Source organism: Hibiscus syriacus, unplaced genomic scaffold (assembly GCF_006381635.1).
Source record: "Hibiscus syriacus cultivar Baekdansim isolate YM2019G1 unplaced genomic scaffold, ASM638163v2 tig00110847_pilon, whole genome shotgun sequence".
In the NCBI taxonomy this organism is placed as follows: Eukaryota; Viridiplantae; Streptophyta; class Magnoliopsida; order Malvales; family Malvaceae; genus Hibiscus; species Hibiscus syriacus.
In genome coordinates, this window is record NW_024062888.1 from 1,151,057 (window position 1) to 1,295,235 (window position 144,179).

General features: G+C 34.5%; 8 protein-coding genes, 1 long non-coding RNA gene and 2 pseudogenes across 10 annotated transcripts; 6 read left to right on the forward strand and 5 right to left on the reverse strand.

Annotated features, from left to right (window-relative positions):
- Positions 1 to 10,800: 10,800 nt before the first annotated feature.
- Positions 10,801 to 20,306, reverse strand: LOC120143370 (annotated as a pseudogene).
- Positions 20,307 to 20,452: 146 nt separating this feature from the next.
- LOC120143399 (ras-related protein RABA1f-like) lies at positions 20,453 to 22,559 on the reverse strand. The gene is made up of 2 exons (XM_039157728.1): positions 22,212 to 22,559; positions 20,453 to 20,943 (listed from the first exon to the last, which is right to left on the reverse strand). Exons 1-2 carry the CDS (start codon positions 22,430 to 22,432, stop codon positions 20,514 to 20,516), a joined length of 651 nt encoding a protein of 216 aa, XP_039013659.1. The 5' UTR covers positions 22,433 to 22,559; the 3' UTR covers positions 20,453 to 20,513.
- Positions 22,560 to 25,666: 3,107 nt separating this feature from the next.
- LOC120143428 lies at positions 25,667 to 27,350 on the reverse strand (annotated as a pseudogene).
- A 5,324-nt stretch (positions 27,351 to 32,674) lies between these two features.
- On the forward strand, positions 32,675 to 37,333 carry LOC120143348. The gene is made up of 2 exons (XR_005517929.1): positions 32,675 to 32,735; positions 37,241 to 37,333. It is a non-coding gene; the product is annotated as an uncharacterized LOC120143348 (long non-coding RNA).
- Positions 37,334 to 38,891: 1,558 nt separating this feature from the next.
- LOC120143347 lies at positions 38,892 to 46,861 on the forward strand. The gene is made up of 16 exons (XM_039157693.1): positions 38,892 to 39,131; positions 39,351 to 39,459; positions 39,808 to 39,870; positions 40,237 to 40,340; positions 41,607 to 41,673; positions 41,790 to 41,861; positions 42,251 to 42,412; positions 42,496 to 42,566; positions 42,688 to 42,785; positions 43,183 to 43,290; positions 43,980 to 44,074; positions 45,095 to 45,232; positions 45,748 to 45,795; positions 46,031 to 46,145; positions 46,333 to 46,430; positions 46,588 to 46,861. Exons 1-16 carry the CDS (start codon positions 38,995 to 38,997, stop codon positions 46,672 to 46,674), a joined length of 1,572 nt encoding a protein of 523 aa, XP_039013624.1. The 5' UTR covers positions 38,892 to 38,994; the 3' UTR covers positions 46,675 to 46,861.
- Positions 46,862 to 48,092: 1,231 nt separating this feature from the next.
- Positions 48,093 to 60,123, forward strand: LOC120143402 (30S ribosomal protein S20, chloroplastic-like). 2 transcript variants are annotated; one of them, XM_039157733.1, is made up of 4 exons: positions 48,093 to 48,346; positions 48,760 to 48,932; positions 49,962 to 50,239; positions 60,113 to 60,123. In XM_039157733.1, the coding sequence occupies exons 1-3, from the start codon at positions 48,166 to 48,168 to the stop codon at positions 50,193 to 50,195; spliced, it is 588 nt and encodes a 195-aa protein (XP_039013664.1). In that variant the 5' UTR covers positions 48,093 to 48,165; the 3' UTR covers positions 50,196 to 50,239; positions 60,113 to 60,123. The 2 variants fall into 2 exon arrangements, with proteins under 2 accessions (XP_039013664.1, XP_039013665.1); XM_039157734.1 differs by having other exon boundaries at positions 48,093 to 48,316.
- Positions 52,811 to 53,411, forward strand: LOC120143403 (ethylene-responsive transcription factor 4-like). The gene has a single exon (XM_039157735.1). The coding sequence runs from the start codon at positions 52,826 to 52,828 to the stop codon at positions 53,354 to 53,356; it is 531 nt and encodes a 176-aa protein (XP_039013666.1). The 5' UTR covers positions 52,811 to 52,825; the 3' UTR covers positions 53,357 to 53,411.
- On the reverse strand, positions 55,890 to 66,851 carry LOC120143401 (serine/threonine-protein kinase 25-like). The gene is made up of 21 exons (XM_039157732.1): positions 66,774 to 66,851; positions 66,084 to 66,322; positions 64,922 to 64,978; positions 64,452 to 64,479; positions 64,242 to 64,364; positions 63,349 to 63,460; positions 63,089 to 63,126; positions 62,900 to 62,953; positions 61,139 to 61,207; positions 60,846 to 60,962; positions 60,653 to 60,721; positions 60,193 to 60,272; positions 59,870 to 59,998; positions 59,549 to 59,792; positions 58,625 to 58,717; positions 58,361 to 58,528; positions 57,812 to 57,942; positions 57,416 to 57,545; positions 56,688 to 56,812; positions 56,401 to 56,583; positions 55,890 to 55,953 (listed from the first exon to the last, which is right to left on the reverse strand). Exons 2-21 carry the CDS (start codon positions 66,176 to 66,178, stop codon positions 55,935 to 55,937), a joined length of 2,064 nt encoding a protein of 687 aa, XP_039013663.1. The 5' UTR covers positions 66,179 to 66,322; positions 66,774 to 66,851; the 3' UTR covers positions 55,890 to 55,934.
- A 12,307-nt stretch (positions 66,852 to 79,158) lies between these two features.
- On the forward strand, positions 79,159 to 104,373 carry LOC120143446 (protein RICE SALT SENSITIVE 3-like). The gene is made up of 9 exons (XM_039157766.1): positions 79,159 to 79,174; positions 89,817 to 89,822; positions 101,900 to 102,041; positions 102,173 to 102,223; positions 102,322 to 102,450; positions 102,579 to 102,684; positions 102,820 to 102,861; positions 102,976 to 103,032; positions 103,630 to 104,373. Exons 3-9 carry the CDS (start codon positions 101,911 to 101,913, stop codon positions 104,296 to 104,298), a joined length of 1,185 nt encoding a protein of 394 aa, XP_039013697.1. The 5' UTR covers positions 79,159 to 79,174; positions 89,817 to 89,822; positions 101,900 to 101,910; the 3' UTR covers positions 104,299 to 104,373.
- A 2,316-nt stretch (positions 104,374 to 106,689) lies between these two features.
- Positions 106,690 to 111,851, reverse strand: LOC120143371 (adventurous-gliding motility protein Z-like). Its single transcript, XM_039157708.1, has 5 exons — positions 111,735 to 111,851; positions 110,409 to 111,463; positions 109,539 to 110,225; positions 107,426 to 108,307; positions 106,690 to 106,846 (listed from the first exon to the last, which is right to left on the reverse strand). The coding sequence occupies exons 2-4, from the start codon at positions 111,450 to 111,452 to the stop codon at positions 107,732 to 107,734; spliced, it is 2,307 nt and encodes a 768-aa protein (XP_039013639.1). The 5' UTR covers positions 111,453 to 111,463; positions 111,735 to 111,851; the 3' UTR covers positions 106,690 to 106,846; positions 107,426 to 107,731.
- Positions 111,852 to 130,875: 19,024 nt separating this feature from the next.
- Positions 130,876 to 132,918, forward strand: LOC120143372 (probable protein phosphatase 2C 39). Its single transcript, XM_039157709.1, has 5 exons — positions 130,876 to 130,882; positions 131,685 to 131,908; positions 132,010 to 132,286; positions 132,468 to 132,622; positions 132,706 to 132,918. Exons 1-5 carry the CDS (start codon positions 130,876 to 130,878, stop codon positions 132,841 to 132,843), a joined length of 801 nt encoding a protein of 266 aa, XP_039013640.1. The 3' UTR covers positions 132,844 to 132,918.
- The last annotated feature ends 11,261 nt before the right edge of the window (positions 132,919 to 144,179 follow it).

The following is a 144,179-nucleotide window of genomic DNA, read 5'->3' on the forward strand; positions in this document are numbered from 1 at the left end:
AGGGTGATAGACATGACCGCCTTGAATCCAGTTTTGAGCTTGTCCCCCGAGTTTCGCAAAACGCTCCCCCAAACAAAAATATGTAGTCTTTACCAAAGCCGCTACAGGTAAGTGACGTGTACCCTTTAAGGTTGAATTGATTGTCTCTGCCAAGTTGGTCGTCATGTGTCCATATCGATATCCACCATCATATGTGTTCGTCCATATTTATTTATCGATGAGGCTGATGTAATCATATCCTTCCTCGTTCTTCGCCCGTAACTCTTGAAACATTGATTCAAACGTTCGAGGAAGTAGTTCGTAACCTGATCAAAAAATATATAACTTACTAACTTGTTGTCTTTGCAAAATTAAAACGATCGAAAGATAACAAACTTGCTAATTTCACTTACCCATGCGCAATTAATTGACGCTCATCATTCTTCTTGTACCTTCCATGGTAGTTCGCGGCAATGTGTCGAAGACAATACCTATGTTGGACAAAGGGTGGTTGCCACATTGAACCCAAAGACTCCATTGCTGCTTTGATCCAGCTCCGCGATCTGAATGACACAGATGTTTTCCCGTGATAACATGTTTCCCTCGTGATAACATGTGTACGTAAATTTCAGAGGAAAAAAGCCCAAGAAGTTGTATCTTCTCCTTCTATAAGAGCAAAAGCAACTGGAAGAATGTTAAGATTGCCATCTTGGACAACTGCCAATAATAAAACTTGCTTGTATTTTCCATACAAGAAAGTCCCGTCGATCTGGACCACAGGCTTGCAGAATTTGACAACATTAACGCACTGTGGGTAACTCCAAAAAACCCGGTAGAATTGGCATCGATCGCGAAGAACTCGATCATTATGGTATGCATAGGAAGTTTTGAAGTCCACAATTGTCCCAGGATTCAACGTTCGCACCTACCTATTGTAAGATGCATCCCATTCGCCATGAAGTTTGACAATGGCATTTGTTTTTCCAACCAAGCTTTTTTATAGGAGACAGTGTACCCATATTGCGATTGTATAGCTGAAATCAACACTACAACAGCTATATGAGAGCTTTCTTTGACCATGGGCATGATGGCTTGGCATCTCACTTCAGAGTCCAAGTTGGGATGATCTTGGTTGACCCCTCCAGCATAACATGTGTGAGGACCGTTGTATACTGTTAGTTCCCATCTGTTGTTTTTCCTCTTCCTCTTCGATACGCGAACCATCCAATTGCATCCGTTTTTGCGCTGGGCACAGTAGCATACATATTTTCCGGTCGTGGAGCGGTCTACTCTAGACTGAACAGAATTACGAATATTGTAATTTTTTATAGCCATCATCGCTTCTTCTTTTCTTGAAAACTCTATGCCTAAAGATAACTCACCATTATTTATTGATGAGTAATACTCATAGTCACCGAGATTAGGCATATCCGCAAATTCTGGCCCGTACATTGCACCATAATCAGCTTCATACATGTGTGCAGGAAGGTCAATTTGTGCCACATTTCCTGGAACTTCATCATCATCGGAGTTGAATTGCGGTGATTTTGGGTCAATGAACAGTCCAGTCTCAGCACTATCCGCACCAGGCTCACGAAGCGGTTCTTCTGGTGGAGATGATGGTTCCTCCATACTCTCCACATTTAGGTCAAAGAACCTACTACTTGCACGCCTTCCCCTTGAACTGGAAGGCATATCGACATTGAGATCGAAAAAAGCTCGCATTCGAATGCCTCCCCCTAGAGCTTGAAGCCATCGCGTCAAATGGAAACTGCACAGATGGTTGCGTCGATGGCATCTCCATATTAAGGTCAAAGGGATTTGCATATGAATGCCTTCCCCTTGAACTGGACGCGATGTTGCCATACGGATTGTTCGTCGACCTACCTTGGTACATATCGTAAGGACTTGCGGATGAATGTCTCCCCATTATGGCATTAAAATCATTACACATTACTGTCGTCGGGCTGTCAACTTGATCAACTTGTTCAGTCAGCCCATAGTGGGAGCTTAATGATTGACCCGAAACAACGCACTTGAACAAAATGTGCATACATCTCAATAGCGGCGTCTGAATAATTACTTGAGCTTCACCATCATTTCAACATCATCATTGTTCGAAAGTTCGAATGTTGTATAAGTTAATGGCAACAATGATGTTGGAAATCTACTGCAACGACGACACTCTTCTACTACTTCCCACATGAATATTCTCGAAATCTTTGTTATAAGCCTCAAGAGTTATGTTTCTCTTGAATGATATTTTAACACGCTCATTTGATACGAAAACAACGCCGGTTTCATCTTCTCGAATTTCACCATCATAATAAACAATAGCTGAAAGTCGCGCCATTATTTGAGTTTAAAAGTGCGGCACTATTATATCTGGAAAAAAAATGAAACAAACCTGATTTAATAAATTATATATGAACGAACATATAACACAATAAAATTTTTACACATCAACGTAAATAAATTAAATAATAATTTAATATTATTACCTGCACCGTAAAACTATTTCGACGTATGCTCCCGCTTTCCAATTTTACAAACACAAAATTAATTGAAATAATTAGTATATATTTTTTCAAATAATCATAATAAACAATAAATAAAAAAATTATAAAAAAATTATCTTATAACGAAAAATCGCACGAATTTCTAAATAAAATATGAGAAGATTGCCAGAATTATTGACTCGTTGACGGAATTGTTGTATTAATTTATAAGTTCAGAGGAGAGATGTGAGAAATTAACCGGCGGAGAATGGTATTTATAGCGAGGAAAGTTATACAAAACGCGGTACCTGCCCCGCGCTATATAAATTTATGTCAGGAGTAAAGGTATGTCGCGGTACCTCCCCCGCGCTATATAAAATTATTAGGAGTAAAAGTATAGCGCGGTACCTGATCCGCGCTATATCCCTACGTGGCATATAGCGCGCTGCAGGGGCCGCGCTATACCCACGTGGCGTCAGCTCACCGTATAACGCGGTACAGAGGGCGCGCTATACCCCACGTGGCGCTAAATCATCGTATAACGCGATGCAGGGGGCGCGCTTTACTGCTAAGGGTGTTAGATCGGAAAATATAATCTGACCGGTGTTAGATTGATAATATTACCGGTCACCGATAATATATCGGGAAAATCGCCGTACTATTGGCCAATTTGAAAAGTCAAAACCGTGGCAGGGTTTAATCGGTTAGAGATACCGATACGTCGCCGTCATGTGACGGGGTGATGTGGATGTACCCACTCAGTTGACTACGACCAACCTTACTATGCTTTTTCATTAAATTACTGTTTTGACATATGATGTCCACTTCAACACTTCATTTTTATGTTACATTAAAATTTAGATTCCATTTAACTATTACTTTTGTTCTATATGGTCAGAGTTTGTGCTATTGAAGTTTATTTATTTTTTCTAATAAATATAATATGTTTTTATTATCATATCAAATTAATTAATAATTGTAATATATATTATGGATATATTGTCATTTTACTGATATTTATTGAATTTTTATTTCCATCTTGTATTAAGAACAATATGTTTGACCTAAACCTTTACTTAAATTAATAAACCTTTACTTTGAATGGAACCAACCAAATGGAAAGTTAATGATTCCAAAGTGAATGCAATTAGCTTAAATTAATGGATGCGACGCTTAAACATATTTTTGGGTCACTAAACTTGCATTATATTACGATAAACAACATACAAAACCTAAATTTTATTTAATTAATCGACTTCCATGCTATATACAAACATTGTACAATTTAATAAAATTTCCCCTTTTGTTGGGTGGCTTTTGGATTTGACCCTTGTTAGCTATCAACAGTCGATATATATGAATTCAAACTTCTATATTTAATATATTTATGTGTAAACTACATAAATGGTTCTTGAACATTTAAGGCACTTCAATCATTATTATCAATCATCATTAAGAAATGTTGATGTGGCATGTAAAGTCTTCTTCCCCCATAAAAACTCTAGAGTCTTGTTTCAAATCGATAATCATGTGGTCTCATTTCCCCTGGTTCGTCACCGTCTGACATTCTTTTTGTCATTGTCGTCTTTAAAATTAAACATATCATACCTACGAGTTTCATAAGCTTCACAAAATTGTTTAATCATTCGTCATTGTCATTTCATCCAAGTCCAAACATTGTAACCCCAAGCTATAACCACCATCCAAGACTAGACCAGCCAAAACCTTAACCACCATCATCAATCTCATTTGGGCACCATTCATGGTTGTAACCACCAATAGCAATAGAAAATTAACAACACCAAAAAGAAAAAAGAAAAAAATGAAAGAAAATGAAAACTATCCATCTTAACTTTCGCGAGTTTCTCATGAATGAAATGATTGTCGATCAATCTCAATAGTAGGAAAGTTCTATTTGATCATAAGATTAATATAGTTTTGTTTCAAGTTGATTTTTTACGGTTGATATATGGTATATCGAAAAAAAATTACTTTTAGTTTTTATTAGAATTTGAGATATTGTAAGGTTTTCCAATGAGTTTGAACCAAACAAATGAAAGAGCGAAAGAAAAAGAAGAGTAGTTAAGTGATTTTTTGGACTAGAAAACCACCGAATAATGACATTAACAACGACAAGAGGAATGATTCTTACCAGTTTTAAGTTTGAGAACTTAGGAATTTTTAGGGAGAGATGAGATTAACATATCATGACAATTGAAGGAAATGGTCGTAATGAAAGTGAAATATAAGTTTGATCAATTACAAGTTTTAAAAGTTCAATGACCAAAATGTAAGTATCCTAAAAGTTTGGAGATCATTTACACAATTTACGCTAAATTATAAAATCTATACACTTTATAATACATCAAATACAAATCCATTAGTTATTTCTCTAATACACAATGATAACAAGTCATCGAACTTACATCAGTTTACATAACATCGTTACTAGTTTTTTTTATCATTTCATGATTAAAAGATTATATTATATTCTTTTTATTTCAAAACTGATATTTTTCTTATTCATCTTTTATTTTAGGATTGTTATAATCAGATATTAGTATTGTGTTTTCCCAAGCTTATAGCTTATGAAAGGATTGGATAGTTTCAAGTATTCGGGTTTAAATGCTTCATATATCTTTAATTTTTTTTTCCCTCCTATTAAAGATATAGGTGACTCTAGGTTGTTGTGTAGTTAAGAGCAATTTAGAGTTTTTTAAAAGTGTTGTTATCGGTTAGACTTGCCATCTAGGAGTGTGTTTAGTTACAGTGCACCTATATAAGCATAAGGATATGCTGCTGTAAAAGATAGAGAATATGAAATACTTTTTACTAAATTTGCATAGTTCTTTACATGGTATCATTCGCCATTCATCCTGGAGGTTTCTTTGTTGGGTAATTGAAGGGTGGTTCTTGACTGGAGCTGTTATTTCGTTCGTCTGGAGATTTCTTAAAGAAGTTCACAAATAAGAAAGTGAATGTGGTTCTTGACGAGACGAACTTCTTGTTGTTGAAACAACAAATCCTCCTTACTGTGAAAAGTCATCGCCTCGAACGATTGCTTACTAGTGCAATGCAACCTCCACCTATGATGGGTGTTGATGATCATTGTGTTTTGGTTGCTTCCTGTCTCTTGTCTACTATTAGTAATCATCTACTTTCTCTGTTTGTTGGTGCAGAAATAGTTGTTGTTGTTTGGAGTACGATTTTGCAATTCTTTTCCAATCGATCCACGACGTCTGTTATGAATTTACACTATAAGTTGCAGTCTCTTAAGAAGGGGGATGATAGCATACGGTTGTTTCTTACTAGGGTTAAGGAAATGTATGATGCTTTGGCATCGTCTGGTAGTCCAGTTCCTGTTGTGGAACATATTGCCATTATTCTCAAAGGACTTTCAAGGGATTATCAACCGTTCATGGTTGTTATAACGTCCAGTGGTAAGTATATTCCCTTAGATAAAGTCTATACTATGATAGTTGATGTTGAAACACAACTTGCTGGATTTACTGCTCAAGAAGAGAATGTTATCGTGAGTGCTCATGTTGTTCGTGGTATGATGAGTGGTGTTGGTGATGATAGTTGTAATCCAACATATTGTGTTCACTTTGGTGGTCGCTCTGTAGGACGTGGTCGAGGGAGGCCACATGTTCAATGTCAACTTTGTGGAAAGGTCGGGCATCTTGTCAATCGATGTTGGCATAGGTTCGATGAAACGTTCACTGTGTTGATGATGATATCGGCCAGTTCCGATCTAAGCAGAGTTCAGCTAATACTAACTTTACGGTTATGGAAAACTCCAGTTGTGACTGTTGTCACACTAAGAAACGTGGGACAGCTCAAGCAGATGAATTACCTTCTGTTCATGCTTAGCTGGCAGCTGGTTCTAATCAATGGGTTTTTATTCAAGTGATACCTATCATGTTATGCTTGAGTGTAAGAACATCACTCAACGGGCTGAGCGTTTTGGTCTAGATAATCTAGTTGTGGTTAATGGTATGTCGTTAAAAGTTAATATGGTTAGTAATGTTATTTTTACCATCATCCTCTCTTCATTTGTTTTTGGATTATCTTCTGCATGTGCCTGGTGTAACAAACAACTTGCTTTCGGTTTTAAAGTGTTCTAGGGACAATGGAGTTTACTTTGAGTTTCACTCACATGGGTGTTATGTTCGTAATAGTTTTATAGGTGAAGTGCTACTTTTAGGGAAGGTTAAAGATGATATGTATATGTTTTCAAAGTTCGGTTCACCAGATGTTTATGATAAAGCTCAATCTAATCTTGTTGATGTTAACGGTTCTAATCTATATGATCTCTGGCATAGAAGGTTAGGTCATACCAGTTATAATATTGTAGTAAGAGCCTGTAAGGCCATTGATGTATCGATTTCTTCAAATGTTAATGAAAAGTGTGATGCGTGTTGTATTGGCAAAAGTCATAAGTTGTTTTCCTATTCCACTTCTATTTATCATGCTCCTTTTGAGTTAGTGTTCACTAATCTTTGAAGTCATGCTCATATTGCCTCCAAAGGGTTTAAATATTTTTTGACATTTGTTGATGCATATTCAAGACATACTTGGATCTATTTTTTGCAAAACAAGTCTCAAGTTGTCATATTGTTTCGGTTGTTTCTGGATCTATTTTTTGCAAAACAAGTCTCAAGTTGTCATATTGTTTCGGTTGTTTCAAAAATTAGTGTTGACTCAATTTGGTGTTCCCATTAAAATAATTCAAAGATATTGGGGGTGGAGAATACAGGAGTTTGTCTCGTGTTCTACTACAAGATGGGATTAATCATAGGCTTTCATGTCCTCGCACCTCTAAGCAGAATGGAGTTGTGGAGAGGAAGCACATACATATCATTGAACTTGCTTTAGTCTTGTTAGCTCAAGCATCTATGCTTGTGCAATATTGGTTTTATGCTGCCATAACTGTTGTTTATACTATTAATAGGTTACCAACAAAAGTGTTGGATGGTATATGACCATGTGAGAAGCTGTTTGGGAAGAAACCAGATTATGCTTCGATGAATGTGTTTGGGTGCAAGTGTTTTCTGCACTTAAGACTGTTTCAAACTCATAAGCTTGAGTTTCGATCTCAAGTATGCACATTCTTGGGTTATAGTTCTCAAAACAATGTATACCTTTGTCTTGCTTCGAATGGGACGATTTATGTGTCTTGCCATGTGGTTTTTGATGAATCTTTTTTTTTTGTAGGCTTAGCTAATAAATCTCCTACAACAGATGCAGCTGGTACATCTGGAGTAGAGCCAGTTGATCTAGAGATTATAGTTGATATTCAGTAATTACGATCAATGACAGACTTTCTAGATGTTATTGATGAACTGCATGGTTTTGTGCAGGATGTTTCAGGGAATGGATCACTAGAAATGGCCGATAATTTTGTTTCTGCAGTGAGTTATGATGAGGTGATGGTTCCTGATAATCAGATTGATGTGCACACTGGTGATGATGTTGTGCAAGAACCTTTGGTGTCTAACTCTGAGGATGATATTGTGCAAAAAACCATTGGTGTCTACTGCACCTGCTGTGAATATTCATCCTATGCTTACAAGGAGCAAGTGTGGTGTTTCCATACCTAAATTGTATGTAATGACCTCTAATGCAGTGGAACCAACCAATGTGTATGATGCGTTAAAGTCTCTCAACTGGAAAGTAGCAGTGTATGCTGAATTTGATGATTTGTAGCTTAATAGTACGTGGACTGTGATGAAGTTACCACCTGGGCGATTAACTATAGGATGTAAGTGGATGTTCAGACTGAAGACTAAGCCAGATGGATCAGTTCATTGATACAAGGCTCGCTTGGTTTCTAAAGGTTACTCTCAAATACTAGGGCAGGATTTCACTAGGACTTTCAGGTTGATATAAATAATGTGTTTTTAAATGGAGAGTTGGATGAGGATGTGTACATGCAACAACCACCAGGGTTTGAGCAATATGTTTTAGATGGCATTCAGCTTGTGTATAAGCTGAACAAGGTGTTGTATAGTCTTCGCCAAGTACCTAGGAATTGGCAAGCTTGGTTAAAATAGTGTCTACTTTAGCTTGGGTTTACAGAGTCTAGGGCTGATACGTTATTGTTTGTTTGTAATAACAATGGTGTTTATACATATATGCTAGTATATGTTGATGATATTATTGTTACTGGTAGTTCAAGTATTGAAGTTGATGATGTGGTTCGCCAGCTGGGTATTGCATTTTTGTTAAAAGATCTTGGAGATCTTGTCTATTTTCTTGGTATTGAGGTTGAAAAGTGTGGTGGATCGTTAGTGCTGAGTTAACGCAAGTTTATTCTTGAACTACTGATAAAAACTGATATGGATAAAGTCAATCTTGTGGTAACACCTATGATTCTGGGCAAGTTTCAATCTAATGTTGGTGAACTGCTATGTGATGCAAAGGAGTATCGTATCATTGTTGGAGCGTTGTTGTATGCATGTCATACTCAACCTGATATCACCTTTAGTGTGAATCAAGTAGCTCAGTAAATGTATGTGCCACGTCAGGGTCATCTTGTTGATGTTAAACGCATACTCTGTTATCTTGTAGGTACACTCGATTATGGCCTAGTGATATCTCCTTATGACTTGAATGTAAAGGTAGTGGCGTTTGTTGATGCAGATTGGGGTGGTAACCTTGATGATATGAAGTCCATTTCTAGGTAGTGTGTATTTATAGGAGATAATCTTGTATCATGGGCTTCTAAGAAGTAGAAGACGGTTTCGAGGTCCAGTATGAAAGTTGAATATCGCAGTGTGGCTGATGCAGTAGCAGAGGTGACTTGGGTTGATGTACTTCATTTGAATATGGGGGTTGTGAGACAAGAAGTGTCAGTTATTTGGGGTGATAACAGTGGTGTTGTGGCCATGAGTAGCAATCAGTATATCATGTAAAGGCTAAGCATGTAGAACTTGATGTGCATTTTGTGAGAGAGAATGTTGCTGCTAAACAGGTGATCGTTAACTATGTCCCAACTAGCCATTAAGTTGTAGATGGGTTTACTAAACCGTTGTCCAGACCATTGTTTGAGCAATTTAGATCTAAAATCCAAGTTTTTCGTTTGATCATGGAGAAGGAAAATAAAGTAGGGAGAATATTATAGATATAGGTGAATGTAGGTTGTTGTGCAGTTAAGAGCAGTTAAGAGTTTTTGAAAGGGTTGTTATCGGTTAGACTTGCCAGCTAGGAGTGTGGTTAGTTACAGTGCACCTATATAAGCATAAGGATATGTTGCTATAAAAGATAGAGAATAAGAAATACTTTTTACTAAATTTGCATAGTTCTTTACACCTCTAGTTCAAGGCTTCACTCTGACTAATCTAGGCTGATCCGGGCCGCACACTTAGCTTTGGTGGGTGAGTCTCCCAGCGAAGATTTTCTGCATACACAATGACTCAATCCTGAGATCTTACTTAAGCGATATCAAGTTGTTTTACCACTTGAACCAACTCCATTGGTATATCCTTAAATATTTTTGATTTTATAAACATAATTATAGTTACAAACACATATAACAAATTTGAATATTTAATGAATTTTATCTAATATTTTTTTAAGTACATATAACCAACATCTTTAATAACTTTAAAAAATACATAAATATAAATATAAAAAAGTTAATATCTTATAATTCACCACCCAACTAAATACATAAAAGTATCTTTATTTTCATCACCATCTCAGTTTTGGTTTCATCTTAGTTCATGTGGAAGTTATGCACCATAAGATGCATAATTGTTAGGAAACATGTGGTATGATGAATGGGAGCTAAGAAACATATAGATATGGGTAATATGTACTTGATTGGCTGGAATGAGAAATATACGATGATTCACTAATTTCATTATTAACGATAGTTGAATTAAGTGATGATAAACCTGCAACTGAATCATGAAAGAATCCTCTCGTCTTTCTATGATTCATTATTTGATTATATTTATGTTTATTAGCCGAGAATTTATTGTAAGCTTTTTGTGATTTCATGTTGTTGGTAGCTTACAAAATTTATAGATGGAACAAAGATACATAATAGTCGTAATGTCATCTCCATGCCTTCCTTTAAATTCACCAACTTAACTTCATTCAGTAACGGAAGACCTTCAGCCTTTATGATCTTAACAAATGGTCAAACTTTAACTAATCTGATTGAATTCTTACCTACTTCACATCAAGAAGATATATATTTTCCCCATCAACAAGATATCTACTTCACATCTCTAAGAAGAAAATCAACTACATTGAGAATGATCCTTAACACACATTGACATTGTAGTTTCTAGAATTCAACTTATCAGAGCAATCAAATGATTTACAATTACAAGTAAATGATTTTTGCAGTATGTTAAACCTACATCAAGATTGTTCTGATAAGAAGAGTTCCATAAATAAACTGGCAGTGCAAATATATGCAGAAAATCCCTTATTGACCATTTCCACAAGAAGTTGTGTTGCCTTTAAGGTATCACTGTTTCGAAGAAACCCCCAAATCATTACATTATAACAAAAGCTATTAAAAGAACAACCATTATCCCTCATGCTTCTAAACAATTGGTGTGCTTCACCGGACAATCTCTCTTTAGATAATTCATTAATCATTATTGTGTATGTGTAGACATCTGGTTTCAAACCATTCAATGAGAGTTCATGAAATAATTTCTTTGCAACATCGATATGCCCAGCTTTGCACAACCCATCAATCAGGATACTATAAGAGACAATATTAAGTTTCAACTTGTTGTTCTGCATGGCCTGAAAAAGTTTCAATGCCTCTTCTAGTTTACATGTTTTGCATAAACCATCCAGCAAAGTCGAACAAGTCACTATATCTAGAACATGTCTCGAGGCAAGCATCTTCCTAAAAAATTCACATGCAGTCGAAACTCTCCCTAACTAGAACATATATTATATAAGTGTTGTATGTGACATTATTCAGGATTGGTTCTTTTTGAGATATTTCATGAAAAAGTTCCATTACCTCGTCAAACCTTTTAACTTTGCAATATACATTGTGTAACACCCCAACTTAGGGATCAAATTATAAGTTTCTGAAACTTATAGTCAATTTTAAAAGTGCAGGAAAAATTCAAGGACTTGAACCTGAATTTTACCAATCTTTGTTAGACATGAAAAATAACCCTCGGTCGGTTAACCCTAAAATTTCCCCAAATTTATCAAAACCCAAATCCCTAAACCCCCCAATCAAAGTCTCATCGGGCTCCGAATCCCTCGACGTCCAGCCACTGTTCGACCCCTCACTACCCCCCGTTTGATTCATCGTTGACCAGTGACCAAAGCCCAGGCATCATCGAAGCGTGATTCGGCATCGATCGACGTGAATCAAGCTTGAATCACTGCCGTAAACCCCACCAGTCGTTCGGTTTTATATGAATTTTGGCTACCTCGGTTGTCAACTCACCTCACCGCCATCGCCACTGAGTTCCTCATTGTCGTCCGCTCTTATCCTGTCTGATCTCCTCGTTCAAAAATTGCCCTGTCGTCGACTTCCGGTGTGGGTAAGGGTTTCAATCTTTTTCTTTTATATTAGATGGATTGTGGCTAATGTTTGAATTGATTATGGCTTGGTATGTTTTGTTAATGCTCTAGGAAGATGCGCATAGTGCTCCTCCGTCAGTCTATGAAGTTTCTGAAACCGGTCTAGTCAGACCAGATCGGTCCAAATCGGTCTGAACAGGGTCTGTTTAACCCGATCGAGTCAACCCAGTCTGAGTCAACTCGTCTGATTCAACTCGTCCGAGTTAATATATTGACTTTGACACGTTGACTTTGACCAAAAAGTCAACATTTTTTGAAAAGGTCATATGTTATGTTTTTCGACGACCTAAGTCTGAATCCGACGTCCGTTTTGCCAAATTCGCACCCAGTAAGAAGTTCTTCAGTGATTTACCTTCGGATTCAATATGGTTTCTCAATTAAGTTTAGTTTCTGATGTAAAATTGTTTTCTATGTATCTGAGGAATTATTGGACATTGAATTAAAGTTCGAGGGAAATCAAATGGAGTTTAAATGGTCGATCGATATGGCACGAAAACTGAGGTAATACTCTACTACATTTTGTATTCCCTTCAGAACTCATTGATGATGGTAAATGCATGAATAGAAATGATTGGTCCATTAGATGTATTTAACTATCATTGGACTCAGACATAAATTGGAATAAAGATAGAACATTCTATAAGACTCAGACGGCTTGAAAATGAGAAATTGGTAAACCGATCGGAAACAAATCTAAGTTCAGTGATTTAATCAGTAAATCAATTAATCTCAGGACTCGTAAAGTATGATTAATATAGTTAAAGGATAAATGTTGAGAATTATTTGGAAAAGAAATTACCAAAAATAGCCCTATGGGGTAAAAATTATGAAAATTCCCTTGTACTGTAAAAGACCAAGACTTCTCCGGATGGTAAAAGATAACCCATAAAAGACATACTTGACCAGTTATTAAAAATAGTGCATATGTTTGAATTGAAAAGAATTACCATAATGTCCTCGAGCTATGTAATAATTATAATAACCTTCATTGATCAAAGAAACTAGAATACTTGAAGCCTATTATATCATAAGTAATGTCACTGACAGATTTGAATGAAATGACGATGATACGCTTAAAGTGTAAAAAGTTCAATGGATGGCTATAATAATAGAGACGACCTGAGAACTCATATCTTGATCAACTTAAACCTTGGAATCATCGATTTAAATTTCAGAGCTATATTGTAAGGCCCCTAAAATATAAAATAACCCAAAGAACGTCTAAACACTGGAATAACTAAATACCCTCAAGCTCTGAAATGAATAAATCAACCTAAAATACCAAATGACCTATAATTTATATTTTCTGAGATAACACCCGGACACTGAATTATCGAAGGTATTTTACACGTCTGAATTTCTTTAAATGACTAAATTATATAACCAGGTAGAACTGAATGAAAAAACTATGTATATGAATTTCATAAATGATTGAATTACTATGGAAACTCTGAAGTAATCGGGATAGACTTAACTACTAAATGACCTAAGTACCTTCAAAGAACTAGAATTAAGTGAATAACTCAGACAAGTCTAGAAACGTTGATGACCTTATATGTTATACCGCCCTCAAGGGTTTTAAACCTCGAATCAATCAAGTCGACATTTATTGGTATCATTGCAATACATAAAAGAAATAAATACCATTAGAATATTTATTCATCTCCTCAAGAACTTATCAAGGATGATTCTTATATTGACCAGATCAACTGGTGCAGTTAGTAATAAGAAGTGACTAATAATAATGAAGTATCACAGTCCAAATGATTGACAAGTATTGCTGAGTTGGGATCGTTGGTTCAATTGGACTCAAAATCTTGATATTTCAATACATAATCCTAAATACCCTTGATTGTTTGAGTAATGGAATCACTTTCAGTAAATCTGAATCTAGAATTATTCTGCTATAAAGATTCATGAACACCTTCCTGAATGCACCTGAATAAAAATGGGTCCTAAGGTATCAATTTTAATGGTCTGATAGATCTGTTAGTAACTGATCCCTTTCAATAGGACCTCATTCCTGGAATCCAATCAAATTACATAAGTTTTATGTTTTCTATTCCTGATAACTATCAAGTGCCTCTGAAAAAAAAATACTTGGATTCTCTAGTGTGTTCTCATGTACTATATGACTGCCTTATATGTTTTGAAATACGTTTCACCGAAATTATTGATTTACTGGTTTATGAACTATGGTTTTATGTTTTCACTGTTTACTACTTGAACTGTTTTATTGGGACATCATCTGGGTAGGCTGAAGGTTCAGTGCTAATCAAACTGATAAATCCTTACAGACTAAGGTGACCCTTGGGTAGGCTCTAAGGCCCCGATAAACTTTCTTGGATAGGTTCTCAGGACCTAAGGCACTCCCTTGGGTTAATCATGAGACTACATATGGTGTATGGGTGGAGGGAAGTTATATGGTTTATTTCATTGTCACGTTTATGAGATTTTACAGGATCACGATCCAGATATGATGGTTACTGCTAAAACTGATTTCTACTAGATTTTATATGGGTAGAATTCTAGAGTATGGAGGTTCAGCTTTGATCTAGTTGGTGAATCCTTACGGACCTAAGGTGAACCTTGGGTAGGCTTCGAGGCCCCGAGTAACTTTCTTGGATAGGCTCTCAGGCCCTAAGGTATTCTTTTAGGGTTATGTACTTAGGGTAAGCCCTTATGGATGCAGTTCTGGGGAAATGCATAACGGTGTTCGGTTGGAGGGTTCCATTATGGTTTTGAAAATATGTTTTAAACGGTTACTGTTTTAAAAGATCTATATTTTTTCATTGGTTTTAGTTGGAACACACTAGACATCTTATTCCAATCTCTTGAAAGCATGGTTCTCTGAATGTTTCCTATGAATTGAGATCTTCTTGACTTTTACTCGAAAGAAATACCAGTGGAACCACGGTTCATCTCGAAAACCTGTAAATATCTGGATCGATAAGGAAATTTTATGGCTTTCCATTTATCTGCATGTTCTTCAGCATTATATGGTAGTTTTGTATTACTGGGTTTCCCAAAGCTCACTCTTTGACTCACTATTTCAGGTTAAAATGATCAAACCAATGCAGCTATCGACATCAGTAAAGGAGTTTATTCGGCATTGCTTGCAGAGTATGGTGTATGTGATTAGAGGGCATGTAGATTATATTTGGTTTTATTTACAAATATGAAATCTGGTTTATTTTTTAATATTTGTAAATTTCACTTTTGTACTTATAAATTGTTTTATGATTTTATGTGTTTTAACTGAAATTTTAATACTTCGAGATTTTTACAGTGGGTCGCTCTGGTGGCCCTAATGTGACACCCTGGATTGGATCGGGCCACCATCAGTCAGTGGGTGTTACACATTGATCACTGTGTTGTAACTAACTATATTAGGTGCACAACCCTTCTTAATCATCAATCGTAAAACTCCTCTAGCTTTATCCACCTTGTTTCCCAAGCAATGACCATTTATTAATGCATTATAGGTAAAGAGATCAGGCTCAATCCCTTGCTTTATCATTATGTCAATAATATCCTCAGCTTTAGAAATCATTCATTCCTTGCAATATGCATCAATCAATGTATTATATATGACAACATTAGGCTCAATGCCATGCTTTATCATTGAGTCAACAATATGCTCAGTTTCAAAAACTATCCCTTCCTTGCAATGTGAATTGATCAATATATTATACGTGAAAATATCGAGGGAAATATTGTTATCCACCATTTCATTCAAAAGTCTTGTTACCTCCTCCTACTGGCCCAAATTACACATACCATGAATTAAGCAATTGTAAGTAATAGTGTAACACCCAACTCCCGTATACCCATACATATACGAGGTACATATGTCACATCACTAATATTATTAATTCTTAAATTTGAAATCCCGTATAATTTTGTTTTATTTTATAAAACATTTAATTCACTTAAAAGAAAACATACATTAACTTAAGTAGACAAACAAAAAGAGTTGTTCAAACAATTCATCATTTTACAACAGTTTAATCTACATACTGATTAGAGTGTTTTTACTAAACCCTATTACATGACAACTAAAATATGACAAAAGTAGATAGGTATGTCACACGGTTACTGATGAAACGACTCTGACTGGATGTCCAAAGATCTTCTTACTCAGCTGTATTCAACCTACGTGTGAAATAAACACACGTTAAGTATTACTTATTGGGGCATAATTAATCACAAGTGAAGTTCTAGGAACAATTTATTTTATTATACTTCACGTATCAAGGAATATTTAAATTCAATAGGAAATTCATACAATTATTATGATTTCCTTATCATTTTTGCACACGAAGTGCCCTATCTGGAAATTCATACACTTAGTATGATTTCTCTATCATTATAGCATACAAAGTGCCCTATCTGGAATTTCATACACTTAGTATGATTTCCTTATCATTTTAGCACACAAAGTGTCATATCTAGAAATTCATACACTTGGTATGATTTCCCTATCATTTTAGAACACAAAGTGCCATATCTGGAAATTCATACACTTAGTATGATTTCCTTATCATTTTAGCACACAAAGTGCCCTATCTGGAAATTCATACACTTAGTATGATTTCCTTATAATTTTAGCACACAAAGTGCCCTATCTGGAAATTCATACACTTAGTATAATTTCCTTCTTATTTTAGCGCACAAAGTGCCATTTGGTAATCACCATACATACATCAATAAATCATACCATTATGATTATTATAGTATATACATACATAATTAAATGCACTCAACTGGCTCGTCTTGCTTAGATATCCAAAATGGGAAGACAATTACTCTGGAACTTGGCCCTTGCCTTTCGCCTTACGCGACTCAGGAGCTTGATTTCGATCTATCCCACATTTATTAAATACATGCATAATATCAATTGTTAGTGTATTTCCTAACAATTATAACTTAACATTAATCAAAATACTTATTATTAACCTTTCTACAACAATATCAGTCCAACTTACAATTTATGGCCCTTCAGTATCGATACCCCTTCTATGGTATCGATACTACCCTACTATGGTATCGATACCCCTTCCAGTATCGATACCAAAATTAGCTTTGATGTTTCTTGGTATCGATACTCTTACCATGGTATCGATACTACATAGTTTGATACCGATATTGATTGAATCAGTATCGATACTTTTCTTATAATTCAGCCCAATTTTTGCCTATGGTATCGGTACTGTTCTATCAGTCCAACTTACAATTTCTGACCCTTCAGTATCAATACCCCTACTATGGTATCGATACTACCCTACTATGGTATCGATACCCCTTCCAGTATCGATACCAAAATTAGCTTCGATGTTTCTTGGTATCGATACCCTCACCATGGTATCGATACTACTATATTTTGGTATTGATACCCCCTCCGGTATCGATACCAAAATTAGATTCGATGTTTCTTGGTATCGATACCCTTACCATGGTATAGATACTACATAGTTCGATATCGATATTGATTGAATCAGTATCGATACTTTTCTTATAATTCAGCCCAATTTTTGCCTATGGTATCGATACCCCTGCCCAGATTTTCTAGTTTTCAACCCGAAACTTACCCAACTTTGGCCAATTTTCCTCTCATTTACCCCTAACAATATTATATAACACTTCTCTACTTAACCTACTAACTTTCCTTCATTTAGACGCTTAAAACATCTAATATTCCTCAAGAGCATTTGATTTTAAGAATCACACCACAATTTCTAACTTGTTATTTCACTCAACCAATGCTTCTAATCTTTCATTTACCTTATTGAAAGTCAATTTTACCTACAAACATTAATAAACCTTTATATATTAACATATCATTATAAAACTCATTTTCTAAAATCTCTTTTATTTCCCTTATCTCATTATTTTAATCCCATCTAAACCTTCATTAAACTTCCATCATATATAAAGATTCAATAACTAGCAAAAAATGAAAGAATAAACCATTAAATTGAAAACTTACCTTTGAGCTTATGAAGTAACTCTTCTACGGGGAAAGAGGAAGAAGAAGAAAGAGAACTTTTTGCAGCCTAATCCCCTTTTCCTTATCTTTAATACTAATTTAAAATACAACTAAATTTCTCTTCCCTTTAAAAGACTAGAATGCCCCCTTAATAATCCATTATCACAATTTAGTCTAAACTATTTATCCTAATCCTTCTCATCTTTCATTATTTAATAAAATAAATCCTCATATTTTTTAATCATTTCAATATAGTCCCTAAATTAATATTTGGGGCATTACAAATAGTATATGGTCTAATGCCCTTAACCTTAGTTCAGAAAAGATATCAAGAGCCTCCTTTATCGATATGTGCTTACAAAAACAATCTATGAATGTGTTGTATGCTATAATATTGGGTTTGAAACCTCTTTCTTCCATCATCCTTAGAAACCTAACAGCTTTAACTTTACTGCCGATCTTACACAAACCATTAAGAAGTGTATTTTAAACAATTAAATTAGGTTGATACCTTCTCAACCATTTCATCAAACAGGCTCACAGCCTGAGAAACCTTGTTTTGCTTGCAAAGTCCATTAATCAAAGTGGATAGAGTAACAACACTAGGTCCACCAAACTTGAGGACAATAAAGCTTCTACCTTTGGGAGTTTTGGAGAGGAAGAAGAAAGAAAAAAAAGGTGAAGATGAAGAAGAAGACAAAGGTGAGTCCTTCCCAACTTGTGACATATGCACAATTAAGGGATATTAGATTTTGTTTCAAACTATGGGTAAATTGCTCCCTTGGTCATCCTTATTTTGACCTTAATACAAAAATACCATTTTTAATACTTTATGGGATTTCCCTCAAGCCCAATTCTCTTTATTCTTAACCCAAATATTTAAATTAGACTCACTTAAGTACTCCAAGCTCAACGTTATACCTGAAACTACTAACCAGATTTTCGGAGTGTTACAATGACCAAGCCCCACCACCCCTCTCACTGACAATTCTCGATCCACCGACAATTCTCGATCTAGTAGGAGCAACGACTAATATCCTAATAAATTTTAAGTTTATTTATGAATGAATATAACAATTGCAATCAAATCAAAAGCAATCATAGTCTTGAATTTAATTTCTATAATTAACAATAATTTCAATACACAATTAAATTAAATATTTATAGAAAAAAATATACAAGCACAACATAAATAAACAAATCACTAAAATCTATTATGACATAAGAAAGAATAAAAGTAGAGTGCACTCCTTGGAATCATAAGCATAAATCATGTCCTATTACATGTTACCTTGATTTTAAATGAAAATAACAAACTTAATTTTAACAAGGTCGTTGTAGTATAATGGTAAGTATGTCCATCTATTACACAAGTGAATGGGCTCAATATTTGGTAACGGTGAATGTTTTGTATTTCCTCCTTTTCTATTTTAAAAGAAAAAAAAAAGTTGAAAAGAATGAAAATAAATGGATTCACCTAAACTTAAACCAAAGACCTACCTACAGTGTGTTAGATTGATGTGATAACCAACTACACCACAAAATCTGATGTCTTTTTAGTTCAACTAAACCTTATAATTATGTTAAAACATGATACCTACAAGTGTAGAAATATCACAACTACATGATACGCCTAGTGTCACTCTCCCTGACGGTTTTTGTTTCTATGGATTTTCGATTTTTTTTTCAAAGATTTGTGAATGGAAACTCCGGCAGCAGCATCAACACCTTCGAGGATGGGATGACTCTGCAATATCTCCTCAATTTCATCACGTATCTTCCATGAGATTCCAGTTTTGAGGATACCATGCAAATCCTAAACTCCAGTTGAATGCAAATGACATCTTTCCTGTACCTGTGATAAAAGGCAACCCTCTTTCCTTGCTCGTCTGTCACCTTTGCTTTCTCCTTCACGATTTTCCTTTCCCAGAAAACAATTCAACCTATTCGTTTTGTCTCTCGTGTCTTATTACCTGAGTACCGATTACATTTATTTTTATATATTAAATTAAACTATTAAAATTAAAAGAAAAACATTTTTAAATTCTATGTTCGGATATTAGAGTATGTAATTCGAACATTTAAATTTATGTATGGTTTTTTTCAAGTTAATAATTTGAAAATGATAAAAAAAGATTACCGTATTACGGATATCCGAACATCCGGGTCAGACACAGGCCGGCCAATCAAGTACCCGAGGACCCTGGGTACCCAGATTTGAACACCTCTACCCCATGCTTAGGTTTGGAGTTGGATTTATTCATTCTTGCTCCCGTTTTGATATTTCTTTGTTGTTTTTATCAATGAATGCTAGGAAGATGAGTATATTTTAGACTCAAATATGTACACCAAATACATACAAGACACGAGAATCAAATACCAATGTTTTAAGAGGAAAAAAAATAAGTCTTGTGCTTAATGAGATGAAAAACCAAGGTTGAAAATTTGGATATTCGGAATCATCTAAACAGTTACCCAGAACAGCATCCTTTCTTGACTGCCGAAACGTCGTCCCTAGATCCGACATTGATGGTTTGTCCCTTAGGCAATACTGTATGATCAACCTCTGCTTCGAGTGCTTTTCGACTGACCACGCGATATATTTGAGCTAGTACTTCAGTGAATGCATCCTCCACATTCGTGGATTCAAGAGCAGATGTCTCCATAAAGTAGGTTTTTTCTCTCTCGGCAAAGTCCTTGGCGTCATCAGTGGAAACCGCAAACAAGTGTCGCAGGTCAGCCTTGTTACCAACGAGCATAATCACGATACTAGCATCTGTATGATCTCGAAGTTCCTTCAGCCATCTCTGGACATTCTCAAACGTGACACGTCGGGTAACATCGTATACAAGCAATGCACCAACAGCCCCTCGGTAATATGCACTTGTAATTGCCCGGTATCTAGAAAAGAATACAACAAGAAACTTATAAAACACATCCATTTATAGGAGAAACTACAAATCAGGCATTCACAACCCAAAACACTGCAAGCAGGGAATATTCAAAATCAGAATCTTCTATTGATTTCTCACAATGAAAGAAAAGTACAAGCAAGAACTGCAGTTTCGTGATTCCCCCTTCACTAATTCACGTCGATGAAGAAATTTCATCATCAACCGAGCAATTTATAATAAAACATGGAACGGATTATTGGAAATTTACCCCCCCCCCCCCGACTTCTTTTCAAAGAGAGAACACAATTTTCATTTCATGCTCAACATTTGGTGCCCTTTTTCCACATAAATGTTGCCCATCTATGCATAGATGGCTCTATTGCAAAGTACCCGATTACGCAACACGTCGATGCTTTCAGACAAGTCCAGGCATCTAAGGTTACAGATATAGGGCATGTATCATAACTGAAACAGACAAGCTAATGAGGTCTGAAATTTCGGAATAACATTAAGAACTTCAAAACCAGAAGTAGGCTAGAACAATGACGAAAAATACCATGATTCATTTCTGTAAAAAAAACATGATTCAACTATGACTTTTCAGAAAAGTAGGTTTATCCCATCTTTTTACTAATGGGTCAAAGCACGCAACATTTATTAATTAGACCCAAAAATAATATTCTTTGTAGTCCATCAATTAGAAAACTCACTCTGGGATTTTTGTATATAGCTTACAACAAGCTAATTTGTACTTCAAAATTTCAAATCGAGTTTGCATTAAGCCAATCATGAAAATTTTTCTTTCAAATATGCCCCTTAAATCAATACACCAATCCAAAAAATTGCCCCTTTTCACGAAAAAACCGAAGCCCAAGTCCACATACATTATAATTGAAAAGAAAATTCTGAATGCAACTTATCCGCGCATTTTCTCAGCAACCAAACAACCCAACAAAGAAAACAAAAATTCCCATGTACCCAATTTCACCAAAGCAATACACTAATCTAGAACTGCCAACTTTTCCTCTAATGCTCCAAATTTTCATTCAATGAAAACACTTATAAAAACATAATTAAACAGAAAAATGGAAAGATATTTGAGTATAATTTTCCTACGTACTCAGCAACCAAACAGCCTAAAAAATCCAAAATTCCCAGCATTATACCAATCCAATCAACAACGAAAAACCTCATTTCCCTCAAATCTATCAAATTCCAGAACCCCATTAACCAAAACAAAGAAAATGAGAGATGGGAATAATGATAAAAATATACCTTTCTTGTCCAGCGGTGTCCCAAATCTGGGCCTTAACAATTTTATCCTCGACCCGAATGCTTCGGGTGGCAAATTCAACTCCGATTGTAGATTTTGATTCCAGGCTAAACTCGTTTCTCGTAAATCTCGACAGCAAATTCGATTTCCCGACACCCGAATCTCCGATCAACACCACCTTAAACAAATAATCGTAGTCGTCATCCGCTCTGTATGCTGCCATTTGGGGTCACCGGGTCGGATTCTTTACCGGTTCTTAAAAAATTCAAATATGGATTTTATGATGAAATTTTTATCAAGTGGCAGAGAACAGTGGCATTAGAGAGAGTAATTTAGATTTTTTTTTATCTTTTAAATGGGGTTTACAAAATTTGGAGCTGTAAACATTCTGTTTCGATTTTGTTAAAAGAAACTAATATTTAAGTTTTTAAAAAGGTTTAAATATACAAAATTGGTTCAATTTATTTCTTTAGTTTCAATTTATTGTTTAACGTTTATTTGTTTTAATTTAGTGTCTAACATTTCATTTCATATCTTAATCAAGTAATGATGGATCATTAATTTCGACAGTTTAATGACATCTGACATTTGTTTAATGTCAAAAAAAATTATAATTAAAATAATAAGAAATTAATTAATAGAAATTAAAAAAATTAAAAAGTTAAGAATCTTTTTAACTTTTTACCTCTTCCTAAATCATTTTCTCTCTCTTCTCCATCACTCTTTATTATTCTTTCTCTACTCTTTTCCTGAAATTGAATTTACAACCCTAAATCAGTTCTCAAAATCTGTAGACGGGAGTAAAGGATCAAAGAAGACTGGTAAGCTGTTGTTTGATCCTTCGATTCTCGGAATCTAAGAGAGGTCTGTTTATTAGGAAAGTGATGAACTTTCTTGTTAGAAGTGAGATTCTTGCTAATGAATGTCCCGTACTTGGACAATCTTTGATTATAACTTGAGATGGTTGGGTCATTCCATCGACCATTATGTGAGCATGGATTCTGGACACCCCCTTGTCTTTGTGAATGATGACATCACACCCTTCAACAAATCAAAACACAGAGGAGAGGAGAACAAACCCCCAATATAGCAAAAGAAAACAAAAATTAGCATCTAACCATTTCCACCCAGAAAGAAAAGAAAAGAAAGTGAAAGGGAGCAAATTAGATAACCTTTTCGACCCACAGTATACTTTCCCTTCTTGAAAATATAGTAATCATCTTCTTCTCCTATTTCTTCAGCTGCCCAAATGGAATAGGGTTTCAGAATTGAAATTAACGCAATGCAAAAATGAAGCAATAGTAGCACTTCAATTAAGCTTTAATTACCTGACGAAGGATCGACGGGAAGCAAAGCCCAAACCATTGTTTACCACCTATCCGATTCTATTAAAATTAAATTTAAACCAATTTTTTTTCTGCAAACTCCAAATGCTATGATCTTTCGAGGTTAATTGCTATAGTACTTCTGACGGATGAAGCATAAGGAGAAAAAAAATATCGTCGAGCTCGGAGCTGCACCCCGTTTGAACAACTTGAACTTTATGAACCCCGTTTGAATTCAATTTAGGGTTCTTGAATTCAATTTCCAAAAAAAGGTAAAGAAGGAATGGGAAGAGAGTAGAGGGGAAGAGAGGGAAAATGACTTAGGGTTACAGGGTAAAAATTTTAAAAAGTTTTTAATTTTTAATTTTTAATTTTTTTCAATTTCCATTAATTAATTTATTATTATTTTAATTATAAAATTCATTTTTTAATATTAAACAAATGTCAGGTGGTATTTAACCGTCGAAATTAATAGTCTATCGCAGTTTGATTTAAACTAAGTTACGGAATAAAATATTAAACACCAAATTAGAACGAAATAAATATTAAACACTAAACTAAATTCAAGTACATAAGTTGACCACCTTTTTTTATATTTAAGTCTTTTAAAAACTCAACCCAAAACTAAATGGAATATTAAAAATAATGGAGAGCTAATGTTATTTAAAATTAAGATTAAATAAATAAAAGTATAAAGCTAAAATTATCGTTGTTATGTCAATTAAAAGTGAGTCAGGTCAATAATTTCATTTACTACTAATGGATATAAGTAACATGTAAAATTTTATAATGTAGCAAGATTAATCCTCAAAATATTTTTTTTTCAATTTTGCTTCAATTTTGTTTTACAATATCAATTTCATGATGTCATTTTTTTTAAACGGTTCCTTTTAATTATTTATATTCTCAAGCCATAATAGCAAAATTAATCTTTAATATTAATATTGATTTTCAGTAGCGTCGTTAATTTTTTTACAATATTAACCTCAATATTTCAAAAAAATCCAAACAAATCATTTTTATCTTTTATATTCTCGGGTATAATAGAAAAAAAATTTTCTTCAATATTTGCAAGAATTCTGGGGTAAATTTATAATTTTCAAAACTCTATGGTAATTCTATAGTTTCCTAAAATTTGTTTGAAGCCCTAGAAATTCAAGGACTTATGTCCCCAATTTTTGGTTGAATTGTGATTGTTTATAATTAAATGATTAAAATAAAAATATATTTATCATTAGATTACTTATAATATAGTTTATCCCAATAATTATATAGGGAATGAAATTTTGAAGTACCGAAATAATTATTTTAATAATCGAAATATATAAAACATCGTGAAAAGAAAATATTTGGGAAGAAACACTATAGAAGTGTCTACCCAATACCCATGCTTTAAACACAGTTTCGAAAAAATAATTAATGCAATTAGCTTTGGTTGAGAAAAAAATAAAAGAAAATAGAAATAAAAAGTAGAAAAAGTTAGAGGAGTTCTGCAGTTGATGGAGAAGGGTTGTGCACCTAATATAGTTAGTTACAACACATTGATCAATGGATATTGCAAAGCTAAAAGGTTAGACAAGGCAATGGAAATCTTTCATGAAATATCTCGAAAAGGACCAATCCCGAATATTGTCACATACAACACTCTTATGCAAAGTATGTTTCGGTTGGGGAGAGTTTTAACTGCCAGTGGGTTGTTTAGGAAGATTCTTGCTTCTGGACAAGTTCCAAATATGGTGACATGTTCGATTTTGCTTGATGGGCTATGCAAAAATGGTACACTCGAAGAGGTGTTGAAACTTTTTCAAGCAATGAGGAACAACGGATTGGAACTTGATACTGTCTCTATTAATATCTTGATCGATGGGTTGTGGAAAGCGGGGCATATTGATGTTGCGAACGAGTTATTTCAGAAACTCTCGTTCAATGGTTTAAAAACCGACTGTTAACACATGTACCATAATGATTGATGCGGAACAACATTATGTTTTTGCAAAATAAGACGAGCACAAACTCGAATAACAGTTATACGAGATTGAACTCTTATTTGGAACCTTTTCGCTAATTCCTTTTAATAGAAGCAAAAACAGAACAGACGGATGCAATCTAGCTATAGGACATGCTGCTGGAATAGTAAGCGCTGAGACGCCTAGCAGAATGAGCCCTTTCCAAGCACCCTTGACGAACACCGGGTTCAATTAATATATGGAACGCGGAGCCTCTGTGTATTGGGGCCGGCTACCATATCACGCCAAAGCAGATCAGAAAGTGCCATTGTCAAATCTCCCACTTTTCCTGCAACAAGAGATCAAAATAAAGCGTACTTTGGTAAGGAAACGAGAACTAATACGTTGTCACTAGGCCGAAATTCCGAGGTAGACTAATCATGCAATGCAACATTATTACATATGCGACGAATAGATGCACGTAAATAATAGATCGTACATACCATCTCCAATAGGCTGTTCGTCCCACGCGATGATCGGCAATATCGGTAGGGTGCTTCCTATATACATCATTTCAGCTGAATGTTTGGCTTCCTCGACGGTAAGATCGGCAGTTTTGACACTTTTAAGACGCCCTTGCTCGACCAACTTAGGTGCTAATTCCAGAAGCCTTTTTGCGGTACATCCGCTTAGGATCTTATCAAATGAAGGCAAAATAAGCTCCTTATCATTGGTTATAAATGCTACATTCACGTTCGGACCCTCGGCGATAAAACCTTCCTCATCAACCCAAATTGAAGCAAATGCACCCTTGTCCTCGGCTTCCATCACTGAAAGAACATTTGGCAAGTAATTCACATTCTTCATTGTAGCGAAAAGAGGTGACTTCATAGGGATAGTCGAGGTTATCACTTTAACCCCGTCGTTGTGTTGCGAGACGACATCGTCGATGACTACAGCGTAGAATGCGGATGTAGGGCATCCAGAAGGAGAAAGCAAGAAATTACCGGGACCGGCACTCAACCAGTAACGCAGAGTTCCTTCCTTACACCGGGACGCTACTGTCAACTGCAAGAGAATACTACGGAGAGTAGATCGAGGAAATGGAGACGTGATTCTCGCTTTCGATGCCGATCGAAGGAAACGATCTAAATGAGCATCTAGCTCATATAGATAGCTACAGAAACATGACAATTTATATTAAGCTTCATAAACATAGGTTAACTGATGTATGAAAGAGTTATCATGAACATGAAATTTCGTCCTTATTAATGCAATCATCGAACAGTCTCCTTTGTACAGAAAACAGAGAAATCATGAACGTACCCATCTAGAATGACCGCTGTATCGAACACAACCGTGCCCTCGATGAACCATGTGATCATCAATGGGGATCACCATCATGGCAGGATCGAGAATGATCCCTCCAAACACGCTGGAATACATAGCCGGATACGGTTTCTTCTTTTCCGGACTCCACTTCTCGTGCAGCTTTCCAATCAACTGATGACACAAACGTAACAATTCATCCATGAACACATAGAAGAACCAAACTCTTTTTTCCCAATTGAAGAAAAAAAACAGACCCAAAATCAAATGGAAAGTAAAAATTGGGGCTTTGAGTTTAAAGTATTAACCTCAGATGATGATGAGAACACATGAACTTTAACATCATCGTCACTTCCATTCTCCATTGAAGCCATTTCATCTTCAGACTCAAACAAAGAAGAAACAAAGCAACAAATAAGCTGAAAATGTTCAAAAACACCCAAAGAAGAGTCACTAAAACAATACAGAAGAATTAATCACCTGGTTTGTTGGCCATAGTGGTTAAATTTTGTTATTAAACGATTCTCTTTAGGAATTGAATGAATGGAAATGAGGTTTTGGATTATATAAGAAAAAGTGGAATCTTTTATCTACTCAATATGCTATGTTTTTTGTCCTGCAGTGCTTGGAGAGAAGTGGTTTATTAGTTTAGGGTTTATAAAGCTTAGAGTTTCAGGTAATTCTGACGTTTCTTCTTTCTGGTGGTTGAATAAGGATTAATTTAGATTATGCATTATATAAATAAGTTAAATATAATTGTTGGTACTTAACTTTCACACTTATATGCAATGTAGTACTCAATGTAATTAGACACCTATTTTTTTTGGTACAATACCCAACGTTTATTGTTTTCGGCTGCAATTAGTAACTAATAGACAAATTAAATTAAAAAATTACTTGTTCTTAAAATTTTAGTAGTTAATTTTGTATTTTTTAGCATATATTATATGCTTAATAGACAAATTAAATTTATAAGCATGAGCCAATCAAAATTAAACATGTATAGTTGAAAAAAATTATGTACTTAACTACACCAAAAAGGTGGGTACCTAATTGTATCATTAAAAAAAATAATTGCATTGAAAAGGTAAGAAATTTTAAAAATTAATATAGACCTAAATAAAATCTATTAATTAAATTTAAAAACTATCTAATATTAGTTTCCGCCATCTTTTTCGGCCACGACCATCGCCACCGGCGTAGTCATCGCCATCCTCATACTCATATGTTGTCGTATTTTCATTCGATTGGTCGTCAGAATGACGTGAGATCACGATTTTAATCTTAGGGTTTGGACATTTTAAAACGTTGCTTCGTCGATGGGTCATTGATCGGTCATGATTTCATGAGGCTTTTGGTCTACGGGGGGAGGAGAGGTCGGTTGGAGGCTCATCGACTGTAAAAGACGGCGGCCAGTGTGGGTTTAGAGGTTGAAATGAAGTTTTTCAAAATTTTTGGGTTTATTTCAAATTTTGTGTTTTCTATTTTTTTAAATATATAATTTTAATTTTTAAATTTTAAATTTTAAATAAAGTTTTTAAAATTATCAGATTATGACACGTGTCACTTAAGGAAAAATTAACACCATTACTAGCTCAGACATCTAAATGGATAACGTTTGTAACGTTAAGTACCGAAATAATTTAAAAATAGTTTAAATATATATTTAAAAAAATATAATTTAAACATTTATTTTGATATTAATCCAATATACATATCTTGATGACTAATAAGATGCCCCCGGCCGGCCAATGGGCAGCTTTTAACAACACGCTAATTTAATGTATGAAAAAGAAATGAGATTTTCCATGTCAGACCTTGTCTTTTGCTGTGTCGTTTTCCTACTGTCGCGTTCTCAGCAAAATTAGGTAAACATTTCAAATGATCTGATTATATGATACGGGCACCAACTAAATTTAATTGAAGAATGTTATTGTTAGCAGAGATCATAAGTTTGAATATTAATAATTGTAGTAGAATAATTAAGTATTTATTGTTAAATAATTGAAAGTATTTAAATAGATATTATTTTATAATCATTTTAGTTTAATAAAAAAAATTATATGGTACAAAAAAATAACTAAAATTTATTAAAATTGTATACATTATAGATTTACTGCGATATATAAATTACAGAAAAATTATTAAAAGAACATAAATCAAACTAAAAGGCACCAATAACAACACATATATGGACATTAACCCTAACCTCTTAATAAAAAATACTAATGATATGTACTCTTTTCTTTTCCTTTTTTCTTTACAATTTGTGTCATTTTTTTATAGATTTAATCAATGTTTTCTTCTTCTTCTTTTTTGATTAATTTGCAGCGATAGCAGTTTTGATGTCGATTACCAACTGTCGGTTATCTTTTTTCTTTGTTTTTTTTAGTTTTTTAATAAGAAAAATTTTATCTTTGTGGCACATTTATCTCTGTCTTTTGGTAGTTTTCGATTTTTTTTTGTTGTTTTCGTTTATCTTTTTTCTCAAGGTTGGATTTGACATCATCACGACTAATCGAGATTAAACTTATTTATTATCATGCTTATCTTCCCTGCTTTAGACCCTCGGATTGATTTGGACCCTCAGATTGATTTAGATACATGTTTTACATTCGTGAATAGTTTCTCATGTCGTTCAACTCTGGTTTGCATTCGTCATGGTGTTTCAGTAGCTTTATCCCTTTTGTGGTTTGTTTGTTGATGCAGTCAGATTTGTTCGTATATTTATTTTGCTCGAGCTTTTTAGTTAGGTTTTTTAACATTTTCCTTCTTTGGTTCTTATGTGATATATGTGGCTAGTTTTTGTCTCAATGGTAATAGGAAAATATCATAATTATATTTTAGGTTTACGGTTATACTTGTAAATCTTCACTGTAATTTTGAATATTTGCTATTTTTAATAAAAGTAGCGACTTTCTATAAAAATATATAAACGATATATTTAAATACTCATAAAACCCAAAACACGATGAATATGAGAATCTATGAGTGTTAAATGTATTAATAATACAAGTGATAAATGAACCATTAAAAGTATTTAGACTCTTTTATTCTCTTCAAATACATATTCAAACATGATTATAAGAATATAATATATTAAAAAAGTTCAAAAAATATTAAATAAATCAGATATATATATTCAAATTCATATTAATACAATACTATATAAATCAATGCTATTGCAGAAATCATTGAGTGCACCAAAACCCTACCATCATTTAATATTAGCTATAAATCAAAATCGTTTGGAACATAAATCATAACTATTTTTTAATATTTTATTATCATATTTAGATCCAATCACTTCTACTTCAATATTGTAAATATTTAAAATTAATTTGTTAAAAAATAAGATTATGTAAATATAATAAATCGTAATTAAAAACATCTGAATCAATTAAAATTCCATTTGAAAAAAAATAATAAGGAAATTTAAGAATGATTTGTTTATTGCACACAATATCAATACATTAAACACTCATAAGTGTTTAAATATAGATTTTATATTTTCTCTCACTGAGTGGTTGATATCGAGGATCACACATGTACGTTGTTATTGTAGCACGAAGGTTTCTTTTTGAACAAGTTGATTTCTGGCCCTTGTGTTTTCCTTTTCTTTCAATGTGGTCCTGAATTTCGTACCAAAATAACCAGAAACTGTCGGCGACTTCCCCTCCCTCCATCACATGGTTTCTCTGCCCAATTTTCCTCCATAACATGATACTTTGTCCAATTACCGTTGAACATGTCCTATTTCCTTAAATATATGAGTAAATTATAAATTTGGTATCTAGACATTACTCACTCATATTTCACTCACTGTACTTTATTTTTTTAAATTTTCTTACTTAATATATTGGGTTTTTTGGCCACTCAGTCGTTTCCTCACTAACGATGTTATGACATGCCTTTTTTGTTGTTAACAAATGAGTGACAAAAAATCCAATACATAAAGTTTAGTAATTAAATTGAAAATAATTAAAAGTATAGTGAGTGAAATAGGAGGGAGAGTAAATTTAGTGATTAAATTTGTAATTTATCCACTAAAAATAAAATAAATAAAAAACGCGCCATAACGTCGTTAGTAAGGAAACGATTGAGTGATAAAAAAAATTCAATGTATTAAGTTCAGTAAGAAAAATAAAAAAAAAAGATAAAATACAATGAGTGAAATAAGAAAGAGAAAAAAAGTTAAGATACCAAATTTGCACTTTATCCTAAATATATTTAAGGGTTACTCTATTTCCCTAATTTTCTTACATTAGTTTTCTAATTGAGCCGGCTAAATGCGGTTCTTGACGTACAAGAATCATTTTACCAATATTCCCCTACATCACCTAATATTTTGAATATTTATACAGTCACCTGACCTTTAATTTTGTCCATAATTTTGTTGTTATCACTAATTTATAAAAACACTACAATTATAGTTCTAATATTTTCGAATTCATTTTTTTATCACTTTACCTCTAATTTCTAAGGTAAATTGCACCAATGACAACTTAATTATGAGATGATCTCAATTTGACCACTGATATTTGATTTTGTTAATCAAATCAATTAATTATTCGAATGATGTCAATCAAGTCAACTGTAGTTAATATTTGTTGGATGAGCTGGCATGGCAATAATTGGTATAATTATACATTTTGTACTTATTACTTATAAACTCTATCAATTTGATCTTAATTTTAATTCGATTCAATAAATTAGGATAAAATTGATAGATTATGTAAATAACAAGGACCAAATGTATGATTATATACCGATCTTTTTACTACCATGTTAGCCCCTCTGTCAAATGTTAACTACGGGTGATTTGATTGGTATCATTTAAATTGTTAAATGATCTGATTGACAAACTTAAAATTAAAATTATCTCATAATTAAGCGGCCATGAATATAGTTTACCCTAACTTTTAAAACCATGGTATTTCCTTTCCTGTCTTTCCTCCGACAATCGTTATATTTGCCCACCCACCACCATTCATAACATAAGTCATATCAAAATGTTTTTAATTTTTTCCAAAACATACTCAAAATCGAGAATATCAAGTTACAGTTTTTGGTCTTTTGGTGCCTCATTCTTCACCGTTGACTATCTAATGAGATAAATTTTATCATACGTTATTTTTCTTTTAAGATAAATGTTTTTCGTGCGTATATTTAAACATCGACTAATCCAAAAATTTATGAATAGAGATTTAAAATTTTAATATTCATTTCTTAAAAAGTATCGGTATGCAATTTTTTTTTTAAATTTTTAACATATTAAATTAAATTTACCCTTTTTTATAAATAATGGGATGCACTTAACCCCTAAAAGGCTTAGTGTATTCGCCTCGTATCTAAATCCTACAAAATTAAAAAAATATGAGAAAGTATACAAATTAAAATGCTAAAATATATAATTTATAAATAAAAATCATGAAAATATCCGATTTATCACATGCTAAAACATATTTATTATCTAATTTGTATATTTGTCCAATTGAATTGCATATACTTGGGTGGTTAGTTCTTGATGTGAGGAGTTCCATAGCTCATAGTTGAGTTTATTACTATAATATTTGGGTAAATTATGTGTTTAGTGCCTAAACGATCAGTTTTGGTCTATTTTAGTACCTAAACGTTTATTTATTTTAAAAATCATATTTTTTTAGTTTTTGTTTCATTTTAGCACTCTCATTCAAAATTTAACATTAAGTTTTGAAAACAATTGAAAGTTTAGATACTAAAATGGATCAAAAAGGATAGTTTAGTGAACTACGAGTAGAAGGCGATATTTGAGTGGTTCGAGACCTTCATTCATCGAGATGATATAATCTGTCCAATCACAGAGATGAAGCTTACAAGCAGTGTTTTTTGAATCTGGGGTCGAACATGACGGCACCAAAGTGACCACTCTTGGCCATAGGATAATGTCACGGGCTAGAAACTTGGGTCCGAGACACTGGTGTAAACGTCCGACAAAGAGGTTCAATATGGAGTATCGGGCTTACCGAGATCACCAAACTTAGCCAATTCTTGGAGAATGCTTAACAAGTCCGTGAAGGATCTATTCCGAGGCGTTCGAGAGAAGCGACGAGGGCGATGGGGGCAGTTTTGTCAAGGCTCGTGGATTCGAACCGAGACATGTGTGCAAATATCTATAAAAGAATAATAAAGAGTGTTGGGCTTTCCCAGAACCATCAGATCTGGTCCGTTCCTTGGAGGATTCTAAAAGGATAATGTTATGTGGGATTTCCTTAATTTAAGGGAGGTGGGTTAGGTGGGAATTAATCCTAGCCCTTAATGTAAAACGATCTTGGCCATTGATTGTGAGGGAGCTCAACTATAAATAGAGAGCTCCCCTCCTCATTTGTAATCACCCATTACATTCTTCTCTTTGTGAGAGAGTAATATAGCTCTGAGGCATTTGCTCTATTCTTTCTGAGTTCTTTAGTTCTTTGTTCTCTTTGTGTGTTGTTTATCTTTGTGGCCAGGAGTACCCACACTCGTGTTGTACTTCCACATGACAGTCTGACTTTGTGGCTCGAAGTAGCCACATTTGTGTTAAAAGCTTCCGCAATCCGAAGCCTTGAGGGCTTGGTTCCAACCTTAGTGAGTTTGCACACTCACTAGGCTTGGGTAAGGCTTACTTAGTCACCGAGAAAGACCAAGAGGCGTCTAAGGCTGCACGACTCATCAGACATTGACTCTGATATTCCGACAGTTTGAGGCGTCGAACTTATGAAGTCGTGACAAGTGGTATCAGAGCGAGTTGTTATGGGTAAGCAACGATCGTTTCGACAGTGTTTGGTGGAAGGTGCGAAACCGGGTAAGTTTATTTTTACTTACTGTTCAATCAATTTACTTTGATAATTGAGATGGGGCACAAGAGAAAAGGAGTTTCCGCATGCAAAGGCAATGAGAGCCATGGTGGGAAACGTGAAGAGAGTCTGGTGGGCTCGAGAGCATCGTCGGTGTCCAAGCATGGGGATACCATGATGAGTTCGCAAAGAATGCTCGAGGCAACCAAAGCACACCAAGGGGAGTTAGATCTCGAGGTAGAAAGGCTCAAGGGTGACACCGAATGCATGTCCAAACAAGACAACACGTTCTCTCATGAAGACGATGAGAGTCTTGATGATGAACAAGAAAAAGAACTCACAATGTACGCGAAGTGGGCTTACTTGATGGAAGGTTTTGGTGACCACGCAAAGAGGCTCTTCAAGATGGAACAAATCTCAACTTCGTGGGGAAAAAGGGTCGAGAGACTTGAGAAAGTCGAGGATGAGGCCAAGGAGACCCAGGGTGTTATGGAGTCTCGCCTTAATAGATTAGAGTCCATGATGGATAGATTCAAAGACAAAACGCAACGAGTTCTCAACTAGTTGGAGACGGTTTGAGTGAGTAATGCCCAAGAAGCTGAGGTAACGGCTTTGAGAAACGATGTGGATGAGCTTAAGAGGGAGCTGCTCAAGACCTTCTTGGAAGAACTTAGACCAGGGGCGATTCTCGGGGGAGAGCAAGGTAATGCCTAGAGACTGTCGGAGGCCCTAGTTGTAGCTGGAACACAGACTGAGCTTGCAGATGTCAAGCCAAGGAGCAATGTGTCATCCAGGCCCATACCCAAGAATAGTGGAAACAATGGGGGAGACAGGGAAAAAGTGCAACGGGGAGATGGTAGATAAAGCTCTTCAAATGGCCAAGTTGAACCAACGACTATTCGTAGCCAAGGAAAGCCATCGGAAAAGAATGACAAGGCTAAGTCCGGTGTGAACAAGAAGGGGAGCAAGGAAAAGCTGAAGTGATACTTCTGTGATGGTCCTCACTTGATTAGAGGATGTCCCGAGAAGCGTCGCCTTACAACCATCATGAAGTGGATGAGAGAATGAGAAGTAGCAAGAGTTGGCACGGGCAAAAGTAAAGTTGTCAAGCCATGAAAAAGACTTGGTCCAATTGAGGGGATCAATGCGGCCAAACAAGAATCGAGACGAGGCAAGGCTGTTGATATCGAGACAGTCGAACCCAGAGGGAAGCTCGACGCGATTGCGGGTGTTAAAACAATCAACTCAGGAGCAAGACTTGGTGAGGCTACAAGTTCCAAAGTAGCCGAATCAAGGCGCAAACATAGTGCGACTACAAGCTATCAAGTAGTTTGCCCAGGATCGAGGCGTGATGAGACGGCAGATGTTAAAGCAATCGAGCATAAGAAAGGACCCGATGTGATAACGAGTGATAAAGCCGCCAAGCCGAGGGTGCAAAATGAGCAGGTTCACTCACAATATGCCAAGATGGAGGCGTGGTCCAAGTTGAGATGTCTCAGGCATAAGGGGACACTTAAAGAGTATATGAGCCAATTCAGAAGACTCATGCTCAAAGTCCCGAGTTTGACTGAAGAAGATGGGTTGTGCACCTTCATGTTCGGATTGAAGCCATGTGCGAAGAAAGTGTTAGAGCGAAGGGAAGTCAAGGATCTATCTAAAGCCTTGAAAACCGTCGAATCCATCAAAGAATTTAGAGTCAAGAAGAATACTTCCAAAGAAAAACCCAAAGCCGAGGGTAGCGGTAAGAGATTCCGAGATGAAGGTAAGTTGGATGGTGAATAATGATGTTCCTCGAGTGGCAGGGAAAGTCCACTCAATGATGAACCAGACGATGGGTCTGGTGAAGATGTGTGCAGTCTTGGCACAAGTGCCAAAGATGCTAAGCTGAGGGTAAGAACCGAGCAAACGAGGGGGCGCAAACTTGAGAAGCCAGCAGTGTTGCGAGATTACCCAAGGGGAGCCGAGTCATCCAAGGTAATGGATGAGCCCATGATCGAGTTGTCCAAAGAAGAGGACGAACCGATGATCGAGGGGGCGTTGAGACTTGGCTCAGTACGCTTCATTTCTGCCAAGGGGAATAGAAGCCAAGTGCATGAGACGCCACCCATTTCAAAGATGGGAAACGAGCTCCAACCTTCGTGATGAAAGAAGGAGCATCGGACTTTGCCGTGAGAAAGTGACGATACATGATGGCGCAAAGAACTACAATGACAAGGGTTCAATGTAAGGAGTGTCAGACTACATGGAGTAAGAAGGGATTACGCAAAATTTGAGTAAATGCCAACGAAATCAGAGGGGAAGATATATCTCAACACAATTCTAGTGTTCTTTTGAGTTTGATTTGCTATTTTAAGTGAGTGTAGGTCGAGCAAGACCTAACTTTTAAAGCGGAGGGAACAAAGTTTGGAGGGGATCCAAGACTTTGTCGTAGGGCCGGGAGGGTCCAAACCAAAGTAAATCAAGACTTGTAGGAAAGGGTTCCTACGTTAGAGATGCACTTGTGGGCGTGTTAGCACATTTCATCACTTGACGGTAAGAGTCGAAGCGAGCACAACTATTATGGGAGACCGAGTCCTTATGGGGGACATGAGCAAGTAGAGGCGTCGAAAGGAAACCAAGTTGATGTGAAGTACGGCACAAAAGATCGTGAAGTTACATGGGACAAAAGCCAAGGCAAGCAGTTCGTATGAGAGGACCGCGACAAGCCAAGGCACTGAAGAGTATCCAAGATACTGTTGCCCAGGAACGTCGAGTGCAGCGGCGAGGGCGTCGCTAGGTTCGGTGGGGGAGAATGTCACGGGCTAGAAACTTGGGTCTGAGATATTGGTGTAAACGTCCAACAAAAAGGTTCAATACGGAGTATCGGGCTTACCGAGATCACCAGACTTAGCCAATTCTTAGAGAATGCTTAACAAGTCCGTTAAAGATCTATTCAGAGGTGTCCGAGAGAAGCGGCGAGGGTGATGGGGGCAATTTTGTCAAGGATCGTGGATTCGAACCGAGACATGTGTGCAAATATCTGTAAGAGAATAATACAGAGTGTATGGCTTGCCCATAACCATCAGATCTGGCCCGTTCCTGGAAGGATTTTAGAAGGATAATGTTAGGTAGGATTTTCTTAATTTAAGGGAGGTGGGTTAGGTGGGAATTAATCCTAGCCCTTAATGTAAAACGATATTAGTCATTGATTGAGAGGGAGCTCAACTATAAATAGAGAGCTCTCCTCCTTATTTGTAATCACCCATTCCATTCTTCTCTTTATGAGAGAGTAATATAGCTCTGAGGCATTTGCTCTATTCTTTCTGAGTTCTTTAGTTCTTTGTTCTCTTTGTGTGTTGCCTATCTTTGTGGCCAGGAGTAGCCACACTCGTGTTGTACTTCCACACGACAGTCCGACTTTGTGGCTCGAAGTAGCCACGTTTGTGTTAAAAGCTTCCACAATCCGAAGCCTTGAGGGCTTGGTTCCAACCTTAGTGAGTTTGCACACTCACTGGGATTGGGTAAGGCTTACTTAGTCACCGAGAAAGACCAAAGAGCGTCAAGAGGCATCTAAGGCACATTGACTATGATATTCTGACGGTTTGAGGCGTCGAAGTTCTGAGGACGTGACAATAAGCTGGGATTATGTTGTTTATAATATCATCTACATGCTTAAGAATTCGACTCCGGATCAGCTCAAAGCCAATCTCGTCGGGATTCTGTTGCTCTTAACAAAGTCGCCTGCATCGATGGAAACGGTTGTTGCGGTTAGTGTGATCGAGCTACTCATTTTGTTCTCACCGCATGTTGGTAACACATTGGCCGAAAGGCTCTGTAAAACCATGGCGCAATCTCAGAGTTTAATCGAACGCACCACTGAAACTAACCCCATTACAGAGAAGCAGACAATCTCTTCAAAATTCCTGGCGAAACTACCCCAACAGAATCTCGCACTCGACCTTGCTCTTCTTGACAACAATGTTGTCCCTGTTATTCTTCGGAGAATCTCCGCGATCCGAAGAAACAGAACGAGAACAAGCCGTCATGCAACTGTTTACTTAGGGGGTCTTGTTGGAATCATTTTCAGATTCACAGTAACATTGTATGAACCATAAATCATGTTCATTACAAAAGGTCACGACTTGACATTCGTGTTCACCGAACTGCTCGTCGAGACATCAGGCGACGAAGTTCAAAGATTGTCGGCAATCGGAGTGGAGAATCTATCATCAGAGTTCATAAACCTATCAAGGCCACCTTAGGTAAAGAAAACCAAGTTCATAAAACGGTTCCACCTACCGAATTTCTCGTTAGAAAGAAAGACACCAGTTTTATGCCCGGTGAACATGAGTCCAACAATTTTCAAATTGACTCGACTAACTCAGCTCGTGATCGATTTGCTTGATAATCACCCTTATCTCCAACTACTTATTATAGCTTGCAAATGAAAATTATGCTTGAATTTCAGTTCAGTTTTAGAGTCGAAAGATATTCATCTCTGAATGTAATTACCATTAATATATATTCGAACTCACCATTAGCACGATTTGATATTTTGGTGTGAGAATTCTAGACAATTTCCAACTCAATACTAAAGGTGAAATAAAAACAGCTAATTTTATTTAAAGAAACCCAAAATTACAATGAAAATTTACAGCTAGATTCATAAATTATATTAGGATGTTTTCATATAACTATTAATACGAGAAACTAGCAACTTAAGATCATATAAATACCATATAATGAAAAGTTGAAAAAATATCAAAAAAGCTGGAACAATAAGTAGACACGAACATATTTGATTTATGTGACACATGAACCATAACATGAAATTTAACTACTGAAATATCATTACTAAACGTAAATTAGAGCTAAATCGTGAAAAAATCATCTACGAGTGCAAGATGCGTTATCTTGATCAATCGCAACGACGTCAAATCCAACTCTAAAAAAATTACAAGAACGACCAAATGAGCATTTATATTTTTTTAACTATAATGTTAATTTTTCACCATAAAGTAATATCTTGTCATTATTAAAAAATAAAAAAAATTATACATTAATAATCTTATTTATTTTTTTAACGATGGGTAACTGAAAATGAATTACTTGTACTATTAAATATGATTTTAAGAAAGATTGTTAGATAAAAAAATAAAACTAAAGTGATAATTAATTAATTAAATACGTAATTTGTTGTATTCAATTTGATGCCTAGAGTAGACTGATGGATTCCACTTTATGTCTCGGGTATTTTCGATATTTTGGGCACGCGTCACTGCAAAAATTCTGATTAAGCCACGCGGCTTTGCTCTATAAATCTCTCTTATATCCTTCACTGTCACCGCCCGCTACTTCAGAATTCCTAATAATCGAAATCAGTACGCACCTATGGAGGAAGAATTCTCGTTCCACGATCCAACTCAGTTGCTCGACTCTGCTTCCGAGTTCGCTCATCATCCTGGCGCTCAAAACGACGCCGCTGTCAAAGTTTTTCTTGATCGTTTCCCTCTCCCTGTCATCATCAGGCAACCCCCTCCCCCTTTTTATTCATGTTTACTTATTTTTTTTCTTTTGCTTTTTATTAATTTGAGTATTTCTGGGATTTTCTTTAATGGGTATTTCAAGATTAGCAATTTAAATGCTGAAAGGAATCAGTTTTCATTGTGGGAATTTATTTTAGCTTACTGGGTTTTCAGTTTTAACTTAAAATAATGGGCTTTTAACTTTTACTAGCTCCTTTGCAGTGCTCTGCAGACAAAAGCTGATGTGCCTGGCCTGGAGAATACTCTGGTTGCTTGTTTGGAGAGAGTATTTAAGACCAAGTATGGTACCTCACTCGTTCCACAGTACATGGTATGCATTCGGTCCTTCAGTAAATTAATTGCTTGCTTTTCACTTGTAAAAAGCAGTTGATTAGCTTCAAATGTAATGTACATTGTTAGGATGCCTTGTGGGAATGAGAATCTTTGGATAGTATTAGCATTGGGAAAACATTCTGATTTTTTTAATGTAGACTCGATTTATTAGTGATTATTATCTCCTTGATGTTTATCTTTGAAATGCTTCAAAATTGATACATTTTAAGATCTCGAATTAGTAGTCTAAGTAGCATTTTTAATAGTTCAAACTTTGGAGTATATCTTTATCATGTGCTTATTAATTTACGATGACACTTAAAGGGACATCTTTTCTGTTTATTAGCCTTTTGTTCAAGTTGGCCTCAAGGCAGATTCTCAAATAGTTCGTTGTTTATCTTGCAAAACGGTAAGTGTACAACTTCTCCAAATTATTTTTGTTGATTTCTTTGGTAATTTTTGCACTTTCTAAGTTGAATTCTTATGCAAAAAGGGGTACCCGTAGGCCGTAGCTATTGTAAGAATTAAAAATGTTGGCAAAACAATATATATCCAAGGGCTTGCCACAACTGGTTATTTTCGGATCCATTTTAAGATATCTCTTTTGGGGGATAGATGGAACTGGCTGGTATTAAGATTTATTATGTTATATGACCACGGGATTTTATGAGCAAAGCATGACCAAATGTGCTTATCTACATGTATTTATACAATATTAATATACCATTTGTAAATTAACTCGTATATTTACCTGAATGTTGACAACTTCATCCAGGTTTTGTTCTTTCTAGAGAACTTTGATGACAAATCTTTATCTGCCGTAAAGCTGATTATGGACTATGATGTTTATCCTCTCTTACTGGACTGTTTGATAAATGGGTAAGAACCTATCACTTTGAACTCGAAAATAAGACTTTCCGTTGTTTATGATTTAATCTTCATTTTTGCTGAGAAATATGGCATAATCCCTCTTTATCTTTTTGTTTTGTGCATATGAGTGGACAAACATAAAGTTGGTACATGACATGGAAAATATGGCTATGAATTATTTCTCTATGTATCACTTTGAACTCGAAAATAAGACTTTCCGTTGTTTATGATTTAATCTTCATTTTTGCTGAGAAATATGGCATAATCCCTCTTTATCTTTTTGTTTTGTGCATATGAGTGGACAAACATAAAGTTGGTACATGACATGGAAAATATGGCTATGAATTATTTCTCTATGTATAGACTTTTTAAGTGTTTTGGTTTTGTTGTACACTTGTACTGGTATTGTCATGTCATTGATCATATGGGCTATCATATCTTATGATTACAAAAAATATTGTTCAGGACTGCCATGCTGCTGATCATATGGGCTATCATAGCTTCCGGTTAAAAAAAAATCATTCTTTTTGGGTGGGCAATCAATAAGCTTTATAAGTGTCATCCACGCTTCTTTTCTGAAAAGTTCGAGTCAAATCTAAAACCTTTTAGTATGTTTTTTGGCTGTTGTTCTCTGTTAATCATCTTTTTGGCTCTCTAATTTAGCATGTTTTAAAGAGTTATATGGTCAAAAAAAAAAGTAATTCAAGGCTGTATGATGGGATCAAATATAGATAAATTTAATGTGCAATTCTCTACCAGTGTGAGGGAGAATATGATGAATATGGTTGCCATACTGCTTTCTTATGCCTCAAGTGTATTATAGTACTAGAGATATTTTGGCATCGCTCCTTGGGGTCAACAATTATTTGAAGTACTGTGAAGAGCTTACTCACCGACAATAACGGTTCTGAAAGTCACGATCCTGCTCTTTGAAATTGAACATGGAAATCCTTTATAAGAGAACTTGCAGGAAGAAAATACGCTTTCTATATTCTTTTGTATCTGTAATTTGGAGATAAAACTGTTCTAGATTAGTTGCATAGAGGAACTGGAAAAATCTTCCAGATTTAAGCTCTAAAATTGAGTATATCTTGAAATCATTTGCTTCAGTTGAAAGAGGCAATGGAAAAATGTGCTAGCTATCTCTTAGTGTTTCTATTGTTTATCTAAAGACGTCTGGCTGGTCATATCTCAAATAAGTTATTGGTTTTAACACCCATTTAGTTGTTTGAGACGTCCTTCTGCATAAAATAATGTCAAGTTACTCACCTGTAGCAATGAACAAGTTGCTACTGCTGCAATTGATGCCATCAAGACCTTAGCTCAGTTTCCAGAAGCCATGGTGAGGACTTGACCTTAAATTACTTGCTATCTGAGGTTTAGTCTTTTTAACGCATTATACCATTATAGTTTCAGTTTACTAAAATTTCGTTTTAATGTTTTTGAAACTTTATGAAGGGCATCATTTTCCCATCTAATATCAATGATGTTACACACCTTGGGAATGTAGCATCTCGATGTTCATCACTGGTATGATTATTTTCTCGCGTGCTCTTTGACTTTTTTCTATTACTGGTCTCATGTGCGTTCCCTTTGTTTCATAGTCTTTTCTTATATTTTTGGGCATATATTTGAAAATTGAAAGACTATCAGCTGTGTACACAATTGCTTTACTTGAATTGTAGCATTTTTAACTATTTTCATCACAAAAATGTCTGGAGTTTTGGTTATTTTGAGAAAAGGTAGTCTCTGTCATTGTTTTAAAGACTTTTATCATTTTTATATCTCTGCAGTTGTAAGAAATTTGAAGTTCCTGGCAGGCACCAATTCCAGATTTTGACATTTATGTAGCTATGCATATGGTCAGGAAATTTTCTTATAGTTGTATTCCCTTCTTAATACTGTAAATCCTTTTTCAGGGGCGTGTGCGTGTTTTATCATTGATAGTGAAGTTATTCTCCATTTCAAACTCCATAGCATCAGTAATATATAATTCAAATCTGCTCAGTTTATTAGAGGCTGATATCAGGAATTCAAATGATACCCTTGTAACCCTAAATGCTTTGGAGCTGTTGTACGAGGTTTACCCTGACCCAGAACACATCTTTACTTGCTTCATTTTTATTTGCATTTCGTATGGGATATTGACTAGACATATATGCAGCTGACTGACATCCAGCACGGTGCAGAGTTTTTGGCGAGGACCACCATTCTGTTACTTCATTCTATAATCAGGTACTTATTTGAGGATTAATTTTTTTCTCTTTTTTTATTTTTTTCATAAAAACCATTGTTGCTTTCTCTATAACCGAATTTTCATTGTTTTCTCCGTAACCTGCTTTATTTACTTTTATAGCAACTCATCAATGGAATCAATTCTACGATCAAGAGCAATGATGATAAGTGGAAGACTTTTATCCAAGGAGAACATATACATGTTTGTTGATGAAACGAGTAAGGCTTATATGTGCCTCTGAGTTCTGAAATTCAGTTATCGAAGAGACTAATTTAGTTAGAACTAAGCATCTTTAGAAGTTTAAAAGACTGAATTTGCTGTTACCATTGTCATTTTTATATTTGTTTCCTTTGTTCTCTTTGGATTTGCATGTGTTATATGCTTTGCCCTTTTTATTCTGGATGCTGTGGCAATATTCTCTTTGCACCTTGCATCCAACTGCAGGTTCCCTATTGCACAGTGCTAGTACAAGGAAAAAACGATAACCAACTAAAATAATCCTGGAAAATAAATTGAAATTTGATTACTATCATGAAGGACATTATCCTTACTCTGACCTGAATATTTTTTTTGGCGTGGAATGTTTTAAGTTCCCTTATTTTCTTCTATATTCAGGTGCCAAAAGTTTGATTTCAGCCATTGATGCGAGACTTGGGCTGTTGGATGGTCAAGATGCTGATGAATATGAATCTGCACTTGAAGCGCTTGGAGGAATAGGATCATGTAAGTATTGGTTAGACCTATATTATTGGGACTTGGGTGTGAGTGTTGGATACGGTTATTTGTCCAACACGAATATGATTAGTTCTTTCTGTTTTCCATACACTTAGAGGATCAGACCCCCATACCCATGTCCAAACATGATTTGGACACAAGTGCTTGAAACAGTTACTCCAAAAATATAAATAAATTGACAGTTGGAGCAACGTTGACTATGTAATTGCAGAATGCAGATGACTATCATCAAATAGAATAATATGATTCTTTTAGTCTTTTTATATTGTTGCTACTTCACTTTGAATTAACTAATTATTATTATGGCCTTTGTTATCATTTATTTTCTCTATATGATTTAAATGGAAATGGTCCGTACCTTTTCTGTTTCTAAAAATTTATATGGGCCCTGCCTCAAAGTACACGCTCCATGTTATATAAACATGGCTTTGGCTTTGTGTGCCCTGTGGTCTTACATCTTTGGTTAAGTTTCTACCTCTATGGTTTATTGGTTTTAAGTTTGATGGTTAACATAATGAATCATGTCTATCAAATTCTTCATTTTGTTACGTATATGTTCTTCCGATAAAAAACCTAAGTTGGCAGCTTTCTGAAGAACTTGTTCATTATGTTGATAATCCTAAAATGATTACTATTTATACCTGATTCTTTTCCCTCCTATTTTCTGATGCATTTAGCAATTCAAGGAGCTTTGTTGCTACTAAGTTTTCCTCCCGCTGCAAGGCATATAGTTCATGCTGCATTTGATGGGCAAGGGGGTGGTAAACAGTTGGTAAGCATTTCCAATTCTTTTGTTTGGTATTCTTCAGTGATCATAATGGATTACGTAATTTGAAGGCTTTTTGAATCAGTTCACTAAGAAAAAAAAACACAGAATTCACAAAACTATGTGCATGACTCTGTTATCTTGAAATATGATATCTCGGTGATTCTTAAAAGACCCAACATAATGACATGGTTAAATCATACCTATCTGTTCACATGTAACCTCACGATAATTGTTGATGATCTATCTTAAACTATTGACTTAGTTAAACCATTAGCATGTATGCTAGGAAATACCATTAACTTCAGTTCTTTAATTAAGGTTTAGATTGTTATTAATTTTCTTTCCTTAGGTTTCTTTGTTGTGATTTTATTTTAGTTAATTTCTTTCCTTTCTAATAGGTTTCCTACTTATGTAATAAAGATTATTCTGTATTTAAAGGGATGGATGGACTAATAAACCTTAAGCCTAAAGCCTATAAAAATCATCCTAAAGAGATGTGGGTCAGGTTGATGAACTTGAGTGGTATTCCTGAAAATCCTAAGTAGAACTTTTACCGAAAATCCTCAAGAGATTTGTCTCTCTCTAATGATTCTTAAGGTTTCAAGCTCCTTTTGATGAACTTGAGTGATTTTCCACGGTTGTAACATGCATTACCGTTTCTCGAAGAGCTTTGAGGTTCATAGTAGAGAACGTATACGTTAATAAGGAATTTTTTTTGTTTCAGATGTATTATCAGTGGAGTATAGCAGCTGGCTTTCCCTTCGTATTATTACAGTCCTTTTTAAGCTTTATAACAGTTTTTTTTAACGTGGAAAAACAGTTTCAACCTACTGTTTCAAATGTCCCGGTAGTCACAGAACTGTAGTTTTAATTGGGTTGCTTGGAAATTAGATGTACCATGACTTTGACAGAACTGGCAAAATACTGAAATTGATCTTTGATGGAGTGTATTCCGCGTAACAGTCAGATTGCATCTTCAATCTAATATTCCAACTTCTGATGGATTTGGTTATTGCAATCTAGGCTGCGTTGCATGCCCTAGGGAATATTGTGGGAGAAAACCGGCCTGAGGGTAGCATAATACTAAATGATGATGCAGAAGAAAGTCTTCGACATTTGATCTATGAAGTAGCATCAGAAAGTACAAAGTTGACACCATCTGTAAGCAATTCTATCAATCTCAAGTGTCCCGGACTCATATGCATTTGACTTTCTGATAATCTCCTTTGAAAAAATAAATAAATGGAATTTAGGGGTTGTTTGATAAAATAAAATGATTAAGCGCTGAATGATTCAATGGCCTGAATGATTCAAAGGCTCTGTATGAATTGACTCTGAATGTGACATGATGTTTAATAATGGTTCTGAATGTACAATCTAAATTATGAATATTTTCATTTTTACCTTCATAATGATTTATTATATCATAAGATATCATTGTTTAATAAGACGTGAAAAAATAGGTATTATGGTAAAATACCGGGTGCTTAATGATTCAGAATGTACTTTAATGCTGAATCATTCAGCAGTATTGTGCTGTTTCATTTAGCATAGTCTTCATTCAGATGTGAGAATCAAACACGCTGAATGCTGAACGGTTCAACATTTAGCGCTGAATGGTTCCATTCAACAGTAAACAAACGACCCTTTAGTAACTCGGGTTGCATGATTTGCAGGGTCTTTTCCTATCTATTCTTCAACAGGCTGCAGAATTTCGTCTAGCAGTGAGTGTTTCTTCTCTACAAATAATCTATCTATTTGCCAAATCAAGCTTACTTTTCTAATTGAAATCAATCATTTTCAATAACTGAATTTACCTATTTGTACTCGCTGCATAAGATGAAATATTAGATTTTCGACCTAAGGTGTCTGTATTCATTTTTTTCCACCAATGTCAGTGTTTCATTATGGTGCAGATATTTGTTAAATGACCATGGTATTGTTTTTTGCTGATATCAGGGGTACAGAGTAATAACAGGATTAGTAGCTCGAGTATGGTGCTTGATGGAGATTTGCTCGAAACCAGAGATAATAAGCATAATAACTGATCCAACTACTGAAACTACAAAAATAGGTATATTGCTTTCATTTCTAAATCAAACAAGAAAGTCTCATCATATTATCTCCATTGCTCCCTCTCTTGTCCCAATGAAACCGTCTTTTGCCATTTAAATCTCTTCTAATATTTTGAGCATTAAAGGAGATCCCGATCTCTTTGATGTTGTGTATGATCGACTTACAACTATTTCTATTGTTGTGAGGTATGGAGGCTAGATACAACTGTTGCAAAGAAATCCATAGGTCGTTCGTGTCGAGTAAACTTGCTAGCGATCCCACCCTCTCTGGAATAGCTGGGAAGGTTAGTTATAAACCAAAACGTCTTGTTTCTTCTGCATTTCGGTTGTGTCGACGATCACATCAGAGGTTGCATTGATAGAGGGATCTCGAATTCATACCAAAATCCATAAGCCGTGATTGAAGGGCTGTATTAATTTCTTTCCATTTTGGTTTTGCAGTTGCAAGAAGGTGTTGAGAGAGGTCCATATCTGGTTAGAAAGCACAGTGAAGCAACTCCAGTGGTAATGACAGCTGAAAGATTTTAGGGCCTTTGCAAGCAAATTAGTTTACTTATTTACATCATGGGAGACTTACCTGTCATGTTTGGTATATTTCTGGGGTTGTTTTTTTTTATAAAAAAAAAATTGTAAACTTTACTGATATAACTGATGTGATAGATATATACAGATGAAAACTCTTTGAAAATACAAATAAACATATCCTTCATGACTATGAACAATCTTTTAATGTGACAAACTAACCTTTGAACAGAGATAAGCGTCTAATCTGACCTCATGAGGATCAATCCTTGTAGCAGGGGATTGATCTCCTGAATCTAGGAAATGATATATTTAGGAAACGTTCCAGAGATTTTATTTTAAATGATGAAATCTATTTTTCTTAAAACTCACAACCAAAGAAATCATTTTATATTTTGTTTTTGGATTTATTACACATTTTTGTACTTTTTCGATCAAACATATCACAATTATAATCAAAGCTAGCAAAACAATTGAGACGGGGTAGTGAATAGGTTGGTTATTATATGAAAAAAGAGGGAAAATATGTTGGATAACTTGAGATACAACTATTAGAGAGGGGACAAAATAGGTTAGTTAATTGCACGAATCAAATGATTACGATGATAAAAAAGTTGTTATTTTTTAAGACTTTGAATTCGAAGATTAAAAATATTAGGGATATGAGTGCTCAATATCAAATAGTTAAGAATCATATTTGAATAAATATTTGTCTCAAATTATAAAAAAATAAATAAATCTATGAAAGGTTATTTTATACAAAATTATGACATTTTATCTAATTCTTTTAATTTTTTAATGTTCATTCAAATTTAAGTTAAATAATAAGATGGAATTTATTGAGTGAAAATGCCTCAACATATAAGATAATTTTAGATTTAAATATGATTATGCATGCATTACGTTGTGGTTGCAATAGTTTATCGATCAATTGTTTGATTAAATTTTTAATTTTATATTTTTAGTAGTACAGATGATTATAAGATAGTATTAATTTGAAAATTTCTCAATTATTTGTTAAGGAACACTCAAATATTCTTATAGTATGTGACTTTCGTAGATAACAACTATTTCTTAATTATTAAAGTCGTTTAATTTGTGTTTAGTTCTATCTTTATATGATTATATTTTATTTTTTAGTGATTAATTTTTATACTCCCATAATTTAAGAAATATGATTGACTAACATGATTAATATTCTTTAACTTTATAAACTCTTCTTATAATTTATTTGATCTTTTATTTAATAAAACAAACGACTATTATTAATTAAAAACCAACAAAGCCCATAACCATCAAAGCTCAACAAGGCATTTTCGAGACAAAACAAGGGTAAAGTAGGAAATGTGAAGAAAAATCCACTGAAGCTTCACCCACCATTCTGGCTATGATATTGGATAAGCAAAAAAAGGGTGAAGAAATAAATTAGAAAAACAAACATAAAAAGCTCAAATTCTTCATCTCTTTAGATAAGACAGAGAAGGGGAAGAAAGAAAAATGACGATTGCAGCGGTTAATTGTTGCTTGTCTTCGTCATGTTTCACTCTTCAATCTAAGCTCAAAACACTTTCACTCAAAAGCAATATCAACTCTTCAACTAATGCTTTGCATCGAAATCTTAGTGCTCTTAAGACTCTCAGTTTCTCCAATAACCTCTCTCACGATATCTTCTCCAAAGGTATCCTTTCTCTTCTTCTTTTCTCGTATTATTGTGTTTTATGCAATACCCATTTCTCTTTTTGTTCAGTTGAAGTGAAAACTTTGATGGAAATTCAATGTTTGGTTCGCTAGAAAGTTATGGGGAAAGTTGGATTCTTTAAGTTTCTGTTTCTGGGTTTATCACCATATTTTATCCCTGTTTTAGTCCCTTGGTTCCTACTGGATTTTCTTGCCAATTTAATGGAGCTTGTTGGGAATTAAGTGACTCTTTAGCTATTGGTTATATGTGGTTTTTCTTGGTAATTTTAGTCCCTTGTTTCCCCCTTTTTAGATATGAACGGCTTCATTAGAAGAATCTCTTTTTTGTGTGTGGAAATTGATGATGAATTTGGAGTTGCTTGATTTTTGTTCTTTTTCTGTTTTTTTTTTCAGGGAACCTGCCTTTTAGCACAATGAATCAGAAACCAATTCATCGTTTCGTTGTTGTTTGTGAGGCTGCACCAAAGAAGAGGGCCGATTCAGCTGCTAAGAGGGCTCGACAAGCTGAGAAAAGGCGAATTTACAACAAAGCGAAGAAATCCGAAGTCAAAACCCGGATGAAGAAGGTACCAATCCTTGCATATTACTTCTCTGATTGCTTAACATGTGTTGGGGTTCTAGAAATATTGAGTCTCTGATTGTTATGCGTCCTATGGTAGTCTTAGAGTCTCGTGGGTTCACATACAAGAACCGGGTACTTAAGCTACGACGAAGAAACAAAATCCAGTATTTGTGGTAATTCGACAATGTTCTTATGTTAACATTCTGCAGTTCCAATTCCTCTATGCAAGATCCACTCCTTGCAGAACATACTAGCCTTTTCTTAATTAGTTTTTAGTTCCATACTTCTATCCGTCTGAAGTACTCGTGCATCCTCATACGAGAGCCGGTACTTAAGCTACTACATAGAATAACCCATCATTTCTTGTAATTCGACAAGATTCATATGAAAGCATTCTGCGGTTCAAATTCACCTAACTTAGGCCATTGACATATGCAAGTTCCGCTCTTTGCAGAACATAGTGGCTTAATCGTTACAGTTTTAACTTTTTATGTTTTTTCGATTGAGTTATTATTATACTTGCTTGGATATGCTGAGCTGTTATCACTCGAGTCCAAAATCTCCGGTTTCCCAGTCGGATTGTCAGCGATTCTCAATAGCAGATGGTACAATGCATGTTGAGCAATAGGAATTCTTTTGTTTTTTCTATTTACCTGGGACAAGCATGCGGCTATGTGCAATTTGTTCAAAGTTCTTTCATATACTTGGGGGATTATTCCTTCGTAACCTATTCGAATATGAATTTAACTTGGGTATCGTTCATGGATTGTACTTCAATGGTGTAAGGCGAAATCACTCGGGTAAGCAACTTGGGCAAAGTTCTGATTAAAAGTCTTTTCCTTTTTTCTACTAAGGAAGCTGCAGATGCTTGTATCGAATCCTAAATCTGCCGGATGCCGCCTTTAAAGGTGGTTGCACGAACAAGCGGAATAAGCCCCGATCGCATTAGATCTGTTTTGTAGCATGTTCTAAGATGGTTCATGATGTTCCATGAATTGCCTAATGGCTTTTCTATTTTTTTAATCACCCCAAGGTTTTGGATGCACTGGATGTGCTGAGGAAGAAACCGGAGGCAGAAGCCGAAGAAATCTTCTCGATCGAGAAACTGATAGCGGAGGCTTATTCGGTGATTGATAAAGCAGTGAAGGTGGGAACGCTGCATAGGAACACCGGAGCTCGTAGAAAGTCGCGACTTGCTCGGAGAAAGAAGGCTGTGGAGATTCACCATGGGTGGTATGCCCCTGCTGCAGCAGAAAATGCAGCCTAGAATATTATTATCATCATTTTCAGAAAATCATTCTTTTTGTTGTTGTGTCCTTTCTCTACATTTTACTGAAGTTTGATGTGAAACTTTTCTACTTAAAAAAATTAAAAATTATTTATATATTTAAAAAATTATAGTTTAACAGTTGATAATAATAATATTTTTTTATTAAATTTTGCTAGCAATCACACTAATTTCACAAACAAACTATTATCAACTCAATAAACATATCTGAAAGTAACTAAATATTGATGAAAAATACTGGAAGTCGCAATAATTGTATTAAAAATTAGGTAAATTATATGTTTAGTACTTAAATTATTAGTTTTGTTTTATTTTTGTAATTTTATTTTTTAAAAGTTATATTTAACGTATAGTTTAGGTTACAATATAATACTTCACGGATAAAAAATTAATAAAAACTTTTGTTATGGTATTCTTTTATTTTTTTCAATAATAACATGACATTTTTATGGTGATATACCAATATTACCATTTAGTTTTCAACAACGAAATATAAAAAATAAAATTAAAATTAAAAACTAGATATGATTTTAAAAGAAATAAATTTAGGTATCAAAACAAAATAAAAATAATAAATACTTCTACTTTACCCTAAAAGTTTTGAAAGAAAATAAATAACTTCAGGATGGCTCATTGTCACTTCGGACAATGTTCAATAACATCTTTAAAAAAAAAGAATAAATTACACATCTAATATCTAAAATATCAATTTTTGTTCGATTTAACACTTAAACTTTTATTTTATTTTTTTTCAAAATCATATTTAATGTTTAGTTCTTATTTCATTTTAGTATCCCTCCGTTAGTGCAGTTAGTACCTAAATTATCAGTTTTGATTCATTTTAGTATTTACACATTCATTTTTTAATTTAATGTTAAATTTTGAATGAGGATACTAAAATGAAATAAAAATTAAAATTTAGGTATAATTTTAAAAAATTAAAAGTTTAGATATTAAAACGGATCAAACTGATACGTTAGTTACTAAACCCACAATTTACCCACGAAAAATAATGTTTAAGAACATCAGAATAACACGTGTCAACTCAGAGCCAGAAAACCAAAATGGCTTGCAACCGTTAGATCCAATTGACCACTTCAAAGCCGAGCCGACAGTTCCTTCCAAACGAGTTTCCGACGAAATTACGAGATCCGTCCCACGCGGCATGCGATACACACTTCCCCCAAACAAATCTTTTTTGTCCTAAACAAAAAAGAATCGACGTCACGATGAGTAACTTCGCCGTCAATCCTTACAACCACCAAACAAAACGACCTTAAGCCTCCGTTAACGAACGCCGTCTCAGATCGCACTGACACGTGGATTCCTAAGTTTTTTTTCCTTCAAGTGGGCCCACTCTGTCTTTCTTGTTGCGGCAGAGGTGGCTACGTACGAGTTGGGATTTATTTAAATCATATTTTGTTTAGTTTATTTTGGCTGCAACCGGTAGTACATTTATTATTCTATAATCTCTTGATTTCTCACACGTGAGGTGCGTGATGCAATTTAACGTGTGGGACCTCAAATTTTTATCCCGTTTGACGAACCGGAACGCGGTTTTGGGTTTACATCCAAAGGGTTTTTTCTTGAAAGAACGGAACCCGTTTTAATTTAATTTCCCGTCTCGTTTTTTATGCTTTTTTTTACCGAGTAGACGTTTCTCTGCTTATTTTAATAATAATAGGCGTAAATCTGAAATTCATGTATAGATTTGTCTTAAATATTTTAAAATTGTATACATAATTTTTATTTTTAGATAAATTATAAATGAATTAAAAATATATATAATTGAAATAACATCAATTTTGACTTCTTTTATGTCTATAATAGTCAAAGTATAATTTATGAAGATGTTTTATAGTGCTTCAAATTTTATATTTATGGAGATGTTTTATAGTTCTTTAAGAAATTATTTATTCTTTTGGTTATATAATTTATTTTAACCAAAATATTAATACAAAAAATAAATTTTTAATATAAGTAAAAGTTCTATTTTAGTGGAAATATCTGTGAATAAAAAAGAAAAATACAAATTTAGATGATGCAATAAAATATTAAAAAATTAAGAACTTTTTTTAAATATTTTTCTCAAAAAACTTGAGCAAATATAATTTAAGGTAAATTACATGCTTAGTACTTAAAAGTATTACATGTGTTCTATTTTAATATCTAAATTTTATTTTAAAATTATATTTAATATTTAATTTAAATTTGTGATATTGACATATCACCATAAGATAATGTCACGTCATTATTAAAAAAATAAAAAATAACATATTAATAATTATGTTAATTTTTAATAATGATGTACCAAATAAAATTTAAATATCAAAATCGAACAAAAATAATAATTCAGACTCTAAACACCTAAAGTTATGCAAGAAAAGGAAGGAGAAATGGGGCACAAAATGATTGGAAGACGGTAATGAACTGAAGTGGTTCTTGAAACAGAACGAAATCCCACAAATCCTGCTTTGAATGCACACAATAAAGCGCCGAAGCGGTGCGTTTTATAGCTAACCTTCTTCTATATAAACCCAACCATTTCATCGCCATTTTCGTTAACTCATTTTCGCTTGCGCACGCCTCAAAATAAAGGAAAAAGAACCATGGCTCCGATATCTAAGCCCGGCCCGATTAACTTGATTCTCGATCCGAATTCCAAGGAGATCCGCTACCGTGGCGTTAGGAAGCGCCCATGGGGACGTTACGCAGCGGAGATCCGGGACCCGAGAAAGAAGACCCGCGTCTGGCTCGGCACCTTCGACACAGCTGAGGAAGCAGCGCGTGCCTACGACGCGGCGGCAAGGGAATTCCGTGGCGCCAAGGCCAAAACAAATTTCGCCGGCGACAACGTAAACGGCTTCACGCGCAGCCCTAGCCAGAGCAGCACAGTGGAGACCTGTTCTCCGCCGCCTCTGGACCTCACTCTCTCCAGCGCGTGTTCTTTGCTCCATGCGACGGCGAATCGTCCGGTATATTTCTTCGATGTCTTCGCTTCTACCGGGTCGGGTTTCCCGACAAAAGGTGGTTCTCAGAGCGACTCCGACTCGTCGTTCTCGGTTGTAGATTTCGAAGGCGGAGTTCGGCGGAGAGTGTTGGATCTTGATCTTAATCAGTTGCCGGTTGAGATGGATTGATTTCTTTCTCCTTTTTTTTCCAGATGTTTTGAGCTTCGATCCTCAGCGTTTTGGGCTTTTCTTTTAGTCTTTTTTTTTTTCGGGTTATAATTATATTTTAAAAAAACTGACACTTTAATGTATTACGCATGTAAAAAAAAATGTAATCCTAACACGTAGTGATCCCTGTTCTTGACAACTTGAAAAAAATTTCTCTTTACTATAATTAATTTGAATAACATTATTAAATATTCTCATATTTACCCATCCGAGCTTTAAAATTTCCAACACTACGCATTTTTAATTACATGTTTTGCAGTTGTTAGTATTGGGTATGCACCGTCGTATATTTGGGGACACACCCTTTACCCAACTAAATAAAAAAGTAAATTTAATTTAAAGCTTATATGAGAAATTTAAAATTTTGGAAATTTTAAATATTTAATATTTTATATAAAGGCTAAAAAGATTGTTTATTCTACGTAATTCTAATCAGAATGTGATTAAAAATAATGATAATTAAATAATTTTATCTCTATCATCTCTAATTAATTTATGACTAATAATAGTAATTGAACTATTACATAATTTGTATCTAACAATATGAACACTAAAAAACAAGTAATATGAATCACGCAATCTTGAAAAGAAAAAAAAAGTGTGATCAAAGTTTATTAAATTTAATTTTTCATTGCTTATTTTAACTAATGAACTAAATGCATTATCTTTAAATATTTTACAAACAAATAGTTTACTCCAAATTATAAAGTTTAATGTAACAGTAAAATAATGAAAATTTTTAATTTCGCCTAAAACAATACTTAATTAACTCAGTTAAGACATCTTAAATTTACCACTCATGTAATTAGTTAATTTAGTGTGATAGTTACGTAATTGACCCTTCCGAGGTCTTAGGGTCTAACTCTTCAAACACAATATTTAGTTTATTTTTATTGATTAATAAGATGATGAAAAATTTAATAGAGCATTAATTTATTAAAAACAGTGTAACATCGACTACCATTAACATAATAAGGATTATTTTTAAAAATTAAACATTTTAGATATAAATTTTAAAAGTTTCGACACAAATATGTTAAAAGGCGTTACCATTAAAGTGGTTTACCCTAATAAGGACATGTAAGTTATTGAAATAAAATGATAATATATATATATATATATATATTTTTTTAAAAATAATAATTAACAGAAAAGAATGGGAAACCGTATTGAAAAAGGAAGACGCGTGGTCTGCTTTTGAGTGGGCCCAGTATTCGTGTCTTCTTGAATAAGCACCGCCAACAGAACCTCTTTTTTTAAGGAAAAAATTGAATGATTATTCTACCCCACACTCTCAAGTTGACTCTTATCCAATCAAAATCCGCCGCCTGTCCCATATCACGTGAACTTTTTTGTACGGATCAGCCGCTGAGAAGGGAATAAAAGAGGAGGGGGCATCGGGTGACATGTCCGAAGGTGAGTGACAGTTAGGCCGGCGGAAGATTTTGATAGTGGGACCCGACGGTGATACTAATTCAAAACGCGGTTGCTCGACACGTTACAGAAATTTATTTATTTTTTATTAAACTAAGATATTATAAAATAATATATATTTTAAATCTTTCAATTATTTAATAATAATAATATTATGTAATCTTTTAAAAATAACAATAATTTTTTAACTACTAAAAAAAAAATTCTCAAAATTTGTGAATTACTCAAAAGGTGACCGCTTATGGTTTTCTAATTTTTATCATTCATTACGATTTATCTCGTAATAAATAAAAATAAATTTAATTTTATACCTAAATTTTAGCTAAAATATAATTTTTATAATTCTGTTAACTATAATAATTTTTAATATATATCTACTTAAAGATTTTTTTTTAAATTCAAATAATTAGATAGACTATAATGCCATTAACATTAACTTTATTTCTTTTTTTTTATTAATCTAGAATAATTATAAGATAATATTTAGTTAGAATTTTTATAATCATCGACAACACACACATACCTTAAAGATATAACTGCTTAAACTTTAATCATTTTAAAGTAACAGTATTTCAATTTAGCACTAAACAGTTTTGAAATAACAATATTTCATATGGAACATGGATTTTTTTAGTTACAACACTTTAGGTTAGAGGTGGTTCTCCCAGTCGAGAGTCAAGGTATATCTAAGACCTAATTGAGATTTACATAGAAATTATAGATTTTCCACCAATAGTGACGGTGGTAGGATCTGAACTTGACTGAGAAGTATATTATATACCTAAATCTCTTGTATTGTGAAAACCCTTCAGATGTAATGGGAATTGCTCATATGTATGGATGTATGCAGGATAAGTAAATAGGATACTGTTTTTAATAAATGATTGATTACATGAAATGAAAAAAAAAATAGCAAAACTTTCAAGTATACGCCACCAAAATAAAAAAGTGTAAGAGAAATTAATCAGAATGGATAATTAATAATAATAAATAAACAATTTCTGTACATTCAAATAAATAACAAACGCATGAAAGCAAACCCACCATCAAAAACTGTGAGATATAAAATCTCACATTTTCCTTCAGGTTGGTTTGAGACGTCCATTTATGTTTGGCTTTGCCATCTGCATCACATGAGAAAAATTAAATCTCATCAGGAAATAAACAAATATATTACTCCGAATCAAATTCAATCATGCAAAACTATCGAAGCAAAATCAAAGCAGATTAGGATTTTGGACATCCAAAGTTCCTAGCTGAAGCAATAGGCCCTAAAGTTTATACATTATTAAAATAATCCATTGTAAATAGGCCCTATTGCTTCGACTCTTCATTTTTCCTTTTAAGCACCGTGTTCGACACCAGTGTCGAATCCGTTTTCAGACATAAATATGAGGCTATGGTTCTTCGAGGACCCCATAAATACATGGGAAAACTTGAGAAAAAAAATGAATAGATCCATACAACACAAATACTTGCATCAGGAACTCACAACTGAGTGCCAGTAACATAGAATATGACTTGATTTTCCAGAATAAAGAACATTTAAGGGAGGTGATATTTCAACAAACCTAGAAAGTAGAAATCTAGCAATAGGGCTCAAGTTGGAATTTGAAGGAGGTTCTTTATGCTGCTGCTTCTTTCGACCGTCGGTTTCTAGGTTTGTATTTTTTGTTTCTTCAGGAGTAGTATTTCCCTTATTGAACTTGTGAGCGGCTAGCTCCTGCATATCTTTCATGGAAGATTCCTTTGAGCTGCAAAATTTTACCTTTACTTGAGTTTCGTCGTGTTAAAAGACAAAGACATGTTACCTACAAGGGAGATGATACTATGAGGATACAAAGTAAAAACTTTTAACCTTGCCAATCGTTCAAGCAACTTGCGAACAAGAGCTTCACAAGACCCAGGCTTTGTGCGCTCCATATTTATGAGGGAATTCGTAACTGCACGCACAACTGACCCTTCTGAATCATCAGAGAAAACCTACATTGCATGCATTGATGAAACTAATAAGATATAGACAAATTTGATTCAGGTTTAAGAAAAGTTGATAGTCGATACAGTAAAACCGGAAGGCAACGGAGACATCATAGAACCATGTTCAGAAACAACCTCTTAACATGAAAGACTTCAAAACATGCCTACATTATTTCAGGTTAACTCCATCTAAGAGCACAGACAAGGAAAGGACTTTGTTTACTAGTTTAACCATCACCCGTTTGACTTCCTCACGAGTTTACTTGTATTAAGCTTCTCATCTACCTCAAAACATCCGTTACCGTAGATCAATATTCTAAAAGTAACCATTTTAAACCTCCGATCTCACAATCGTGGATTTTTCAATCTTCCACCTTCAGAATTCCTTTTATTGATTACCCACTTACAAAAGTTGGTCAGGAAAATTGTTTCACTCATTGTTATTGTAAAGCTACTTTGATCCAGATGAATTAGAGTCCGTACCAAGACTCAATTTATATGTATAGCATACTTGATAATTGGTAAGCATCTTATTGCACCATCAAGGTTAAAGACTAGTTCTATATCGCTACTTGGCAAGGAAAAACTAAGAATGTATGCAGTACGCACCTCTTTTAGAGAAGGGATAAGTAACATTGATAGTGGCACAGATACCAATGCTATCTTAGCATTTTCTTCATCGTCACTTGGTTGGCATGATCTTGGAAATACACTTTGTGCATCAAGAAATTCATGAGAACTGCTGGAACCGAATTACAATGCTTTAGAGATACAGGCACATCCAAATAGAGAGAGAAAAAAGTTAGTTCTTTATCACTATGTTGCTGAGTCTTCATTTTTCTATAAGTACTCATGTCCAACACCCCGAAATTTTTGGTCAGGGAGCTATTATGATCATCCAATAATCCTCCAAATACAAGGAAAAATTGAATATATCCATGGCGGATACATAAGCATATTTGACACTCACAGTTGAGCCCGAGTAACATAGCTTTATCAGCTTACCTAGAAGAATTGGAACTGTTACTCATTTGGTCTTTTCTTCTGTTTTCCTGGCCAGGATTACTAAGATTGCTCCTTCCAGACCTGTCCCTAGCATTTCCTTTCCTCAAACCTGCTTGAATTGCAGCCTTCGCCTGAATCAACATTAAAAGTTGGAACTTTTCAACAGAAAACATGAGCATACGCTCTCAATCCAGAAGCTAATAATAAATTCAAATTCCATTGTGAACTCAGATTTCTACAGTATAAATTTGCTTAACCGATAATAAACGCATTATACGACAAAAAGGCTTTAGGAAAAGTCCAGCTAGACAATGATTTGTGTGGTTCTAGCTAGACAGAATGAAGAACAATAAGAAAAACAAGAAATTATCAAACAAAGTATGCATGTTAGAGATATAATATTGTAAAACTAGTCGGAACAAAAAGTGGAAACTATATAAATATTGTTAAATGTATCAATATCAATTACCAATTTATAAAACATACACTCAATAACATTGGAATTCACGACCAAACAAGAATAAAAAAGAATTTACAGTTAAAAACCACCTCTGCAAGATTTGAAGCACTATCTTCAACTGATGCACTCGAAGTTCTGTCTTGAATTCCTGCTCTGGATCTTGGGGTTTGAGGAGAATCGGGATCATCAGCTTGGCCACGGAGCACAATAGTTCCACTGGTAGAAGCATCTTCAAAAGAAGCATATGCGCTGCTAGACTACACAGCACATTAAAATCTAATAAAATGAATGGCTGGGAGAAAATCTACTTATATTTTTCTAAAGACAACTTTGAGAAAGTGAAGAAAGCTTACAAGAGAGTTTGAGTGGCGAAGCATTGTTGATGATTGAGATCCTCTAGGAGATCTTATGACCATAGTTCCTGACCCACTGAGAGACATTTCATCCTGGGAATAGAGCGCCGAAAACAATGTCACAAGAGCTTAGCATAAAAGCATCATATCGTCAGTGTTGTGAAGACACATGCCTAGACAGTTCTAGAAAACAAAGCACCTCAAGACCCTTTCAGACGAGGCACATTTAATCAGGCACATGCCTCAAACTACCAGTACCAAGTGCTTTTCAGTAAGGAGATAGGCACAGAAAAGGCCAGCCTGACTGAAGTTATCTCGACTTTCTTTTATATTCATGTTTTCTTCATTAACTGTACCTATAATAGTAAAAAAGGAACAATATTGAACTCTCTAGTTCTATAGGACAACTGGACAACTCTTCTGACTTTAGGAACATTGTTATATATTTTAGCATATTTTGTATATATTCAAACATACAAATATTGTGTCTTACTTCACTCAGGCAAGTGCATTTTTTGTGCCTTGCGCCACACAATATAAGCTTCTATCACCTTGCTTGGCTTCATGTCTTTGACCTCAAGGCATATAGTAAGTATAAGAAACGTTAAAAAAAGATTATATGAAACTCCCTCTAATCTGAAAAAAGAAAGCTTCTAGTCATGGTATTGGCAAACAAGAAAAGAATTCTTGAAAAGTTTAATCGTACTTGTCAACGTAATCATATGTTTAACTCCACTCGTCACTTTCAGAAAAATGGAAGTCTTTGAAGTCACTAGATTATCCAGTGCAACACATCATTTTATTAAGGACATAGGACAAAAGGGAAAAACTTTATGATGCCGAAAGCAATGATGCAGTGCATAGTTGGACACCGCTTAATGCAGTGTGTGTGTGTGAGTGGGAGAGAGAGAGATAAAACCTTACATCATTGTTATTATCTTGAAGTTCATCATGGTATGACTCTCTAGTGTCTTTTCCATAAAAAGCTTCCCCAGATTCATTAAGGGCATTACCACTTTCCGGAGTTTTCGATATTGCTTTACTATATGAAGGTTCAAGTTTCCTTTCTCTAATCTGAGGAGGTCTTGCAAAACTCCGAACAGTACCTGTACTATTTGGTCCGGTGCTGAAGTCCCATCCAGCACTTTTGAATATTTTCCCCGGATTACTGCTGAGCAAACAAGTCAGTACAAATCCAATCAAGATAAAAAGGAAAAGTACTTCTAATCCACACAATCAACCCACCTAGCTCGAACAGTTTCATCACCTCTAAAATCTTTTGTCACCTTCACAGTGTCAGATGCTTCTCCTATAGCCCCGGAGAAGTTTCTGGGGGTTTCTCCATCATCCTTTAGTTGGTACTTTGAGCGCTCTCTATTGAGAACACAAAACACAAGCATCTTAACTACAATAAACAATGCAAGACTGATACTTTTCTCATAACATGTCAGAAATATAACTGATGCCATAAGCATAGTGCACTCGAAGGTGCTTTGACATCTCAAAACCATTTCAAATACAGATTCCAATCATATTTTGATTATGGTACCACAAGTTCAAGAAAGTACCTAATTCTCTCCAGAAGCTTCTGACTCTTCCTAGCATTTTTTATCAAACGATGCTTGAGAAGTTCTTTGGCACTAGATCTCTGAAATTAAACAGATAAAAGGAAGAGCAAAAGCAGTGTACAGCATTCAGAAATAATTAAGCCAATAAACCTAGGATCGCTTAAACAAATCAGATGAGTTTTAGACGCCAAAACACCAAAATTGTCCATTTTACTAAATTAATATACCTTACCCTACTGGTTGGGGTCAAACACAAAATCCATCTCCATGTAGAAAATGAGAACTTTTCCAAACACAGGGAATTGATGAGTGCCCAAAAGAAAAGAATGCTATTTCAAACAATATTTACCATGAATAGACACAATCATATCCCCGACTATTAAAGTGGAAAAGTCTTTGTACCCATTACAAAGTAAATTGACACGAGAGGGGCAAGCAAAATGAAAACATAATTGTTTACCTCCGCAGGTACTTTCTTCAAACATAAGGAAACAAATTCCTTCAAGGGACGGGAAAAATGCTCTTCCAACTGCGGGATAGAAATTTCGATTATATTTAAAACATAGATATGATCATTCCATAATGAGAAAGAGAACATAAGAATAAATCATTTAACAAGAACTTATCATGATAACAAAAGCTATTGAGATTACCTGAGGTGGATTTTCTCGAGGTATTATAAAAAGAACTCTCATAGGATGAAGGTCTGCAAGTGGAGGTTCTCCTTTGGCCATTTCAATCACAGTTATCCCCAAAGACCATATATCGGCCTGTGTCATCAAAGAGACCCAATGATGCAATGCTCATTATTCAAAAGGGCTTAGAAAACAAATATTTTGCAGGCTGTGCATATGTGCCTAAGAGGGAGAGGATAAGCAGATGGATGGCAGGTAATAGCAGTAACCGTAACTCGAGAAAAATTTGAAAGCACAAATTTTAGAAGTACCTTCTCATTGTATCCATCTGTATTCTGAATAACTTCTGGTGCCATCCAGAAAGGTGTTCCTACAAAAGTCTGAACATTGTTAACCATATTAGTTCATTAATGATCATTATGACAATGAGACTACCTGTAATATTGTTTGCATAAAAAATAATTTCGGGGCAAATGGAACGCAGGCTGGTTTTAATCCTTCTATAAATATCATTCCAAATTTCTTTCCAAGACAACCAGGGTCCTGGTGACACCGAATACACTGGAGGTAAAAATCAAACAGATAGCAACTGGAAATAGTGCCACAATACCATGTTAAAGCAGCAATTTGGTAAAGCAGTTTACTTACAGAAGACAATTTCCGATTCAACAAAAGAAAGATGCAGATAAAAGTTAGAAAGGAGGTACATAAAAAAGAAAGTTGTAATCCAGACACTTCTATTCACGACCAAATTGAACCCCGCCATTTCCAATTGCATGTCCAACTTTTAATTTCAGAACATACAAATACTACAACCTATTTCCATTCTTGCTCACCTAAAACCTTATCTCTCATATTATTAGTAACATTTTTTCATTTTCTTTTAATTCATGGACTAAAAAGCATTGAATAGTTTTCAAGAAGACTTAATATAAAAATAAGAACCCAAATTATGTCTCGAAAAACGTTTTAGTGCCTAAAGAATTTTTCACCAAAAATAGGTGCCTAATGTTTTAAACATTACAGTTTTTGTTGCCCGAACGTTAACAACAGTTAAAAATCCCTATTAAGTGACACATGTCATGTTCTGATAATTTTGAGATATTATTTAAAAAAATAAAAATAAAAATAAAATAAAAAATATTTTATTTGTAAAAGTAAAAAGACAGCCAGTGCGTGCAGCCCCCCTCCCCCTTCCCCCTTTCATAGCCGTTGGCCAGCCAGCCGTAACCGTCACCACCACCGACATCGACTCCCAATCAAACTCCCGTTGACCTTTTGTCGTAATATGTCACCGTTTGTAAGCCAATCCGCCGCCGCCATTCGAACCACCGTGATTTTCCAATCAAAACCCAACCATTCGACGACGACGACGATGGCCGGAGATGGCCTGCGACCGTTTGGGTTAGGAAATTAAAATTGGGAATTAGGGATTTCGATATTGGGGATTTTAGATTTAAGAATTTTTGGTGACGGTAAAGATGACTATTGGTCAATGGGTGGGTGGCGACGGTAGGGTGACCGTCCAGCAATGAAGATGGTGGTCGGAGATGGATCACGACTATTGGTAATGAGGTTGAAATTAAAGATTTTAGTTTTTTAGGGTTTTTTTTAATAATTTCAGTAAAAAAAATGGGTTTTTTTATAAATAAACTAAAATTTTTAATTAAAAATAATATTTTTATTATTGAAAAAAATAATAATAAACGGTAAGCATCTAAAAGTATAACTGAAAAAACGTTAGGCACCTATTTTTTGATAAAAAATCATTAGGCACTAAAACGTTTTTCAAGGCATAGTTTGAGCACTTATTTTTCTATTAAGCTTAAATTATAGTATAAAACTTTAAACTGAAAGCTTTTTTCAGATCTAAATGTTAAATCAAAAGTAATCTCTGATTTAGAATAGAAAGAGAGAGATAAAAGCTTGGAGATGCGCACACACACATAGAGAGAGAGAGAGAGAGAGAGATCACAGAGTCACTTAAGGGCATAGAATTTTTTTCTAAAAATTCAGAAGCAAAGCCAGAAAATGGGCTTATTGGATCATGTATCTTAAACAAAATACTGTACCTTTCTCCTTGATATCGTCTTTGTTAATTGCGCTGAAACACCAAAATCAGCAACCTGTTGCATGGCCATAAAATTAACTGCCATCGGCAAAATGCATACACGTTCACCCATTTTACACATACGCTCGTAGCCACCCAATACAAAGAAGACATGCTAAATGTGAGCCCATTAAAGAGAAAAAAAAGGTACCTTAACATCACCATTTTCAGACAATAAAATGTTTGCCGCTGACAACAGAGATAGCAAAAATGTTGTCAGTTAAAAAAGTGTAAATCACTAAATTAATAAACTATTTTATACAAATTAAAAGAAAGGTCAAAATAAATGATACAAATAATTTAAAGCAGAAAATATGCCTACACAAATCTCTAAAACCAAATGTTCTAAATGTTAATCTTGCCTCTACAACAACTATATTTATAATTATAAGGGGAGGTAAGACACACAACCTTTGATATCTCTATGAATCTTTCCTTCATTATGTAAATATTCAATTGCATGCAGTAAATCCCGTGAGATACATGCAATCGACATTTCATCTAGTGGAGGGCCTGACTGGAGCTGAACATAAGGAATCATCATAAGCTTTTAATAAAAAATAAATGTAATTCAGGAATTATGGTGCATCAAATTAGATAATAATCATGTGCCTCAACACAAATATATGCAGAGAAAGATCAGCTCATATGCAACCAGAGAAGTAAAAGGAAATTAGTGGTTGTATTGTACCCACAAGAAATCAAATCAGAGACGGATATGCCGTGTATAGAACAGAATAAAAACAAAGGGACAACCAAGGTTTGCTAAGAAAATGGCTTCAAGTTGGAGCTAAAAGCACGAAAGAAAAAATTTTAAGCTACTAAAGGAAAGATGGTGGAGTTGCCTTGAAAAGCTTGCAATTATTATTACCTACATCAGTTTAGTTGACATTTAGCTATAAAAGGTAGTTCTAGAGAATCTTGTATCACGACATTGACATTTTATTTTATTTTATTTTAAAAAACATTATTTTAACAACTCTCTTCCCTTGCCAACAACAAGACTTTGATCCCTATGGAAAAAATAATTGGAGAAATTAACAGAAAAAAGCTACTGAATCAGGTTCTTGGGCTCATTAAGTAAACAAAGAACAATAACAAATTAACCCATTATCATTTATTTCAGTCTTTAACAATGACACTTCCTAATTTATTTCATGGTGGTACGTTTGCAATGATCTTTGCTAAGGCACTTTCATATTTACCAAAATCCTGGTAAAAAACACAGTGAAAAAAAGAGTTCATGAAAGGTTGGAAGCAAAACTTCCTCCTTAATATTCAATCAAGTAATAGAAGAAACTTACTAGGTCAGCAACGGAACCACCAGCCATGTATTCCATTATTATCCATAGTTTGGTTTGGTGAAGATAGGAACCATAATACTCCGTGATGTATGGACAGCGGCATTGTGACAAAACAGAGATTTCCTGGAACCAAAAACACACATATGGAAAACTTAGAAATCTACTCATTAATTAGTAAGGATACCAGCTCACAAGATAATAAGGATTAACCTTTTGGATGTCCTCAATTTCATCCTCACTGCAAAATGCATAATTTAATCAAGCATGCATAAGAAAGAGATAAAATATGAATAGAAAAACAAACAATATGTGAATGGAAGTTGTTACATGCCACATCTACTCGCAGTAAATAAAGGCATCTACAAACTCCCATGCAAATTGGTTATATGTAATGGGACTTCTAGGATGAATGGGAAGATAAAATTGCTTTGCTGAACATGCACAAACTATCGATTCATATTTATCATTAATAAGTGGTTTTCTCATCAGAAAAACTCACAAATATAAATAGACTGTGAGTACGATGGGAAGATGAGAAAAAGAGAGAAAGTTAGTAATTAAACAAATTGAAAATGAATGAAAGATAATAAACAAGACTTTCTTGCACATAGCAACCATCTGCCTTTAAACTCTAATAATAAGGAATAAATTAAACAAAAGTAACAAAGCTATCCACTTACGATTCCTCTAAATCAATAACTTTAATAGCAACTTCTTTGTTCAGTTCCTTATCAAACCTGCACATCAAGAAAGGCATCAGCTACCCATCTCATTTTCATCAATTATGATTCATGATTTAAACAACCATAGCATATCCAACGTGATTATGGGTAAGAACCTGTTCAAGATGTCTTGCAGTATAACTAGCATTTACATAGTAAAACAAGATAAAAGTACTATACAAGCCTCAAATGTGAAATACAAATTCAATTATCAAACTAATTTGAAAAGAATCAATGCCAGTACTTCAACAATTACCAACAGACCAGTAGGCTAATAGTTACAAATGTAGACTGCATAACTGAGATGCAGGCAACTTACATGATGTGTTCCCAGGCATTTGACATGCCATTAAAAAATAGGCAAATAAATAAGACGGTGAATGGCTCACTAGAGCACCCTGTTTCAAAAATATCAGCCTAACCTATCTGATAAACTCAAGAAAAAGGGACAAAATACCAGCTTGACTTGATAGGAAAAAAGAGATATCAGTTATTACATAAAAGGGCTCTGTTCCAAGCGGGATTCAAACGAGAACACTCTGCACTTATTTTAAACATAAGATAACTAAAACTCTATTTCTTGAGGACACACAATATTTGTAACCTTGCAAGTCATTTCAATAGTTCGTTGAAAATCAGTGATGCTCCTAAACAGTACACAAGTTCTTTACTTTTGCACCAGTCATTTTCCAACCCTATTTGCCATTACATAGACAAACTAGGTATCTCCATAAACTCAATTTATGGCTCATTCAGCACCCAACAGCCCTTGAGGCTCCTTTTTTCCCCATTCACAAGGAAGATCTTTTTCCTTTATATTTAAATTAAAAATACGAATTCAAATTTTTTGAATCATGATATATTTTCATCTTGGACACTAAAATGTATAAACTCAACAATATCATTGGTATTATTTACCACTATTCCACTAATTTACTCCTACCAGGCACCAAGCAACTCCTGAATTAAACAGCTGTAACCAAGTAAAAACATGAGCAACATATTACATTCAATCAAGAGTAAAACTATTACATTCCCTTGAAGTTCTTAACAAAATGTAAATAAACAATGCAAATGCATTCAAGCAGTGTGATAACCAAAGAAATCGATATAGACTTACGCCTTATAGACATCGCCGAAGGCTCCTCTACCAATCAACTCGAATTGACTAAATCTAGACCCTGCTGCTTCCTGCAAACCTGCTATATCATCCATTTTTTACATACAAACCCCTTTGGCATCAAAAAATAAAACCAACGCAAAATTCAATCCCTTAAAGCATTCACATTCCACCCATTCTTCAATCACAGTTCAATATCCAGTTCCATATTGCCAAAACCAGCCTCGAGAACCCTATCTCTGAAACAGAAATTCAAAACAAATCCCATTGATATCCTCGTATAAAAAATACATCTGTAAAAAAAGGTACATACCAAGAAAATCCCACATTTCAAGATCTAAGGACCCAATTAAAAGGAAAATCTTTTATTACCAAAAATTGAAATCAGAAAATGCCCATAAGCTCTTACAGTGAAAGCAAAGCATAAACAAAGAGGCACCTCAAACACACAGACACACAAAACAAATAAAGATTTCATTTTCTATTAGGTGAAAGAAAGGATATAGTAAAGCGACATGCGAACAAAAACAAACATAATCCTTAACAACAAATTTAACAAACACCCATTACAAAATTTCACTCTCTCCTGATAGAGAGACCACAACATCCACATTTATGTTACGAAAAACACCACATCACCGACAGCAACTTTGTCCCCCCCCCCCAAAAAAAAACCACCACCTTACATACATTCTTTAATTCGTGTTGGAGAAATGTTGTTTTCTCTTAAAAAAATTATCTCTTCGGTCTCGGAAGATCTTTCTCTTTCGTTAATTCGATGATTGCCTCTCTCTGTTTTCATCGATCGAGAGAGATGTACTTTTTTCAGAGCTCTGAATGAGATCGAAGAATAAAACAAGAGATGTTCGTTAATGGAGGACTTCTCTTTGTAGTAATAGCCTTTTGGCAAAAAGACAAACGAGGTACTTGTATTATTTTTTCCTCTCAATGTGATCCTTCAATTCAAAAAACAATTAATGTGACCCTTCGACCAATGTTTTTTGTCGTTGATTATTATAGTACTGTCGTGGTAGTTTACGATGTTGATGTGAAGGTCCATAATACTGACATGACAGTCTATGGTGGTTGAAAACGTGGCGAATAACATGGTAAATAATAAATTAAATTGGTAACTCAAATATGACAAATGAATTATCACATTAGTACCATAGACTGTTACGTCAGTACCGTGAACTATTATGTCAGCATCGTAACGGTCAATAATAAAAAATGTTAGTCAATGGATCACATTGAACTTATTTTTTGAATTAGACGATCACATTTAAAAAAATACGATTGTGGATATTATTTTTTTTTAGTATAGCGAGCTCTAATGTCTTTTTACCTAAGGGTAAATTTTTTATTTCTTGATGAAACAAGCCTCATCGTTCCGCATCGTTTTAGTTTTCATTTTTTTATGACTCGAATGAGCCGAGCCACAGTGGCCTACTTAGCTCAACATGGCTAAAAGAAGCCATATACCTTAACTGGGCTGACCCATTATCCACCTCTAAAATAATCATTTTTAGAAGAAAAAAATAATAATGACCTAAAACCTATTATTATAATATTAATTCGATCTATATGATTATCATAGTATTTAGTAGGATGTGAATTCAAGCATGTTAAAATAATAATCATTAATAAATAATATTTTACAAAATTAAATTGTATTTCTTTTATTTTTTATAATCATTACCTTGTGAAACATTATCCACTTATTCTAGGGCAAACAGTTTAATTAAATAACCCAATAGTACATATAGAAGTTTATTTACGGATCTATGACATTTGTTACAGTGACTTAGAACTTGTCATATCGAAGTGATGAATTCTAATAAAAAAATTCTTTTATTCAAATTTTTTACCCCGATATGATAAAATTTAATAAAAAATATATTTTATTAGAACTTATCACCTCGACGTGACGATTTTGAATAAAAAATATTATTTGAGTAAACTCATCACCTCCATGTGACGTGTTTCTTAAGCATTGTCCCAAAATAAACTTTTATATACACCATTGGGCTAATTAATAAAACAGTTTGCCCTGTTGAGCAAAAAAAAAAACTATTTTCAACGTCTTAATAGGATCATATGAAGAGTAGATTTATTTATAAATTGGATCATATATACACACTTTATCAATAAATTAAAAAAATAAATATTATTTTATAATTATATCATATTATTTTGAAGAAAAAAAAGATCCAATGCATCGATAATAAGTTTGTTTAGTTGGATGAGATACTAGATCTCTTAAATAATGTTAGGGGTTCGAATCCTTGCCATTACGAATGGAGTAAACTGGGTTGGAAGGATCGTTCTTATCTCTGCAGTATCTGATCCGAATTAGTCGATCAATAGATTAGATATTGATGGAATAAAAAAAATCCAATGTCATCTCAAATTCAATAATCTACCTTTTAAGTTTTAGAGTCCAATCCATGGACAGATTTGATCGGAAATTCTTTCATTTATTCACAATTATGTTTTCTGATGGGCCGAGATGGGTCAAGGCCCTGTTTTTAAAACTCAGCCCAACCTATCCAAATTATTTAAAAAATGTGAAAGTATAGCTTATGTCTCGGGTTTGCAACGATTGTATCTATAAGGTGTGCGGACGTTATCAATGACTAATAAAGATTATAAATATGAACTACATTATAATTACCTCAAATTAATAAAAGAATGTATTTCATTTATATCTAAACTCGATCAGACCAACCGACGATTAAAAATAATTTATTTGTACCCTATCCAAGAAAACAAATGAATCACAACCCATCGTAAAAATCTTCATTTCCTTTTTCTTTCTCCATGTTAAAATCATGTTGAAGTGATGACATGGACTTTAAATGAATCTAAACTTTGTAGCATCTTTTGTATTGCAATTTCTTTTGTTAAAAAGGGAAAGTAAATGGAAATATAGCTTTCAGCATGTTAAACATGGTGATGGACAGCCTCATAAATCTTCATTTCATTCAAATGTTTGCTGAGATTAAACTAAAATTGCTGAATTTGGTTGGTGGGTACCCATTATTTGATCCAATTTAATAATTTTTGGATAAAATAAATATATAATCAAATATGAATTAGAATATTAAAATTTATATGATATAAAATACTAAAAATTTCAAAAATATTTTAAGTAGGGGCTGAAGGCAAGAGGGGTTATGCCCTCCCCAATTTAGAAAATTATAATATAGACCCTTAAAATAGTGGGAAAATTAATTTAACCCTTTAAATTATTTTTAGAAATTTAGATTCAATTTTAAAATTTTTGAATGTTATTGATTAAACCCTTAGTATAATTTTTAAAAATGATCATTAAGCCCCTCAAAATGTAAACTAAACAATTCAAAATATTTAAGAAATTAATTTAAACCTCTGAATTAAAAAAAAAATTAAATTAATCCCCAAACTCTATCACCAAGTTCCACCATTTGATTGAAAAACTCAAACCAGCTGTTGTGAGTTGAATAATAATAATTTCCCAATTCAATCAATTCCTATCAAGAATGTATTGTGAGCTCATCAATTCCTAACCTTTTTGTCTCTTTTGTATCTTAACTTTTTTATGGCTTAAAATATATTTCTAGATTCCACAATCTATGTATCCATGCTACGTTTATGGATTTTTACATATTTATATAATCTTTCATTCCTCAATATTTCATATTTGTATTGTATTTTATCCAAACATTTAATTACTTCTTCAATAATTATTTAAAATTAAACATAAAATTTAATGTCAAACGAATCTTTATTATTTTCATCTTTATCTTTTGTGGTTGATGGAAAAAAATCGTGTTAACATGACGTGAGGTAGTGGTGGAGGATCTAGGTTGTTACGTGATTATTCTAAAATTTAAATTTTATTCGGTTAATTATTTATTTTATTAATTGTGCTTATTTTAAAATTTTATTTATGTTTATCTCATAAAAAATATGTTAGTAATATATATGTATTTCCATCAATTTTTTTTTAAATCCAAAGCCCCTTCCCACTTTTTTAACACAACATTCATAAACTTCAAACATAAAACCTTAAAATAGATATGAATACTATATGATATATATTATTCATAAATTATATCATATTATTAATAAGTTTATATTTATTGTAAATTATTCTTATTTTACTTGCATACTTAGCGAAATATAGCGTTTTAAAAAATTAAGATTGATTTCAAAATAATCAAAGAAATAGGGTGAATGATATAATAAACACTAAAATTGTCTGCAACTGAAACTTATCCATAGTTGTTGGCTTAGCTCTATTTTCCCCCTTTGTCTTTCGTGTTTTTAAGACCAAATTGAAAGAAAATCACATGGATCAAAATGAACTTTTTAAAAATATTATAGTAAAATTACGTGTCTCAAATTCTTATAAATAACTATAGATTTTTGTACAAAAAAATCAAACTTTTAGGTATAATATATTAAAACAGAATAAAATCAAAGATTTAAAATCACCAATAAAATATACAAATTCAAAAAACAAATGTTAAAACAATGTTTTTTTATAGCGAAAACAATGGCAACGAGTCTTCAATCTTTGTCAATGCTTAGATCATAGAAAGATACATGAATTAAAATAAAAGGCTTAAATATACAAAACGTGTTCAATGTATGTCCGTTTTTTTTCAGTTTAGTGTCTAATATTTTTTCGTTACAGTTTGGTGCCTAACGTTTAATTTCGTTACTCAAAATGGGTTACGTCGTGATGGACTATTAGTTTTCTCTGTTAAATGACACGTGTCACAATCTGGTAATTTAAAAAATTATTTAAAATTTAAAAAAATATTTTTCAAAAAAGAAAACACAAAAAAATTGAAATAACCCCAAAACTCTGAAAACTTTAATTTCAACCCATTAACCTTTAACCCCATCACCGAACCACCCTTCTTCAACCGGTGGTGGTGTACACCGCCACTCCCACCGAACTCAACAGAAACTGGCAACCTCAATCTGGCCCTCAGATCACCTGAAATCGGTCACCGTCGAGCTTAATTGCAAGGAAACCATTCGGTCGCCCACCTCCAACCTCGGCCACCGCTCGTTGGGAGTCATCACAACCTAGCCCAGTGGAAGCGCCGTCCCGGACCGGTCATAGCTCAGTCATCCACTCACCTCCAGTCGTCGCCGTTCGTGGTGGAGTGGCGTTTGAAAGTCCGACGAAAAGCCCCCATCACCGTTCGATTTTTGTGATTTTCGACCGAAACCGACGCCTTTCCGCCTCACCTCCGCTGAAGCTGAGCTCGCTGGTCCTGTCCGACCAAACCCCAACCAGTTTGGTAAGCTATCGTCGTCGAGCGGATGAACTTGGAAGAGGGGCGACTGAACGGTTTAGGGGTTAAAATGAAGGTTTTCAAAGTTTTGGGGTTATTTCAAAATTTTTGTATTTTATTTTTAAAAAAAATATATAATTTTTATTTTTTTTATTTTTAAATATTTTTTTTAAAATTACCATATTGTGACACGTGTCACTTAATGGAGAAAACTAATGGTTCATCATGGCGTGACCCATTTTGAGTAACGGAATAAAACGTTAGACACCAAACTGAAACGAAAAAACGTTATACACTAAACTAAAAAAATAAACATACGTTAGACACCTTTTATATATTTAAGCCAAAATAATATACTATTAATAATTTCATCAAAGTTGATTTCAACTATCAATGATTTTAGTGTTTATTATAACATTAATCTTAATTTTTTAATTTAAATATTTTTCTGACATAATATTCCATTAATTTAATCTATTTTATTCATCAATGTTATATACAAAATACTTAATTCATAAAATAGAAATGAGATGTGTACTTTAATTCCATTAAATTGAGAAATTACAGTAATTTCACGACAAGCAGCCGTTAAACCGTCATGTTTTGTCCTAATTATGTATTATGACATTACAATACGTAGCCTTATGCAACTTTGAAGGGACGCGAAGTGACCATGTAAACAAATGTTCTGTTCTATATATTTCCGAGTTTGAGTTTAAAATATTCATTGATTGTTGTTGTTTTTTTTATATATTTTAACATTCAAATAGCTTTGTAAGAATGATCGGAATAGTGATTGGAATAGTGTCCAATGGTGGTCGACCAGTGATCGGCTCTCCCTCCAGTGAGGGAATTTAGAGAGAAGGGAGAGCTTCTCTTTAGAGAGAGAGAGAGATGCAAAAGAAAAAAATTAGAAAAAATAAGAAAAATTGTCATTTAAGGCCTATTTATATCCTCCTCAAAACTACATCGTTTTGGGGAGGAGCTTCTGCGTAATTTCGTAAATGCACAAATCATGTCTGTGGTCCATGTAATTTGTAAGCCTAGCATTTTAGTCACTAAATCAGTTTTTTTGTATTTTAATTTTGTTTTTGCATTTTACTTTATTTTATTTTAGTCCTTGCCTGTATAGTTACATATATATAGGATAAATAGCATACTTAGTCCCTAATATTTTAATTATTTATATTTTAATCCCAAATAGCCATTTAGGGTTTATTGACACTAATAATACCTATATTTCATGATATTTAGAATTAGGATTTTTAATTTTGATATTTTACAATTTTAATCTTTTAGTTTTAAAATAATAATTTTAAATATTATTTTTAGAATTATTTACTAATATAGTACTTTGCATATTAAGTATTTATTAATAGTAACCTATAATTTTGATATTTTATTGATTTAATCATTAAATTTATTATGTGTGTTTGGGTTATTTTATTTTATACAATAAATTATAAAAAAATTCCTTAACTTATTAAGAATTTATTTTAAATGATTTATTGGTGTAAAATAATACCCTTGATATTTGTTAAAGGGATCATAAATTAAATTAAACTTAGATTTATAAATTTTTACTGCAAAGACATTATTTAATAAATAAATGTATCAATTTTGGGCTTTATGGGGTGCTAATCCTTCCCCACACATAATCGACTCCCGAACTCATTTTCTGGTAAGCAGACCCTTTTTGTGTTATTTTAATAATATTTTTATAAATTTTATTAAAATAACATAGCATTTTTGGTGACCAATCACACCTCGATAAATGATTGGTGGCGACTCCTCAAAATTGTGTTTTATCTTATGCTAGAAGAAAAACACTTACTTTTTCGAGACGAGATTTAGAAAATAACGACACTTGTTTTCGCCGGGCGAATACCGTCTCGACAGCTTGACAACTCCGCTGGGGACAAATATTTTTAGAGAGTCAAGCCACCAGTTTACTAATTAATTGTCTTTGCAATAAGTTATAATTTGGTTAATTTAATTTTTTATCCCTTGAATAAACATTCTTTTTGTGAATTAATTAACAATTAAATAGTTGTACTAACTTCTTTTGTAACACCCCCAACCCGTATCTGAGTCCTAGGTGTCACATTGACTTTTCAAAACTCTGTTCTTTACAAATCCACTAAAATCTTAATTTCATCATTTAAGAAAATGAGTATTTTACATTAATAATTACAATCAACTTGTTTCTTTAAAACTATCAGAGCATATTCAATTTAAAATCTTGTAACTACATGCCAACTAACTCTATAAACAAAATACATATGTTCAATATGTTTATGATCTGATCATCGTAAGGAAAATACTGACATGTCTTGCTTCTCGCTGTTTCACACGCTATTCCACTCTCGTTTCTCATACCTACGTGTGAAACAATCACACGTTAAGTCGTTGACTTAGTGAGACATAAAACAGATAATAAAACTCTAACTCGTAATCATGCTTGAACCATTTCTACTAACATATCACATACAAGCATCACATCCACATATACATATACTAATTCCTACTATGATCATTTCATATATTCATCTTTAAAATAATTATCCATATACGCATATATCATCCCTCACTTCATAACTTTATCATCTTATTATCATACTTTCACATACGTACACATCATTTTACCAAACAAACATATAGTATCACATAGCATTTTTCTCATATTATATCCTTTATTTTAGCCCATGCATACATGTGAGAACTGTAGATATGTGAGTCTATTGAGGTTGTGCACCATGTTGTCACCACAGCTCGTATGGGTCCCAATAGAGGCTATGAATTTGTCCCGAATGACCACTATGAAATATCCCGAATGACCATTGTATGTCCCGAAAGACCTATGAACCCTCGACTCTTGGCATGTCAACTGTATGTCACATATTCACATGTACATATCACTGTTCATATGATTTCATATTCATATATCACTTATCTTATAAAAGTTCTCTTGTGTTCATATAACATGTATATCATTGCTATTTATTGTTCACATATGTTTCTTATAAATCACATAATACTCTTATATCCCTTTTCATATCATCCTGTGTTCACATATACTATATACATTTATCATGTATCATATAAACTTGTATTCACACATATGCAATAATCAATAACACACGTGTATCATGTCAAACATATGCTCATACTAATGAGTTCATGCATTCTACTATAGGAAATAGACTTGTCGCAAGTCTTATTTCCATTAAACATAACACACTATCTAATATGCACTCACCTTGGCCTCATTAAGTTTTCGATCCCCTTTTATGATTTCTTTTCTTTCGATCGAATCTTAACTTGATGATCATACCGAAACTTGTTCGTGTTCGATATCTACATAATCATACATTGATGCATACTAGTATCTAATTAATATACTCTAATCTATCATTTCTTAGACCAAAAGAAAGGTTTATTTATATTTACCCTTGAAGTGCATCGATGCATTCTACAGTGTATCTATGCATCCCTTTACATGTGCATCGATGTATCCCTTTACATGTGCATCGATGCACTCCTTATGCATCGATGCACTAATTGCATTCGATGTTTCTATTTTTAATGGGTGCATCGATACACACTTAATAATTTCTAGAAATACCCTTGATGCATCAGTACACATTGAACGTGCATCGATGCACATAGCCCAGAATTCATTTTTAAGCCCGAAAATCCACTAAAATCAACTCAAATGCTTCATCTTTCATCCACTTTCATGTTTATAACTCATATACACATGCTTAAACCAATTTATCTCCATATAAATCATCTTTAACTTCAAAATTCTATTCCTCATATGTAACTCAAGAATTATACCAACTTTGCAACATGTTTTAATTCCAATTCTATGGCTTCTAACTTCTTAATTAATCATTTGAAAAGTCAAATCCATATTTAGAACTTCAAAAACCTTTCTATAACAAAAGTTTATTTCTACACCCTTCATATAATTTCCTTTTTAATTCTTTATTCTTGATGTTTAAAGCTTATATAAGCTTTCCTTAAGCTTATATAATACTCAAAGAATAAAAATCAACTTATAAATCCAAGAATTAAACAGCTGAAATTAAACTCACCTTTAACTGAGACTTATGGGGAGAAGAAGAAGCTGAAGAAGAAGACTCTGGATAGATTTTCCTCATTTCCCACGTTTTTATATTCCTTAAAAAGAGAGAATAAAAATCTTCTCTTAGAAAAGACCATAATACCCTTGTTACTTTCTAACTTTACTATTAAATCCAACATCAAATATCTTTAATTAAATCCATGAACTTTTAACTTATTTCGAAACCAAGCACATAGTTTTCAAAACTTGAAATTTAGTCACTGATCCTGAATTTCAGGATGTTACATGTTTGTTAATGTTTCAGATTTAATTGTGTCTTTAAATTTAAAGAATAATTTTGTGTGTTGTGAATTATTTTTTGTTTTTATATTTTTCCTCACACACTGTGCACTGCATTCATGACATGAGCTAAATCCCCACTCTATACCATTTAACTTGAATGAGAAACTACTCCATCGCGTGGTTTTCACCTCCATATGGGATAGGGGACCATTCCTTGAGCTCACACCTTATGTTCCTCGTGTGGTTTTCACCTCCGTATGGACGTAAGGAAGTATGTTCCTTCGAATTGAACTCAATCTGAAAGTCTGTAATGGACTAGGATTGAGGCCTTGGTAGTCCAAGGGGGTACCAACAAAGGACAATTCGTTGACCCTTTTTTACCTTAGAGCCAGAACCTAGCATATAATAAACCTAGAACTTGAGTTTAGACAAAGCCTAACCCAAAGAGAGTCTCGTAAGGTTAGCACACAAGGAAAAACATGTTGAGTCTTAATTTACTTAGTATTGCTTTATTTTCCTAATAAATGCATGTGAACTAGAAATCATACTGTTAGGTTTATTTCTCCAAATAAAGCATGGAACTAAATTGCATAAGGTTAGGATTTTTATGATATTACTACCTAATTTTCATTTGTTTGCTTTTTTATCATTTTCATTATGCATTATATTTTTCATACCATGGTGTTGATTCATGATTAATGTTCATATAGAAGGCTAGAAACATGGAACGAAGAGTCCTACATGAAGTAGAAAATAATGCAGATGTATCTGTAATATGTTTAAAACTTCGTTTTAGTATAAAAGTTGTTCTAAGGAATCATTCCAATGTTAACACCTTGCATTTTGCATCTTACATATGCATATGATTTTTTACATTGCATTTTAGTCATATTTAGCATATTCATTAATAAAACATCCATATTTATTAAAAGGGGTTTTTTGTTTTTTCGTAGAATACTAGACACCTTTAAGCATCCATATAGTCCAGAAAAAAGGTAATGGATGATAAAATCGCCCAAATCGAAAGAGCTCAGCTTGAAATACAAGAGAACTTCAAGAAAGTTCAAGAAGAAATGCATGAACAAATACTGAAATCCTAAAATGATCTGATTGAAAAAATTGCAAGCATGTTACAAGGAAGAAGCATGGAACAAGAAAATACTCCAGTTGTCAGTATTACCACTGAAGAACCTCTGTACCCTCCAGGTTTTACACCGCAAGCAAATCGTGAAAAAGCTCCAATTATTGGTATTATTGAAGAACCTCTGTATCCCCCAGGTTTTACACCACCTCATGTTAAAATCCAACAAGGAATGGTTACTCAGTCGTGAAGAGTAAACATAAACTTACCTAGTGCCTCTACAAACCAACAACAAGATGAAGATGTTCCAAATTTTGATCAAGAAGGCAAGAAAGAGTCAAATAAACAAGATGATAAAAATGGGAACAACTAGAAGAGGAAATTAGGACTATGAAGGAGGGCCTTAGCATGTATGGAATTGAGGCTAAAGAATTGAGTTTGGTGTCTGATTTGGTGTTACCTCATAAATTCAGGAAGCCTGATTTTGAAAAATTCGATCGCACGAAATACCCCTATGCTCATATCACAATGTTTTGCAGAAAAATGATAGGTTATATAGGGGATGACAAACTATTGATTCATTGCTTCCAAGAAATCTTAACAAGTTCGACCATGATATGGTATAACCAATTGAGTAAGGATCATATTAAATCTTGGAAAGATTTGGAAAAATATTTTCTTGAACAATATAAGCATGTAAAAGATATAAGGCCCAATCAACTGGTGCTGCAGAATATGGAAAAGAAATCCAACGAGAATTTCAGACTATATGCCCAGAGATGGAGGGACATATCTGTACAAGTACATCCGCCCATGGAAGAAGATGAGACAAATGTTCTTTTTGTAAACACTTTAAAAAATCCTTTCTTTACTCACCTCATAGGGAATTCCTTTAAGAGTTTAGCTGAAATAGTCACAGCTGGTGAGATGATTAAAATGACAGTTAAGAGTAGGAAACTTGATAGTGATGAATCTAGCAAGAAACCACCAATGAAAAAAAGGAAAGTAAAGTCAATGAAGTTAGGAAATACGAATCCAATAACATCACGATATCTCAACCTCAGGACACTGGATCATCTATGCAAAACCCTGTCAATGAATAGCCAAAACCCATTGCCAAATGACACAGGGATCGGTTAATCCAATTTTTTCATCACTAAGAAAGATTGTTTCAATTTGGAATATTAGATGACTGTAAGAAAGAAACTGAGGGGCAAATGAGGACAAAGACTCTGGTCCAATTATACACCCTATATTCTAGGAGTAATGAGGCATGTTAGATAAATAAGTAGAGGTTGTTATATACCACAGTTGTACTTTTCATTTTCAGCATCTTGTTTGAATATGTTTTTCTGTATTTTTTAAGCCTTATTGTAAGGTTATATAATAAATTTGGGTTGCTTTTAAGGTTATGAGAATTGAATCAATTTTGCAATATTGTAGTTATTCGAATATCAAATGGATTAAAAACTCTTTATGAGTAGAGGTATACATCTTTGACAGAGTATCAAGATTGAAAACTGGTAAAACAAGGACATTGACCTTACCTCAGATGAAATACACCCAAACATTGTACCCTCTTACAAATATGAGAGAAATTTATCCTATTGTAAGGAATTAGACAAAAGGCTTGGTATTTATATATAGGAGCGTACAACATGGGGCATCTTTTGTGTAACATTGCGAAACCAACTAGATTACTCTTTTATTAATGATGTTCGATGATGAAATCTTCACAAATAGGTAAAGTCATTTTCTTGGAAATTGAACTCTAACGATGAGATTTTCTGACTTCCACCAAAACACCTAGGCTATAACAGGTTCTTCTTAACAAGCTTAAGAAGTTGGAGTTGTATACCCATGTTATATTATTATGTTCAATAAAGCTTGAGTTGTCCCTCTAGAACAATTGGTTAATCGGCCCAGCTTTATGGATAATATTTAGCTAGCCTATTATATTATTATATATAAAGTTGTCTCTCTAGAGCAATTGGTTAATAGCCCTGGCTTTATGGATAAGTTTTAACTAGCCCAATGAAGGCTAATTTCAATAAAGTTGAATTCAGCTATCCAAAAAGATAATAGGTTACTATATAAGAAGTTGTTGTAAGGGAAGAAACACCTGTTATAGTTAACCTCACACGTGCACACAAAAATTTCATTTTTAGACCGATATTTTCGCACTGCTTTGGTTGAATCGAAGATTTCAGAGAACTGAAATAGAGGTATTTTAGAAAAGTCTAGTAACTGGATGTTCTAGTTGCGTCATTTTGTCCGTATCCGGTTAAAATACCAAGTCAAGAAAGTGAGGCATGTGGCAATGTTCACAAAGAGCGAGAGAGGAGTGACATCTTCAATAAGATGTAACCATAGAAAATAGGAAATCAAACCTGAAACTAATCCCTAAATTTTGATACCTGTCAAAGAACTATAACTCTAAAACATTAAAGAGTTTTTGATTCTTTTGATATTCTTTGAACTCATGCTTATGATTTGATTATATTGTGAATATGTAAGGGGCAATATTTTACAAAATTCTATCATTTATAAAGAAAAGAGGAAAAACATTTTCAAACAATACAGTCTCAAATGAGAAAGGATCTTGAATCAAGTTGATGCCTATTTAATCTCTATTGGAGAAAAAGAATACGCAAGGCAAGAATGATGAAGCATTTCACATTCTTAAAATCAAGTGGCCCAAGAGACCAAAAAGTCTGAAGAATTAGACTTATAACATTCCATTTGTGACAACCCGTCAAGAAGAAGATGATCGCCTCATCAGAAAGAGACACATATCTTAAACATTTCTGTCAGAATGATTGATCACTTCTTAAGTTTGTGACAACATGAAGAGAATCTCTCAAGTTATTTGATAACATTGCTATTTAGAAACAACAAAATGAGAGCATTCAAGATTAAGAGATTTGGGCACGAATAGAGCCAGGAGTGCCCACAATGGGACATTATCAAAGTTGGACCTCGTGGGGATTATGAGATTCAAATCCAATTGACATTGATAATGAGCCTTACAACTTGGAATGTTGGGGCATTTTGAAGGCCCATTCCAACCAGAAATGCAATGTGGGGCATTTTGAAGGCCCATTCTAATCAGTTAGAAATGATTCATGAGGGGCATTTTAAAAGGCTCATATCAACAAGAAGCAAACGCTGTGGCATGCTGAAAGCCCATATCATCCTTTAAAAAGTTCTCTGGTTGAGAAAATTAGGCACAAGCCACAGGAAAAAATGAATATGTTGTCAAATGTTCTACGAACCAGTAACTATAGTGCTGAACCAATGTTGCAATCATATGGTATTCCCATTTGTTGACCCAAGATGAAGGTTGTCTGCTACAACTCCAAGGGGTAAAAAAGAGAAATGATGAAGATTGCTTTCCATGGAAAAAGGGCATTAAAATTTTCAAAAAACTAGTGGAGCCAACTAAGATTGAACGATGGGTTGTTCCTTAAATGTCTCAACATGATATAGTACAAATAGCCTTATTCGAGATCCAATTAGATGTGGAGACATGAAAGGAATTAGGATAAATCCTCATTGTGATGTGTTTCAAGAGTCAAATCAGAACAAACAATGCTTTTGCAAAGATGATAGGTTCTCCTTTCAAAGATGAAAGCTTTATTGGATTTCTATACAAGTTCAGGTAAAGAAAGCCAACCTTATCATTTCAAGAATGCACGTTGATGAAGATCACCTTTGAAGTCATTCTTTCACAGATCAAGAAAACATACATTTATACATAATACATATCATTTCATCATACATCATTTCATACATCATTTCATACATACATGATACATTTTTATGTGTGGATAAATTTTTGTCTTTATTATGATATTTTCCCTAGAATTCCAGTCGTGATTTTATGGGAACATGTTTTTTTAGGAAACTTAATATTGTTTCCTAGAGTCAATCTTTGACTTCCTCGTGAAGAGAAAACAACCTTTATTATTTCTGACTTCCCAGTAGAGTCAATTTTTGACTTCCTCGTGAAGAGAAGTTAACATATATTATTTCTGATTCCCTAGAGGAGCCAATCCTTGATTTTCTCGTAAAGAGAAATCAGTCTTTTTAATTTGATATTCATGAAGTAATAAAGTAAATTAGGTCAGATTTGGTGTTCCTGGCATCCTGGAAAAGCAACGAATCAAATCGACCTAGAGTCTGATCTTCACAGAATAGTAGTGGAACAAATTCTTCTTATTTCAGATTTGGTCTCTACGGAAGAGTAGTGGAACAAATTCTTCTTATTTCAAATTTAGCCTCCATGGAAGAGTAGTGAAACAAAGTCATCGTAGCCTTCACGGAAGAGTAGTGAAGCAAAGTCATCTTAGCCTTCACGGAAAAGTAGTGAAGCAAAGTCATCTTAGCCTCCACGGAAAAGTAGTGAAGAAAAGTCATATTAGCCTCCATTGAAGAGTAGTGAAACAAATCCATCTTATCCTTCACGGAAGAGTAATGAAGCAAAGCCATCTTAGCCTCCATGAAAGAGTAGTGAAGCAAAGCCATCTTAGCCTCCACGGAAGAGTAGTGAAGTAAAGCCATTTTAGCCTTCACGGAAGAGTGGTAAAGCAAAGTCATCTTAGCCTCCACGAAAGAGTAGTGAAGCAAAGTCATCTTAGCCTCCACGGAAGAGTAGTGAAGCAAAGTCATCTTAGCCTCCATAGAAGAGTAGTGAAGTAAATCCATCTTAGCATTCACGGAAGAGTAATGAAGTAAATCCATCTTAGCCTCTACGGAAGATTAGTGAAGCAAAGTCATCTTAGTCCATAGAAGAGTAGTGAAGCAAAGTCATCTTAGCCTCCACAGAAGAGTAATGAAGCAAATAAATCTTAGTGTTCACGGAAGAGTAGTGAAGCAAATCCATCTTAGCCTCCACGGAAAAGTAGTGAAGCAAAGTCATCTTAGCCTTCACGGAAGAGTAGTGAAGCAAGAACATATCAAATTTCGATCTTCATGGAAGAGTAGTGAAGTAAAGTCATCTTAGCCTCCACGGAAGAGTAGTAAAGCAAATCCATCTTAGCCTTCACGGAAGAGTAGTGAAGCAAAGCCATCTTAGCCTTCACGGAAGAGTACTGAAGCAAAGCCATCATAGCCTTCACAAAAAGAGTAGTGAAGCAAGAACAGATCAAAGTTTGATCTCTACGGAAGAGTAGTGGAACGAATTTCCCATCAAAGTATGAAGTCTACTGGACAAAAATTGCTTGTCTTTTTATCTTTGCTCTATTCTTGTTAATATAAAAATGAGCAAAGAGGGGCAGCCGTCGACAGTCATTTTCGTCCCGTATTTTTATTATTATATATTATTATTATATTAATATTATTATATTACAATTAATACAACCTGAATGCCGAATTTATTTACAAACTGGAGGCCCAACAAATAAGCAGATCCAGGCCCAGACCCATTTTACAAGTTCAAGCTCAGATGAACCAAACCCGATTAGGGTTTTTACACAGTTCCAGCCGCCAACATCCTCAACCGTTGGATCTCTCCAGATCCAACGGTCCAGATCCAATCTAGCAGAAACTCTAGGGTTCACCAACCCTAGATCTATTCCGGCCGCCGCCTCCAGGTGTTCCAAACAGTGACTGCAACGTCGCACCGTAGACTCCAGAAGAAGCAAAACTAGCCGCACACCTCTTTGCTCTATGGTGAGTCACTAAGGATGGCAACGGGGCAGTTTTAGGCTGAGAATTGATCCCCTCGTCCCCGTCCCCGTTTAAAAACCTCATACCCGTCCTCGCTTAAAAAACCGTGGGGAAACGGGTATCCCCGTTTACCTTATATGGTTATTTTTCACCGCGGGATCCCCGTTACCATTTAAATTTCACACGATGACACGATTTATTTAAAAAATAATGTCATTATCGTATCTAAACTTACTTGAAACGCCAAACACCACCAAATGCATCCAAAATATAAAAATAAAGCAATTCGGGTAATCAGGCCGGAGATATGTTCTCCTAAATTCTAATCTGCTTTATATATATATATTAATTTAAATTAAATTTATTAATATATATATATATATATATATATAATAATTACTTTTAATATTTATCGGGCCGGGTATCAGGCCGGTAATCGGGGCGGGGATTACCAAACCCGTCCCCGTTTAAAAAATTCAATTTTTTCCCATCCCTGTCCCTGTCCCTGTCCACATTTATCATCCCCGAACCTGACTCATTTAATTCGGTTTTCGGTTTTCCCCGACGGGTTCAATTTTTTTTGCCATCCCTCTGAGTCACCATCGTATATCCGGTGACTCACCGAACAAGCACCACCACTGGAGACCTATAAAAAGCCTTGAAAACCTGCAAGAAAGAACAAGAAAGGAAAGCAACAAAGAGGAAAAACAACGAACAGAGAACAAGACGGAGAAAGAAGAGGGGAGGAAGCAACAGAAACACGAAAAGAAAACAACAGTAGCCATTCGAAAGCAAGAAAACAAAAGGGGGAAGAAACATACCTTTGTCAAAGTTCAAACGTCGCCGGAAATCATTTTTACTGAAGGTAAAATCTTAGATCTAGGTCATTTGAAGTTTTTTTAGGAAAAATGAGGGTGGTTTTGGGTTTAGGGTGTTTCGATTTACGATTTGGGGCATTTTTATATTTTTCTACCATCGTGAATAGTGACTGACGGCCAGAATAGTACCCAGCGATGACCTGCTCTCCCTCCGGTGAGGGAGTTTAGAGAGAATTGAGAGCTTCTCTCTCCCTAGAGAGAGAAGCAAAAGAGAAAAATGAGGAAAAATGGTCATTTAAGGCCTATTTATACCTAAAACTATATCGTTTTGGGGAGGGGCTTCTGCGTAATTTTATAAATGCGTAAATCATGTTTGTGGTTCCTGTAATTTGTAAGCCTAGCATTTTAGTCACTAAATCAGTTTTTTGTGTATTTTAATTTTGTTTTGCATGTTACTTTATTTTATTTTAGTCATTGTCTGTATATTTACATATATATAGGGTAAATAGCATATTTAGTCCTTGATATTTTAATTATTTATATTTGAATCTCAAATAGCCATTTAGGGTTTATTTACACTAATAATACCTAGATTTCATGATATTTAGAATTAGGATTTTTAATTTTGATATTTTACAATTTTAATCCTTTAGTTTTAAAATAGTACTTTGCATATTAAGTATTTATTAATAGTAACCTATAATTTTGATATTTTATTGATTTAATCATTAAATTTATTATGTGTGTTTGGGTTATTTTATTTTATACAATAAATTATAAAATATTTCCTTAACTTATTAAGAATTTATTTTAAATGATTTATTGGTGTAAAATAATACCCTTGATATTTGTTAAAGGGATCATAAATTAAATTAAACTTAGATTTATAAATTTTTACTGCAAAGACATTAATTAATAAATGAAGGTACCAATTTTGGGCGTTGTGGGTGCTAATCTTTCCCCACACATAATCGACTCTCGAACTCATTTTCTGGTAATCAGACCCTTTTTGTGTTATTTTAATAATATTTTTATAATTTTTATTAAAATAACATATCATTTTTTGTGACCAATCATACCTCGATAAATTATTGGTGGTGACTCCTCAAAATTGTGTTTTATCTTATGCTAGAAGAAAAATACTTACTTTTTCAAGACGAGATTTAAAAAACGACATTTGTTTTCGTTGGGCGAATACCATCTCGACAGTTGATTCAAGGAAAAAGGGTTTTGAGGATTAAAGAACCCGGAAATTATCAACCAAGGGTTGCATTGCGTGATATCACAAGGAGTGTGGTTAATGTGAGATTGAATGATCAAGGTAGCAACTCGCCTATGATTATTACGTCGAAGGTGAATCAAGCAGTTCAGGTTAATCATCATATACCATCTTTGCCTCCATGTAATCATGTAGCAATTTCCTTAGTGGAATTAGGACGGAGTAATAAAGCTGGGTTGCGGAAACAAGCTGAAACGAGTCTGGTGAGGTATTGTAAAGGGGGTCGAGATGAGGTTTCGAAGGGGTTCAGGGTGAAGAAGTTAACGAATCACAAATCTTCTGGCCGTCCTCTGCTGGCGGATTGGGTTCAATCAGCTTCGAACAAACTGGCCAGGGTGCTAGGTAATCCAGGCGATAAGCGGGATGTGGGATCAGTTATTGAAGAGAGTGGTGGTTATGTTGTCGGACCATAAAAAAAATCAGAGGGGTACCAGTGTACCAAGCGAAGATGTGACCGAAGGAGGTCCACAAGCTTTAAATGTTTTTAATGTTTGATTGCTTGTTTTGGAATTGTCAGGGCGTTGGGAGCTCGTCCTGTCCATGTTATTTTAAACGGTTAGTTAAGGAGTTCCATCTTGGTTTGTTGTTCTTTTGGAAACAAGAGTGAGAATATGTAGAGCTGATGAAGTGATCCGACGGTTGGGGTATTCTAACTCATTCCAGGTTGAAGCTCAAGGTTTTAGTGGGGGAATTTGGCCTTTTTGGTCAGATGATTTATGTGTCTCTATTCTGAGCATTTCAAATCAGTTTCTTCATTAGTGTATCCAAAGGGGAGGTATGGACTGAGCCTTTTTTGTTACTGCTGTTTATGCTAGTTTGCATATTTTTGTTAGGAATGAAGTTTGGGGTCTGTTAGAGAGATTAAATCCGGGGTCGGATAAGAAGTGGATTCTTGGCGATGATTTTAATGTTATTTTAAGGCGTAATGAACGTCGAGGACGTATGGTCACTCGAAATGGTACTAGCCGGGGTTTTGCAAATTTTATAATGCAATCGACGAGGTTCCCTTCCAGTGATCGAAGTTCACTTGGGCACGTGGCTCATTGTATCAGAGACTGGATAGATGTTTGAGCTTCTTTTCAGATTCAGGGGTGTTTCACCTTGATTGTCTTGGGTCCGGTCATTGTCCTCTTTTTCTGAGAACTTAGAGAGTGAGGAATCAAAATCTTGAGCTCCAATTTCATTTTATTTTTTCATGGCAGGATCATCAGGGTTTTGATCGGGTACTAGAAACTGGCTAGGTAGAGAATGGTGATGTTGAATTTAATCTTCGTTCTTTACAAAGCATATTGGAATAAAACGGTGTTTGGGTCGATTGGTAAACGGAAGCGTGTGCTTTTGACTCGATTAAGAGGAATTGAGAGGGCTGTGATGAATAAAAATTCTGATTTTTTGTCGGAGCTCGAAGTTTGGTTGAGGAATGAATTGGAGATTGTACTCGGCCAATAGGAGAGTTTGTGGTTTTAGAAGTCTCGATGTAACTGGTTTGTGAATGGTGATAGAAATACAAGGTTTTTTCATGCTACCAGTAAATTATGTCGAAGACAGAACACGATTGGGAGGCTTAAATTGGAGGATGGGCTATGGCATATGGACCAAGAGGAACTTAAGGGGGGAGCAGTTCGATTTTATGTTGCGTTGTTTACAAGTGAAAGTTCGAGGGAGTGAGATATTTCTTTCGGGGTTGGTTTACTATACCTCAAGGGGACGTGCATGATATCCTTTCGGCTCTAGTATTTTTTAATGAAATTAAGCAAGCACTATTCACTATGGACCCAGATAAGGCTCCAAGGGTGGATGGGTTCCACGTGTTTTTCTTTCATAAGAATTGAAATGTGGTTGGTGGTGGTGTTTGTCAGTTAGTGTGTGGTTCTTTCACTAATAGGCAATTAATGAGGAGCTTAATCGTACCTTGCTTACTCTTATCCCAAAAACACAGAGTCTGGAGAGTTTTGCACAATTTCGTCCTATTAGTTCATGCATCATCCTTTGCAAGATTATAACTAAAGTGATTATGAACCGTCTCAAAGTTTTTATGCATGATTGGGTGTCAGTGAATCAAACTAGCTTTGTGTCGGGGAGGAATATCACGGATAATGCAATCGTGGCCAAGAGGTGATCCATTCGATGCAAAATAAATTTGGAAAAGTGGGGTGAATGGCAATTAAAATAGACCTAGAGAAAGCTTGCGACAAATTGTAATGGAGCTTTATCGAGGATACCTTGATGGACATCGGTTGTAACACCCCAACCCGTACCAACCGGATACAAATCCGAGATGTCACATTACCTTTTTAAAACCATATATTTGTACAAAATAATAGAGAATTTAAAACTTATATTATAAAATCTCATAATTTACATCAGTTTAATACAAAAACTTACAAAAATAATCAGAGAATATACAACTTAAACTTTTGATTACATGTCAACATTACTTTCATAGCAAAATGACCTACTGTTTAAGTTGCTTCTGATTTGATATCCGCAAGAATGATGCTATCCCAACTGCCTATCCTTGCTCGTCTAACTTCTTGAATCTTACTTGTGAAACACTCACACGCTAAGTCATCGACTTAGTGAGGCATAATATGTAATAATACTATAATGAAATGAAGTACAATACATTCATATATTCATGCAATGCAACTTACATAATAATGCATTTCACACATAAGCTAATTAAGGTAACAAATATGATTTCATATTAATTCTTTCATTAGTCCATGATACTATACTGAGAACCTAAGGTATGTGAGTGCATTGAGGTTGTGCACAAATGCTATCACCACAGCTCGTATAAATGCACCGAAGTGCCACGTATGATTGCACCTAAGTGCAGCGTAGAAATGCACCGAAGTACCATATAAAATGTCCATAAGGACCACATATAAATGTCCATAAGAACCATATACATATTCCAAATGACCAAATATGTGTCTCAAAGGACCGCATATATGTTCCAAAGGATTACATATATGTCCCGAAGGACCACGTAGACCCTTAACTCTTGGCATGCCAATTATACCTATAGCTCTCGTCTACATAACATGGGCTTTTCAAAATTCACAAAGTTTATATCTCATAGACATATAATTTCTTACCTTTTATCACATTGCTTATGTAAACTTCTCATACGTATTCACATAGATCATTGTCATATAATGCATATCATAGGAGTTCATGTAATGTATCGTATCATGTAATGCAATCATGTATTACCTGTGTTGGAACTAGACTTATCACAAGTCTAATTTCCATATCATAACATAATCATTGCACTCACCTATATTTCTTTGTCTTTCCCTCAATCGATCATACTCGTCAATTGTTCCGAAACTCATTTATGCTCGGTATCTACATAAATATGATTTCCAAAACAATCATCAGAATCCTAAACATATAACTCAATCTTAATAACTTAAACCATTTAATGGACATAATTCATATTTTCCTTATTAAGTAGTATCGGTATCCAAGTAACAGTACCAATATTTCCCTTATAATGGTATTGATACTGTACCTGAGTATCGGTACCCAAATTCGATTCGATGTTTCTAGGTACTGATACACGCCTTCTGGTATCGATACCTATGGTATCGATACTACCCTTTCGGTATCGATACCTCATAAAGATTTTTTCTAAAATGGTCTTACTGTATCAGTATTGTTCATGCAGTACCGATACCTACACAACATTATAACCTATAATAGATGTGTAGTATCGATACCAACTCATCTGGTATCGATACCCCCTACCCAGAACAAGCTTCTTTCACCCAAAAATCATCAACACTTCACTTAATTTCCATATTTAAAGTACCTTTCCTACCACCAATCTCAACTACAGTCATTTTGACTATCTTTTATCATTCTTACACCTTAACACCTTTAATATCTCATTCAAATTCTTGAAACTAAGAATCTTACCAATTTTTCAACATAATCCAAACTCAGTTTTAACACTTATTACTTCTTATTCACACCCATGACAAGTCAAATCCAACTTCTAAATTCATTTAAGTGTTCTTATTCAAATTTTCACTTAAAAACTTCATACCTTCAATCCCCCATAACTTGCTATCCTTTGGATTTTAAACTACTTTAAGCCTTCATTTAGTTTTCCTAACCTTTAAAGAATCTAAAGCATATCTAATTTACCATAATTATTCAACTAAAGGAATTCTTACCTTCTTCAATAGCTCACGGAGAAGAAGACAGAGAGGAGAATGAAGAATAGAGTAATTTCTAGAGATTAATCCCCTAACCCTCTCTTTCCACATCCCATGGCTAAATTTTTAATTCATTTCCTTGTTAAAATACCTTTTTGCCCTTCCAGTTTTCCTTCCTTTGATATTCATCCTACATAAAATATTTGAATTAAGTCCTTGAACTTTTTCATTTATCTAATTTAGTCACTGAATCCTAAAATCTCACAATTTGGTCACTAACCCGATGTTTGGGATGTTACATTGGTTGTCTGGATGGCTTACGGAGACTGATTATGGGCTGTGTGACTATGGTTTCCACTCAGGTTCTCTGAATGGCCATAAAACTGATAGTTTCAAGCCGACTAGAGGAGTTAGACAAGGAGATCTGTTATCTCCTTACCTGTTTGTCCTCTGTATGGAGAGGTTGGCTCACGCAATTCAACAGGCAGTAGCCGACGGCAGTTGAAAACCCATACGGCTTAATCAGAGTGGTCTGTCGATTTCCCACTTTTTTTGGCTGATGATCTGGTACTTTTCGTGGAAGCTTCAATTTCTCAATTGGAGGTCATTCAACGGATTCTGCAAGAGTTTTGTTTGAGTTCTGGCCAAAAGGTTAATCTGGCAAAACGAGTATCTTATTTTCAAAGAATGTTGAGGACAACATGAGGACTTTTATCAGTATTGAGTTCTAATTATCTCTTATTGATGATTTGGGGAAATATCTTGGGGTTCCTTTTGTTAAAAGTTTCAAAGTTTGGCAACCAACTTTGGAAAATGTTTTTTCAAAGTTTGGTAAATGTTTCTTTGAAAAATGTTTTTCAAAGTTTGGTAAAATTTTGGTAGATGTTTGTTGAAAATATGAATGGGTAAATTCACTTTAGTCATTGCACTTTAGGGTATTTTCAAAGATTAGTCCCTAAGTTTCTACTATAAATACCCTTACCCATTTAGCTTCAAAATCATCCCAAAACATTTCTTTCTTCCTATACTAGAGAGCTTTCTTGTGAGTAGTGAGTGTTTTGTAAACACCTGTAAATTTTCTCTCTTAGTAAAAGATCTACAGCAGCCCGGAGACGTAAACACAATTGGCTGAACTCCGTTATCAATTTTCGGGTATTATTTTTCCGCTTTTATTTCACATTCTCACTAATCTGGTTATAGGGAAATTACTTGTACTCGGTTTATTTTCCTATCAACTGGTAATCAGAGCTTTTGGTTGTGAATTTTGTCAATTTTTCTGTGAGGTTACTATTCATTACTATTCATGTGAATAGTGAATTTCGTGAATAGTGAAATTTCGGTCGGCGATACGAGTTTGTCGACGGTGGTGTTCTAATACACGGTGGTTCGCAAGAATTGTCAGAAACGATCAAAAAGAAGCCAGATTCGAGTGGAAGCGATGGCTGCAGACGAAGGGAAGGTGAAAATTGAAAAGTTCGATGGTGCGGACTTTGGCTTTTGGAAGATGCAGATTGAAGATTTTCTGTACCAGAAAAATCTTTATCAACCTCTCTCAGGAAAGCAACCAGAGGGCATGAAGAATGAAGACTGCGCTCTTCTCGACCGACAAGCCCTCGGAGTCATCCGACTGACGTTGTCCCGAAATGTTGCTTTCAACATAGCAAAGGAAAAGACCACGGCGGGTCTTATGGCGGCTCTCTCCAGTATGTATGAGAAACCATCGGCCTCAAACAAAGTTCATTTGATGAGGCGATTATTCAATTTGCGGATGACGGAAGGGGCATCGGTGGCACAACACCTAAATGAACTCAACACAATCACAACCCAGTTGAGTTCAGTGGAAATTGAGTTCGATGATGAAGTTCGAGCTTTAATTCTCTTATCATCTCTACCAGACAGTTGGAATGCTACTGTTACAGCAGTCAGCAGTTCGTCGGGAAACAGCAAATTAAAATTCGACGATGTTCGGGATCTGGTACTGAGTGAAGAAATTCGACGGAGAGAATCGGGTGAAGCATCAACCTCCTCAGCCTTGCACACGGAGTCTAGAGGAAGAACTTCAGAAAGATATTCAAATCGTGGCAGATCAAAATCCAGACGGGAAAAATCTAGAACGGGAAAGAAAGATTTTACCTGTTATAATTGTGGCAAGAAAGGTCACTTTAAAAGAGATTGCCGAGCACTGAAGAAAGATACCGGTGCACAGGAATCTGCCAACGTGACAGAGGAGACAGGTGATGCCATGATTCTAAGCGTCAACAGTCTGATTGAATCATGGATCTTGGATTCAGGGGCATCTTTCCACTCCACCCCATGCCAAGAAATCATGGAGAACTATGTCAGTGGTGATTTTGGGAAGGTTCATCTTGCTGATGATGAAACCTTAAAGATCGTCGGAAAAGGAGACATCCGACTAAAGTTGCCAAACCAGACCACCTGGAAGCTGACAGGAGTGAGACATATTCCTGGCCTCAAAAGAAATCTGATTTCTGTTGGACAGCTTGATGGAGAAGGATATAGCACAACCTTTTCAGGCTGTGAATGGAAGATTACCAAAATAGCACTCGTCATTGCTCGTGGTAAGAAGACTGGTACTCTCTATGTAACCTCAAATTTAGAGAATATCATTGCAGTAGCAGATGCTGATGGAAAATCAAACCTATGGCACCAAAGGCTTGGCCATATGAGCGAGAAAGGGATGAAGACACTTTTGTCAAAAGGGAAGCTGCCGGATCTAAAAAATGTAGATGTCGGACTATGCGAGGATTGCATCTTTGGCAAACAAAAGAAAGTCAGTTTTGCAAAGATTGGCAAGACACCCAAGGCAGAAAGGTTAGAATTGGTTCATACTGATGTATGGGGACCATCCCCAGTTCCATCTCTTGCAGGCTCACTATATTATGTCACCTTCATCGATGATTCAACAAGGAAGGTGTGGGTTTATTTTCTGAAGAAGAAATCAGAAGTCTTCGATATCTTCAGAAAATGGAAGGCCATGGTGGAAAATGAGACTGGTTTGAAAGTCAAGCGGTTGAGGTCTGACAATGGAGGAGAGTACAGAGACAGTAGATTCAGAGATTTCTGTGCAAACAATGGGATCAAGATGGAGACAACAGTTCCCAAGACACCGCAACATAATGGTGTAGCAGAGCGCATGAACAGAACTCTGAATGAACGTGCCAGAAGTATGAGGATACATGCCGGCTTGCCCAAATTTCTATGGGCTGAAGCAATCAACACTGCAGCTTACTTGATCAACCGTGGGCCCTCAGTTCCTTTGGATGGCAGAATACCAGAGGAAGTTTGGAGCAAGAAAGAAATAAACCTTTCACACTTAAGAGTGTTTGGTTGTATTTCTTATGTACACATAGACTCTGCTGAAAGAAGTAAGCTTGATGCTAAGTCCAACAAATGTGCCTTTGTTGGTTATGGCGGTGATGAGTTCGGTTACCGGTTTTGGGACTATGAAAATCGGAAGATCATCAGAAGTAGAGACGTCATTTTCAATGAAAATTTGATGTACAAAGATAGATCAACCGCATAATCAAGTAATACCGAAGCTGAAACAAAGGAATTTGCTGAGTTCGAGGAGATTTCTGGAAATGATGTTCAGATCAATCCTGAAGCAGTTCAAGAAGAACCAGGCACACCAGAACTGAGACGCTCCTCCAGAATTCCTAAACCAACCCAACGGTATTCTCCTTCTTTACACTACTTGTTGCTGACTGACAATGGTGAACCAGAGTGCTATGATGAAGCAATGCAAGTGGAGGATTCAGTCAAGTGGGAGTCTTCCATGAAAGATGAGATGGACTCGCTTATGTCAAATCAGACATGGGAATTAGCTGAATTACCACCAGGCAAGAAAGCGCTCCACAACAAGTGGATTTACAGGATCAAAGAAGAGCACGATGGGAGCAAACGCTACAAAGCAAGATTGGTTGTCAAAGGCTTTCAGCAAAAAGAAGGTATTGACTACAATGAAATTTTCTCTCCAGTCGTAAAATTGTCTACAATCAGACTGGTGTTGAAAATTGTAGCTGCAGAGAATTTACATCTTGAGCAGTTAGATGTAAAGACAGCTTTCCTTCATGGTGATTTGGAGGAAGAAATCTATATGAGGCAGCCAGAAGGCTTCATAGAGGCAGACAAGAAAAACCTGGTATGCAGGTTGAAGAAGAGCTTGTATGGTTTAAAACAAGCTCCTAGACAGTGGTACAAGAAGTTCGATAGCTTCATGAGTAGCAGTGGTTTTATCAGATGCCAAGCAGATCATTGTTGCTACATCAAGAGGTTCGACAACAGCTTCATTATTTTATTATTGTACGTTGATGACATGCTCGTTGCAGGCTCAGACATGCAAGAGATTATACACTTGAAGCAAAAATTGTCGAAGCAGTTTGCTATGAAGGATCTGGGCACTGCAAAGCAGATTCTTGGGATGAGGATCAAGAGAGACACAAAGTCGGGGACTTTGATGTTATCACAGGCTGAGTACATCAACAAAGTACTCTCCAGGTTCAACATGCAAGATGCTAAACCAGTAAGTACACCTTTAGGTGTTCATTTCAGACTCTCCAAAGACCAATCACCAAAGACGGAGGAAGAACGTGCACACATGGTGAAGGTGCCGTATGCCTCAGCAATTGGAAGTCTGATGTATGCCATGGTTTGTACCAGACCAGATATTGCTCATGCAGTGGGAGCTGTTAGCATGTACATGAATAATCCGGGCAAGGTACACTGGGAAGCAGTCAAATGGATCCTCAGATATCTTCGGGGTACCACAAACAAAGCACTTTGTTTCAAAGGTGGAGATATGATACTGACAGGCTATGTAGATGCTGACTTAGCCGGAAATGTCGACATCAGAAGTAGCACTACAGGGTATGTCTATACTCTAGGAGGAACTGCAGTGAGTTGGGTTTCTCAACTACAGAAGATAGTTGCTCTCTCCACAACTGAAGCAGAATATGTCGCTGTTACGGAAGCCAGCAATGAGATGGTTTGGCTCCAAAGTTTCTTGGAAGAGTTAGGCAAGAAACAAGAAAACAATATCTTGAATTGCGACAGTCAAAGTGCTATCCATCTAGCAAAGAATCCGTCTTTTCATTCCAGGACAAAGCACATACAATTGAGATATCATTTTATCCGGTCTCTTCTGGAAGATGGGATTTTGAAACTTGAAAAGATTAGTGGAGCTCAAAATCCGGCAGACATGTTGACAAAGACGGTGACTACGGACAAACTGAAGTTGTGTTCAACTTCAGTTGGCATGCTAGAATAACAAGACCAGACATGCTGCTGCATTGATCGAGGTGTGAAGACATATTAAAATCAGTCTTCAAGTGGGAGATTGTTAAAAGTTTCAAAGTTTGGCAACCAACTTTGGAAAATGTTTTTTCAAAGTTTGGTAAATGTTTCTTTGAAAAATGTTTTTCAAAGTTTGGTAAAATTTTGGTAGATGTTTGTTGAAAATAGGAATGGGTAAATTCACTTTAGTCATTGCACTTTAGGGTATTTTCAAAGATTAGTCCCTAAGTTTATACTATAAATACCCTTACCCATTTAGCTTCAAAATCATCCCAAAACATTTCTTTCTTCCTATACTAGAGAGCTTTCTTGTGAGTAGTGAGTGTTTTGTAAACACCTGTAAATTTTCTCTCTTAGTAAAAGATCTGCAGCAGCCCGGAGACGTAAGCACAATTGGCTGAACTCCGTTATCAATTTTCGGGTATTATTTTTCCGCTTTTATTTCGCATTCTCACTAATCTAGTTATAGGGAAATTACTTGTACTCGGTTTATTTTCCTATCACCTTTACTGCACGAATGTGTCACTTCTGGAACCTAAGGTTATTTGGTTCAGCGGGTCAGAGATAGATTATCAGGGTGGAGGGCGAAATCGTTATCTTTGGCAAGTAGAATAATTATAGTTAAACCGGTGTTGTCGGCACTTCCCTCGTATACGATGCAAACGTGTTATCTCTCAAAAAGAATTTGTGATGATATTAAACAATTAACTCGTCAATTTCTTTGGGGCCATTCAGACAGAAACCGTGGGATTAATTTAGTCCGATGGGAGGAGGTTTGTCAATCGGTGAAAGAAGGCGATTTGGGTACTAAACAGGTTCAGGACCATAATTTTTCTTTCCTCATGAAATTGGGTTATAAGTTGATAGATTCCCCGGAACATTTTTGGTGTCGTGTGCTCAAAGCAAAATATAGGCTACCTGATATAATTTCGACGTCGATCCATAGGTCGGTTTGCTCCCAGTTATAGGTCAGCTTATCGATGGTTCGGTCTGATGTTTGTAGGGGGATATAGGGAATGGACAATCAGTTGATTTTTGAAGAGATTATTGTCTTGGGAGTGTTAGGTCGTTAGAGGGTTTGAGGTCGCATAGTCAGCATGATGTTTTTGAGAGCACTAAGGTGGCTGATATGGCCTCTCGACATGGAGATTGGAAGTGGGAAAACCTTCATCAATACCTTCCAAATTCAGAATTGCTACAACTTGAAGTTGTTAAACCTCCTATTCCCAATGGTGGTGAAGATCGACCAGGATAGGTGTGGGATAGGAAGTGAAGATTCTCGGTTTCTAGTGCATATAAGAGTCGTCGCCAGGGTAAGAGTATACAGGAGGATCGGGTTTGGCAGATTCTTCAGTGCTTTCGGGGGTTACCTCGAGTTCGGAGCTTGTTATGGCTTGAATATAATGACGAATGAGGAAAGAGTACGACGCCATTTTACGCATGATGCGAGTTGCAATCTTTGTGGGGCGGGGACAGAATCTTGGATCATGTATTTTGTGATTGTATGGTTGCGAGATCAACCTGAGTCTCTGGTTAAAGCTGAACGGGTAAGGGAGTTGTCTTCATGATCAGCGGTGGTGCCCTTCGCCAGATGGGTGAATGAATACGGACGGTGCACATAAGCCGAGTTCGGGTTTGTCGGCTTGTGGTGGAGTCCTACGTGACTATAGAGGTTCTTGGTTGCATGGCTTTGCTGAAGATGTCGGTGTTTGTTCGATTATGGATGTGAAGCTATGGGGTATTATCAAAGGCCTTGGGATAGCATGGGAGTTAGCTAGGTTTTCAGAATGTTATTCTTGAAATTTATAACGAGGAGGTTTGTCCGCTGTTACAACAAGGTCATGGATCTCCATTTTCATTTGCAGGGTATTTTAGAACTCTCTCTTTGTATTAAAAAAATTATAGTTCAATGACATTTTTATTTAAAGTATATGATGTAGTTGATTATTTTCAATCTAGTTTAATTATAGTTCAATGAAGAATATAATCGTATGCAAAATTTATCATTTGTTCAAATTATTTGATTGAATTTTTAACATTTTCTTATATTATTTTTCATTTTTAAATCATTAATTTATACAAATTGATGAGGCCAAATGATTGCAGGCTAAGGTGGGAATCTTTTGCAGCCAGTTAGATGAGATTGATAGTAAGTTTTGTCTTAATTCATTTCATGGACTGGATCATTCCATAAAATAAATATCTTTTTACCAACCATTGTTGGTATTTTTTATGAATTGTATATTGCACATAAAATGGTTTTCAAATCACCAAATTAAGTTGACAATTAGATTTATAAAATCTATTGTTTTATTTTTTTTCCTCACCTATATTTAGGGTTTATTTGGACTTGTTGCTTTTTATTACATCACATTTGGTCAACATGACTTTATTTTATTCATTATATATTTCTTATGTAAACATTATTTTTTTTCTCTTTCTCTGCCATAAAAAAATAGAAAAATATTACAACATTTGAACGAGCATCATTGAGTATCACTAACGATGACTATTGCTGAGCAGTGGCAAAGTCACAACTTGGTGTCCATCCTGAAATCTGAATTTTCTTTGATTAGTTACTTATTTTACTGATGGTATCTACCTTGAAATCTGAGTTTTTTTTTATAGATTAAATACTTATTTTACGAACGGTGCCCACCCTGAAATTTTATTTGCACCCATCCCATTTAAAAATTTTATGTTGTTAATATATGTGTGTGCACCCTGAAAAATATTTATGAATCCGCCATTGTCGCTGAGCACCATTCATTTAATTTATAAAAAAATAAAATTTTAAAAGACTCAACGTACAATTATTAGTTAAAAATTTAAAGGTAAATTATTTAAAATAAAACATTAATTAAATTATTTTTTATAATCTTATTTTAATAATTTTTAAAGGTAGATTATAAATTTTTATTGTTAAAAAATTATAAAAAATAGTGTAAATTTAATATATATTTTTAAATAATTTATCTTTAAATTTTTAACTAATTTATAATTATACGTTGAACCATTTAGAATTTTAAATTTTTATAAATTAAATTAATAGTGCTCATCGTTAACAATGCTCGTTGAACGTAACAGACTCATCCTAAAAAAAAGTATATATTGATACATTTTTATTATTTAAAATTTATATTTTATGAGTTCCTTTGATATTTAAAGCATATAGTAATTAGTTATATAAATTAAGAAAAATATACATCTTTGGATTGGAATTTTTAATACTAAAATCTACCGATATTGAGAAATTTCAAATGTACCATTTTATAAGATATTAACTTATTTCAAGAGCATGAACCAACTTACTTCAATAGTTAAAGGAATTGTTGTTATTTTTAGAGGTCATGAGTTCGAGCACTAGTAGTTGTAGCAGGATGATTGAGCGTTTATTGTCAAATGGTTGAGAGTATTTATAACAGATACTATTTTGTAATCACTTTAACTTAATAAAAAAATAATTTCTTTCAAGAATTAATTTATAAAAATATTAAAAATAAAACATATTTGCTTTTTTATTTATTATTAAATGTTTTGATATTCCCGTCTACTGATTTTTTATTTTAAAAAAAGCTTTTCAATTGAAAAATGATAAGTGTAGGAAATAAAAAGTATATATTAAAATATTAGAAAATATCAATATATTTATTTTATATTCATTGTAATATTTTAAATTATTTATGTTAATCTTTAAAACATACATTAATATTATAAAACGTATTTTATAAAATTATTATAAAAATTGTGCATAGATAGAATTGTGAGGGATTCATATTTAAATTATTAATTTTTAATAATTTTTTAATAAAAAAATTATTAAGTTTTCCCCAGCAGAATTAGTACTCCACTAATCCATGACACCAGATTGACATACATTATATTATTTTCAATAAAATAATAAGTTAATTTGTAGATTAATTCTTTCTCACATATATTTTATTGGTGACACATATTTGTAAATTCATTTGCAGATTAATTTTTATTATATTTTTTTATTTAATTTATTTTTAATAATTATTTTATATTTATTAATAATTTTTCTAATTTTCTAATAAAATAAATCCACTTTAAGCTATTCAGTGAAATATATATATATATATATATATATATATATATATATATATATTGACATGGTGATCCAACATTTGATTAATTTTGAGGTCTCGAGTTCGAACATTAAAAATATCAAAATATAGATATTTAATATTAAATAGTTAAAATTATACATTTAAACATACACAACCTTACATTTACTTTAGAGTAATAAAAAAATTGATTAATCCTAAAAGCTTTTTTGCCCTAAGAAAATAATAATATTAGAGGGGTGGATTAGGGTTGGTAAACCTAGGTTAAGCTAAGAAAAATAATAAATTAGTAAAATGTATTTAAGGTGATATTAAAGTGGGACCCATTAAAAGATACGGTCGTGGGATTTGAGTTCTGTTTTGAAAATCGGACCAGATCGGTCGGTTCAACCGGGAATAGTTGTTTAGTTCGGTTCAATATAAATCGGTTGAACCGTTATTAGTGAACCGGTCAGAACCGTTGAACCGTTCGAACCGGACCGGCTGAAAACCGAAAAAAAGGAAAAAACAGAGAAAAATCAGGAAAAACCGGGATTTTTGTTTTTTTTTAAAAAAAATAAACCAAATAACGTCGTTTGTTAAACGAGCCAAGTCGAACTCGAGTATTGCTGAGCTCGACTCGAACTTGAAAACTTTAAAAGTAAGCTCAACTCAACTCAAACTCACAAGTTAAAAATTATTAAATTCAACTTAAACTCGAAATATAATATTGAAACTTGAACTCAAAAAGACTTGAACTCAAAAAATAATTAGAAGCTCGATTGAAGCCTAAAATTCGAGCTTGATTGAAGTGAAAAAATAGTTCACTCAATGCTCACCAAAAGGCTCCATGATTTTGAATGTCAAATTACCTCTATTATTTATAGAAGTTAGTTATGATGCGCTTCTATGTTTCTTAGCAACGTGAGATTGTTTTGTTCTCATATTTTTACTCTTTAGACTTTTAGGATGCTCTTCTATGTTTTTTAGCCATGCGAGATTGTTTTTAAAAAAAAAAATTAAACCAAACAATATCATTTTGTTATGATTTTTTTAACCACAAATTTATTTTTTGATTATAGTTATATAATTATATTTATTATTTAATATGTTTTACCTTAAATATTATGTTGTAGTTAATTTGAATCATTTTGTTTCACTTGATTTTATGGTTTTTAACTTATATATGTTATGACTTGATTTGAATATGACTTGTGATATAAAAAATTATTTTTTATTAAATATTTTTGGTATTTTTATTTAATTTTTTAAATAATTATGACGTCGTCTGGTTTTTTTGACCGATCGAATCGGTTCAATCAGTTAAACCAGTAAACTGATAGCATGACCGGTTCGCTAACCGATCCGGGTATGAAAACCATGGGTTTGAGTGAGGCCTGGGGCGGTCACTGCGGAGCCTGCATTTTTTTTTTGTTTTTTCCGCAACTCTTTCCATATTCACCCATCCACTCGCTACCTACACGCGCCAATTCCCTCTACTACAATTTTGCGGTATTATGTTCTAGTTACAGTTTCTATCTCCCTATTTTGTGAAAACTTGAAATTTGATCATATCTATTTTAGTTTGGTATAATTTAATACGATTGTTTTATAGCATTGTTAGTATGTATCTAAATTAATAACATCATTCAATTTTGTTATTAAAATGAAAACACGAAATCATTTCAGAATAATATTAGGTACTTAGTTATATAAATTTATACCATAGTACGATTTCGAATAATATTGATTTTGATTGTATAAAAGTAAAATAAAAAACGTAACATAGTACTGAATTAAAACTAAAAAAAATAAGAGTAAGTCAATTCTCCAGAATAAGAGAGGGACTAATCTCAGAATTAGACCTTTGTTAGTGAAGCGTGGATGAAAAGGGCGCGTGCAGATGGGATGGAGAGTGTCGCAGGTAGGGGACGCAGTGCCCCGCAATTCGTGCGCTTTCACTTTTCTTTATGAGAAACGATGCACCGACTCACTGCCGATGACACGTGCGCACGTGACCCCTCATTCTGACTCAATACTCACCTGCCTGTCCTCTTTGTATGCAGTTTTTTTTTTAATATTAACTAATTAATCTCTGCTTAAAACCATTTTGATTTTTGTACTAATTAGATGCGAGCACCCCCACCCCTTTCAAAGACATTTTAGAATATAATGATAAAAGTTTTGTTGATTTTGAGTTGTTGATTTTGATTAGACTCGTATTAATATACAATCGAAGATAATTTTTGACTTTTGGAATACCTGTGATCCCAATATACAAAATTATAATTATGCACGGATCAAGTGATATTGATTGTAAAATATTTGTTATTATTTCTTGAGGTCTTGGTTTCGAGTACTATGAACGTCAAATATATATGAACGTTCAATGTCAAATGATTGAAAATAATTTTTAAATAAATATTATCTTATATTTATCTAAGATTAATAAAATAACTATAACTATATAATTACATGAGTTTATTTTTTTTACATAATATTAGTTATAAAACTGAAGCTTGCAATTATGTTTGAAATTACACCAACTTTTACTACTAATAATTGAAAAGTGTAATTGAACCTTTCATTACATCTGATTTAAAATGATTTATAAATTAAACAATTATCTAAATACGTGACAACTATAAATTACATTAAAGTATACCCAAATTTAACTATATGGTACCATTTAAACCCCATATTAAATTTATCTATAGGTGGTTTGACATCTATCGTCGTTTGATTTTAGCTTGAATTTGATGTTATATCTATTGTTCAAGATAATATTTATTTGTTATCTTTATGATTTTTACTTCTTTAGACCCTCATATTAAATTTGAATATGTGATTTGCGTTAAGAGATAATTTTCTCACTACGTTACTGGAGTCTGATTTACGTTTGTCAGTGATTTTTCAATAATTTGATTCCTTATCATTGTTCATTTTCAATACAATCAAATATATTCATATCTACATTTTATTGGAATTTTTAGGATGATATTTTAATCTCTCTTTTATCCTCCTGTTCTAAGGCTTCGTCCAGACTAATCTAGACCGATCCGGGTCGCACACCTGATTTTGGTGGGTGAATCTTCCAGTGGGATTTTCTGCCTACACAAAGACTCGAACTTAATTACTTACTTAAACGATATCAAACTGCTTATCACTTGACTCAACATGTTGATATTTACATCAAACTTTTTTACATCAAACTTTTTTACATCAAACTTTTTTAAAACTCTTAACATTATTATTATAGAGAATACATTTTTACCTAAGAAAGTTAATTATTGAACTAACCAAATTGTAAATAAGGAATTAAAAAAAGACAATGCCTTACAATACACTCCCCATTTAAACAATCCAAATTGACTGTGAATTCCCTTCTTCCCACACTCCTCATCTCGCCTCGAACATCTACAAACATATATATATTAATAAAGTTATATTATTATTATTATTGTAATTTTGTTAAAAAAGTCTGCAAGAAATGTCCCCAAAAAAAAAAAAAGAGTCCCCACCAATTTTATATCTTTCATAGTCATACTTGAAACTACTTAAAACGAAGCAAGTATAGAAATGCTTCTTCCCTTTCAGACAGAACAGTAGCAAGTACAGCAAGAAGCTTTGCTTTGTGGTGGTTTCCCCAGTCTTCAAAGGCAGCTTTTTTCTTTCTTTCTTTCTTTTTTTCCTTGTAGAAACCCTGAGAGAGTGGCAAAAGAGCAGCAGGTGGTGATTTTGAAAAAGAAGAATAAAGGAAGATGGTGGGCTCAGGTTCAGCAGATAGGAGCAAAGATGCTGTTGGGATGATGGCCCTTCACGAAGCACTTCGAACCGTTTGTCTCAACTCGGACTGGACTTACTCTGTTTTCTGGACCATCCGTCCTCGCCCGTATCTCTCTACTTTTCCTTTCTATTTATTTGCTCATCATCACGTGAAGTTCCCATTTTCCCCCCGCTTCTTCGAGTTCTTTCACCTGTTTGACTCAACGGGTTTTCTTTGTCTTCTTGTTTGTTTCTAAGGAGAGTGAGGGGCGGTAATGGTTGCAAGGTTGGAGATGATAACGGCAGCTTGTAAGTTTTTTCCCCTTGTTGTTGTTATTGTCTGTTTGTTTCCCGGTAAAATCGAGGAAAAGGAGGGTGTTTTGACTGCAAAATTTGTGATTTTAAAGGATGCTGATGTGGGAAGATGGATTTTGCAAAGGAAGAGTTGCAGATTGTTTGGAAGAGATTGATGGAGAAGATCCAGTGCGGAAAGCTTTCAGCAAAATGTCCATTCAATTATATAATTATGGAGAAGGGTGGGTATTGGGTAGGTGTTTTTTTAATATAATATAAACACACACACACATATGTTTCAATCCTCTTAGTGGAAAAACAAATGGAAATCTGTGTTCTTTGATTTGTTGAAATTTGAATTATTGAATAGGTTGATGGGAAAAGTTGCATCAGATAAGTGTCATAAATGGGTATTCAAAGAACCAACGGAATGTGAACCCAATATCTCCAATTACTGGCAGAGTTCCTTTGATGCTGTAATTTTCTCTCTTTTTGATTTCAATTTGTTTACACTATTTTCGAGTTCGAAGATTAATCTATGTTATTCCGACACTTTATTCGCGAATCCGCATTCGTAACATCAGTAATCGGTATTGTGGCTGTAATTGCAGCTTCCTCCTGAATGGACTGATCAATTTGATTCAGGCATTCAGGTCAGCACAGAAACTATCCAAATTTCATATGTTCACTGTTGTTGGTTTACTTTGACTAATCATTAAGACCTTGGTGATTTCTTGGTGTGTTTTTCTATCTTTCTTGTTCAACAGACTATTGCTGTGATTCAAGCTGGCCATGGTCTTCTCCAGTTAGGTTCCTGCAAGATTGTGAGTCTTATTATATGTTTAGTTGGTTATAAAGCAGCTCCTCGAAAACATAGTTTCCGGGGTGTTTTTTAAACTTTTCGTTGTCGATTATCAAATTGAAGTTCGTTTACTTTGTATCGTCTGAATCCTCATATACCTTTGAATCTCTTGGATATCAATCTGGTTTCTAGTATGAATTGTTTATGTTCACTGGTTATTTAGTTGATCATAAAGTAGCTCTTCAAAATGCAGTTTTTTGTTTTCTTTAATAGGCTCTTTGCGGTCGGTTTTGGGTATGAAAATCCATTGTTTTGATCTCATTGTGCGAATCCTCGGATCCCTTTGAATCTCTAGGATACCAATCTGGTTTCTAACATGAAACATGTATGATTACTAGTTTCTTGAACATGAAGTAGCTCTTCAAAATGTTGTTCTGTTTTTTTTTCCTTCGTGGTTGATTTTCGAGATTAAATTCGGGCCTTTCGATCTCATTTTGTGTGAATCCTTAGATACCTTTGGATCTCTTGGACATAAATTTGGTTCTTTATGTGAAAAATTTTATGATTGCTAGTTGTTTAGTCGATTTTTGGGATTGAAGTCTGGTCTTTTAATCCACAGATACCCGAAGACCTTCATTTTGTGCTGAGAATGAGGCATACCTTTGAATCTCTTGGATACCAATCTGGTTTCTATCTGTCTCAGTTGTTTTCATTGAACAGAAATGGTTCGTCTAAGCAGTCCACCGTTCCAACGCTGCCACCTCCTCCGCTCTTCAATTGGAGCCAGCGGCCACTTCCGACAGCAACTAATCCGACGCTTGCTTCGCCTAATTTTCAGAACCCGGCTAGACTTGGATTTCAGCAACCCAAAGACGAAACCCACATGTTCCTACTGCCACGTTCGTCCGAAACCCGAATGGAAGACATGATGGTTGAGCATGAAAACGACATCAAATGGCCTAATGGCTTGAGTTTCTTCAGTGCTCTCACCGGACGAACCGAAGACGCCAAGTTTTTATTCAACTCTGAGAGCTTAGGGAACAAACCAGAAACAAACCATCACCCACAAATACTCGAAGGAAAAGACTCGAATCAAAATTCAGATAGCTTGGATAGTCATCCGGTGAATATGAGGAAGATGGATAAGTTAAAGAACTTTACGATACCCGCAAGGATGGCAACGTCTTCATCGTCGACTTCAGTCGAGCATCATCAGCACCAACCCGGGGAGTATAGGAACTCCGAGCCCGGGATGTACACGGATGTCATGGAAACGTTCTTGGAATGAAATGTAGAAGGATTAGGGTTTGTTTTTCTCCCATATAAATGTCTCTTTAATCCACTAAAACTGGACTTTCTAATCATTTGTTGTAGTTTATCCTTGATATAACTTCCTCCTACGTTTTTGTTCAAAAAAAGTTATTGGGTGAAATTTAGAAATAGTCATTAAACTATTATAAAATGATTTTTTAAACATTAAATTTACAAAATGAGAATTAAGTTTTTTAATTTTGTTACAAACTGAACCCTGGGTCGTTAAATATTTTTTTAGAAAATATCTTAATTAGTCCCTCATAATTTTTTTTTGATGTTTTACCAATATTTTTAAGTAGTAATTTAAAAAATTATAAATATATGAAAATTTATAATTTATTTTTAAAATTATAAGTTTATAATTTTTTATAATATTTTATTTTGTAATTTATTAAAATCTTACAAATTTATAACTTCAATTTAACATTTTTTAATATGCATTCAATTGAGTATTTTGTATTTATATGCCAAAAGAGATCCCTTTTTCCCATATGTATGGGGTAAGGGGAGGTAAGATAGTAGGCTACCCTCAACACCAGGTTGAGAGCAGCTTCCATAAGAGACCTCCGAATTATGAAATGTCCTCCGTGGGACTCGATCTCACGACCTCAAGGTTAAGAACCTTGTGCTCTACCAACTGAGCTGGATGATCATTTTTAAAAAATATATTTTTATATTTCTAAAAATAAAATATGATTATATATATTTAATATTTTTAATTTCTATGAAATTATTCTTTAGAAATATTTAAAAAAAAAATTTTTGTTACAATTAAAAGGTTAAATGAGATATTATTTAGGGTAACTACGCATTTAATACTTAAACTATTAGTTTTGGTCTATTTTAATATCTGAACTTTCATTTTTTTTCAAAATCATACTTAACATATAGTTTTCTTTCATTTTAGTACCCCATTGTTAAACACATTTAGTACCTAAACTATTAATTTTGGCTATTTTTAGTACCTAAACTTTTACTCTTTTTTTATAAAAACTTATCGTTAAATTTTGAACATGTGTACTAAAACGAAATAAAAGCTAAACTTAGGCGTATTTTGAAATGACTTATAACAAAAATAAGTGTCTAATCTATGATTCGAAAAACGTTTTAGTGCCTAAATTTTTTTTTGCTAAAAATAGATACCTAAAGTTTTCTCCGTTACACTTTTAGGTGATTACCGTTAAAAAAATGTGAAGTGATAAAAAATTAATTTTGAGTATAATTTAGACACTTATTTTTATGTTAAGCCTTTTGAAAAATTGAAAGTTTAGGTACTAAAACAGACCAAAATTAATAATTTAAGTACTAAACATGTAATTTACCATATTATTTATTAATTTTAATGTACCACATCATTTCTGTTAACGATGACACGATACTCATTTTACAACAAAATAAAAAAAATCATTTTATAATTTATAAAACTTTAATGTCTAAAATGATTACTTTAAAATAATTTCGTGATCATCCTTTAGATTTACCTAAATTTAATTTATTGAAGTTTATAATTGTTAAAGATGATTAAAGAATTAAATCTTCCAATGACACCTTCGTAGAATTGATAAAAGTTGGTATTTTATGTTTGCGTATTCAGATGTGATTTTTGTTTTAAATATTTTTATTAATTTATATGAATTATGTATAATTTTTTTTTAATTTAAATCTTTTAGTATATATCTACATCTGAATATGTGCTAATTATTAATCCATTTATATTTTATAACGATTAACTTTAATTTTAATATATTCAAATATGTATTCATTGATAGTGAAGACTCATTTGGAACAACGCACAATATCAAAATTAGCCACTATTATTTTGACCAAAAATTGAAACATTCAAAGCTAAAGTGCTCTAAAAATTATAAGGACCAACATGAACATTCAAGCAAATGTTTATGGGCTAATTTTCAGACATGCATAAAATATTAAAAAAAAAATAAAGTACTACAACTAAAATATCAAGAGGAAAAAAAAAACAACCCATGAATTAAGTTTTAACCCCTCAAAATTTTTTGAATTCAATTGCTTCTTAGGTCTTGTTAATTTTGAAACTAAGCAAATTAAGCCTCAACCTCCCAAACTGTTGGGTAAAGTTGCTTTTTAGGTCCTCTCAATTTTAAAATTAAGCATATTAGACCCCAAACCTCCTAATATTTAAGTTGATGATAATTAAACTACAACACTATTCATATTTGCACCCCTGGAATTTGATTGTGGTCTTAAGCTATATGTTTTTCTATATATCAGAACATGCATGCACCCAACACTGTTGAAATACATAGCTTTTGAGTAAATAACAAGTCCTGGAAATCTTGCAGAAATTTGCAATTGCAATGAATATCACAAGACCAAATTCAATTCATTTAAAGAAACCAGCTCTATACTCTTCATTTTGCCTGATTATATATAAATATGTAAAGTTCACAAGATAAATAAGATTCAGAATACAAACTTGTTAATCACCTTTGATTTTTGTTGATGAAAACTGACAAATCCATCTTTGCATTTCCATATCCACCCTGCAATATTGAAATCCCTCAGAATTTCTAATTTAATGCAATGATTTCAAGTATTTACAATGGAAGTAGTGCATACATTCAAGAATATCGCACTCTTTAACTTCGAGACCGGAAGCATCGCAAAGGGTCTCGATTGAGTTCTTATAATATCATATCATGATAATGTAGCATACAATAGAAATTTGCATGAAATGCTCGCATAATACTTCAATGAGCTCGACATGAATTTACTAAAAAATATTTCCAAACTTCTATCTCGAAGACTTCTGGAAGCTCATAATGCAAACCCATGTTTCGATACAGGTAGTTAAAAGAAAATGCAAAGTCGAAGTAACACAGAAGCTAGGATGTTCAAGGAGAAAGAAAGTTTTAGCCTATAAGGTCGTATACATGCCGAAAACTGATTTCAAAGAAGTGCAAGAACTTAAAATAATTGACCTCGGCAACATCAGAAGATTTGGATTAAGAAAAGGAAATGGGAAAATAGCATAATTTGTGAAATGCAGAATCCAAAACTAGCCTGCAGAATCCAAAACTTTTTTTTTTTTTGAGAAATGCAAAATCCAAAACCTGATTTACCATTCGAGAAGCATAATTTCTGAAGTAACAGCTGGCTCTCAAATTCCTTGAACTGGCTTTCAACATAACTTCCTCAAGATCTGAGATTTTTGGTTGCATGCACCTTGAGATGACACGGATGATCCAAATGGCAGGCATGAAAAGTTAGAAGTAAACACGATCCAGGGTGGTGCTACAAATGGTGTCGGTTTCTAAGGCTATGAAGCATTAAGAAATTATGCAAAGCTGCAGAAGAGAAAAAAAAAATGAAAAACCCATATTTGGCATCGAAGGCAATTCTGAAATGGTGTTTTGATTCCATAATCATCAGGATCCGGACAGCACTGCTAAATCAGTTAATTTTGTATGGCCAAGGCTTGTTACAAGCTCCAGGGATATGAAGTGTTTTGGTAAATCTTCAAATTCTTCTTCTTTCAGATTATATTTCTGTTGAAGCTCTTTTGCTTCAGAATTAGCTGCATCGGCTTCTGCAAGTAGAAGGCTGGCCTCTTCCTCATCGCCCAACTCTAGAGCAGCAGATCTTTCAGCTTTAGCAGCGCCGGCAATTAGGAGTAACCTCTGGAACCTAGCCATTGCCAGTTCTTTTTCTTTTGATGAAATCAGTCCTTCAATCTCCTGTAATTTATCCACCGTATGCTTTATCTCTTCCTCCAGCTTCCCAAGATCCAAGACAGCTTTGTCCAATTCACTTTGCACGCTTTCCTTTTCAGTGCTTAATGATTTTGCTTCAGCTGCTAATCGTGCAGCTTCCTTGAAATTTCTCGAAGCAGCAGCAACTTTCTTTTCTGCTTCAAGTTCTGGAACCATTTTGTCTATGAAAATAACCCTCTGCTTTAAAGATGCTATATTCTGCTGAATGCTCGATTTTGTTGAAGATAATTCCTGAAATCCATAGAGGGCAAATTTAAATAACTACGGGTACCATAGACAGGGCGAAAACAGATATCGAAATTCGAAAGCTCTTTGTATACTACTAACTAGAACATGCTAAACTCAAGTCAAACATACTACCAAGAAAAGAGCAACATCATGGTATTTAATATTCCACTTATATATTTTCAAGATCCTGAAATTTTTCAAGAGGAGGAATTGGTTATCAATAGCTTTGGTTATGAAATTAAGGACAAGTATATTTCCTAGATGAATATTAGCAGTAGGTTGTTAAATAATGGCTTCATACACTTTTTAGTGCCTAAACTATATTTCAAAAAATGATTTGGTGCCTAAAGAATTTTTTGCTAACAATAGGTTCCTAAAGTTTCTAACGTTACACTTTTAGGTGTCTGGACCGTAACGGAATTAAATTTGGCTGTTATCTGACACTTGTCACACATAAAATTATAAAAATTATTTTCTTTAAAAAAACTTAATATTATAATTTAAAATAAAACCCCCAAATTTTACATCTTCTGCCGTCGATCGTCCACCGTCGGTCCGTGGCCGTCACCGTTGACACCATCAAAACCGTCAAACCCAATCCCCTACTCACCATGAAACTGCGCCGATCGTCGTGAAAAATGCCGAGAAGGTCGTCGGATTTCTAGGTTTTTCGTCGCTGTTTTTGGCGATTTCAACGACTACAACCGTCCTTACGTTACACGACTGTCAACGTAGAGTTTCTCGTCCTGCTCCGAACGAAACCCGACAGGCACTGACCCTTCGCCGTCGGCGGTGGGGGGATGGGAGGAAGAGGGTCCGGGGGTTGAATTTTTTTTTTTTTTAAATTTATTATTAAAAAATTTAAAAAATATAACGGTAAGTAACTAAAAGTGTAATTGAGAAAACGTTACGCACCTATTATTAGCAAAAAATTCTTTAGGCACCAAATCGTATTTTGAGGTATAATTTAGGCACTAAAAAATGTATTAAGCCTTAAATAATTCATCTGAGGTGAGGCCGGGAATTCAATCCAAATTATGCAAAGCTTGAATTCACAAAGTAGGACTACTAGACAATGCTTTATGCCAGTTAAGAGGGTTAGCATCTCATGTTGGATGAAGGAAATAAGAATGGATCTCGTGTTGGGCTTGGGAGTAAAAAATAAAAACGTAATAGAACACAATCAATTATAGAAAAATCCATATTGTTTATATATCGGAGAATAAAAACGAACCTGTAAGGTAGCCCTTGCCGTAGAAGCCTCCAGTTGAAGCATTTGAACCTCCTCAGAAAGCTTCTCTTCAGTTTTAGCAAGCCTCGCTTTATCTTCCATTGACTTCAGAACAGAGGATAGCAAACTTTTTCTTAGCCCGACAACTTCCTCGTACATTTTCCCTTCTCCCACAGAGATCTCAGCAAGTTCCTTGAGTTTGGTCCCCCTATGTTCTTCTTCAGCAAGGACTTTGTCAATTTCTTCCTTTTTCTTTGAAAGAGTTTCTCTCTCTATGTCCATCCGAGAAAGATGAGATTGAAAGCTGTCATACTTGGAATCAATGCTCGATCGCATCTCTTGAAACCCAGAGATCCTATCAGCAATCCTTTGATCCACTTGTTTCATTTTGGAGTCGTTTTCAGCAATTTCTTTTTCCTTTTCTTTTACCAAGGCAAGTAATTTTTGCAATTCACCGGTCAAGATATCCTTCTGATTACAAAGAAATACTTTCTCTCTCTTATCGTCCTCGATCAAGCTATCAAGGGAAGCATTAAATACCGCACGGGCATCGTCTACTAAATGTGCCTCAATTTGCAATTCTAACTTGTTCAACTCCAAGGCTTCGGTCGAAGAGAGCCATTTCTCCCTTTCTTCTGACGATTGAGCTTCTGATTTCAGGAAAACTGAATCAGCATCACTCAAAGCATCCTGTGGGAATAAAAACGTGTAAGATCAGAATCAATCTCTAATAATGGAAGAACAGAACCGAATTATATTCCACTCACAACACATAAGAAAGTAGTTGTAAGAAAGCACTACATATATAAGCAGTCTATGACTGTGAAAGATTGAGATGTTAATCTATTGGCAACTTTGCAATTAATGACTAACCTCGGAGAAACGATGGAGCAAAGTGGCACATTCCTCCTCGACCGCAATCTGGCAGTTGAGAACCTCTAGCATTTTGGAATCGATAGCATTACATTGGGCCTCCGCATCTCGGAGAGAAGTAAGGAGAGCCTGTTTATCCTTGTCAGCAGCAGCAAGACTCTCATTGATCCTATCAGCAGCTTCGAAATCTTCGGCTTCACAAGCTTCCTCCAATTGCTTTTCAAGCTCCCCAAGTCTGGTAGTTGCTAAATGAAGATCATCAGCAGCCTTTCTTCTCCTCCTAATGGAGTCCTTGCGGGCTGCAAATATGGATGCAGCCAATTCACGAGCATGATTGAGCTTATCAGCAATCTGAGCCTTGATTTGCTCAAATTGGGATTCAACTCCATTAACGGTTTGCTGTTGTTGTTGTTGTTGCTGCTGCTGCTTCTGCTGCTGCTGAGGTTGGCTTTGTTGGGATTGCAAATCCGAGTCCAAGGCCAAAGATACTTTACTGGCCATGATGGTGCTGCTGCTGCTATGAAGAGATTGTTGCACATGATGGCTAACATTATGACCATCTGTATTATTATTAATTTGATCATCTCCACCAAATTCAATACTGGATCTGGTATCATGACTATCAACATCATTATTATTAATCCGGTAATCTCTACCGTATCCAATTCTGAATCCAACAGCTTTCTTTTTCTTTCGATGAGTCGAAGATGTCTGCCGAGAGAATGCAGTAGCAGGAGCTGGCGCAGGTTCTGGTTCATGCTTGGGTTGAGGTTCAGGTTCCAGCTGATCGAGCGGGGTTTGAAGGACAAGGTCAGAGAATAGGTTCTCATCAAGGGGCTCTGGAACCCCTTGCTGCTGCTGCTGTTTTAAATCCATTGATTCGGATTTAGCTTCGGGTTCTGGTTCCGGGTGATTGGGATCTTGCTTTTGCTCTAGTTCATGGTCTTCTACCAACTGGGATGGTGTGAAAAGAACCATCCCTTCAAACAAAGAATCCATTTCATCAACATCCATCTCCATTCCACCTCCACCTGCCATCTCCATCTCAGCTTTGTCTAAAGATTTTCCCACCAACCAAACAGAACAAAAAAATGGGAAAATCACATATCAAATCAAGCATTCAAAAGCGACAATTCAACACTCAGAATGATTAAAACAAAGAAGAATCAAGATCTTATAGCGATAATTACAAATTTTGGCCTGAACCTGATTCAAACCCAACTAAACTCAATTCTAACAATACTTGGAAACACCATTACTACTGAGATTTAGGCTTAGCTAACAAAGATTATTGGGAAAACAATTTAAAAAAATTGTCTTTCTTACCTGTTTTGAAATTGAATGCAACTAATTCCCTTTGATCCGAGTTCCCCAAGTCTCCTTGATTTGAAAAAAATCTCGTAGGGGAGAATTCCCAGTATTCCCTTCTGCCTTTTTGTCTTTTACTTTTATGGGCTTGGGCTACTGTCTTCAGAATTCATTCTTAATAAATATATAAATAATATTTTTATATTAGATTTTGAAGTAGGAATATAGTATATTTATTAATCAAATAAAAAATCATTAAACATAGTACTACATGCAAATAAGATAAATATATTTATGTCTATCCTAAGTAAAATATAATAGTGATCGACTATTGACAACCTAATAAGTAATAGTGTAAACAATCGAGCTAATAACATATAAAGATGAATCACTCCGACTTTACAAAGCATCATATATATAGAGAATAAAAACCTAAAGAATATCCAAAGTGAACGAATGAAAAAAAATCCTCATTTAACTACAGTCTCGTCTGACACATATGTTCGAAAACCAATAGAATGTCATATGCAAATGAACAAATGAACCATGTATCATAAAAACAAACAACCATGAAATTCTGAAAAATTATAGACCAAAAAGAAGACCAATGGAAGCAGAGATGAAACTAAAAGAGAGATTGGTGGGGGGTCATGGGCCTCCAAATTTAAAGAATTATAATTTAGACCTTAAATTTAAAATAAAAATCAGTTTAGTCCTTAAAACTTTAGAAAAATCTTATTAAACTTTAAATTTTTTAATGTTTTAAATTAAACTCCTCCCTTAAATTTTAAAAATTCCTATTAAACCTATCAAAATTTTAAAAATATTAGTTAGACCCTTATTTATTGAAAAAAATGTAAACTAAACCTTCAAAGTTTTTAAAATTTTTAATTTAAACCTCCAATTTTTTAAGTTTTAATTTGGCCCCTAAATTCTATCACCAAATTCCGCCACTGAATCGAAGAAACCTACATCGAGAGTCCAAAAACACCAATAATCATAATACTCTTTATTAGAAAAACAGCCGAGAGAAAACCTAAATACATTTAAATCTAATTGAAAATTAATAAAATCGAATAACAATAAAATAAAAAATGATAAGGAAGTGGTCGGAGGATACCACCATCGCTGCCCATGATGAAAAAGCTTGTGGTAACCGCTAAGTAGTTTTGTATCCGCAACATAGGTTTTTCCCACTCTCAAATTTGAATTATTAATTCATTTTTAAAAATATTCGTCTTATTATTTGAATATTCATTTTATTATTTATATTTAAGATTTAAAATATTGTATCAATATATAGACTAAATTATCTTAATTATTAAAGAAATATTTGATATTCCTAGTTATTTCAGGTTCAAATTTCAACAACTGTAACATGAGTGATTGGGTGCTTATTATTAAATGATAGAGACTATTTAGAATATTTATTATTTTGTAACCGTCTTAACTTAATAAAAAAATATTTAATCAAACTAACTTAAAATTATTTATTGATGGATGGACAGCTAAAAGAATCAAATTGAAAGTCAATTCGATTGGACTTCAAAGTGTTAATTAAAAATAATAATTATTTTAAAAATTTAAAACATAAACTAATAACAATTAAAAGAAATCTTAGCTATTTAAAAGTAAAAATATTTTAAAATAAAAAATAGAAAAAACATTTACAATGAAAATGATCCCAAAGTTAGAAAATAAAATTATTTTTATTTATTTATTATATGTTTGGAGCTAAATTTGATCTGATTTTTAAGCATATCGATGTCATCAAATTCATATATTCATGTATGTTTTTCTAAGAATTTTTATTATCCGATTCTTTTAGACCATCAAATTTGTAGTGGAGCACAAGTGAGGTATGCTATTAAACCTGTAAGTAGGGATGGACATAGGACTCGAATTTGATGGGTTCTGATCCGAACCGACCGGGTTGTTTTTTATTTTAATTTCGGGTTCTGGTCGGGTCGAGTTTAGGGTGAAAAATATCCGACTCGACCTGATTCCAAAAAATGTACCTTATATATTTAGAAATAATTACAATAATATCACTCTATATATTATTTTTTCAATTAAGTCACTGTTTTTATTGAATAAAAATAATATTTTTTATTATTTCTGGTCGGGTCGGGTCGGGTTTTTAAGTTATATATCAGGTTGGATTCGGGTTGGATGAAATCATATTTCATGCGGATCGGGTCAGATATCAGGTGGAGGACTCATTGTTCTCGGGTCAGATCGGATGGACAAAAAATCTAACCGAACCCGACCCATGCCCATCCCTACATGTAAGGCACATAAGCACACTAAGAGCATATAAATGTAACATCAGCACATAAAAGTGTGGTACAGATATACAAATTGTAATTTTTTACACATAAATTGTTAATTTATAATATATATTTTATTTTATTTTATGACACGTCAATTATACATATTTAATTTCACGATTTATAATTTAATATTTTTATTCTCATATATTATTATCGTCATATTTATATTTTATATGTATTTATATATTTATGTATATATTCCATACAAACTCGTAACATGTATTCATATATATCCTGCTCGGGATAAGGTCGTGCCCCCTAAAAATTTTAAATTCTCTTATATTTTAAGTTATTTCTTTATATTTTCTATTGATTATATAATTTCACGCCTCCTAAAAATTGATAACTTCGCACTCCCTACAATTTTTAATATAATTTCTTAAATTTCTACGTCCGTCCCTAATCACATTCAACTTTATGAATCATAATTCTTAGAAATTTGAATTCGAGTAACGTAATCTATCCTGGTGCGTGAGTTTAGATTTAGACATTTAAAGAAAACTTGATGAATAATAATTTTTATATATTTTGTGACATATAGCACCCAAGAATTCAACTAATAACATGAACGGATTCAAATTTTGTCTTATCACATGCCAATAACATATCATTCAATATAAATAACAATAGAACTTGCACTATAATACTGCAACTATCATTTTTGCTTTGTTTTGATCACATATTATTTGCTTTAAAATCAATCTTAATATTTCGTTTGAGTTTCATTTTGGTCATCAATCGATAAAAAATTGACGGTGATCCTGACATGTCACTATAAGACAATGCCACATCGGTGATTTTGTTAATTTTTTAATTGCGACTGACTAAAATGAAACCAAAACTAAACGTTAAGTATGATTTTAAAACGAAATATAATTGAATGACCAAAACAAAACAAAAGTAATAGGTACTAAACATGTACTTTACCCTTTTTCTATTGGATGGTCTTCCTTCCACCTCCTCCTGCAAAGATATCCAATTTCATAAAACATAATCAATAATTTATTAATTTAATACAATACATAACCTTAATAACATATATGAATTACTATTTAATGCTTAAAACATCACACACTACTCTCCTACCTTTTTCTAATAACTTTATCTTTCGAAACATTTGTTTTTTTTTTAAATAAATAAAATTTTAATCGATTGACAATAAACATACACACTATGTAAATGTAATTACTTAAATTTAATATTTCTAAAAAAACACTCCAATTTATCACTAAAATCATTTGATAAATTTAATATTAAATTAATTTATATATCAAAATAAAACCAAAAAATTTAAAGTTGCAATTTTAACATCCAACAATGTATCACTACTAACCCAATAACTCATCGTCCATCTTCATCTTCACCACTTATCTTCATCCTCGGAACTAAACGCCACCATCCCTACAATCACGGACGGAGCTAGCTTAATATGAGGGGTGTTATACACATAGGGATGGGCACGGGTCGGGCCCAAAACTTTTACATCCTCCATCCGACCCGACCAAAAAAATATATATCCTCTATCCGATCCGAACCTAATTCTATTTTTTGAGATAAAATCCGAACTCTACCGACCCGATCCAAAATAATAAAAAATACTATTTTTATTCAATAAAAGTAGGGGTTTAATTAAAAAAATAATATATATAGGGGTCTTATTGTAATTATCCTTAAATAGATAAGGTAAAATTATTTTCTTTCGGGTCGGGTTAGATATTTTCACCCTAAATCCGAACCTGATTTTTTTTTAAAAAATCTGACCCAATACGTTTGGGTCCCATGCCCATCCCTATAGATAGAGACGAAGTCAGAATTCTAACTTAAGAGGACAGAGTATCATTAATCATAAAAAATGAAGGAGAAAAATATAATTAACCATAGAAAGTGATGAGATAAAATCAAAATAAACTAAAACTTGGAGTCCTAATTTAATATTTTCTCATATATTTTTCATAATAAAAAAATGTAGGAGAGGGCAATAGAGCTGGGCATATGGACTAAGGCTCGCGGGCTACCGGTATAACCCGCGGGCCGTGCGGGTTTCGGGCCTCAAAAAATAAAACTCGTTTAAATTGAGGGCTTATTAGCCCGGACCGTTAAACCTGTGGGTTTAATGGGTATACTCACAGGTTCAGCGGGTAGGCCGCTTAATTTAATTATTTTTTTCAATTTATTTTATATTTTATAGAAGACAATTCACGTTTAGCTAAATTCACGTTTTATGTGCATTTTAGCCATAACCCAATTCACGTTTTATGCGCACTGAAGTCTGAAGCCCAATTCACGTTATTGGTGGTATGGTTGGATCCTTGAGAATGAATAAGGAGCCCACTCCTCATGTGAATATATTATTGTCGACACCATTTTTCGCCCGGGCGAGGAAAGACCGATACTGAGTCGGGGGTTTTCTCTTTGAAAATCATTTCGAATGTGAGGAGTCTCCACCAATCATATAAGGTGAGATTGGAACACCGTAAAAAACCGGGTGATTTTAATAAACCATTTTATTTTAAATAAAATATCAAGTTTTAGGGTTTGCAAAAATCCAAAAATTAGGTTCGGGAGTCAGTTACGCATGGAGAAGGATTAGCACCCCCACAAGCGCCCAAAAATTGGTACCTAGTTGATTACCCTATATTTAAAACTAGAAATTTTGAGTTCGATCTTTATTTAATTTAAAAATCATTAAGGATGCAAAGTTTGAAAATTGTTATTCGTTTATTTAGACCAATAGCATTCGCCCCCGAGCGTAAATGCGGAGATCAACTATTGTGTCTAATAACTGAACATTACCTTGTTTTTAGAAAATATGGTGTGGTTTTAAAAAGGATGTCGACTTATTTAGGGAATTACCAATAATCACCCCCTGAGCACGATCGCGGAGGATATACTATTAACTCCTTAATAAGTGAACAGTGCCTTAAATTTTAAAAACAATGCAATCAAACAAAATTTTATTTAATCTTAATTATACTAAAAATAAATTAAGGCTTTTTCTAACCTACTATGTCAAATTATGAAAATTAAAGAACCTAGGGGCTCAAACCTAAATATGTAAGTTCTAATATTAATCATATTCGAGTTTAGTTAATTATTGAGTAGAATAACCGAAATGGTCCCTCGAGCTTTTAAGCGAGAGTCGCTTCGAATTATCCCATAAATTAAGAGACTAATTTGAAATCTAAGTTAAAATGGAGGCTCTAGTTAACCTATTTAATTATGTCAATATTAAGAGTTTAATTAAAGGCAAAGGACTAAAAGGATCAAGGTCTAAAGAATCGAATTCTAAAAGTTTAGGACCTAAATCGAAAATTTCTAAAGTCAAGGATTAATTCTAAACTAAATACCTAATTATTATCTAAATTATTATACCTAAATCGAATAAAATTTCTATTTATGCCTCCACGCCGACCTATAATCACCGGCATTATTGACCCGTAAGTCGGTCTTTCTCGCCCACCGGCCACTGCTGAGGTTTGAGTTTAATCCTATGGCATGCTATACAACCATCCTTACTAGTTTCCCTCTCATCGGCATTTACTATATAAACAAGACAAACATTATAATACCAATGTATGGGAAATCCTACGCATATTTAAGATATATTTATTATGGTGCTAGATCTGTTTATTATGAACCTAGACAAAGCTTATAATGGCAGCCACATTAGTATAATATGAACAAAATTGAATGCCTAGCAATGTTCCTGTATTTTCTATGTAACATGCAAATTTAAATCCATACTCAGGTTATTACTCTAGATTTCGAAACTAAATTGAATACTAAAACAGAGAAGCTTAAATTGTAGATGTCATATAATTTACAAGCTAAACTATATCAGTTAAACATTTCTATTTATAGTTTTCAAAAAGGATTAAAAGAATTAATCAAGAAACATCAGCAAAATTTCCACTACAAGTGAATCATAACAGAATACAGAGGGCATCAAGAATAAAAGCTTATATAACACATCAAATGAGAATTACGTAAACATCAAATAATTTAGATCGAATATTAGTAAATCAAGTTAAACTGGAAGTCCATAGATCAATGAACGAAATTAGAAACAAGCCTGAAAGATCCACAACCTCCACATAATCACACTAAACAGATGACGCCAATGATACTTCATATTATTTATTCATGCACTGTTAGTAAGATTCAAATGAAGCCAGTCCAGAAAAGGGGTTAAGAAAAATAGCATGGAAAGATGATGCGGGATTAGGTGAAGCCAAAGTGATCGGGTATGCTGACAGTCCCTTAACACGTGGAGGATGGTCTCATCGCCTGCTCGACAGAGAGGACACTGATCATCATACGATATTCCTCGCCTCTTCCGTTCGGCAGCCATCATGAGGCGACGGTGGAGTACAAGTTAAACTTCAAATTTTTGTTTCTAGAGCATTGAAAAAGAAGCTAAGATGCAAATAAAGAAAGATAAAGAAAGAGAACCGAAGAGGAGGAGAATAGAGCCAAAATAAAAATGAAAATGGAGTCAAACTATCACCCTGTTTTTCATATTTCTCGGGGAAAAGCCCATTGTTGATACATGCATTTGGCTTTTTATAGCCAAATTTACACTGATTTTACATTTTAAAATCATGCAACTTGGTTGGTGTGATGATGCTTTGATTTTTTAGCTTATTTTCTAATAGTGGGTGGCAATGGCAATAGCAAGTGGGTATAGGATGGCTGGCAACAACAAGTGGGCATAGGATGACTGGCAGCTTCACGTGGGCATGTTATGGTCTGATTAAAAAATGGTGTTCATAGCTGCCCCTCTTTGCTCATTGTTGTGAAACGGGAATGAAACAAAGATAATAGAGCACCATTTTTGACTCAATCTCTTCTCTTCAAGTCGCAGGTTCTTCTGGAAATGTTGATCCCTCAAGTGAGGTGTTACTGATTCAACTCAATATGTGATGAATAAAAATGTCAATCCACCTCATTCTGTGATGGAATCAAAACAAGGTGTGTGTGTTGATCTACCTCAATCTGTGATAGAATTGATCTAAAAGTTGACGCTGATCTAACTCTTTCTACGATGGAGTTGACGTTGATCCAACTTTTTCTGCGATGGATTTGAGTAAAAATAAAAATGACGATCCACCTCCTTCTGTGATGGAATCGAACGAGATGTTGTTGTTGATCTACCTCCTTCTGCGATAGAATCGAGCTAAAAGTTTATGCTGATCCAACTCATTCTGCGATGGATTTGAGCGAAGTAAATGTCGATCCACATTCTTCTATGATGGAATCGAACGAGATGTCAGTGTTGACCTACCTCATTTTGTGATAGAATCAAGCTAAAAGTTGACGATGATCCAACTCCTTCTGTGATGGATTTGAGCAAAAATTAAAATGTCGATCCACCTCCTTCTATGATGTAATCGAATGAGATGTCGATGTTGATCTATCTCTTTCTGTGATAGAATCAAGTAAAAAGTTGACGCTGATCTAAATCCTTCTGCGATGAATTTGAGTGAAAATAAAAATGTCGATCCACCTCCTTCTGTGATGAAATCGAACGAGATGTCGATGCTGATCTACCTCCTTCTGTGATAAAATCGAGCAAAAAGTTGACGTTGATCCAACTCCTTCTACGATGGATTTGAGCGAAAATAAAAATGTCGATCCACCTCATTCTATGATGAAAATTAAACGAGATGTCGGTGTTGATCTACCTCATTCTGTGATAGAATCGAGCAAAAAGTTGACGCTGATCCAACTCTTTCTGCGATGGATTTGACCGAAAATAAAAATGTCGATCCACCTCATTTTTTGATGGAATCGAACGAGATGTCGATGTTGATCTACCTCCTTCTGTGATAGAATCGAGCAAACAGTTGACACTGATCCAACTCCTTCTGCGATGGATTTGAGCGAAGTAAATATCAATCCACCTCATTCTGTGATGGAATCAAATGAGATGTCGGTGTTGATCTACCTCATTCTGTGGTAGAATAAAGATAAAAGTTGACGCTGATCCAACTTCTTCTGTGATGGATTTGAGCGAAAATAAAAATGTCGATCCACCTCATTCTGTGATAGAATCGAACCAATGTTGAACAAGTTATTCTCATTATGAACTTCTTCTCCCTCTGTCGGATGAGTTCTTCTCATTATGAACTCTCAACTGGAAATACTGAGCCAAGGTTAAACAAGTTCTTCTCATTATGAACTTCTTCTTCTTCATTGGATGAGTTCTTCTCATTATGAACTATCCACTAGAAAAGATGAGCCAAGATTGAACAAGTTATTCTCATTATAAACTTCTTCTCCCTCATTGGATGAATTCTTCTCATTATGAACTTTCCACTAGAAATGTTGAGCCAAGGTTGAACAAGTTATTCTCATTATGAAATTATTCTCCCTCATTGGATGAGTTCTTCTCATTATGAACTATCCACTAACAATGTTGATCGATTTATCTTCTCTTTGAAGATTTTCAAACCTGCAAAAGATTATCATGTATCAGTAATAATTATGTTTGAAGTACCCGAAGGTATTGACCCAAAGGTCCTTTAAATTTTGCTGAAACTCATTTCTTTAAAAAATAAAGACGTGAATTGATTCTTCGCTAAAATCTTCTTCTTCAACATGGAATTGTGAAATGAAACCTCTGCTAACTTTGGAATTCTTATCAAATATTCAACATCTAGATGAAAATGAATAAGAACCCAATTTTAAGAGAAGCTCTCTCGAGTGAGATAAATTTTATTTCGAGGGAAAACTATCTCAAGCGACGAAGTTAGTTTTAAGAAAAACCATCTCAAGTGAAATAAAATTTCTTGTTTCAAAGGAAAACATAATCAAAGGTTTTGTGTTTCAAGAGGAATTGTCTATAGGGAGACAAAATTCAGTTCAAGGGAAACGATCTCAAAGATCAGTGTTTCAAGGAAAACTGTCTCAAGAGAGACAAAACTCGTTTCAAGGGAAACGACCTCAAAGATTTTCTGTTTCAAGAGAAAATGTCTCAAGGGATGCAAAATTTGTTTCAAGAGAAATATATTCAAAGATTTTTTCCCCAAAAGAAACCGTCTCAAGCGAGACAAAATTTATTTCAAGTAAAATTGTCTCAAGAGAAAAAACACATTTCAAGGGAAACAATCTCAAAGGTTGGTGTTTCAAGTAAAAATGTCTCAAACGAGACGAAATTTGTTTTAAGAAAAAATTATCTCAAAAGAGACAAAACTTGTTTTGAGTAAAAATTGTCTCAAATGAGACAAAATTCATTTTTTTGGATAATCGTCAAGAAATCCCTAAAAATCAGGCTTAATTTTTAAAAACACATTTAAAAACATCATGCACTGAAGGTATTACGGATGGCCCGAAGGACTTACAAATCAAGAAACCCCCAAAGGCTTAGTTTCTAAAATCTAATTTGAAAACATCCTACACTGAAGGTCTTATGGATAGCCTGAAGGACTTACAAATCAAGAAACCCCCAAAGGCTTAGTTTATAAAATCTCATTTGAAAAACATCCTGCATTGAAGGTTTTATGGATGGTCCGAAGGACTTACAAATGAAGAAACCCCCGAAGGCTTAGTTTCTAAAATCTCATTTGAAAACATCATGCACTGAAGGTCTTATGAATGGCCTGAAGGACTTACAAATGAAGAAATCCCCGAAGGCTTAGTATCTAAAATCTCATTTGAAAACATCATGCACTGAAGGTCTTATGGATGGCCCAAAGGACTTACAAATCATGAAACCCCCGAAGGCTTAATTTCTAAAATCTCATTTGAAAACATCATGTTGTTTGAGTAACATGCCCCCACATCAAAGTATTATTCTTCTTGGATTGGGCTTCTCAATTCTTGAGGTTCTGCCAATCAAAGTAATGATTCTTCATTGAAGGCTTGAATTCTATCTTTTTCTTATCTTCTTTTCTTGGAAAATCTGTAAAAAATATGCTTTGATGCATGAAATATGAATGCAACATGTAACGCATGACTATCTTATGTGCATAAATAACTATCAGTAATCACATTTTGACTTCAAAATGGGGATCTCGGTCTTCCTTTACTCTTGTATGGAGTTTGCCCCTAACATCAACATGGTCAAACTAATCATCTGGAACAATCACATCCCTTTCATATTCTATCTTTTGTCTTGCTTCTTCAACATGATTATAGAAGAAGTGCTTCATCCTTTGACTTTTTGTCGTGATCAGGTAGATGACTGGACACCTTACACGTATTTGCTCAAATTTTCAATCAGAATTGTTTCTCTAGAGTCATTTGCTAACTGCAGCATGAAGGTTTCATTTCTCTGGGTGAGCTCTGCTTGTATTCATCTTTTGACCTTGGCACTTCAAGCGACGAGGGTCGTTCATCATGTTTGTTTGGTTTGAATCTTATGATCTTAACAATATCTTATTTAGGTAATTCCCCAATGCGGGTACTCATGGCTCTCTTTGTGCCAAAATCTTCATCTCGAATGGTCTTGCTCTTGTATTGCTAACCAGTAATATTAACAAATATCTTGAGGGCTTCTCTTCATGATGCTGCCGTCAGATGGACACTCAAGAAGTAATCAATTCTTCTAACATGATTGTCTTTCATCTTTGCTTTGAGCTAGAATATGTGTCACCTTCAACTAAGGCGATCATCTACTTCTGATAATGTCACAATGAAGTGTTAGAAGTTCCATTCTCTAGCCCTTATGATCTCTCAGACTATATTCTTTTAAGAAATGCTTCATTGTTCTGGCATCGTTTGCTCTTTTCTTCGCTAGAGGCAGAATGAGCCTCATCAGCTTCAATGACCTTTTTCACTTGAGATTGTCCTATTTGAAAATGCTTATCTTTTCTTTTATTTTGGAAATGTGAAAAAAATGTTGAATAAAATTAAAAAATGTTTTCATTTTCTTCTGGCTCACAATCAAAACAAATTGTAAAACAAGAGTTCATTAAATATCAAATAAACCAATTTTTCTTTTAATCCTTCAAAAATCATATACATTTGAAAAGTGTAAAGATTAATGCTGATAAAAGGCTCATGCTGACTTGGGAAGGTCATGTGTTTCGGGTTAATCTGGGGAGGTAATGTGCTTCAGGTTGGCTTTTTGCGTCATTGATTGTGGCATTTATTGATATGATGAAGCAGCCGTCATGCTTCTCTTCTGGAAAATATTTACTGGTTTTCATCCCTCGTGAGCGTCTTTAGACTGTGTAGTGCTTTATCAAAATGTATAAGATCACCTTTAAGCAGTGGTTGACAATTTTTGTGTTTGAGCCGCTTTTTCAAGTTTTCAATTCGAATCTTCCTTTGGTTTCAAGATGCTATCTAAAATTTTACGTCCTTAACCTCCTTTTATTTTTTTCCTTATCATGCATTAAAGATTTTAGAAAACTATTTGCAAATAAAATTAACCCTGAGGGGCGAAATGAAATATGAAGATATTCTCTCCTCTTAGAAATCCATGTATGATTAGAAGGGACTTTTTCAGGCACGTAATATAGGCTAGGGCTCACGGTTATAAAAGAAATGGATAAACATGCATAAATAAGTGTTTGAGGGTTATTGAACCGAAGATCAATTCGTCATGTTGTCTTTAATCTTGTCTCGCTCGACTTGAATCTTCTCGCGTGTCTCTTATTCTCTTTTTTATTTTCCTTTGGTGTTCTCTGATATTCTTGCGAATTGGTTCTATATCTTTGAACCGCCCGTCTTGGAGTGATTGATCGGTTTTCTTTCTTTCTTCTTTCATTCATTTCCTTTCTCTCTATTTTTTTTCTTTTTTATTTATTTATTTTTTATTTATTTTTTCTTTTTTTTCTTTTCTCTGTGTTATCAACTTGATTTGATCTTCGAGCACTTCATATTTGGTCTAACTTGTGGTATCTTGCTATTCCTCACTTTATTTCATCATGACTTGCTTCTGTAACAAAACATGGATTGATGATCTTCATTCATACGAGCAGATGTCCTTCACCTTTGCCCCCTAGTGTGGAGGGTGATCCTTGGTTGGGGTTAAATCAGAAGAAAAAATATTATAGGCTCAAAAGGGGACAACAAGGGATATATATACATATAAAAGGATAAATGAAACAAAGCCGTTCATCATCTCATACACAGAAGTCTTTGTAAAAAGAGGTATCCCCAAGGGGACGAGTATTCAGGATTAATCGTATATACATGAAAACAATGTAATTAATGCATAATATAATTATTTCAATGATTTCATTTATTTCTTCTTCTTCTTCTTCTTCTTCTTCTTCTACTTCTTCTTCTTCTTGCCTCCAGTCTGCCCCCAATTATTCAAATTCTCTCACAACAACTTGATCCGTAATACTCCATCTTGTATTTCTTGCAGGAAAGGACCTCGTCATGCCCCCGAGATTTATTGAGATTGGGAAATGAATGTTGGTTCCATGTATAGGAAGGTAAATGTGTGACTTTAAAGTTGTTATTCTAAAAAAGGGAATGTTATGTAAAGGTTATTTCTGTCTGGAAGGGGTATGGAAGGTCTAATCTTGCCTCTTGTCAAAGATATATAATTAATGAAGTAGTAAAAGAACCTTTAATCGATTTGATATTAAAAGAATTACAAGATTAAAACTTGATTTATTGCTCATAACCTTAGAAAACGACATAAACTCAATTAACAAAATATATACTAAGGAAAGAACAAAAACACGTTCAAACAGGACAAGGCTAGTGCAACAAGGTTTCACGGTGGGTAGAAGAATTTATTGGTAACTGGCCCTAGAATGTCTCATTACGAGTTAAAGGCCATACCCCTGGGTCAAACAAAATATGGGCCTTGCTTCCATAGATCTCGATGATGCCTCAAACTTCAGACGGGGCTAATATTACATTCAATAGCTTTTAATCCTTTTTGGGTACGGATGGGGTGACTTTATTTCACCTCAAAACTTTTATTCACAAGATTCTCGGCGAGTTATCTTCGAGATTCGTGATTAATGGATGTCGAGATGAAATATATACCATGTAATGTGCAATGTGTATATGCTAATGCAAAGATGAAAAGATGCACATGTAAATGCAATATGGGTATGCAAAAATGCGAGGTGCAAAAATGCGAGATGCAAATGCAACCCGATATTGATTCCAAAATAACTTACTTTATACAAAAAGTACTCAACAACACATAACGTCTAAGCACTTAGGAAAAGAGAGTACATCAACATGGAAAGTAAACGTAGAATCTTACCCTATTCGCTAATCTCTCAAGCTCTATTATCAATCCCATGATGCGCCGTTCTTCCTCTGATTCTGGGATCACAAAAACTCTTAAGTTTTTCGCTTCTTCAGATAATTCGAAGACTTGACGAGCAACACCATTGGCCTGATTCACTGCTCTCTACATTGCTTTATGTTATCTTTGAATTATCCATGGTGGACTCTCTTCTAACTGCTGAATTCGCTGATGGCATCTCTGTACTGTAACTTCTAGCTCAAGAATCTTGGTTTTTAAAGCCTCATTTTCCTGTCTGGCTATCTATTGTGCGGATGAGTGGATCAACCCTGCTCCTTCTAGCTCCATTATCCTCTTCTTTAACATCTCATTTTCTTTTTGAAGACGGAACCCATTACTGTTGTAAGAGTTCTGAAAAGTGTAATCCAAACTAAGCAGATGTGCTTCGAGCTGCTCAATCTGTGTTCGCCTCTGCGCCAATTCTTGGTTAGCCTCATCTCTTTGCTCTCTCAATCTCTGAGCATGCTACAAGGCTCGGATAATTACCTTCTCTGGAAAAACTGAATCTTCGGTAGTGACAAGGTTGTCTCTGAACCGCGTATGCCCGTACTCGAATTAGGTCTGAACACTGATTGCATTCTCAACCTATCGGAAGACATTGTTGCCTTAAGCTCTTTTTATAATAACTAGGTAATCTGGGAATCAATACCGTTTATAAAATGATCTGATATGACAATGATACATGCAAAAATGCAATAAGAGCATACAAAAGAAAATCAATGTTAGTTGAAACAAGACTACAAGAATCAAGTTAGATGAAAAAGATTAGTCCATAATCTTAGCAAAAATAAATAAATATGACTCAAAGTTGAGGCTGAAAAAAAGTATACAAAGAAAATTAATAATCCTAACCGCATGAGTTCTAGTTCTCCTAGGCTATCCATATAGCTCTAGCGGGATAGGCTTATTAAATTCTCTATATGAGGCTGGGTTCTAGCAAAGGGTTCCCAAGCCATTTTTACAACCTGCTATGGTTGCCCCCGATTCTGGCCCATTACAAACTTTCGAATCGGGTTCAGCTCAGGGGATCACACCACTAAAAGTGTACCTCGGAACTGATATCCGGATAGGCAACTTAGGGTGCTTTCCTAAGATACTTTGTCAGACCCCCACAAAGAAGCCCAATGCTCCTCGTGAGGTGTAACGTTTCTCTCTACTTAGGTAAATCGAGATTGAGCTCTGGTTTAGAGCTATGATATGCAACAATCCTAAGTATTTCACATAAGTGTAAGCATTAACCGGAGAGAAAATTATATTTTTTTGAAAAAAACATAATGAACCATAAATTAAACAAGATCGAACTCGTAATTTCCAAATAATAAATATAGGGTAACCAACTCGTGGCTCGACTCTCAATTTGTTTAAAAAACAAAAGTTCCCAGCGGAGTCGCCAAGCTGTCGACACCGTTTTTCTTCTGGGCGGGGAAAGACTGATACCGAGTCGGGGGTTTTCTCTTTGAAAATCGTTTCGAATTTGAGGAGTCGCCACTAATCATTTAAGGTGAGATTGGAACACCATAAAAAACCGGGTGATTTTAATAAAACATTTTATTTTAATAAAATATCGAGTTTTAGGGTCTGTGAAAATCTAGAAATCAAGTTTGGGAGTCAGTTACGTATGGGGAAGGATTAGCACCCCCACAAACGTCCAAAAATTGGTACCTAGTTGATTACCCTATAATTAAAACTGGAAATTTTGAGTTCGATCTTTATTTAATTTAAAAATCATTAAGGATGCAAAGTTTAAAAAGAATATTCGTTTATTGAGACCGATAACATTCGCCCCCGAGCGTAAATGCGGAAGATCAACTATTATGTCTAATAACCTAACATTGCCTTGTTTTTAGAAAACATGATGTGATTTTGAAAAGGATATCGACTTATTTAGGGAATTACCAATAGTCACCCCCTGAGCACGATCACAGAGGATATACTATTAACTACTTAATAAGTGAACAATGCCTAAAGTTTTAAAACAATGCAATCAAACAAAATTTTATTTAATCTTAATTATACTAAAAATAAATTAAGGCTTTTTCTAACCTACGATGTCAAATTATGAAAATTAAAGAACCTAGGGGCTCAAACCTAAATATGTAAGTTCTAATATTAATCCTATTCGAGTTTAGTTAATTATTGAGTACAATAACCGAAATGGTCCCTCTAGCTTTTAAGCAAGAGCCGCTTCGAATTATCCCCTAAATTAAGAGACTAATTTGAAATCTAAGTTAAAATGGAGGCTCTAGTTAACCTATTTAATTATGTCAATATTAAGAGTTTAATCAAAGGCAAAGGACTAAAAGGATCAAGGTCTAAAGAATCAAATTCTAAAAGATTTAAAAGTTTAGGACCTAAATCAAAAATTTCTAAAGTCAAGGATTAATTCTAAACTAAATACCTAATTATTATCTAAATTATTATACCTAAATCGAATAAAATTTCTATTTATGCCTCCACGCCGGCCTCCAACCACCGGCGTTATTAACCGTAACTCGATATTTCTCACCCACCGACCACTGCTGAGGTTTGAGTTTAATCCTATGGCATGCTAGACAACCATCCTTACTAGTTCCCCTCTCATCGGCATTTACTATATAAACAAGGCAAACATTATAATACCAATGTATGGGAAATCCTACGCATATTTAAGATATATTTATTATGGTGCTAGATCTGTTTATTATGAACCTAAACAAAGCTTATAATGGCAGCCACATTAGTATAATATGAACAAAACTGAAAGCCTAGCAATGTTCCTGTATTTTCTATGTAACATGCAAATTTAAATCCATACTCAGGCTGTTACTCTAGATTTCGAAACTAAATTGAATACTGAAAAAGAGAAGCTTAAATTGTAGATGTCATATAATTTACAAGCTAAACTATATCAGTTAAACATTTATGTTTATAGTTTTCAAAAAGGATTAAAAGAATTAATCAAGAAACATCAGCAAAATTTCCACTACAAGAAAATCATAACAGAATACAGAGGGCATCAAGAATAAAAGCTTATATAACACACCAAATGAGAATTACGTAAACATCAAATAATTAGATCGAATATTAGTAAATCAAGTTAAACTGGAAGTGCATAGATCAATGAACGAAATTAGAAACAAGCCTGAAAGATCCACAGCCTCCACATAATCACACCAAACAGATGATGCCAATGACACTCCATATTATTTATTCCTGCACTGTTAGTAAGATTCAAATGAAGCCAGTCCAGTAAAGGGGTTAAGAAAAATAGCGTAGAAAGATGATGCGGGATTAGGTGAAGCCAAAGTAATCGGCTATGCTGACAGTCCCTTAACACGTGGAGGATGGTCTCCTCACCTGCTCGACAGAGAGGATACTGGTCATCATGCGATATTCCTCGCCTCATTTCGTTTGGCAGCCGTCATGAGGCGACGGTGGAGTACAAGTTAAACTTCAAATTTTTATTTCTAGAGCATTGAAAAGGAAGCTAAGATGCAAATAAAGAAAGATAGAGAAAGAGAGCCGAAGAAGAGGAGAATGGAGCCAAAATAAAAACGAAAATGGAGTCAAAATATCACCCTTTTTTCATATTTCTCGGGGAAAAGTCCCCTGTTGATACATGCATTTGGCTTTTTATAGCCAAATTTACACTGATTTTACATTTTAAAATCATGCAACTTGGTTGGTGTGATGATGCTTTGATTTTTTTTGCTTATCTTCTAATAGTGGGTGGCAATGGCAACAACAAGGGGACATAGGATGGCTGGCAACAGTAAGTGGACATAGGATGCCTGACAGCTTCACGTGGGCATGATATGGCCTGATTAAAAAATGGTGTTCACAATTACTCGTGTGGCCAGGTGCAACGAATGAAAGTGAATATATTACTACATTTACTGCTCAAAATAAAACCATTTCATGTGGACCGTGTTTGCTGCTGAAAATACAACCACTTAATGTGGATCATGTTATATAACTTATATTGAGACTTCTCTGTTTTTTGCTGCTATCTTCCTTTTCAAGTTGCTAGATCATTTTTTAAAGGTGTAGCAAGTTAGAACATTATTTTTATTGCATTTAAAACATTTAAAATTGTTGTTATTTAACGGGTCGCGGGTAAGCTCGTTAGCCCGCGAGTTAAATGGTATGAGCAGCGAGCCTTAGAATTCAAGACCGTTTATGATTACGGGCTTTTTAAACCGTTCCGTTTAAACCTACACCGTCAAAACCCGCGGACTAAACGGGCGGGTAGCCCGTATACCCAGCTCTAGGGGTCAATGACCTCCTGGAAAAAATGTTGCTCCGTCTCTGGTGTTATATGACACCCTAATTTTTTTTTATAAAAAAAACTTTATAAATTTAACACCTGATTTTTTTAAAAATACTTTAACAATCCAGAATAATTTTTTTGACACCCTAAAATAATATTTTTTAAAATTTAACACCAAAAATAAATATCCTAACTCCGTTCTACCTACAATAATACACGATCCTTATCATTCTTACTTGGACGCTGATGCTGGGGGCATTCTGTTCCATTCTTACTTGAACTAAAAACCATCTATATTATGAACGGAAGATTATATTTCATTAGCGTTACCTATAATTTATGATGATGAAATAATTTATAATGACAGAAAAAATATTTCAAAGGGTAAACTACATAAATGATCATTAATATTTGAGTAACTTTTCGTTTTCCCTTTTATACTTTTAAAAGTAACAGATTGAACATAACATTATCGTTATATAATAAATCGATCACTTGTCATCAACAACAACTACTGCAATAATAAAATATTGATAGACATATGGGTATTATTAAATGAACCCCCATTTATTATTTTATTAGAAAAACCACCCTTAAACATCATTAATTAAAAAATACCTTCCAGATTGTCCACGTCATCTGATCTCACGTTTTGTGAAAAACGAGGTTTGATCTCGTGTTTTATGAAAAACAAGTTTCATGTATTTATTGTGAGCTTTATCCAAAAATTAAATGAATTTATCCTAAAAGTTGATAGATCTCGCGTTTTCAATAACACGAGGTCTGACCTAGCTTTTCACAGAACGTAAGGTCATCATACCTGTATAGTTGGAGAGATATCTTTTTAATTAATGTTGTTTGAGGGTTGTTTTTCCAAATGATGATTTTTTATTTAACAACGCCCAAATAAAGTATAGTTGGCATAAATCAAGTTACCTCAATGGTTAAAAAAATCGTTTTTGTTCTTAGAGGTAATGAGTTCGAGCATCAACAGCTGTAGTAGAGTGATTGAGCGTTCATTATCAAATGATTGAGAATACTTAGAACAGATCTTACTTTGTAATCACTTTAGCTTAATCAAAGTTTAAGTTCAATGTCAAATGAGTAGACAATATGATTATTCAAACTTTAATAGAGAAAATGAAAATTTATTCATACTTCAATGACCATTTGTAAAATTTATCCTAATTTGAAATCAGATCAATTCGATGACTTGTTTTCGAGAATCGAGATTGGTGCAGGTTTATGCCAATGATAAATTCGGTGTCTAAAAATAACGGCAAAATGCAAATGATAGTGAAATTTCAACGTCCATTTCCATTTCCATTTCTTCTAAATTTCACATCGTCAATGTCAGGTAATGATTTTATGCGTAACATCAATTTCGCATCATATTCATAATATAAATTAATAAAAAGATGATTAAAATATTATAAATTAATACCATTAATGATCAAAGTATAAATATTTAAATATAAATGACTTATTTACGTGGTTTATCCATTATATAATTTCATAAATGGAAATTAACAAATGAAAAGCGAGTGTGAAGAACGCGTGATGGAGTTGGGGGAAAAAGAACGCGGCGCGTGATCCGATGATATATCCTCCTTCAACCTTACACTTCCTGTTTCTCCTCCTCCTCTTGTTTCTCTCTTCCGATTCTCTTTTGTCTCCTTTCCCTTTTTTTCTTACAATAATTTTGGCCGTTAATCTCAACAACAAAAACACATATATACATATATTATATATACGCGCACAAGTTATTTCCTTCCAAGGAAGCCATGACTGGCAGAGATTTCCTCGAAAAGATGAAGGCATCTCCTCTCTTTTCTGGGTTTTTTCAATACCCTTTTCTTTGTATAGTTAGAATTTGCATAATCTGTTCTGTGCATATTTATATATGTATGTATTTATAATATAATAAGTGGAGCCTTTGACCTTGTTTTATGAGGAATTTAGGATGGAATGTTGTATGATTATTAGATTGTCTTCAAGTGGGTTATGATTCTTTTGAGAACCCACTTTTATTTATTTATTTTGGATGTATGTATATGGGGTTTGGATAGATCTTTTTTTTTTTTGATGAAAAATTGGAAGCTAGAGGAAATAGTTTCTGAGAATTAGTTTATGATAATTTGATTTGATGAATTTGTAAGAATCTGATTCTGGTAAAGGGAAGAGTAAGATGTCGAAGCACGTAACGCATGGTTATCATTTAGTCAAGGGGAAATCAAACCATCCTATGGAAGACTACGTTTTCGCGGAGTTTAGGCAAGTCAACAATAGCGAGCTCGGTTTATTCGCTATATTTGACGGTCATTTGAGCCATGTCATTCCGGATTACTTGAAGGCGAATTTGTTTAACAATATCTTGAACGAGGTAATCTGTAATGTCTGTCATCAGCTGGATCTTATCGTATATGCTCCTGTAATGTTTTGCTATTGGTTTCGATTGTGTCTTTGTTTTATTTTCGAGGGCAGCCCAACTTCTGGACAGAACCGGAGAATGCGATTAGGAAAGCGTATAATGTAACCGATACACATATATTGGAACAAGCCATTGATTTGGGCAAAGGGGGTTCAACGGCAGTGACAGCAATATTGATCAACTGTCAGATGCTGGTAGTAGCAAATGTTGGCGATTCCCGGGCTGTGATATGTAAGAATGGTGTGGCTAAACAGCTTTCTGTTGATCATGAGCCTGCTTCCGAAAGGGAGAGCATCGAAAATAGAGGTGGATTTGTTTCAAACTTTCCAGGTACCTGTGCCAATCTTATTTTCAACTTTATTTTGGAAACTACATTAACACTTAGATTATGACTATTGAATGTTGTTCATATGGAAAGCTGCATGTTTTTTCTTTTGGTTTCAGGGGACGTCACTCGTGTTGACGGTCAGTTAGCGGTGGCAAAGCTGCATGTTTTTTCTTTTGGTTTCAGGGGACGTCACTCGTGTTGACGGTCAGTTAGCGGTGGCCAGGGCATTTGGTGACAAGAGTTTAAAGAAACATCTTACTTCGGAGCCGGATGTGATCACTGAAATGATCAATGATGATACTGAGCTCATAATATTGGCAAGTGACGGTTTATGGAAGGTTAGTCTTGCTTAGCACATTTATCCTTTATTGAAACTGCACATTAAATCCGAGATTTAATTTTCGGTTCTTTGAAATTCCAGGTTATGTCGAACCAAGAAGCTGTTGATGCTATCAAAGGTATGAAGGATGCTCGGTCTGCTGCAAAGCACCTAACTGAGGAAGCTGTTAATAGGAACAGCAAGGATGACATCTCCGTTATAGTTGTAAGATTTCAGTGATCTGTAAGTGTGTCAACTTCTCTTGTTGAACCTTTTTCGTGTTTGATAGAATGTTATGCTTATTTTGTGTCGGTATCCGAAGCTTTCTATACATAAGCAAACTGTAATGAAGCTGTCTAATTTCCAATGAAACTAATGAAGCTGACTAAGAACTAATGAAACTAAAGTTGACTTTTAATCATTTATCGCTGATAGGATATGTATTCTGCCATGAAATTTATTAATTTGTATTGGACAATTGGAGTTCCCTCGGATAATCGGATATTAATTCCGATACTTGACATTGTTATAAAATCCTCCATCATAGTATGGTAACTTATAACTACTACATGCTGCAAGAGATTATCCATTGGTTGACAAAAGATGGGGGCATAAGCTGATGATATTTTGGTCCTTAAGCTCCTTATCTGGCCTAGAATGTTGAAAAGATGAAGTGCTCGAGATTGATAGCGGAACTCTTCCTCTTTGAGCATTAACCTGTCTGAAATCACACTTCTGCATCTTTCTTTGTGTACGACCACATGCCTCCGGCATCTCTGTTTTATGCTCAACGACCACAACCGGTGACTTATCGTGAATCTCTCGCACGTTATGGTGCCTGTGGTATGGCTTGGCATCTGCTAAATCGAGCTCACATTATTTTACTCGATGAACACAATCATTCTCTCCTAAACAACTGGTATGTTTCATCTAGCAATCCCTCTTTGCCCCCTATAGCCTCCACACGATGAGATGAATCAAAACCAAGTTTCGTTATGACTTTATCCGCTTTGCATCTACTAATTCTCGGATCTAAAAGTGCCACCATATTTGGCTTATGCTCTCGCATATTCTCTTTGAAGACTCGAAAATTTGCATCCGCCGCTCCCTTGACAATTCCACATTAAGATTGCAAAATCCATAAAAAAATATGGTTTATTATTTATTTATAAAAAAAAAAACTACCTTTACTGGCTTACACCAGACTTTCATTCGATTGTTCCGTTCCGTTAAATTGGGACTGAGCTTGCTCTTGGATGTTAAGAATAACATCATTCATAGCTTGCTGGATAGTTGATCGATCCAGGGAACTTTTGACCAGAGTCATATTCGTGTTTCTATTGTTGTTGGCTGGAGCATTCCATCGACCCAAATCTTGGTCGTTAATCGGACCATCCGTGGTACTTTGTTCTTGTTCTTGAAGGTACAATCTTCCTTCAAATGGCCAAATCTTCAAAATTAAAACATACAAGAGGGAGGTTTTCATATTTCACAATCTGAGTTTTGTTTCCAATTCCTACACGGGAGATTAAAGGCCTTTTTTAGACCGATATAGACGGCCACTCTAGTGAACATTCTCTTATGTTTTTATGGAAATTTAATTTCATCACTTCCCTGACGAACTTGTCAATATTTGTTAGAACAGACTTCTTGTACATGTATAAACTTGGGAGTCGGATCCAAGCAATGACCGTTGTGAGATACGATTGAGTGGTGCTGAAATTCTTTGTCCATGGTTGAACATTTAGGTATTGGTCTTCAAATTTTATTGAGTACTTTTTTAAGTAATTATAATTTTAATTTCTAGAAATGTATTGAGGACATGTTCCAGTAAAAAAATTCTGCTGATCAAATCTTTAATATAAATAAAAATAGTTTAATATAAAAATAAGTATCAAAATTATATTGTTTCTCTATTTTGGTGCTTAAACTATTTCTTGGTTAATTCAGATATCTAACGTTATAAATATTAACATTTTAAGTGTCCCGACTGTAATGATCATTAAAAATTTCGACATGTATTTTGATAACTTTATAAATTTATTTTCTTAAAAACTAAATTATTCTATTTAAAAAATATTAAAAAAAATTCCACAACCGCATCCCCTCCCTCTTCCTCTCACCCAATGTCCCTCCGTCCTCCTTTACCAAATACTGGCAGCTCGAATGGTTTCAAAGGCTAGTGATGGTGACTATGTCACGGGTAGCATTTTCCCCAAAACAGAATACCCAAAATCAACCCGACCTAATTGACAAAAACAATTAATCAATATGCTCAAAGAATAAACATTAAGGAAAACTCCAAGTAATTCCATCCGGCTATTCAAAGAAACGACAAGGGCATAATGTTTCATTCTAACAATGGCTGCTAATAGTTTATTAAATTCCACGATGGAAGGCTTTGGGTACTTGGCAATCATCTTGTTAAATATAACCAGAGCATCACCAACACAATCGACACCATCATACTTTTTCCCCTTTCCACTTACAGAGATGTATATCTTATCTAAAGCATATGTGGGTAGCAAAGGGATTAACAGAAGAAGAAAAAGAAGAGTGGAAAATAGAAAGAATCCTTCCAGCCTTAGCAACAAAAAGAAGAATGTGAGAAGAAATAAGCTTACCCATAACTTGAAACTAAGAGAGATGGAAAAGCAAGGGCTGAGCTTGAAATGGTGGCAGCACCAATTGAACAACTTTTTTTTTCTCGGTTGTGAAGAAGTAATATAAAAGGTTGTTTAGGGAAAATGAAACTAAAACGATGTCCATTCAAAAGTTAAGGGTAAACAAATTTTTAATATCTAAATTATCAATTTTATTCTTTTTTTTAATATATAAACTTTTAATTTTTTTCAGAATCATATTTAATGTTTAGTTTTTATTTTATTTTAGTACATGTTAAAAACTTAATGTCAAGTTTTGAAAAAATTGAAAGTTAAGATAATAAAACGTAGTAAAACTAATAGTTTAAGTACTAATCATATTAATTTTTTAACGGTGGGTACTAAAATGAAACAAAAAATAAATGTTATATATAGTTTTGAAAACTAAAAGTTTAGGTGCTAAAATAGGCTAAAAGTAATAGTTTAGGTACTAAACATTTAGTTTAACCTAAAGATTAAACCCTCGGCTCTATTACAATAATACAAATTAGGGTAAACTACAATTAATGCCATTTTTGTTTCAATTGCTTTAGATTTTGGGCACTGAAATTTCAATTCTTATTATTTGTTCATTTAACTAGGTGGTTTACAATAAAACCATGACTTTTATTTTTGAGAAAATAACCTCAGTGACCAAAAATACCTTATATTATACGAATTTAACCAATTTTTTTTGGATTTGCCAAAATGACCAACAAATTCGCAACGCGAACTCCAATTTCGCAACCCAGTTTCCAATTTCGCAACTCGAATATGTAAATCGCAATACAGAAGTCAAATTCGCAACGTGAAAGTCAAATTCGCAACGCGATAGTCAAATTCGCAATACGAATTTGTAAATCGCAACACAGGAGTCAAATTCGCAACACGGTAGTCAAATTCGCAACACGAAAGTCAAATGTTTTTACGCGAAACACAATATTAATTTCGCAACACAAATGTAAATAGTATTATCGCAAATCATCTCTAACCTAAAACCCTAAATCACAACTCAGTCCCATCTCTATCTCTCACTCTCTACGGCAACATCCGTCCCCATCTCCGACGAAATCCGGCTATCTCCATCTCTCATAGCAACCCTCACAACCATTCACGGTCAGAAATGGAAAATCAACCATCAAGGGTTAGTTTTTTTAATCTTTTATTTTTATTTTGAAATTTTTGTATTATTATTAGATTTTTCTTATATTGACGATAAATTTACTGGTAATTTCAATATATATAGATTAACCATTTCACTGAGATTGTTTAGTAAATTCATTCGGTTGCTGCCAATACTGTTAAACTGTTTAGTCTTTAACCCTATGAAGTTAGTAATTGTCTTTGTTTTATCTTTTTGTTGAAGAAACCCTAAATCACAACACCAAAATCACAACACGATTTTAGTTTCGCGTTGCGATTTTCATTTTCGCATTGCGATTTTCATTTTCGCATTGCGATTTTCATTTTCGCATTGCGATTTTCATTTTCGCGTTGCGAATTTAAGTTTCAGAAACTTCTTTTATTTTACAAATTGAAACTTGAATGAATTGCATTACTTTAATAAAAAAACAAAGACAAATACTAACTTCACAGTGTTGCTAATTTAAATTTCAAGAATAAACTACTACTATTTATGTTGTCATTGAACCTACACTAAACCTATATATTATCCTTTTAAATGTTTATATAAGTGCTTACTTCTGGAATGTTATCTGATGCATTTTGTGAACTATGATGGAATAATGACTTGGGTGAATACCGTGCTAGTTTGAAACATATTTGGCTTTGTTTTCACTGTTTAATATCATGTCTGTTTATAGTGTATAATAAGGAGTTTTTGGTATATCTAACTGTATGTTTATTGTTTTTATAGAAATTTTTTTCGGCTGCATTGACCTTAAGGAATAAATTAAGCCTAGCCACTAAAATTGCGTCGACGCTTACACCTCTACAAAGAAAATTGTTTGAGGATACTTGCTTCGGGTCATGGCTGAAAGTGCAATATACGGGTGTAGATGCTATGTTGACACATTTGTTTCTTCAGACCATGACTAACGATCTACCCGAGGGGATACAACGTGGTGATGAGGAGATATGATTTCATTTTCCTTCGGCACATACTTATTTTGGGCGGGAGGAGTTTTGCTTAATCACTGGTCTACGCTTCGGACACGATGATGTAGGTCGGTACACTAGTCATATCGCCCGCCCATCATTGTTATCTCGGGTTTTTCCTGAGCTGGCAAAGTCGAAGCCGAGTTTACACGTCGACGACTTGAAGAGATTATTTGATAAAGATGGTTTTACTCGGATGGATGACCTTGATGTTGTCCGAGTATGCCATTTATTACTTTTGCATGTCGACTTTTTAGGCAAAGAGGGCAGACAACCTATCTCCGAGGACCTAATATTATTGGTAGAGGACCTAAATGCATGGAACCTGTTTCCGTAGGGTTCATATCTATGGAAAGCTACCTGGAAGAAGTTGTCATCTGCCTTTGAGGACCGAAAAAGTTTACGGGGCGATGGTTCTAAATACACTTTGACAGGCTTTACTTGGGCCTTTAAGGTAAGAATTTCTATATAATATTTCCAAAATTATAATTAATTATTTAACAATTACTAATGTTTGTGTATTATATTGTTTGTATATTTGGATATTTGAGGCTTTCCCCAGCATGCGGACATATGCGATAAAAAGATCAAATGATATTCCTAGGGCTATTACCTGGAAGAGGATCCGCATGTTGGATTGGGAAGAGTTACTCCCATATACGACAATGAATGATGTAAGTTAACACATAAATAATACCATATATAAACAATTTATTACCAGGATAATTTTAACTTTGTTTGAGCTTTTATATTGTTAGGAGGCCAACTATCCATTACAGAGGCTGACACCCACAGAGGCTGAGCTTGCCACTGATTGGTGGTAAGCTAGTAAGTGGTTTTTTGATAGGACTGATGATGAGCACCCCCTACTTCGAGAGCCATCACCTGATCGGGCCGATTCTACAGCTCGACACCCGGAGCCATCACCTGATCGAGCCTCTTCTCCACCCCCACCATCACCTATTCCATCACATCATCGAGCCTCTTCTCCACCATCACCTCATGATAGGTGACCGGCAAAGAGGCCACGACATTTATCTCCCTGTTCTCCACCTCCACGGGATGAGTTAGGGGAATTACGTGATGAGGACGATGCTTTGCGTTATGAGGTCGGTACTTTACGTGAAGATAATGGTGCATGGCGTGATGAGGTTCGATCTTTACGTGGTGAGGTGGATTTTTTACGCAATGACAATGGTGCGCTACGCGGTGAGGTATCTACTTTACGTGATGAGGTTGCCGCTCTACGCGAGATTGTTTCATTGTTGCAGAATGAGATTCATACTCTACGCAATGAGTCGACATTATTTATTTATTTACTGATTTATGTATTAATTTATTTTTAGCGGCCTGATAAGGTAGATGCTTTACGTATGGTTTTTCTTGCATGACGGGGTTCACGCATCAGACGTCGTGCACGTGCCATTACGTCTCCATTCACCCCACTAGTGCCAAGACTCCGTAAGAATAAGCCTGATGCACCTATCATCATTCAAGAGGTGCCTCCTATCGTTCAAGAGGCCCCTCTCATCATCGAAGAAGCCCCTCCCACCGTTCAAGAGGCCACTGTCATCGTTCAAGAGGTCCCGCCCGCCGTTTAAGAGCCCGATTAACATGGCGTCATATGTCGACATATTGATAAACCCCCTCCCGTACCCGATATGATAGATGCGAGTTGGCTTTCGTATGTGTTACCGGCCATTATCATTCCTCAGCAGGAGAGGAAAACACTACCGGAAACAATTACGGATATAATACCCTTTGGGCTAAGACCGCAGTTGATTTTTATCTACATGAGCGGAGCAAGGGGTGTTATTCTGATCTATGCCAAATCGACGATGCTATTCATTTGTTTCTTGATCGGTCTTGGTGGGGTATTTTATTAGGGGTTGAAGATAATGGCTATCTCGAAGGGGTGGTAAGTCTTATATTATTCTTATATTGCATTTTGATTAATTTTTTTTAAATTATTAATAAATTCACTAATATATTTTTTTTTATAAAACAACATATTGATGCATGGGTGTCACGTCTTCTAATAATAAGGAAATTGAGGAAAAGAAATATTCGATGGACTATTATGCCGACGTCTTTTCACGCAGCTCATTTGAAGGATCAGAGAGATGCTTCATATACGTTGGGTAATGGAAAAGCTAAACTTTATCCTGCGTGGTGAGAGGTCGATAAGGTTAATATTTATTTTTTGAATATTTTAAAGGTTTTCATAAATTTTATTTGATGTGTGCAATTATTTATGATTGCAGGTGTTTATCCTTATTTTGGAATGTCGTCATTGGCTTCTTGTCGAGCTTCAGCTCCCATCCCTGAAGACAATGGTATATGACAACATGTTGAATTACATACCATTGTCTGATTTGAGAGATATTATTATTACAAAGGGATGGAGCGATCATTTGGCTAAATACTTGGATGCGATTGATTATTGGATAAATTCTGGAAACAAGAAGCCAAAGAAGTTCAAAATTACAATGATCAGAGACGAGACTGCGCCACAACAAATGCAGGGAGCCAGAGGGGATTGTGGTCCTCTCGTATGCTTGTGCTTGGAACGTTTGACGATAAGAAGTAAACAGTATCTACCTCCCACAGATAGAGATAGAGGTGCAGTAGGCTTGTGGTTTCGGCATTATATGGCCAGATTGATATATACGAGACGCTGCCTACCTGCATCCGCGTGCTGAAAGTATGCATAAACAATTGGTAAGTTTGAGCAAGTGTTAACATATATACTCTTTAATTGGTTTGAAAATATTTGGTTAAGTATATAGAATTCAGTAATTTGTTGTTTGTTGGTTTTAGATGTGTAGAAAGTGTTGTTTGAGCAAATGTTTGGTTTCTGCAGGTTGATCCTGAAGTGAGCTGCGTGAAATTGATGTATTTGTGCATAAACAACAGTCTGGGGTACACTTTTTTTACTTTGTTTAATTGAATTTTACATTGAAAGTTGATTTGTTTAATTGATGAGGAAATAAGATTTATTTTTTGATTAATTGATTTGTAAAAGTTGATTTGTTTAATTTGATGTGTAAATAAGAATTATTTTTTTGCTTGTTTAATTGATTTGTAAAAGTTGATTTGTTGTTTCTAAAAAATTCAATATGCATTATGTTTGAAGGCAAAAAAGACATGTTGAAGGTACAAATTCGCAACGCGAAATAAGCGTTGCGATAGTCAAATTCGCAACGCGATTTTCGGTTTGCGAATTTGACTTTCGCGTTGCGAATTTGGCTTTCGCATTGCGAATTTGGTTATCGCAACGCTTATTTCGCGTTGCGAATTTGACTTTCGCGTTGATCGCAACATACAACATCAAGGTATATACAACATCAAACACATTCCAAGCTATAAATACAAGCTAAGGACACTTAAAGAAGAAAGAGAACAACTATCCAAGCAATCAAACACAAGAGAAAATCCTAACATGATAACAACTGAACAGATTATAGCAATGTTCAAACTCAAGTTGTAGATTTTGATTTCCTTTTGCTTGGCACCATATGATAATTGGATTTTGATTTCCTTTTGCTTGGCACCATATGAGCTTTGGATTTTGATGAGCATCGAAAGCATTTTGGACTTATGATTTGGGTGGTACTCGGAAGCATTTTGGACTTACTATTTTTGTTATTATTACAAGTTGTAGCCCTTAATTATCGGGATTTTTAGTTGCCATTTGTTGCATTTCTCGTATACCACCCAGATCATACGCCCGAAACGTTTCTGACGCTTTAAAGTTGACCAAAAATTATGATGGTCGGGATTTCCCTCGCGTTTAAAGTTGAAAAAAAACAATGAAAATTAGGAATAATCAATGATAACATGCATATTGGCTTGGGCTAATATTTATAGTGGAGCCTAAATTTATATTGAAATTCAAACTCAAATTGAAATTGAAATTCAAACTCCAATTACATATGAAATACAGTGTTAAATTGAACATGGAAATTGCATAATTGATTCATATTGTTCAAGTAACATGCTTTATGAACCATCAAGCTAAAAGACAATATTGATTGAGTTCAAAGCTGAGTTGTGAGTTGATGGGGTTGTCACACTTGTCACATGGTTGGAATAAAGTACTCACATGGAAGAGATAGATTATTTTGTTATACACAGCCCATCTCATCTGAATGAAAATATACATACAATATAATCAAACCAAAACATACATTCACAACAAATTTATACATAACATTGTTCAAATAATGTACCCACAAAAACAAAATTAATCCGATGAAAAAGGGTTATTTCTAACGAAGTCCAGAACATTATTTTCCAAATAATGTACTCATAACAATGTTCAAATAATGTACAACATGAAAGTTAAATTCGCAACGTGAAATAAGCGTTGCGATAGTCAAATTCGCAACGCGATTTTCGGTTTGCGAATTTGACTTTCGCGTCGCGAATTTGACTATCGCAACGCTTATTTCGCGTTGCGAATTTGACTTTCGCGTTGATCGCAACATACACCATCAAGTTATATACAACATCAAACACATTCCAAGCTATAAATACAAGCTAAGGACACTTGAAGAAGCAAGAGAACAACTATCCAAGCAATCAAACACAAGAGAAAATCCCAACATGATAACAACTGAACAGATCATAGCAATGTTCAAACTCAAGTTACTAATGAATGTCTAACTGAAAATGTATGCATTCACATATAAAATACACATAATACAACATTTGCATTTAAAAATCACCTAAGTTAATAAGTCCCAAAAGGTGAAGCCGGTTGTGATTGGGATTTTGATTTTGATTGCGATTTTGATTTCCTTTTGCTTGGCACCATATGAGCTTTGGATTTTGATGAGGATCTATTTTTTGGTAGAGGAAAAGATGATTGTGATGGCACTGGTGATCCACAGGTCAACCTTGTATGACCACTTTCCTTGCACCGACTACATGTCGATATCCTCTTCTCTTCACCCTTAGACGGTATACGATCGTGATTTTTTGGTCGGCCAGGTAGCCTGCTGTCCATGACTGGTGGCAAAACTATTTGTAAGTCATCTGGTATGTCCCACTCAGAAGGATGTGGACATGGGTAGACAATCTCAGCATAAGTCTGTCGATATACTTCTGTAGTGTAGCAATCCATAGCGTATGCGCTTGAATAATCTTGGTTTAGATGAAGAGCAACTTTTATAACATGGCCACACAGATAACCAGATGTTTGCCATTTCTTACAACTACACGTCATTGCATTTATATCTACAAGCCCATTTAAGTTATTATCCAATACTTCAAACAAAGTGTTTGAACATGGTTCAACACTCCATGACGTTGACTTCACAACACGTTTCGTTATCTTTTTTTCAGTCCATGGTGTAACACGACGTTCCAATGTTCCTGTAAATTTAAATAAATAATACTTAGTAAAATATATGATAAGTTACGAATTTAAAGAAATAATACCTGCATGGTTTCTTTTCTTGTAGTACCACTGTTGAATAGAGGCTCGAAAAAACTCCATTAACATAGTAATGGGTAATTTCCGAGAATGATGACTTAGAGCGTTGATTGATTCTGGACTATTAGACGTCATGAAACCATATCTTGCTCCAAGTTGATGTACTATTGACCATCTTTCAAACCCAACATCTTCTAGTGTTTGCGCATATTGAGGCAAAACACGTCTTAAACAATTTATATGCTTATTAAAATCCACTTCCCGATAAGCTTTTACAGCCTTCAAGTATGTCCATTTGTGATTTTTTATACCAGCAGACCTTGATTTTAGATTTTTGTACAAATAAACACCACAAAGTCCATGAAAAGCATCTGGGAAACACCTTCTAACAGCGTTGTCAATTGAGTTTGCCCTATCGGATATGATTGCCAGATTGCTAATAGGACCTATGCAATCCCTAAGATGCCCCATAAACCATGTCCATGAATCAGAGGTTTCAGATTTACCAACCCCGTAAGCTATTGACAGTATCCCATTGTTAGCATCCATGGCTACTACTAATAAGTTTACTCCAAGGTATCGACCTTTCAAATGTGCTCCGTCAACTATAATAACTGGGCGCATGCAAGTAATAAACGAACGAATCTACAAAATCATATACACAAGAAATATAATCATTTAAATATGAAATGCATGCAACTAACAAAAATAAGTCAGTAAAATTATAATTATTTACTAACCGCAGCACCAATGACGATAAACAACAACTCAAAGCGTCCATCTCTATCTGTTTTGATATGAGTTACCCACCCATGATTTTTCAGCTTTAAATTGTGACAATAAGCCGACAGTTGGGCAAACGATGCTTCTGGCGACCCCCTCAACAATTCCAAGGCATAACATTTGGCTCTCCAAGCTTGAGAATATGAGATACTAATCTTGAACCGAGCATTCATGTCAGTCATAATTTCATGTCCCCAATATACCCTTCCATTCAAAAACATTAACTCAGCCAGAAAACCACCCAACAACTTTTTGTTTGCCTGTCTATGGTGAGGAAAAACTTGGGTTCTTGAACATGTATGTTTATCAATAAAAGTCTTAACTTGAAACATTTCGCAATCTTTTATCCTCTTTGCAATCATACGACACGTACAGTTTTTGTCAATCATACACATTGTTTCGAAACGATCTTTGCTTGATTTGTTAACTTTTAGTTAATAGTCATCTTCCACACATTTCGTATACAAAGCTATCTTCAAGTCTTCCTTTGTATCAAAACAATCATCTTTCTTGATACGAATAACTTTTGTGTAACAATCAACTGCTATCTTTACCAACTCTTCTTCCAGTATCTGAAGTAATTCTGGCATATT

Bases quoted from the DNA above. Each gene is read 5' to 3' on its own strand.
- LOC120143371 (XM_039157708.1), bottom strand. From the start codon at position 111,452: ATGGAGATGGCAGGTGGAGGTGGAATGGAGATGGATGTTGATGAAATG. The intron at 110,226-110,408 runs GTTAGTCATTAA...TTATTCCCACAG, and splicing joins TGCTCCATCGTTTCTCCGAG to GATGCTTTGAGTGATGCTGA. The intron at 108,308-109,538 runs GTTCGTTTTTAT...TATGGATTTCAG, and splicing joins CGGCAAGGGCTACCTTACAG to GAATTATCTTCAACAAAATC.
- LOC120143399 (XM_039157728.1), bottom strand. From the start codon at position 22,432: ATGGCAGCATACAGAGCGGATGACGACTACGATTATTTGTTTAAGGTG. The intron at 20,944-22,211 runs GTATATTTTTAT...ATTCTTTTCTAG, and splicing joins GACACCGCTGGACAAGAAAG to ATACCGGGCAATTACAAGTG.
- LOC120143401 (XM_039157732.1), bottom strand. From the start codon at position 66,178: ATGGATGATATAGCAGGTTTGCAGGAAGCAGCAGGGTCTAGATTTAGT. The intron at 63,127-63,348 runs GTTGTGTGTCTT...CTCTGTTGTCAG, and splicing joins GATTCATAGAGATATCAAAG to CGGCAAACATTTTATTGTCT. The intron at 57,943-58,360 runs GTGGTTTTTAAC...ATGTTGATTCAG, and splicing joins GTGCTTCAAATCTTGCAGAG to GCGAAGGCTGCAATTCAAGC.
- LOC120143372 (XM_039157709.1), top strand. The intron at 132,287-132,467 runs GTACCTGTGCCA...TTTTGGTTTCAG, and splicing joins ATTTGTTTCAAACTTTCCAG to GGGACGTCACTCGTGTTGAC. The intron at 132,623-132,705 runs GTTAGTCTTGCT...TTGAAATTCCAG, and splicing joins CAAGTGACGGTTTATGGAAG to GTTATGTCGAACCAAGAAGC.
- LOC120143446 (XM_039157766.1), top strand. From the start codon at position 101,911: ATGGTGGGCTCAGGTTCAGCAGATAGGAGCAAAGATGCTGTTGGGATG. The intron at 102,042-102,172 runs GTATCTCTCTAC...TTTGTTTCTAAG, and splicing joins TGGACCATCCGTCCTCGCCC to GAGAGTGAGGGGCGGTAATG. The intron at 102,224-102,321 runs GTAAGTTTTTTC...GTGATTTTAAAG, and splicing joins GGAGATGATAACGGCAGCTT to GATGCTGATGTGGGAAGATG.
- LOC120143403 (XM_039157735.1), top strand. From the start codon at position 52,826: ATGGCTCCGATATCTAAGCCCGGCCCGATTAACTTGATTCTCGATCCG.
- LOC120143347 (XM_039157693.1), top strand. From the start codon at position 38,995: ATGGAGGAAGAATTCTCGTTCCACGATCCAACTCAGTTGCTCGACTCT. The intron at 42,413-42,495 runs GTTTACCCTGAC...ACATATATGCAG, and splicing joins CTTTGGAGCTGTTGTACGAG to CTGACTGACATCCAGCACGG. The intron at 45,233-45,747 runs GTAAGCAATTCT...CATGATTTGCAG, and splicing joins GTACAAAGTTGACACCATCT to GGTCTTTTCCTATCTATTCT.
- LOC120143402 (XM_039157733.1), top strand. From the start codon at position 48,166: ATGACGATTGCAGCGGTTAATTGTTGCTTGTCTTCGTCATGTTTCACT. The intron at 48,347-48,759 runs GTATCCTTTCTC...TTTTTTTTTCAG, and splicing joins TCACGATATCTTCTCCAAAG to GGAACCTGCCTTTTAGCACA. The intron at 48,933-49,961 runs GTACCAATCCTT...AATCACCCCAAG, and splicing joins TCAAAACCCGGATGAAGAAG to GTTTTGGATGCACTGGATGT.